Source organism: Phodopus roborovskii, unplaced genomic scaffold (genome assembly GCF_943737965.1).
Source record: "Phodopus roborovskii unplaced genomic scaffold, PHOROB, whole genome shotgun sequence".
NCBI classification, from domain to species: domain Eukaryota; kingdom Metazoa; phylum Chordata; class Mammalia; order Rodentia; family Cricetidae; genus Phodopus; species Phodopus roborovskii.
In genome coordinates, this window is record NW_026126413.1 from 7,330,804 (window position 1) to 7,474,982 (window position 144,179).

Here is a 144,179-nt window from a genome sequence, read left to right on the forward strand (position 1 = left end):
CGGCCCTCCTATTGTTGTAAGTAGCTGACCACAAACAATTGATCTTGCCTCTATCTCTTGGCCTTTGCCATCCAGGATTGTCATGTCATTGGATCAATTTCAACACAGCTTGTAAAGTACTGCGTTTGACCAAATTTGAAAAACAACATTTCAAAGTTCACGTGATCTCAGTGATAGTGCCAAATAAAGTTGAAAATTAAAGTCAGCTGGGTAGCTTCACCCCCTCCCCCAGGCAATTGGGCCTGATTGTTGAGTGCCATTTGAATCATTTGACTGATTATAACAAAATAAGATGTTTCATTAGATCATTAATGAAAATAATTAGACATATTTGCTGCTGGGTAAAGGTGAATGAACCTTCTCGGGATATCCTTGACCAATGAGAGAATCTCACTGCTTGATTTTAATAATCTACCAGGGACCAAACAGCAAAGAATTTTACAGGACAGTTTCATCTGGTTACTGCTGTGAAGTAAAAAAGATAGAACTTTGACTCTTGCTGGGAACTAAAGGACTTAAAGAGTAGTCCCTCACCATTCCACGACCACTCCCCTGCCCGAGAGAGAGAGAGAGAGAGAGAGAGAGAGAGAGAGAGAGAGAGAGAGAGGTCCCTTATTGCTGATTTCTCATCTGGACATTTTAATATGCATTTATCTATCAGTTCATTTTTTTGTGATAAGTTGAGCTCAATACACTTTTTTGTTGTTTGTTTTTGTTTGCTTTTTGAGGCAGGGTTTCTCTGTGTCTGTTCCTGACTGTCCTAGATCTCTGTAGATCAGGCTGGCCTCGAACTCACAGAAATCCACCTGGCTCTGCTTCCTGAGTGCTGGGATCAAAGGCATGTGCCACCACCACTCAGCCAACACTTTTTAAAAACAGATGAAACCTTTATACTCTGTCCTGCCCTGTGGCATTTAGTGTCTTCATAAGTCCATGCATTTCATCTTCTGAAGCAAAAGTACATCAAGAAGGAAGAGCCCCTTTTAGGACCAAGGCTTTTCAGAGCTGAGAAAATGCAGTCTGTCTTTGATGTTGAGTGCAAAGTGGGGGGGGGGGTCTCACCTTTAGCTTTAGCCCAATGACTGGGCTATGGTCTATTCACTATACTCAAGAGTGAGAGTTAGAATTGGGTCTCTAACCCCCCCCCAAAAAAAAAAATCTTGCCTAAGTCCTTTGGCCATGGCTCTTGGGCATTTTCTCTGTAGCATCCTGCATCTTGTCTACTCAGCTCTGTGTTCGGATATGACCTTTTCTGCTTATACTGTCACACCCCTGCCCTCGATATTCCTTATAACCTTCCTAAACCCTCCCCAACCTGATGGCCCTTGTCTTCAGAGCAGTAGATCTTATGAGCCCCTTTGCTCCAGGAGGGACTGTGTCCCTGGGGAAAGGTGGTCAGAAGTAGTCATACTCTTGACATAAGTTGAAAGCCAGGGCCATTAAGGCAGTGGTACAGGGTCACATGTCAGGTAATCAGGAGTCTAGGACTGGACCCTAGTTTTCCTGGATGCCCGCCTACCTTCTGCAACAATTATTTTGTCATGAGACAAACTTCTGTCAGTTGCTCATAAGAGGAGATGATTTTCGCCTCTCGGAGATAAGTCGGTGAAATGTAAACATTGATCAGAGCGCAATCACAGTTATCCCTGGCTTGGTCTGCCCAGCACTTGCAGCCCTTGTGAACTGGGTACTCCTTCACCATTTCCTTGAGGATGAGGAAATGATTCCTACAAGGAAAAACTTATTGAAACTCAAAACTAGTTAATGACAGGCTCTGGATTAAAGTTGAATCCGGGCTGGCTCCATGCTATGCCTTTTCAGTCATGTGACTCTGTATACACAGGAAACTAGTATTGGAACATGAAGCTAGGTACCTACAGACCAATGCCCCACAGAGGATGCCTTGGCATGACCTCACAAGTGGCCTTATAGATACTGGGTGGAGGCATGGTGGCTGTGATAAGAAGCCCATGTTCCCAGAAAGAACATCCTGGGTCATGTGATCTAGTACATGGATTTCAGGTTTCCAAAGGGAGGGACTTGGAGGGGTGTATACTCTGTGACCCTCTTGAACTCTTCAGTTTGCAGTGACTTCACCTGGGCTGCCCCAAGAAGGGGGAACCCTGGCCTCCTCTTCCCAGCAGTGCATTCCTGAGCCATTAGGCCAGCCAGTGTTCAAGGCCAAGGATACTGTGTGAGCTTAAGGATTGCTCTGTGTTGGCAAGTTCCTGATGCCTCTGAAGCCATGTATTGAACTTAGTGTTTGCTTGAAAAGTAGGTAGCCTTTCAAAGTTGCACTTAAGATGTGCTTGTAAAACATGACTTGAATCCTAACTATCTGGGGGATTTGTTTTTACTTAATAAAGGAAATTTAAACTTTGTTGGTGGTTTTGGATTTGGCATTCTCATTAGGGAAGAGTAAAGAATGCTGGGTAGGCTGGCCACTAATTATGAAATCATTGAAACATATCACATTTAATAAGCTGGGTGTGGATGAGGTTTATACATCACTAATATTTGTATATGCATGGCCAGCATCCTAGAACATTTCTATGTATCTTAATGATTACATCTAGTGGATTTCAGTATGATGTGTCCATCTGTATATATCATTATGCTGGATCACTGAATTTTTTGTTGATCTTAAATCTCTGACAGAAATGAACTAGTGGAGAGGAGATTTTCAGAACATAAATAAATCACGAAGCCTCTTCGTGAACGTCGATGAGCGTATATTGTTCTTTACTGCATTTGTGCTCAGCACGTAAGACTTGGGCTACTTTCAAAAGCTTCACAGAGCTGGCTAGCTCTTAGCAGTGAGGACACGTAAGGCTGGCCTCTGGGATCTGGGGCTGGAGTTTGTATCTTTGGAGGTAAAAAGCCAGCACCCATGTGAATGAGAAATAAAAACCAGAGGCCATTTCAGCAACACACTCAGAAGCAGGAACCAAGCTGAGACCAGACTTCAGCCCTTTGCTTTGTGTCTTTCCTTTTCTCAACATTCTACTGCTCTGTCTTGATGTTGGGAAACAGGAGTGACCTCAGATAGAGAACCAGAGGTTTTTAAAAGAAAGAGTAAATAGCCACTAGCATTGTCTTGGTCCCTGGGTGAATCTCACTTGGGATCTGAGCCTTAAGGATATGGGTTGTCTTACATCATTAGGTACAGTTTGCTGATACTGTCTTTGAGCACGAAGGTGATTAGAAACGTGCCACTCCACAGAGTGAACCTGAGTAAGGTTGGTGACTGTGGGACATGTTTGGAGTGTTTTCTTTCATGGGATCTGGGTCATGGCCTTTGCTGTGTTATAGACAGCTCCTGTCTCGGCCTCTCACGAAACTGCTGGGATGAACCGGAAGGTTGTAGGTCCTCTGTGTGGGTCATGCCAATAGACTGTCCTCCTTACCACTTTCTCTCCCCCCCACTCCCCGCCTCCTGTGTTTTTGAGACTGGGTTTCTCTGTGTATCCTCGACTGTCCTGGAACTCGATCTGTAGACCAGGCTGGCCTCTAACTCACAGAGACCCACCTGCCTCTGCTACATGAGCACTGGGATTAAAGGTGTCTGCCACCATTGCCTGTCTTCCTTTACCTCTTTCATGGTCACCAGGGACCTGGGCCTTAAGGCCAGGGTGCACATTAACTACTTTAGCTTGCTTTTGTCTAGTATCAGGCAGTGAAGATAAAAGGAAAGGATTTTTGTTTAACTATCTGTGTATACTTCCAAATCAACTTTTCTTTCTATTAGCAATTTTGAGCTAAAAAGTGAGATCAAATTATTGTCTTACGCAAACAAAGAACTGTGTATAAGGAGGCAATGCCCAGGCTAAAATTGTTTGCTGTGTAGGAACCTTTTGAGCTGACGAAAGTTGTCTGATGGAAACTGCTACTTCCATGACATGTCTGTCCTTCCCCAGATCTCTGAAATGACCATACTCTCAGAGGGATTGTTAGGATTTTATAACAGAGGTTGAGAAGTAGGAGTGTAGCCATTGTTAATCTCTACCTACGGCTCAACTTTTATTCTCCCGAATGCTGCCCTGTGTTTGTCTCCCTACTATGTAGTCTAACTTATCTTTGCTGCTTCCTTAGTCGTTGGCCCAATTGTCTCCATTCCTCAGAAAGACACGGCCTGCTACATGTTGGAGGCTGGCCTCTGGGACATCTTACAGTTTTGTTCTGTGCTTACATGCTGGCTTGGCGGGGAGGGGTCCTTGCCCTTCAGACAAAGCATACAGCACCCTGTCTGTGAGCACTAGAAATAAACTTAGTCATAGCCCTGACCTCAGGGCAGGAGGTAGCCCATAACTGATCCACTGATGGCTCTCAAGAGAATAGTGAATGGAGGGAGCGAAAGGCAATCTGGCAAGGAGATGGCGTTTGCCGGACCCTAAAAATCTCAGCACTGGTAACAGCTGAGGTTTGGCTTCGTTACTTAGTGTTCATCAAAAGTGTGACTGTTCACTTGATTATGTTGCTGGGGACAGAGCAGATGGAGGAGTCTCGGATGTCATAACAAAGGGAAAGGAGAGCATGTCAGCTGTAGATTGGGAGTGATATGTGCCACTTCTCAAGTTAGAAGGGCCAAAGCAAGCCAGTCAGTCAATAGGGTGGAAAAACACAGCCCTCAGGAGAGAGGAACTGTGTGAAACAATGGCATCTTCTATGGGAGCTGTTTGAGCAGCTTCCAGACAAGGAGCATGTCTTGTTCTAGTTGATCCTTAGATTTTCTGGTGTTTGAGGGGGTTGTAGTGAAAGTCTCCAGAATAACAGATGGCATAATCCTCTGTTTATCTTGTTTGGGGCTCATGAAGTTATCTGGGAGGGACGGCATTGTGCCCGAACAAGTGACATTTCTTCTGCCTGTGCATAGAAGTGTCCAGAAAGCCTGCAGTTGCTGTGCAGATGATGTCAGTGTTCCCTGGGCACAGAGCTGCCCAGCTGTCCCCTTAGACTAGTCACTAGTCTGTTCTCTTAGGGTCATTTATTCTAGAGTGCAGCAACTTTGAACAGGGGTGCATGGAGCATGCCCTCTGCTGTGCCCCAGAGTTGATTTCCAAGTTCTTGTTTTCCCTGCCCTTGGGACTTCTTCGCTGTTACTTTCCTATTGATCCTGGAATGACATGACACCTAAGGCCACGTTAAGACTTTGTCCTGATGCAGAATGCATTATACATTAGAAAAAAATACCTGTGGTTTAAAATGATACAAAGCAGTAGCATAAAACTGCAATCCTTGGAATTAACTTTTTGCTTCATTAGCAAACCAACAGACGCTTTGGACCCATCGAGGCACAGGGGCGGGCCGGAAGGCTGGTTTGCTCAGCCCTGCCCTCTGACAGACACAACTGCAAACCCCATGAGGAAGACCCACCCTTTTAAGAGTTCACACGGGCATTTGTAGAAAGAGGAGGGGAAGGCTTAAAATATGCAAGTGTCTTCCGAGGTCTTCCAAGAAAATAGGATAGGTGAGAGGTCCTGCTCTCTGGGGCCACCCCTGCCCAAGGGACAATGTGCTGTCCTGAAAGAGGAGGTAGGGAAGCAGGCTGCACGTGGGAAGGATCAAGTGTAGGCTTCTAGAAAGGTCTGGGGCTGGCCAGGGCTTGTGAGTTAAAAAACAAACTGGACTGTGAATGGGGCCAAGAGAGCTCCCAGGTGCTCCGTATCCAAGAGAATGAGGCTATTTGGAACTGCTGGAGAGAGAGAGACTTGTAGGCAGCTGAAACCACAGGTCATGAAAGCCTCTTGTACAGAGGAGAGTTGAGCTGGGCTCCTGCAGGGCCAGGATGCACGGAAATCACGTAGCCATTGTCTGCTTGGCCCATCCTGATATGTGGAGTTTTCCATGCGTGTAGAGTGGCCCACCCCAGGTCAAAAGGAGAGGATAGTGTGATAGGGATAAAGGCCTGTGGCCACACTTGCAGGGCTCTGAGGCAAAGTCTAGGGACTGGTGCGTGTAGGGAGTGGGTGTGTATGTGCGTATGTGTGTCTGTAACCAGAGTGGCCCCAGATTCATTATCTTCTGCCCCAGCCTCCCAAGTACTACAGTGATAGGAGCTTGGCTTGGCTTGGGGTAGTGGTTACAGAAGACAAAAGCTAACCTCCATGCATTTCCCAGGGAAATCAGAGGCCGGGTGCACAGCCTGTCCTTTCTGTCCTGTCATCCTGTTTGTCAAAACATGCAGACTAGCAGGGGCCTTCGAAAACTTTGGAAATCCAGCTACAAATGCATTGCCTGTAATAAGTATCGTGTCTGTCCACACTGCGGGACAGGAGATACCACTGGAAGTCAGTGTGGCAATGGCAGAGATCTATTTTAAGTTGCACCTATACATTTCATTTGTGGGAAGCCACCAGAGCAAGGATCCTCTAGATCCAAAACCTCTGACGTCTGCACAGGACAATTCTTTATTGTCCTTGCTATCCTTGTACGACACCTAATGGCATCTTTGATTCATGAGAAATGAATAACATACACACCCCTCTCCCCATAGATATGACAGGCAATAGAGCCTCCAACATTGGCACACATCCCTGCATGGGTGGGGCGCAGTCTGCCAGGTGAAAAGAGAACCCCGTTTCAGTGTCTTCCAGAGGGTCAGATTTGGGAGGAGGAGATGCTTGTCCTAGGACTGCAGAGGATTGTTGGCCAAGGCAGGTAGGCGCAGAGCATATTCAACTCAAAGGAAATGCATTTGGTGACGCGTCTGAACCTTCAACGGTCAGGATGCCTGTTGTGCTCTGGAGTCATCAGAGCTAAAGCTTGAAAAGCCTCCCTGGTAGATATATTAAAATCCAAAGACAGTAGCAGCCTTTGCAAGGTGCTTTGCATTTCATACCAGCATTGGTCTTGGATCTGAAGGCCATGGTTGTGCTCTTAGGGAAAGGTCCCAAGATATCAGGGAGTTCCCTTGCTGTCCTGGGATGTTCTGGGGAATAGCTGCTCTGGTGACAGAATCCCTTGTCCCCCTCAGCCTAGCAGCTTGAGAGCTAGGCAGAGGACAGGAGGCTGGTCACTGTATCCTGGTCACATTGGGTCACACACCCCTTTGTCTTCAGTGGTCACTAAACTCTGGCAGGATCTGTGGGAGCTGGTTAGAGATGCAGGCTCCCTGCAAGTCCTGTCTAGGAGATTGGGACTGAGCCAGGGACCATCCTTCAGGAAGCAGTGCACTGGACGATTTCCATCACGTTCAGAAGCAAAACCACATGCAGTTGTCTCTATCCAGCTGTCTTGTGCCTACAGAAGACCTGGGGGTGAAGGCCAATTTGCCAAAGCCCTTGTGGGGTTCCTGTGTCTAGGGGAGATAGCAACAATACAGAAATGGGCCGAGAAACAATTATAGTCTTCTCGGAGGCACATGATTAGATGTGCCCCCAGATTACTGTAGTAAATCTGTTCATTGGAACTTATATTTTTAATTTAGTATTTTATTCTTCCAAACTAACAGTTCGCCAACAGAAAGGCATCTCTGCCTTTGGTGTTTCCAATGTACACTACTTAGGCTTTGTGCTTTGAAACCTTCATAGTGTATCTTTTTCTGTGAGGCTCCTGAAGGATCACCCTGGTCAGGGATGAGTACATCTTCAGTCCCCCAGAGACCCAAGCTGGAGTTGGAAACATCCTTGCAGAGTCGGCCCTAAGCAGGTCCATCATCCTGAACCATTCATCTTGGCCAAGGCTCTGGCCTGGGGCCGGTTTTTTTTTTTTTTTGGCCTACTCATTTGCCACTTTCTTGAGTTCTTTTTCTTGTTATTATCATTAGGCTGTGTCACTAAACTGGAGCCTGAGGGACCCTGGATTCTCAGTAGAATGAGGAGCAAAGGGAGACACTTTTTCCTAATAGGCCCAGAATTCCTCCCCCTCCTCCCAGCTAATATTTTTGAGAACTCCCTGTGCCCCGAGCATTGTGTTAATCCCATATTAGCAGTGAGTAATAGCTGGCACTGTGGGCTGGATGGTGTGCTGGTCATCGTTCGGTTGCCCACATCTTCTTCCTGGGAGGTGGGGGGTGGGGGGTGGGGGCGAGCAGGTCATTCTTCTGTTCTGGGGCTGTGGGAATCAGACTTGCAGAGGCTCAGTACAAACCGCCTTTCTGAGCCCAGTGTTTCATTGGCAGAGGTCTCAAGCCTGTGTGTGAAGCTCTGAAAAGCTCTGTACCACCCAGTCACATGGTTTGCACGCTCTTCTCCCAGTGTGGTAGTATAGCTTGCTGGGGTTATAGGAGTGGGCAGAGAGCAATGCCAGAGGACACTGAGCTTGTCCTTTTCTTTCCTTTTTTTCTTTTTATTTATTTATTTTATTTTATGAGACAGGGTTTCTCTGTGTAGCTTTTTGACCAGGCTGGCCTCAAACTCACAGAGATCCTCCTGCCTCTGGGATTAAAGGTGAGTGCCACCTCACTGTGCTAGTTTGTCCTTTTTTTTTTTTTTTTATAGATTCTCAGACCATCCAGAGGCTTCCGGGCTGCTGTTCAGTTATGACCTTCCTGGTTGCAAGAAAGCTTTTCTCTATGTGACTTGTGTCTTCTTAGTTCAAGTACACTTCCCAAGGAGGGGTCATTTGGGGTTTACCTCCCTTCCTAGGTATGCGGGTCCTAAATTAAATTAAAATTTTATGGGTCATATATAAAACACGATTGAGTTACAAGGAGAGACAGAACTCATTGCTGAGAAGTAGCATTCCCTTCTAGCTTCAGGGTATCATCTTTGAATAGAACGGTAGCAACAGAATCTACCCAGGGCACTTTCAAACCTCCCATCTTTCTCTATAGATTCGGGTTCCTTATCAGCCTAGAGAAAACCCTGGGCACAGTGAGTAAGGGTATGTCTGAGTTCCTGTGACCCATGGATATGCATCAAGTTGTTTTGGTTTGGGGTCTGTGATACTAGTGCTGTCCGCCTAGCAAGGAGGGGGGGGGGATCAAAGGGCCACGCCTCCAAAGGATGCTCACTGCAAGTTCCTAAGCTGAACCCCTGCGAGTGAACATCCCATTTCTGTGAAGCAGACCATAGACAACAAGTTTAAGTGACAAGAAGAAAGAGTCAAACTCAGGTAGTTGGGTATTCCTAAGGTGACAGCCCTAATGCCTTCAGGGGTAACGTGGGAGTGGGTGAAATGCAATTTATGACTGCTGATTGAGTCACAGCTTTGGTGGGGGGGAGGAGACTGTAAAAATGGAGCAGGTAGGCTTGTTAAACTATAGACAAGGCATTGGATATAAGTAGACTGTTTTCTTGTCTTGTAGCTATGTGGGGAAATATCCTTATTTTAGGGGGTGTGTGCTAAAGCATTTAGGGATGAATATTAGGGTATTAGGACATCGTATTTGCAAGTGGCTAAAAAAAAACCTGTGTACATGCTTTAGAGCAGGAAAAAAGTAAGGGGGTATTAACAGCAAATGTTGAATCTTGGCTGCTTGTCTATTCTTATCGATGTATGTCTGTGTTTGACATTATCATCATCCAGTTGAAAAGCAGATGCAAAGTGGGTTAGAGCCCTGGCCCCACCTTATTCTCCTGTCCAAGCTGGGAGTGTAGGATGCATTGTGGCATTGATTGACATCCCTGGCTTCCCTACACCTTCTGGGTGGAGATGAACTTTGTTCCAGTAATCTAAGTGTTCTAGTAATCTAAGAAAGCTGGCCAGCGGGCACCACCTCATTCTGGTTTTGTGTGCACTTCGTCCCTTCTGACCGTAGGAACTTGGAATGCACACATTCTAAGGTGCACGCCCCAGCTGTGCACATCTTTCTCGTGCAGTTGGCGCTTGTGAAGACTACAGTCAGGATACAACGCCCCGCCTTTATAAACCCTCCTCGCTCTCTATTTGGATGATGAGATTATTGCCACTTCCTGTGTCAGCCTCCTCTTTTGTTTCCCCCCAGAGACTTGTGTTGTGGGTCTTCGTGACAGTTTTATAACATTGCCCAGGTGACCCACAATCATTATGCCTGTGACAGTAAGGCAGGGTGTGGTAGACAGGAGATGTACTTAGTGGCTTTTCCCAGGTGGTTTATGAGGGAGTGTGGGGACAGAGATGGCAGTTAGCATCAGTGAGTGTCCCTGCTGAGGATACTGAGCCTGGGGCCCCTGTGGTTAACAAAGATCTATAATGAAGATCTATTTCTCCTTTGACAGAGAGGTTGTCTCAGCAGGTGGCTGCCTTTCAGTGCAGTTAACCAAATGGGGACATTTCACAGAGCACTACCTACTCAAGTCCCCTGCTGAGTTTCCAGATTGCCCCTTGTCCAGCTACCCTGACTCCGCTGGGAGCTGGAGCTGGCTAAGCTGCCTTGTTAGACTGCCTAGACTATCATGGCCTTTCGCTGTGGGCAGCAGTTAGAAAACTTGCTGGGAGGCTCAGAAGGGCCAGTGACCTCGCCTCAGCCATCCTGTTACTGGTATGGGACCTTGTTTGGGGGAGAGGAAGTGTTCTTTGGGTGCAGATGGGAAAAGTGCTCTGTTTTCCACGCTTAAACATGTGGATCCATAAATAATGCTGCCTTGAATCTGGCAGGGACAATTTTACTAAGCCTGCAGGCCTGAAGTTTCACAGCCTCTCTCTTCGGAGATCACAGCCTCATCACACTCCTGACTCAGAGCAGACCTTGCAGCAGCACAGTGGAGGCTGCAGCAAAGCCATGGAGACTGCATCAGCACTGCAGGAAAGCCATCTGAGTGAGAGCTCGGGACAGAGCCCCACAGTTCAGTACCGGACAAATACATTCTGAAAAGCCATTTCAGAGTGAACAGGGACAAGGCTGGAAGTAATAGCAAGTTGCTTTTCCAGTCAGTCCCTGGAGGGGCGAGCATGGGGGGGGTGGTGTCGGTTCAGAGGTCTCTCTGCTTCTGTTAACAGACAGGGCAGGTGAGCCCCCCCCCCCCGGGCCTCCATGGAGTCCTCCTGGCCCCTTTTCCAGTTCTCCTCCAGCACGATCGATCGTTTCCATTATAAACAGTTGCCCGTGATGCTCTCTCGTTTCTCAGAGGCTTTTCTGTGTTGCAGTATGTGGTAAGAAGTGCTTGCAAGTGACACCTGTGTTTGGGCTTCATGCTAATTTTTTCCCTCCAGTAGAATTCGGAGGTCTGGCTTACACAGTGCAGAGGCACTGAGAGAGGTCACCAGCAGGCAGACTTAGACACGAGTGACATCTCCGTCATCGCTAAATAGCCAGTGTTTGTTCAGTCTTTCCATCATCGCGACCTCTGGCCTACCTGAGCGCCTCTGCTGGCTCAGTGGTGCTGCTGGGGCGTGGCGGGGGTGGGGGTGGGGCTTTCACAGGCTCCTGTTCATCCCTCACAACTGCCTGGTAAGGGATAGGCAGCCTTGCAGTCCCCATGCAGGTTGTTGTTTTACTTTGGGTTTTTATTGATGTGATAAAACACCATAACCAAAAAGCGAGTTGGGGAGGAAAGGGTTTATTTGGCGTATACTTCCACATTGCTGGTCATCACTGAAGGAAGTCAGGACAGGAACTCAAGCAGGGCAGGAATCTGAAGGCAGGAGCTGATGCAGAGGCCACAGAGGGGAGCTGCTTACTGGCTTGCTTCCCATGGCTTACTCAGCCCATCTTTTTATAGAACCCAGGACCAGAAGCCCAGGGATGGCACCACCCACCATGAGTCGGTCCCTCCCCATTGATCATTAAACGAGAAAAAGCCTTACAGCTGGATCTCATGGAGGCATTTCCTCAGCTGAGGCTCTTTCCTCTGATAACTCCAGCTTGTGTCAAGTTGATACACAAAACCAGCCAATACAGTTGTAATGACACACTAGAAGTTACCTATCCACATGGCCAGGCAGTGACGACGGTGTTGGCTGTAGAGCCCAGATCTGAGGGATTCCAAAAGGTTTATAGTGAAACACACCACCTCTCCCTTCACCAGGCCCAGCACAGCCTGGTAGTTTACGTGCATATGTCCTTCGTATTCTGCAGACTGTGTCTTAGGAATAGCATATCATGTAACTACTGTAGTAGGGTTAAAATACTTCTGTTTCATGTTTCATAGGATGAGTACAGTCACCACTCCCTAGAGTGTCAGCCAGCAAGCAGAATGCTGGTGTGTGGCATACCGATCACCATTTTAAGCTTCGTCAGTGGACTTTATTTCCCCATTTCTCTCCTGCTCCCACAGTTGCCTGCCTCACCCAAGCCCCAGCCTGTCAAGGGGCTCTTTGTAGTTGTTCTCATGGCGTTGCCATGACCTCGGTTAATGAGATGGAGTCGTTCAGAGCAGGGCCTTATGCCCAGAAGTCAGATAGGAGCTGTATGATCCTGCCTGACCTTGGAGAGGGGACAGAGGAGCCGGGCTGCAGACCAGCAGTGCCAGCCCATGATTGAGGGTTCAAACTCTGAAGGAAGGTTGAGCCACTGGGGCAAAAGTCCTCTGGTAATGGAGTCATGTGTCCTCAGGAGCAAGAATGAGCTCTCTGTGATATCACAAACAATGAGCATGTTGAGTCTGAGACCTGGGGTGAATGGGAACTCAGGCCAAGGGACGTGAGATGAATTGGGACAATTCAAGAGATGCATTCTTCAAGGACAATTTTATGTGGTCAACAAGAGGGTCCCGCTGTAGTGGTGCCCAGTTAACTGTCAACGCTCCATTTTGAATAGTTTTCTTAAGTCGTGACCGAAAAGTTTTAACCAGCACAAATTAACTTCTCTAACATATGTGAGTGGATGGGAATGGCTTGCTTATTCGTTCTCCTGGGATCACTTCCCTTTACTTTCTGACTCAGCCAGGAATCAAATACCGGTGATCTGATTTCCAAGTGGTTGAAGGTCGTTACTTACTGTGGTTAAATAGCAAAACCTGTTGGTGTTTTAGAGAACTTACTTGTCTCATGTGAGATAGCACAGCCCTGGCCGGCCACTGTCTCACAAACTCTACAAGGGGCCTCCAGAGCATTGACAAAGTTCTCTGCCAGCCACGCCTGCATCTGTCTGTGATGTTTGGCTGCTGGGCCAGTGTCCCGAGTTGCGAGTGCCCCAGCAGAAGATTTGTGGGAGCCAGATAAGGTCCCTCACCGCCCCACACTTGGTGCTGCCACAAAGAAGGAGGAACAATAGCATCCAGAAAGTGCCCCGGGCTGGGGGCTGGGAGCTGAGCGCGGGAAGGTGGGCGGGAAGGTGGCGGGCGTCCCGGGTGGGGGCGGCGCAGGGTGGGGCGGAGCCTGGGCAGCCGCTCACTCTCCTCCTCTCTGGACATAGGTGAGGCCAGAGGCCGTTAGGACTTCCCACTCCGCATGAATGCCGCCAGTCCGGGACCAGGACCTCACTGCTTCTGCCGCCTCAGACCGCGGAACTAAGCGACCCTTCTTGCCGCGACTTCCTTCCCGGGCCCCCTCGAATCTCACCGCTGTCTGAGTTGACCCCGTGGACTCCTGCCTGGCTTTCCCACCGCGAACATCAATATGTGTCATGTCATTGTCACCTGCCGCTCGATGCTCTGGACCCTCCTGAGTATCGTAGTGGCCTTTGCCGAACTCGTCGCCTTCATAAGCGCAGACTGGCTGATCGGAAAAGCCAAGACCCGCGGCGCTGAGCCGGCAGACACCGACTCGGAGCCCTACTACCTGGGCATCCTTTGCATCCGCACGCCCGGCATGCAGCAAACCCCTAGGGACACACTGTGTGGGACCTACGCCAAGAGCTTCGGGGAGATCGCCAGCGGCTTCTGGCAGGCCACTGCTATTTTCCTGGCGGTGGGGATCTTCATTCTCTGCGTGGTGGCCTTGGTGTCCATCTTCACCATGTGTGTGCAGAGTATCATGAGGAAAAGTATTTTCAACGTCTGCGGGCTCCTGCAGGGGATCGCAGGTGAGTGCTGGGATGAGGGGAGGAGCCTGAGCTCGGGACTCCGGGCACGTATCGCCTGCCTCTGCTGATACAGGCTGGCCAGGGTCCCTTTCCCCTAGGGTCACTCTCTCAGTAGTACCAGGCTTGCAATCTGGTATTGCATGCCACTTCTTGCTTGTTTCCTCTGAGTCTGAGTTGTTGGGTTTTGTTTGAGTGACTGTTCCTACTTTCTTGCTTTTTTTCATTAAATGAAAACTTCAGGGTCGACAGGGAGGGGGAGTCATGCCTGAGGTTTGATCAGAGCTACACTCAGCTGCAGCAGGAACTCTCTGCCGACAGGGAAAAACATTGCTTTGGTTCCCCTGCTTAGTTAGAGGCATAGAGGTTGCCCTCCCACCCTGGGGAGTTCAGCTCTGGGCCGGGAGGACTGGGGGGGGGGGGGCGCGGATTAGCGTCAGCTGCTCCTGGAGACTCACAGATTGTTCTATGCAGTCAGATCAGAGATGCAAGCTGACTTCCCTTTTTCTGGGCATTTCTCACTAATGAGCTTGTTGGAAATAGGTGGAAAGTCTGAGTTTTTGACAGTGATCCAGGAGGGAAGGCTGCAAGGAAAGGTCTGTGGACCCTGCTACTATCCAGGTTTCTCCAAAGATGGAAAGGTGGCCATGCCCTTAGTCCAGCTGGAGGGACTGCCTGCCTCTGAGCAGTTGAGTTAGAAAGCATATGATAGAGGTAGAATGGACAGGGGAGTGTTCCCATTTTAAACCGGGTACTCTTATGTTTCCACCACGGTGGGAGGGGCAGGGGTCCACCACCACCCTACTGAAGAGCACAGGTGGTCCCCTCTCACCTCTCAGGGCCGCAGAAGCCCAGCCTGGGCCCTGATGAAGCAGGGACCAGCTGAGCCCTGGGGCCAGGGAGCTGGTGGAAACAGCAGACCCTCCATGAACTGCCTCCACTCAGCCTCATAGCAAACTCTTGAGTTCAGACGGGTTTCTTCCAAATAAACAGATCAAATGACAGGGCTTTTTCCAAACAGCTGATAAGATAACGTTTTTTTGTTTTGTTTTGTTTTGTTTTCTGTTCCTCAGATCTGGTGGGGGGTGGGGGACACTGCCTGTTGTGATTAAGGATGGGGTAATGGGCTAAGAGATGACAGAATCTTTTCTCCACCCGAGCTGCCTCCACAGGTTATTTCCACGGGTTATTCCCTACCTGACAGTCTTCGGGCACTTATCTGACAGGGCCAGCTCTGCCATGAATGGTCCAGGCAGACGTAGACACTCACAGAACCTGTTAAACCAAGCTTCTATCTTCTAGCTATGCTACTGGGCAGAGTACCACTGCTCTTTGTAAAGTGTCGAGAGTAGAATGTAATATCACCTTAATGTTTGTTTTAATCTCTGTGTTCTAATCCCTGGAAGGTCCTCATCCTCTAGATTCACAGCTGAAATCTGAAGTCTGTCTCTTGGTGTTTCACCTCCCAGAAGCACTAAAGGCAGAGTTTGGGTACTTTCTCTTTTCAGCTCCTCATGGTGCCTCAGGTGCCCATCTGAAAATACTTATTTGTGAAGTGATTCCAAAGGGTTTTAAAAGGTCAATTTAAACACGTGGTCTGCCCCCAGGATTCATTCATCCTCTTGGGAAAAGCCCTGGTTAGCCAGAAAGGAGGGATTGACATCCTGACCACACTCTAAGGACCCCCCTTCTTCCACGGCTTGCTTGTAAAACTGGTGGTTTCTGTCCTGGGAGAGCTCTTCCCCTAAGAAGCTCACATCTATGTTCTGGCAAGAAGGGGGGGGCGCATTTACAGCGTGGGGTGAAACATCTGAACTCCAACACATCTTGGAGTTTTAGGGCATCCTTTATCTTTTGGACTTGAAGATTAGTCCCATGAAGCCTATTTGTTTTTATGTTCTGTTTCACTTTTCCTTGAACCTATGGGAATCCTCCTGCCTCAGCTTCTAGGTTCTGGCATTATAGGTGTGAACCATCATATTCAGCTTCATGAGTGGTTTTTAACAATCCAGTAAATGCCATCCCTGAGGATGTTAGCCCAACAAATCTCCTTATGCCCTTGTGTGCTGCTTCACACAATTGGCAAACATTTTCTTACAGAGTTCAATGTGTATTTACAACGATGCATTTTTATGACCTCCCTCCCTCTCTCTTTCTCCCTCTCCTCTTCCCCTCTCCCCCTCTGCATAAATTAGCTGAGAGCTGAGGAGAAGCACACCTCGTGGTGGACCAGCCTGCTAGATAGAGATGACAGTTCCAAATGTGTGAGCTTCCTAAAGAGATCCGAATTTGCTGTCTACCCTGTGACTTGGGCACATTTTAGAAATTCTGAGGTTACTCACAGTTTTCAATTGGCAAGAGGCAGAGGGCCTTCCTGTCTGGCACTCTGCTCTCTGGGGGCTGCAGGCTTAATCTGGAACATAGAAAATGCAGGCTTCTTTGTGTATAGCCAGGCTTACATGCACCACAGTGAAATAACGATAGATATGGATAACTATTCTTCCCATGTTCCCACATCTGCTAGAGGGGCTCTCAGGATGGGGGTCCACATCAGGCAGTTCAACCCTGTGTAGTCAGCAGGCCTGGTCCTGGGATATTTGGCTACAAAAGTAGCCATCACAGTGTGAAGATAGTGGTTGTCATTCTCTCCAGGGCAGCTGTGTGAGCACCAGAGAATGGCTGCCCGGAGGCATTACTCTACTCTGCCCCCTTGTGGTCTGCTGTAGTGAAGCAAATGAATAGCAAGGAAGCTAGTGCTGGAGTATTTTTTCTTAGCTTGTTAGAACAATGACACTTTAAAAAGCGACTGGCTGAACATAAAATATGAGACGACAAAAGCATATTGCCTAGGCGCACCTAATTTAAAAAAAATAAATAGTCCACGGGCTTATGTAGAAATATACACCATGAAGTGGATGTGGCAGCATGTCTGTAATCCAAGCACTTGGGAGAGGATCAATAAGCTAAAGCCCAGCCTGGGCTACACATCAAGACCCTCCCTCAGAACAAAACATACATTTAAAATATTGATGCTTTAGCTTCAGAACTTCGCGTGAAAGACTCGACCTCAGTAGAAATTGCTACCTGCTGTTTTAGATGCAACAACTACAGTTAACTGAATATGCAGAATGGCAGGCAGGAAGCTGTTCATCCCTACCTTCACACAGAAGACCTGTTTTGAGCAGTCACCTCAGGCCGGCACTGGAGTTAGGACTTACTTAGGGCTATGAAAACACTGGCCAGTTTTAGCCACTTCTCTAAGCTCCAGATTTGCTCACTTGGAAACAGATATAATCCTAGTGCATAGCTCAAGGTTGTTTTAGGATTAAATTAGACAATATGTTAGCAAGACAATCATGATGTTTGGCATTTAGGAAATCATGGTAGCTCTGTGGTGACTATGAAAGTGTTCCTGCTTTCCTGCCAAGTTTTTGGATGTTTTGTGTTTCTAAGAATTGATGTGTTCTACAGAATAGGGTACATTTTATAAGCCTTTGGAATTGGCCTTATTGTCCTCAAATCCTGCATTATCTGGATGGTACTGTCCTCTGGTTCATGATTGGCTGCCTAGGATGAGGTTGGAGGGTGCAGGTGCAGGGCCAGCCTGAGACCTTGGGCCATTTGATTATATTAGACACAGTTCTCAGAAATGGAGCATGGTGCACGTCTTCCTCTCTCCCACATGTCTACTTCCCTGTGCTCTCTGCCTGGAGGCAGCATCCACGCTTGAGTCTGGCTGCAGGTGGCTGCTCATGCTCCCCTGGCAGCAGAGACTTCAGACTAGCCTGCACTGGAGGAGCGCATGGCTGAGTCTTGGCAGAGCCAGCCTCACACATGGGTTCAGATTCCTCTGGGATTCATTACAAATGCTGGGTAACCAGCCAGCAGGCCTGGCTTTTGCCAGCTGTCTTCCTTAGGTTGTGACCTGGATGTAATCCATAGTGAAACTGTAGAATGCAAAGATCCAGGTTTTCCATGACAGCATCAAGCAGTTTGTTTTCAGAAATTCACGGAGGGTAAACGTAGAAGTCCGTGGAATCCCCAGTGACTCAGGCTTGGGACAGAAGCCATTCAGATGAGCTCAGGATTTGGCTCAGCTGTGTTGGCAGGGGCTGTTCTACTGAGATTTACCATGAGGGTTGCTGGGCCTGTCTATCTGCTGTCTTCTTCCAAGCCTTCTTCACAGGCCTCTTTCTGTCTGTTGGCTCTCACCCGCTCTACTCCCTACAGCCCTGTGTGATCTCAGCCTAGCAGGACATCCTCAGAGAGCTGTCCAGCCGTTCTGGCCAGACAGACTCCTATGGGCTGGCCTCTGCCTCTGCAGGATGCGGTGAAGGGTGGAGTCGTGCAGCCTTGGCCGCGAGGGAGGGGCCTGGTGTGCACAGTGGACAGAATGGTAGAATAGGGGAGACTGAGCTGAAAAGGGAGGAAAGAATGTGAGAGGGCATGGAAGGTTTGGCTCTGGCAACCGTGACACCGCCTTTTCATGAACCGGAGTGTGAATGGTGAATGTTTGTGTGCATCACTAACTTGCCATCCAGGCCTTGTATTCGTAAGACTGAGCGTGTGGTGAAGGATGAGCGGGCATGGAGAACACCACCATTACAAGCCAGGCAGCCCTCCTTCATGGACCCAGGTGTGAGTGGATCTACCGAGGGCAGGGTAGACACCACAGATGCCATCCAGGGTTGACCTTCCGGAACCAGAGTCTGGGAGGAATGAGCGGGTATGAGATACACCATGACTGCCATCGGGGCGGGGTTTCATTACTTTTCTTCCACAAGGTGACATATAACAGCAGCATCAAGATGTAACCCTAGCACAGCTTGGTCCCAGCCTCCATGTATACTTCAATCCCTGTTCATTCATTCAAGGTCAGAAAGATGAACTCGCTAGCAAGAGGAGGGAAATTAAATCAGGGTCTTGGGAAGCAAAAGAACCTGGCCATAATTTTACCCTTGAGGAAAAGTCACCTACCTTATCCCAGGAAAATAGTGTGTCCTTGATGAGCCTCTCCAAATCTCACCAAAGAGAGGGGACTTTCAGAGAAGCCTGAGTACATGTCAGCTTTCCTTCTTGGTGAAAGCCAGGCAATGGGGACTTCGGCCACCAATGGGGGGTGGAGGGCTCTTGATTTTTCTAAGTAGACAGCATCTGTTAGCAGTTTCATGATTGATTCGGTTCAGGAATGTCACAGATGGGGCCTGCAGAAATGACGCAGCATTTAAGAGCATGTGCTACTCTGTGAGAAGACCTGATCCCATTAGCAGAGCCTGGGTGGTTCACAACCAGCTGGGACTCCAGCTCCAGGGGAATCCAACACCTCTGCTCTCCAAAGACATTAGTATATGCATATGAGCATGCGCGTGTGCACACACACACACACACACACACACACACACACACTTAAAAAGTATAAAAGAATGCCATTAATGGATACATTGGCCAGCCTTTAGTGATCCCTTCGTAGGAAGTAGAGAGTATCTGCTATAAGGCAGGCCAGAATTAAACATCAATCTAAGAAGATGTCATAAGATACCTACTAAGTACACAGATTTGTAGCCTGGGGTCGGTCAACAAATTTCTTGAATTCCTGTTTCCAAGCTGTATTAGAAGGTTATCATTTCGTACACTGTAGTCTAATGAAGCACCAAGATGTATAAATATATATCATATATAAAGGGAACCAAGAACCCAACCATATCATGAAATAAAAGACTAGTGCCAAAACTCAAGTAAACCACGCAGCCATTAATACGAGGAGGATGGAGATTGGGATGTAGTTTTTAAAGGATCTATTGTAAAGTCCTGAGGAAAACTGAAAACTCTTAAAATTCAGATACAGTGTTTGGTCTGCAAGTAAAATGTGAAAATGGTTTGTCATGGCAACTACTCCATTGTAGACATACATTATCATGGATCCATTGATGACCTAGGTTCAACCTGCATTGGCAAATAATGGCCTAAACATGGCTGTGAATATTTACTTGGGAAGTTGGAGCACTCTGTTTTAAGAGCTCAAGGCAATGGTAGTATTCTTCTAGCTGTGAAGCCACTTTTTAATTTTTAAATTTTTATTTATTTATTTATTTTTGAGACAGTGTTTCTTTGTGTATCTTTGGCTGTCCAGGGGGAACTCACTCTGTAGATCAGGCTGGCCCTGAACTTACAGAGATGCACCTGCCTCTGCTTTCTGAGTGTGTCACCAACACTCGGCTCTGTAAAGTCACTTTCAAAACAATCCATATCTCTGTGCCATGAGCTCTTTATTTAATAGTATTCTTCCCAGTAACTTTAGTAAACGGATAACACATACATGCACTCACCCCTTAAAAACACACATATTGAGAATTTAAAGCCAGTATTAAAACACTGCACATATTTGTAATTCTAATAGTCAGACAAGGGAATGCAAGTTCCAGGCCAGTGTAGGCTACATGCTCAGATCATGTCTAAGAAAATCAAGGGTGGAGCCTAGAGCTCAGTGGTGGTAAGCTTGTTTAATATGTATAAAGACCTCGGTTCTAGCCCCAACACTGGGGAAAATAGAAAGAAGTAAAAGAAAGGAAGGAAAAACAAACCAACCAGTGTCTGTGTTCACAACTCTAAGTTTAAGTCAGAGTGCAGAGTGGCCATGGCCATGTTGTCATATAGGCCAATCCTAGTGGCTTGGAGTCGATAGATGACATCTGGTGTGTGTGATGTGGGAATTATTTGATAGCTGTACCTGGAGACCTCAGTAGGCAAGAGGTCACTTAACTGTCTGGAAATTTTCACTCTCGATCACATAAGGGTTTGGGGATTTTTAAAAAAAGTGTCTTTTAGGAACAGGGGGTAGCTCCTGAAAGTACATGCTTAGCATGCATGAAGTCCTGGTTCTATCCCTAGCACCAAAATGGGAAATAAAAAGCATGTTTTAGCATCATATACACACACACACACACGCGCGTGTGTGTGTGCGCGTGTGTGCGTGTGTGTGTGTGTGTGTGTGTGTGTGCGGGCCTGGGTATACATATGTGGACCATATGTGTGCAGAGGTCAGAAGAGGGCATTGGGTGTCCTGGAACTGGAGTTGTAGGCAGTTGTGAGTTGTCTGATGTGGATGCTGGGAACCAAATTCAGGCAAAAGCCGAAAGTGCTCTAACCACTGAGTCATCCATCTCTCCAGACCCATGCAAGCTTTTCTGGCCACACAGGAGCTGTCTTTATGGCTGATTAGTACTTCATTGGTTAAGTACTTTGTAAAGTTCTCCTTGCTACCCGACCACAGTTGACAAGCCAGTCCTCTCTGAATGGGAAATATTACCCATCACTTGGAGGGAATAGTAAGTGAAACTGGTTTGTGGGATGCGTTGTTGCTCCAGCTTTGAGTGGAAGCTGCTGCAGCTAAGTCTGCTGGGAAAGATCCAGGGAGCCAAGGACAGAGAAGAGACCCCATCTTCCTTACAGTCACATCTCCACATACTCTAAGGGCATCAGATAACTTCATTAGTAGCCACCAGTTTTCGGTAATTACAATAGCAGCTTTCACTGATTGTCATCCAGAGAATTCCATGTCCTCCCATCCCACCCTTGACACAGGAGAGTATTTTCCTTACTCTACCATGGGGGCGCTGTTAGTAGAAGACCTACTGAATACCTCTGGGGAGATGGAGTAAGCATTACTTACAGGCCCCTGCTTCAGTATGTGGCGCTGTTAATGTGCATCAAAACCAGGCCCTCGCCTGCCTCATCCATAAACTCTAAAAAGTTTTCCAAGGCAATATAACTGGAGGAAGCTTGCAGCTAGACATCGAGAAGACAGATGACTCAAAAGCAGCCTCCTTTCCTCTTACCTGATAAAGGCACGGCTCCTCTGGTGTCCCCCCCCCCCCATGCCCGCCCCTTACACAGGCTCCTGAGCAGCTCCCAGCAAACCCCTCTAAAGAACTCTCACCCATAGGTACTGCCTGGGAACAAGCACCAGTGTACCCTGTAGGATCCCTGCTGGTCCATAGCAAAACAAAGCTGAGGCCAGTGTAGTAAGAGTCCCCAGAACCAGAGGTATTCATTTTGAAGAACATCCTTTATTTTCGGATTATGTCCTTTTTGTGTTATTTCCGTGTCCTCATTTGAGCAAAGTAAATATGTTGACCTCCCACTAGTTGGCTGACCATTTGCCCATAGCTTTTATTCGAAGCTTTGCCTCTGAATGTCTTTTAAAAATTCCCCATGTCTGCCCCTCTTCCCAAGGCAGCATAGAGGCACCATTGGGACCTTGTCCTGGCAGCAGGCAGTCTTCACTAAAGAATGTTCCAGAGGCACTGCCCATGAGATGCCTACAGCTCACTCCTGTGCCTGTGTGAGGACAGATCTTGGGATCCAGCTGTGGTCAGTTATGTCCATCCTGGAACTAACACATGAGAATGGCCCCACTTAACAACAGGTGTTGACCCAAACATAGCTCTTGGGGACTGCTAAATCTGTTGACATGCAAGATAATTCTAGAAAAAGAAAATTACAAAGGGGGAGACATACAGGTAAATGGTAACTAGCACAGGGGTGCTCTTAACAACAGTGTGAGTGAAAAAGATGGTTCCCTGAATCACTAAACATCGTCCTTCCTCTGCAGGACACACATGCACATGGCCACACACGCACATGCCCTCAGGCTTCCAGGCAGAGGCGACCCTTTCCCCTTGTCTGGCCCCTCTGGGAAGTCTTTCTGATTCCAAGCCCCTGCCCTTATCCCCCCATATTTGTGCCCTGGCCCTCCTGCAGCAGCCAGGCATAGCTACAAAGTTTGAATTTGTGGCCTCTAGATAACTGAAAATCAGTTACATTTAACTAATTTCCTTTTCTGTGTGCCTCTCAACAAAGAGCATTTCCTGTAGTTGGGAAAAGGATTCCGGTACACAAGAGGCCCGCTAGTGGTTTGGCCCTGACACCGGCTTCCCTTTGGCCCAAACTGCCCACTCCTGGGGTTCATATTATTGACTGAAAAAAGTCTTCCTCCAACTCTCTCAAGGATTTGGCAAGAACTTTCCTGATGGCTTTGTATAACAGTGCGGTGAAATCTTACCATTCTAGTTTTCATTCATCCACTGAGCACATTCATACTCACTAAGCACAGATTATCCATCAGATACTGTCTCAGGCAACTGGAGCACAAAATAAGTTGCAGACAGTTCTCGCCCATGTGGCATCGGTACTCAAGCTGCTAGAGACAGGAAATGAACAACATAAGTGAATTACATAGGATGCTAACAGTGATGGCTATGATGGGTGAGAACAAAGCAGGCTTGGTTAAAAAGTCCAGAGTACCCTGGAGTCGAGAGGAGAAACTGCGTAGGTCAGATGGGTCATCAGGCGGGAGTCAATGAGGAGATAAGGCTAGCTAATTTCTTGGAAAGGCACTGGGAGGAATTCAGAAAAAGAGCACTCCAGGCATCAGCAAGGCTAAAGCAAAGGCCAGCATGGTTTCCTGAGAGACCAGTTGTTCCTGAAACTAATGTGTGAGTGACAGAGATGAGTCAAAAGTGACACCAAGGTTTCTAAGCTTAGCAGGTATAAGAAGGGAACTCCAGTTTGTGCCAGTGAAGTTGGTAAGTTGAGGCACAAGAGTTCAGGTTGCTTATCAGATGTCCACACCCACAGTTGGATTACAGAGCTGTAGTCCAAAGTTGGAGGCAGGAGCATGGCCAGTATTTGGAGCCATAGGACCACGCGGTATCTGGTGTGTGGATCTGGGGAAGGCAGCACGGGGTTCTAGAAAAGTCAGAGCAGCTTTGGACATGGAGGACACTGGCACATGACCCACGTTTCCAGTGGTTGAAGGGAATACCCCCTCACAGCCTTAGGACAACTTCTGAGCCATGTCCCAGAATGGAATGGGTTTCTGGAGGTCAGTCACTCCCTTAGTTGATCTGATGCATGTTTGATGGTCACATGGAGGTGAGGGGCCCAGAGTGACTATCCTCTGGTGCTGAGGTAATAGGCTGAGCTGAATCAACATAGACCGGCCCGGAAGCTTATTAGGAAGCTTACTCAAGTCCACATCTCTTGAGTCACAGACTAGATAGGAAGACACCACACAGAATGTCCCTATCACACTGTGTTTCTTCAGAGACACTGGAAAGGGAATGGTAGATGGTCTGCTGTATTCCCAACAGTTGATGGCCGTTTCACAGTCCGAGATAACATGAACTCTTGACTACGGTTCCTGTTAACCATGACATAACCAGTATGTTTATTTATGATGGAAACCAAATTACCATGTGTCATTAGAACATTGAGTCAGTCAACAAATATTTAAGAGCATGCGCATGTGTCACATGTGTGCAAGACAGGGAAGGTTCTACAAGGAACAAAACCTTTATATACTCAAGCAGCTCAGAGGCACACACAGAGAAGCTACACTGTCTCCAGAGCTAAGAGTAATGACTTACAGTTGGTAACTCCGGATGTAGCAATTGAATAAATGAAAACTGTGTGAGGAAGGGTTGAAGAGGAAGGTCCATAGGGCAGAGGGGAATAGAGTAATCCTAACAGGAAGTGGTGACATTTGCACTAAGATGATGGGGACATTTCTAGGTGGATGCTGAGTTCCTTGTTTGGAAAATGGCAGCCTACATGGTCTGATCTGATTCTGGCCCGAGCTCAGGGTGCACAAAGACTATGAAACTCAGTGATAATTCTACAAACGCACATGCATATGCTCACAAACATACACCATGGCCCCCAACAGTGTGCACTCTGGCATCCCTTTGTTCTCTGGGAACTTGAGGGTGTCTGCATTATGACTTAGAGAAAGTGGTCACTGTGCTGTCTCACTGTAGTATTCTACAGGTAGCTTTCCTTCATTCATGTTCTTAGAAAATTTACTATACAAACAAGTCTCAGTCTGTAGTGTTCCTTTTGGATGTCATCTGAGGAGCAGGGAGTGTCACATGGAGATTCGGCTTGCAGAGACAAACATTCCACAGAGCAGGACTGCAGTGTTCACTGTCCAGGCAGAGGAAATGGCACCTGTATAAGTAGTGGGTGAGTCACAAAGAGAAGGCTGGGCCTGGCTGCTGGGCCTGCAGTGTGAGGCAGTGTGGCATCGTGTGACTGGTTGGAAGGGAGGTGTCAGAAAGTCGAAGGAGAGGCTGTATTGCCACCAAGCCCCCCCTTCTCCACTGTGCTCCCCACACTGGTTCCTCACTGGCGACAGTGGCGATCACCAGTCAGCAGATGCCAACCATCTTCTAACCCTCTTGTCTAGTGGACTGGGGTGGGGGGGGGCTGACAGTGGCGATCACCAGTCAGCAGATGCCAACCATCTTCTAACCCTCTTGTCTAGTGGACTGGGGGGGGGCTGTTAGCAAGAAAGGAGACAGGATGAAGATTTACTTTAGTTATGATGAAAATGGAACCTTCTAGAACACTGTCCTGTTAGCTCTAGACATAGTTCAGGTCCGCAGCAGGTGAGAGATTTCCATGCTGGGTCTGTGGTCTGCAGGTGCTGGACAGTCATTCTCTCTGCCATTTCTTCCTGGTCTTGCCACAACCCAGCCAGGTACCACATTAAGGTTCCAGTCAGAAGAAAGCAAGCGAGTGAGCATTCTCCTTTGCCCTCCACGACATCTTCAAACATACTGTGCATGGGGGATACTTGCTGGGTCCAGGGATGCCTGCCGGGGCAGCTGCTCCCACACTGAAGACAGCAGAGAACCCGGGCTCTTATGGGGAACAGGCAAGGTTGGCAGTCATGCAAAGAGGCCACCGGAGGCACCAAGCCATGCCTGGCTGACAGTGGGATTTTAAGAGAGAGGGGTGGGGGAGAATGAGTATGTTTATTGTTATGAGTTATCTAAAGGACCATGTTAATGATGGCTCTGTTGAGTGTTGACAGTAAAGGCACACTAGCCAGGGCTTTTAGAGTATACAGGGTGGTCCCTTCCACTGGCATGCTGAGAACCCCAATTTAGGTATTGCCACAACCCAGCTGGCTGCCAGGCTGGCGGGAGAGATGGTAGCTGCTGCTGCTTCTGGTGGATACACCACAGCTCACTTTTCCTCACCTTCCCCTGTAGATTCGTTGCTGATCCTATATCCTAGCCAAGGCTTTGATAGATTCAAGCCTGATACCCTTCTGTGATAATGTTCCCTGCCAACTTTTTGTGAATTAAGTCAACAGCAACCATGAGGCTCTCAAATGGTTTGTAGTGCAAGGAACCACACCTGCACTAAGGAACAGGAAGACATACTTCCGGCTGGGCCTGGCAGGCTGCAAAAGGGGGCTCTGATGCTATTAAAGGAAAGATATCTCTCAAAACTTCCTAACAGGATCCCATGAGCCACATTAAAATATGCTGTACACTTTCCAGTGAGTCTGAATCTAGAACAGAGTGCCAAATGAAATGTGCATTTGATGTTTAATCGGAACACTTCAGTCTTCGCTGAAGAGCAGCTCTTGTGTGGGGCCTGCATCTGGAGCCTCACATAGACCATACCTGCTGGAAGAGGTGCTGTGAGCCAGCATGTAAACCATAAAAGGGTCAGCAGTGGTGTGCGGTTTCTTAGAGCAGCCACTTAGGACCTGGAGGGAGAAATTCATCAGTATTTCCTCGGTATCTTGTGGGTTTCTGCAGGATTAACTGGGGTCTCTTAGTAGCCTTGGAAGAATTTAAGAACTAGGTAAGTGACGCTAGGTCTCCTCTGTATTTGGAGAACTCTGCAGATGGCTTTACTCTGGCATCAGCTGCTGGTCTTTGTTCCTTTTGGTTAATGTAGTCATTTTTTTTTTTAAATAACAGGCTTCATTATAATTTTCATCCATGTTATCATAGTCACATCCCCCACACTGCCTTGTTCATCTCCACTCAGTTACGTATGGCTGGCTCAGGACTCAGCCACCTTTGCCTCTTGAGTGCTGGAATTAAAGGTGTGTGCCACCGTGCCCAGCGTCCTTTTCCCAAACTGTCCCCACCCTATACTTTCATGCCATCAGTGGTATGTCCAATTTTAACCTAGGTTCCATGTGAGGAAAAAATGGGGCATTTTGTATTTCTGAATCTGACTTATTTCACTTTATTATATTTTAATCTTTAGTTCAAGCCATTTTCCTGCAAATAACACATTTAATTGTTCTTTATATACATATCACTTTTTATATCCATTTATCATATACATATCACTTTTTATATCCATTTATCAATGACTTCCAACCTGGCTACAGTGAAGAACATCACTGTAAACATGGGCACCCATGTATCTGTTGTGTGCTGTTTAGACTGGTGTGGTAGTTGTTTCCAGTTCTTTGGCAAAACTTGGATACCAATGTCATGTCTGCAGTACTTTACCCAGAGGCTCTTCCCAACCCTAACTAGCATTTGTTTTCTTAAAGATGGCCACTTTGAGTTGAGCTAGCATCTCAAAGTGTAGTTTTGAATTGCACTTCCCTGGTGTCTTTTGTCTCCTTTGTGTGTGGTGTAGTGCACATGCACAGGTGGGCAAAGGTTAGAGAAGGTCATTGGGGGCCCTGCTGAGTTACTCTCATGGTGTCTCACTGAACCTGGAGCTAGGTTGGCAGCCAGCAAGCCCCCAGTGGTCCTCCGGTTCCTGCCCGAATGATGCTGGTATTACAAGGGCACAGAAGCAGCCACACCTGGCTTTTTACATGGTTGCTGGCATCCAAATGTGGCTCCTCGTGCTTAAGCAACATCCTTACTCACTGAGCCATCTCTGCTGCCTTTTTGAGAGCTCATTCTTTGATTATGTTATTTGGTATTTAATCTTTTGAGTACCTCATATTATGATCTGGGATTAATTCTCTGTCCACTGAGTAACAGGCAGAAATTTTCTCCCACCTGCAGGCTGTCTTTCCTGTGTAATAACTTCTTATCTATCTATCAATCAATCCTTGCTGTTGGAGTTCTCAGAAAAGACTTGGCCTGTATCTTGAAGTGTTTCCCTCCTGGTTTCATGCCTTCCGTTCAGTAAGGTCTCTGATCCACTTTGAAGTAACTTTTGTACAGGGTGAGATGGGGGGTAGAGATGTCCTTTTATTTTTTTATGTGTGGGTGTCCACATTTGTTGTTGAAGAGAATCAGTTTTCTCCTGTGTTTCCCACCACTTTGTTGAAAATTGAATCGCTGGAGTGTGGGTGTATTTCTGTGCCCTGTACGCTGGTCTCTGTGTCATGCTGTTGGTTAGTTCAGCTCTGCAGTAACTAGAAGTGTGTGTGTGTGTGTGTGTGTGTGTGTGTGTGTGTGTGTGTGTGTGTGTGTGATGTCTACAATCTTGCCTTACCTTTGTGTAAGTGCTTTGGCTAGTTGGAGTCTTTGTATTATAGGATTACTTTTCCACTTTTCCACACTTTTCCACACTCTGAAAAATACTTTGAGTCTGGATGAAATCCAAACATTTATCAGTTCTGAGAAATTTCTGGTAGAGGGCTTAGGGTATTAGTATAGGAGTGTATCTTTGCAAACAGGGACCACTGTAATTCTTCCTTTTCTATTTGCCTCTCACTTTATTTCTTCCTCTTGCCTTCTTTCTGTGTTTGAGACTTTTAGCAAAATATTGAATAAAATTCTAGAAGACTTTTATCCCCAAACTTTGAAGCTAATTTCCCCCACTTACTATATCTGCTAGAGGTATGTTTTATATATAGCCTTATCGAAGTGTCGTCTTTCAAGAAGTTTAGCATAGGGATGTTAAACTTTGTCAAAGGTCTAAATTTTTGTTTCTATAATTTATATATTGTAGTTTACATTTGTTGAAGCATCCACACAGCTCTGGATTAGTCAAGCCAAGAGGGCCATGACTTGGATCTGTGAATGTATTGAGAACTTTGCATCTGTGTCTGTCATGTATGTGCATGCATGTTCTTATATCTGGTTTTAAACCCGGAGTGATCCTGGCTTTTAAAGATGAAACTGGTAATAATCATCATCCCCTTTGTAGTTTACAGAATACTTTGAAGAGTACTTTAAACTATTAGGTGTTAATAGTTTGAACGTAGCAAGTGTAGTAAAAATGGGGGTAAATTACCTCCCAAGAAATAAATTTTATTTAATATTGAGTTTAAAGTCTCAGACAAAACAATAAGGCAGGAGGAAGAAATGAGGGGGAACAGATAGAAGAATTACAGTGGTCCTAGCTTGTAAAGACAATCCTGTACTAATACCTAAGCCCTCTCAGAACTTACAAATGCTTGAATTCCATCTAAACTCCAAAGGGATTCTTCACAGACTGAGAAAAAGGTGTCAGATCATCTGTAAACATCTAGAATTCAGCAGTGAGTTCATACAGTGCCGGACTCTTTATTGGGAGAAATTAGTCTTGTTGCTCACAACAGATCTCTTTGCTAATATCCTCTTGAATTATCTTAGTGACCCTTCAATTTCCCTTGTTAACTGTTATTTTTCTTTTGGTTTGGCTTACGGGTTTGTCAGTCTTGTTTTATTAAGATGATGCTCTCTATTGCAGCACAGGTATTTTGGGTTATTGAGGCACCAAGGAACTTCATTTGTTTTCTCTTCTGTCCTCAGGTCTGTTCCTTATCCTTGGCCTGATACTCTACCCTGCAGGCTGGGGCTGCCAGAAAGCCATAGACTGTGGACGGCATGCATCTCCCTACAAACCTGGAGACTGCTCCCTGGGCTGGGCCTTTTATACGGCCACTGGGGGCACGGTCCTCACATTCATCTGCGCTGTCTTCTCCGCGCAAGCAGAGATTGCAACCTCCAGTGACAAAGTCCAGGAAGAAATCGAAGAGGGGAAGAACCTGATCTGCCTCCTTTAGTTGGGAAGACATGAGTGCCACTGTTACCTTCCTTTATGACTCGTGACACAGTCTTCGTCATTTGAATCAAGTGAGGAACCAGTCTTGACCTACCAGAGCCACATTCCACAGCCCCAGGCCTTCGTGGGACCAGGGACGGGCATCACCTACCAAGCCGAGTTCTCAGGCATGCAGGCTGCAGGGCAAATAACGAGACCAGACAAGGACATGGTTTAGCTCCTGACTGGGGACAGACTGTCTGCCCGGGGCTCAATGAAGGATAGAAATCTGACTCAGCTAGGTAGGCAGCAATCTCTGGCAGCAGAGGAGAGGCCAGCCAGCCTCAGGATGGCTTGAGACAGGTGTCTGGCCCACATCTCAGAATGAGGGCAGGAGGTGGTATCTTGGTTGGCTTTCTTCCAAGTTGTTTCAATTGGAGACTGAGAAGACGATTACAGACTTACTGATGACAGGTTGTATGCTGAAGGTCACAGCAAGATGCCAGGTTTTGCTTAGGAGACCAAAGGGCTCAACAGGGACAGTGCAGAATCCCGCTGCAGACTACTCTAGTTTCAAGTTCCAGGGCAAGAGGCATCCATGGAACTGTCCTCAGGATGTGAGTTAAGACAGACAGCCCCAGCAGTCAGATGCTCCCTGCCCCCAGCCTAGTGCCTAAACTAGCCCTGTCTCCTTAGAATTAGTTTTCTCCTGGGGTTGGGGTTGTGCTTGGCTGCCCAGGAAAACCTCAGTGTTTCCTCCTTCCAAGGTAGCAGCCTCCAGACCAGCTGGGGCTCATGCAGATGTTCAGAGGGAGGGGCTGCCAGAACCTGCCTTTGCAGGGTGAGCTTTCTGACTGGTGACCTGTGCTGTGTGGTCAGCTGGCTTCCGGTCCCTTCCGGTCCCATTGGTGCTCCTTGCAGAGAAAGCAGGAGCAAGCCGTGGTAGCTTGTATAGCTTCTGGTGTTGAGCCTGAGAACAGACTGGGTGACACTGAGAACTCACATCAAAACTCACATCCACAGGGAGACAAAGAACACAAATGTAATGCAAAAGTGAGGGTTGGGCCAAGCTCACCACACCTGCCTAAGCATGCTTACAAAACCCACTAAATACCACTACTAGAAAGGACTCAGGGCTTTTAATCCAGTTTCCATGGATTACCCTTATAACCAAAGCAGCCAGAAATACCAGAGTCTGGTAATGTCTAAGCCGGGCAGATAAAAACCACCCTCTGCAGCAGCCTAAGTGGAGTGGGCCCTTGGGTTTTAGAGGTATGTTCCACTAAGGGCTTTGTCTTAAATATTTAAGCACCTTCTACTGGCAAGTGCTTGCTAAGTACACCCGTGTACACAGTCCTGATTCAGATTCTACAGCCTTGCCCCAGTGAGTCACTTAGAGCTGTGTCAGTTTAGAACTAAGCCTTGCTTCAGAACAACTGCCTTATATAGAGATGGGCTAGGCCCACGGGTTTCATTATAGTTTATTTGCCCTTTGGCCTATACCAGAAACCATCTTATCTCTCATGAAGAGAGAGGTTAGGGAAGAGGGTATTGAATCAGATCTTCAGAACCAGTGGTTCAACATCAGCAAGGTAGAGATGCTATGGCTTCTTTAGAATTAGAAGCAGGAGGCCTCTAGGAAGATTCAGGAAGCAGGAACAGATCACCAAGCGCGTGGAAAAGACATGTCATTCACTGTGTATTCACAAAGTTCTAACTGTGCCCTCCTGCCCGCACAGTGACTCTTTCCAACCTGGGCAGTACTTGGCTTGAAGCACAGTTTAGTTCAAGGAAAATGGAGGATCTTGTCGAACAAAACCAGATTAATTAGTCCCAAGCCAGGGACCCTGCATGAAAGCCCATGGCCTGTTCTTTTGGTAAGGTGGCAGGGGACTGTGTCAACCTGGTAACAGTCACAAAGGAAAATCTGCCGGATGAAGTTACTTATCAGTGTTTTTCATTAATTTACACACTAGAGAAGACCCCACCCCAAAGGAGGGCACAGATTAAATGCCATGCTATTGACAACCACCTAGATGCTGACCAGATGGAGCAGAGAGATGGGGACACCCAGCATTTGAGACCTTCAAACCAAGATACAGACATTTGCAGGGAACGAAAGGCTCATCTCCAACCATGCTAGTGTAGAATGAAACTTTCCTTTGGCTCTTTAAAAACCACTTGTGGGCCTATACCCATTTTTCTAGTAATAGGACCATTCCTACTACAGGAAAGGTCTTACTTTGCCTGTGTTTGTGCTTGGCCTCTTGATGGACACTAAAGTAGAGACACGTGGAATCTGAGTTCTTTAAACCTGTGTGGTAATCCAATGGCATGACATAACTGTGGAAGGGTTTTTACATAGCTCTGAACATCTGTGATGTAATGAATGGTTTTTGTTAAACATGCATTCTGTAAAGTGCCATAGTCTTTTTATGTGTAGCATATTTAAATATATATATATCACATATACACAAGTTTGTCTGAAAGATGTGCAATAACAAAGATGTATGTATGTTTTGTTTGGGGAAACTGGACATGCTTCAAAACAGGGATGTTTCTGTTTTGCAGAGGAAAGTTAGACATAATTGCCTTCATGGCTAGTCATTAATCCCTAACAATTTCAATGCTACACAAACCTTATGTGAAGAAAAGACTGGTATGAAGTCATGTTTTCCTGGGTCTAAATGCAGAAAATGATCACTGTATTATGGGAGACTCAATCCAGCAAGCCAGGCCCAGTAAGTGCTAGTCTTTCATGTAAAATGTGAAGCTGCCATGTTGTCTTTTCTGTTAGCTTGATAACTAGTAGCTGGTATAGGCTAAAGATCTATTCTTCACGAGCTTTTGTTAATGCTAGGCCATTATATTTAAGGGCTAGAGTCACACCTTCTCAGCCATAAGAGTCTGGCTTAGGACAGACCGTTCTGTGCAATAATAACATGTGGCTGCTGGAAATCCCGGGCCTACATTTGCGTTTATGGGAGCAGAGACTCCCATGGCCACAAGAATACAAAGGATGAATGGGACTTCTGAAACTGTGGAGAAACTCCTTCTGAGGCCAAGGCAGTCCTTGGGTGCTGTGAAGAAACTCAGCATCACTTGATGTTCAGTAGCCACTTGAGCCAAATATAAAGTTGTTACAGCTCATGGACTCAATTGGAGCCTTCCTATGTGTGGTTGTCCTGTTAAATTGTAAACTAATACATTATCTGTCTAGCATTGATTAGGATTCTGTATATAGGATTTTCAGTGTACTCCCTTACCCACTTCAGATCGGAATTAAATCAGATTTTGCAAACTCATTCTTTCAAGTTTGACTACGTTGACTTCAATATAGTGCACATAATTTGATCAAAAAAACAAAAACACTAATCAGGCAAAATTTATAGATAACTTATTGTAACACTGACATCAGGAAAAATATACAGGCATTTTCTACTGCCGATTCTTAATTTATCCCTACCATGAGTTGCTTTTAATTTCTTCCTTGGAGAAGTAACCAACACAAGGATAGGCATCTTAATTTTAAAGTAAAGCTGAGAGACTTAAAAGTGCTTTAGAGCATTTGCTAACCAAAAGGTATGTCCTCTATTCTCAAAAAAATACCCACAAGAAAAGCCAGTCCTATGAAGCCTTCTACACCCACAGTTCCCAGAGGGGACCCTGACCAACAGCAAGTCAGGACACCTGGGCTTTTGATCTATAAACTCAATAATTAGACCCCGTTTCCATAAGCCCAGCCTCTGCACCTTCCCAGGAATACATGCTGTCAGACACCCCAGTGTGGCCGTTGCCCTGACCTGCTGCTGATACACAGAAGGCATGTGCACGCTTTGGTTGCTGAGCAGAAATGACCACCACCGGGTTCCCAAGTGAAGTCGAAGTGAAAAGCTAGGGCCCCAAACGCTGGAGGAAATGGTGTTGAGAAAGCATCCGGGTGCTCCCAGGAAAATGAGCCTCTGTGGCACCTTTTCAGGCGTCACACATACTGTGCCCAATGTAAATCTGCAGAGAGAGCAACAGCACTTTGGTTATAGCGCAGGCTGGGACATGGTCCCATATGCTTGCCATCCTCAGTCTGTGTATGGGGAAAGGGAGGTGATACGTTCACATGCAGAGGCCAGACAAGGACTTTGGGCATCTTCCTCTAACACTGTCTATCTTACTTATTTAGGTTTCAGGTAGGCTGGCCAGCCGGCTGGGAGCTTCCAGGGTCTGCCTGTCTCTATCCCCTAATGTAGGTTAGAAGCCCATGCAGTTATGCTGTTTTCATATGGGGATTCAAACATACATCCCCCTTGCTTGCATAGGAAGCAGCCTTACCCACTGAGCCTTCTTATCAACCCCACTCTTTAGTTTTTACAGAAAAATGTTGCCACCAGATCTCCTGGAAAACATACTCAACTTCCTCTGGTGGAGCCCCATCAAGTCTTTGTTACCCAGGACGTTCCTGTGTGGACATTGTTTCAAATAACTCGGCTCCTTTGGGACATTCAGCACGAATGACAGGAGCATTACAGCAAACAGGACTCCAGAGACAGAACCTCGGCTCAGCAAATTAGTCATTTGGTGTGGCTGTCTGTCCCCTTCTGCCCCTACTGTCTTCTTCCTTGCTACTTCCTCCCCTTAACCCAAAGATTTCTGCAGAGTCTCTGCAAGGCAAGGATTGCTAATTTTGCTTAGGTATGCACACAGGATACAGATAAAAGCACAAGTAGAGGAAGTTGGAACATTCAAACCATGTGGCAAGGACAATCAGTCAAATAACATGCAGCCATTAGCAGCTTTTTCCATGTTGACAGTCAAACAGCCTAAAGGGGCCAGCATCTACAGACAAGCAAGCCCTCAAGTGCCAACATTTGCAAGAAACCTCCAATGGACTCATTTTAGAGAAAAGCAAGGCAGAGGAACGACACTGGGATGCATTCAGTGGGGGGGGGGGGGGACCAGCCAGAAGCAGGAGGGATGGAGAGGAGTCTAGGATAGCTGGAGCATTTAATGTGGGCTCTGGGTAGGAAATGATAATAGCCACCAAGATGGAGGCCAGAAGAGTTGAGGGCAAAGGCCATCACTGGAGGCTACTTGTGTATAACTGGGAACAGACCCAACAAAAGAAAGACAGAGACAGATTGGAGAGAGGAGAGCCAGCTTTGATACTGCACACATTCTGCGGCGAGCACTTCATGAGCTTTCATAGGGCAGGAGGTAGAAGCCTTCTTACACAGCTAAGTTCCTGCCATTGAGGAAACGTTAGTGAAGTGCTTTGCCCCATTAGACAGAGAGGAAGCACAAAGGACCAAATACAGGTCTGACACCAGATGTCTGTGCTGCATGTCCTTCCTAATGGAAGGAAGGGAAGGGGTCAGCTGGGTGCAGTCTCGCTGTGACAAACATGAGTGACATTAGCCATATCTCCACAAGGGTCGCATCTGTTCCCTCCTCCCTCTCAGGAACCTAGCGAATCTTTCACATTTGAAGATAACATATTTTAATTCAGCACACTCCTGAAGACAGACTCCAGCAATTCCGATTCTATCATGTTCCAGTGAGGGAGATCTAAGTCATAGATTATCTCAGAGCCAAGGAAAGAGACCATTAGGAAGGATCACATAAGCATAAGTAACTGATACTTTCTGATTAGCCCTCAACTTTATCCAAAACACAAACATCAAAGACCACTTACCCCAACTGCTAAGAACAGGAGGCAGGGATTCGTCTGCTCACTGAAGTGGGAGCTTTGGTCAAGGGATGCCAACAACAGTGCTGTTTTTTTGTCTTGGGTAATGATCCTTTTCCAAAGGTCCATTGTTTCTGAAGACGGACACAGTTACCAGAAATGTGGAAGGGTGGGAGGGAACTCAGATTGGAAAAGCAATCCCTGGCCGGACACAGGTTCAAGGACCTGGCATATGCCCTTCACCACCTTTACTCAGTTACCTTATGGGAATTTCCTAATCCTGCATAGAAAATGGTGACAATTAGCAATTATATCATAGATGTGGTGCAAGGACTAAGGAATTTATAGAGAGCACTTCGTGGAATCTCTTCTAAGTCCTCAATATGGCAAGAAAACCAAAAGAATCCTTCCCATCTTTGCAAATACTTGGGAGTTTATTTTGTTTTACCTTTTTTGGACAGGGTCTCTGTGTAGCCCTGGATGTTGCTATGTAGACCAGTCTGGCCTTGAACTCACAGAGATCCTCCTGCCTCTGGTTCCTCAGTGCTGGGATTTCAGAAGTCACACTTTGTGAAGGGTAGTATACCCTGTTGTCAAAAATGGTCAAATTTTACTTACTGTAGACTGGCTACTTGAGGCCAATCTTTTCTTCCTTCTCTCTCTCTCTCTAAAGCAGAGTTTCTCTGTATAGCCTAGTTGTCCTGGAATTCACTTTGTAAACCAGGCTGGCCTCGAACTCAAGAGATCCATCCGCCTGCCCCTGCTGTGTGGTGCTTTCCCGGTACTGGGATTATGGGATCAAAGGCTTCCATCAAGGCCACTATTTGTTACAATAGAGTACTCACTTAATCATCTTGATCTTACAGCTTTCAGGTTGAGAGAGGTTCCTCCATGGATATAGAATACACTGTTCTTAGACTACCACCAACAACAAATCGGGTGAGCACAGGCCTGGGAAACCCGAATGCTTAGACAACAGACCTCTTGGTTACTTACCCAATCTTATGGGAATACAAGACTTTTGGAAAAGAAAGACACCTAGTACTGACTTGGACACCGACTGATAGGAGACCTGAAATTCTTTCCAGAGAGCCATCTGGCAATTAACATCAGTTTTTAAAAACACAACTTTCAGCCCAGCATTTTTTTTAAGAACAAAAACTTAAACCCCAAGAATTAGCAACAATACATTTGTTGACAAACCATTTCTAATTAAAAAAAAAAAAAAAAAAAAAAAACCTCGAAAATCAGAAGTTAAGACTATAACAGAACTGGATGATAGCTACATGTATTCATTTAGTAAACTGGAAAAAGTCAACAACCCATTGTGTGCATTGTGTGCATTTGGTTCAAAGTGAAAGGAAAATAACTCAAGATAAGTAGGGGAAATCAAAGTAAGAACATGATGAATGGCACAAGGCAAGACAAGCAGAGGCCTTAGGTGAAGTGACAGCTCTGAAGTTCTGCACTAAGCCCACATACCTAGCTGTCAAGTGAGTTCTCGCTCTCATCAGCTATGGAGGTTGCTGGGTTCTTCTCCATGGCACAATATGGCCGCCCACACATTCAGTTCCGCAGTGACAGACCCTTTCTAAATACGTCTGCGTCGAGAATGAAGATGTGATGAGGTGGGCTCACCAGTGTTCATGCACCCGGGTTTGATGATGTCGGTACCAATGTGGTCTCCAGGAGCCCAGAGAAGAGGGGCTTGCCAAAGCAATAGAAAACAGCCATGAAGGGTTGCGCGGGCCATGGCCACAGGAATTGCAGAGAGGTCTCGCTGCCTAGCTTTAGGAAGTAACTTATTTTCCTAGAAAACTTAACAGAAAAAAGTACAAGCCAGACCTTAATAAAGAGCTATCTGTATAAATAAAACTGAGGGATTTTCATATCTTCTTTTGCTCATACTGTCTGTAACTTACACTGAAATATGTAATAAACTTTAAATGTTACTTTTATGATTATTGGGTAAGTATGTTGTAATATTAAATGAGAGGAAAACAGAATTTTGAGAATGTGTATTCATTACACTGCTTAATTCCATGAAATACATACTTACGGAAAAAGAGTGGAAGAGAACACAATAAAACACTAGCAGAGGTATCCCAGGTGATGGAAGTAAGGGCTTACTTGTCTCCCAATTTATCACTTTCTCCATTTTCCAAACGTTCTATAGCCAGGATGCATGTACAGCTCTCACACTAGAGAAATGATCTGGAGATGTGCCTGCCCACACAGTTTGGTCTCTGCACAGCAGGCTGGGATATTGCTAGAAATTTTACCATGACGAGATAAGGGGCAGTGGTTTTAATTGCTTTTCTCTTGGACCCAAACACCTGGTTCCAATACACAACAGTAACAATGGCTTCGACCATCATTTGTTTTGAGGACCATGGCCCACAAAAAAAGTAGAATTAAGGAGGAATCCCAGATTTATATTGAAATAACTAGGACTCAAACATAACACCTGCATGATAGAATTCTTATGAAAAAAAAAAGCTGTTTTAATGTAGAGAAAGTAATACTCAGAATAACCTTATACAAATATGCATTACTTGTATCACAAGAAAATAAAGTCTTTTCTAACTCTCCTGGGTGGAGAGATGGCAGGCTTTAGCATGAGGAACGTTTCACTATACCAGGAAGTCATGCCAAGCCCAGAAATAGCGAGCTCAAAACCACAACTGGGGGAAAACAGGACTTTAGAGCTCCTGCACTGTCCCCTGGTGGCTCCCACATTCCCACCTGGAAGCATCCGCCACTCTAGTGGGAACTCTGCAGGTTTGTCCTACCCGGTCCACAGCAGAAGAGAAACTAGAGAAGAACCATTACTATTTCCCCAGAATCTTGGAACTGGCTATGTGTGCCTATCCCAGCACTAGGCAGAGTTAGTGGTGACACCTGGTATAAAAGGCTTTCATAGAAGCTCTCTAGCTCCCTAGAAACTGTGAAAAAGTCTGAAATAAGATTTTAAAAACTCACCAACACAACATGCATATTGTTTTGTAAAATATACCCAAAACTTCTTATAGAACTAATTTTCCTAATCATGAAAGTACAATTTACTAAGTCTAATAAGGAATATTTGTAAAAATAAAGTCATTTATATGCTAACATAAAAATTAATTAAAAAATTTTAAAGTAGCTCCAATATTTTAAAACATATTATTCTACCATAATTTGAAATACAATGTTTGAAAAACCTACCAAAGTAAGGTCTGACTGATGTGAGCCATCCTCAGTTATTTTAAATCATCCACTCATCTCCAAAGGGCTTAGTCACATGGGACCTCAGGTCCCCTTAAGGACTTTTCCTTAAGGGAAAATAGAAGGGAACACAGAAAAAGCGGGTCCCAAATGTGATAAACTGTATAATATTGGCATAAACGTGACTAAGACAATTGGGAATCAGACATTAATATCAGTGTTTTTTTCTGAATGGATGCAGTGAGTATCCATAATTGCAGGGACTGATATCACCTGAAGTCCCCACGAAGTGCAAACCACCTCCACAGAGTACAGAAATGAGCTCCTAGTAAACTGGGGAAATGCAAACTCACTTTTTAAAATGGAAAATAGTGTTTACTTTAATTCAGCGTGTTTTTCTCAAAATAAGATTTGCTGTGAACATGACTTTAGGTTCAACTTTATCATCTTTAGTCATCAGGTGAGAACTCCAGTACACAATAGAATAGGTTTCAACAAATCAGTAGTACAGTCCTGGTAGAGAGGCACCCATCTGAACCCAGGAAGAAAACCTAGGCAAAAAAAAAAAAAAAAAAAAAAAAAAAAAAAAAACAAATCTAACGAACTTATGCATGATCTTGCCCACCTCAAAATAGTCATCATATTTAATGTGGTAAAACTGAATTCAACAATCTATAACGGTCTAATGCAATGGAAAAATTACCAACTTGTGTTGCTGAGGGTTTTAAACTAAATCTTTTATACTGTGTTTGGCACATAATAAAATGGTACAAAGATTGATTTTAAAAAATTGAATGTGAAAGGGCTGGCTCAGTAGTTAAGAGCACCAGCTCCTCTTCCAGAGGACCCAGGTTCAATTCCCAGCACCCACATGACAGCTCACATAGGGTTTGCCTTAGATCTGAGACAATCCCTCTTCCTCTGCCTCTGAACTCAGTTCCAAGAGATCTGACACCCTCATACAGACAAGTATGCAGGCAGAACACCTATGCACATAATGCAAATAAAATAAATCATCTTAAAACAAAGCAAATGTGAATTATCTATATTAAAGCTACAAGTGAAATTTCTGCCTCTCCATTGCTACTACAGTGTTTAAAATTATGCAAACAAACATTCAGTAAACATTATTTTATTTTATGACACTCTGCATTAATACAATAAATATACAAAACTTCCAAACCACTGAAAACATGCACATGAGAAGGACACATGGAGGGCATTTACACAGAACCGTGACAGTTGCCATAAGGGCAGTGCAGTGTAATGCACCAACAAAATGTACAAACACCCTAGAGAAATAAACCAAGCCCCAATCACAAATCACCAAAGCAATGATTTTCCAGTGTTCAGACCCTAGTTTTAAATAAAATAGCCACCATTTAACATCGAAAACTGAAAAGTGGCATGGATGCCTGTGCTGCATGAAGCTCATTTCATGGCTGTGGCACCAAGTGGCATTGGTATTAGGTAGGAAGGACTAGCCATCTTTCACCAAATGAAAATGCACTTTTGACCAACTGTTGAGAGAATGGTAAACCAGAAATTCCAAGATGTTTTCACACCTGCCCCCGCCGCAGACACTACCATCATTTTAATGCTCCTTTGCTGTCAAACATAATCTCTTTCAAAGTTGTATGAACCCAAGCAACTGGATTGAACAACAGCATTTTCCTGTTCACATTAAAACATGATGTGCTATTATAACTACTCTTTGTCATTTAATAATGCTACCTCTACATAACAGAGAGAGAACATTCCCATTTTTGAAGGAAAGTATTTTTTTTTAAAAAAAAAAAAATCTCTGATGCATCTTTCATTTGAACTTCAGAGACAAATAAGCATGGATTTGGAGTATAAGCACACGGTCTACATGTGTACTTCTATAGTCTTGGTGGTTTCGGTGTCTATAAAATCCGTACTCAATGAAGAATGAGCATCACCAGGTCTCACCGAGGCCTCAGGCTCTCACTATCGCTGAGCTGGGAGAAAAGGAAGTGTTCATGAGTACAACTTCAAACTCATATCCGAGACCAAGAACTGTGCCCCAGCCCAGCACTAAATTCCCCGTCTCCAGACTTAGGGAAAAGTCTAAAGTGTCTCAACTATTTAAGCCCATTGTTAAGTTATCCTGTCTCAGCAACCATCCTTGCTTAAAATCAACTTGGATAAATCACAACCTATCATCCTGCAATCTAAAACTAGTAAGACTTTCCAAATAAAACAGTCTGACTTACAAATGTTGAGACATTTAATTATTATTAAAAATGATTAAAGGTCTGAACCCACATCAGCCTATGCTGCATAGTAACAATGTCAATATGATTATGCTAATAATTAACACATTTAACTGTACTCGTATTTTCTTGCTTGGTGCGATGTTTTACATGTATTTAGTCTTTTTCAAAAAGTAAACGGGTACATTAAGAAATCAAGAATATTAGAAGTGCTAGGGTCTTTATTTTTAATGCAACTAAAAGTGAGAGACTAAAATAAAAATCCCTTAAATACTGTATGTTCTTTTTATTCAAGGGTTAGGCTAGCCTTTAATACCTGTGCCAAAATCTGTCTCTGCTCTCTCTCTCTCACACACACACACACTCTCTCTGTCTCTCTCTGTGTCTCACACACACACACTCTCTCTCTGTGTCTCTCTGTGTGTCTCTCTGTGTGTCTCTCTGTGTGTCTCTCTGTGTGTGTCTCTCTGTGTGTGTCTCTCTGTGTGTGTCTCTCTGTGTGTGTCTCTCTCTGTGTCTCTCTCTGTGACTCTGTGTGTCTCTCTCACACACACCCACACACACCCCACACCCAGTTGCCAAATACAATCCCAGTTCAATTAAAAAGATTATCCAGAAGAATATACCAAAGTTTCCATACAGTAAAATTTTACTATATGAATACTGAAAATTAAGAGGCGGAAAAAGGAATTATCACTATATTCTATTGCATCAATTCACTACCTTCTTTTGGATAATGCACTGCACATTATATTAATGTCTTTATACTCCAGTAAATTTTTACTTAAAAGAAACTATTGCAGAAAATCATTTCTGGTTCTATAAAGAGCCCCAGCTCCTACCACTATAAGCAGTACAGAACCCAAAAATACTAATTCATTTCACTTAAGAGACATGGTACCCATGCAAGGTCAGAGATTGTTTTATCAAAATATCAACTAGTCTAAAAATAAAATAAAAGGTAAAATATACATTATCTACTACAAAGTACACAGGCTCTTCACTGGTGACTGAGCCTCCTAGAAAGCAAGCCAATTGAAAAACACCCAAGTCTTTGCTGGCCTCGTCCCTGCAATATTAACAGAGAAAGAAAAGAAACGAACATGGTTTCATTTCCAATGTGCGAGCCTTATCTGTCCTGCCTGGAAGAACTGTTGAGGTTAGTACCGAGTGCTGTTTAACCCTTAGTCACATACTCATTTCAGTGTGTCAGCACTGAAATAATCTGAGGAACACCATCCCCCAAAAATATGGAGAATATTTATTTAGCAGATGTAGTTTTCTCCTGGGAAGGGCATGGACATATTAAGAAACTAGTAGGTAAAGGAATGGTTTTAGACCATGCACATGTGAATAGGAAATACCCATGCTGTGTACTGTGTGTTTCCAACATAAAAATGTCTGTAGAATACAGTAACTGGAGAAAAAATACAGTCAAAAGTAGCAGTGCACCGCTGCGAGGCCCTCTACATCTGGTTACCCTTGAAGGCATTCTGCGCGGCACTGGTTGCTGCCGTTGAAGCTGCATTTGCAGCCGCAGTCTGGACAGTTTTGTTGGACATCACTCCTGTTGCAAACTCTTGCTGGGCCTTCTCAAAGCTAGCACCTGTTGTGCGATACAGTCCATGGACCTGCAGAGGCAGAAGTAAACCAATGCGAGAGGTAAGTGGTAATCTACACACGCACTGCCAGCTGGTTGAAGGTAACTTCTTTTCGCACGGTGTGAAGACCAGATGGAGGGCAGAGGGGAAATAGGGGAAGAGAAAAAGCATGAGATCAGCTTTCCACTCTAGGTCCAAAATAAAGCAAGAGAGATGAAGAGAGTGGGATTAACAGCGGCACCGTGCTTTCAAAGAAAGTAAATCCCACTGCCGGGCGGTGGTGGCGCACGCCTTCGATCCCAGCACTCAGGAGGCAGAAGCAGGCGGATCTCTGTGAGTTTGAGGCCAGCCTGGTCTACAGAGTGAGTTCCAGGACAGCCAGGCTACCCAGAGAAACCCTGTCTCAAAAAAAAAAAAAAAAAAAAAAAAAAAAAAAAAGAAAGAAAGAAAGAAAGAAAGAAACAAAAACAAAACAAAAAAACCAGAGCCTGCCACATTTAGTATAAATAGACCACCCTTTATAAACAATTGAACATCTTCACACAGCATTTACTGTAAAACACCAATTTAACGAGTTAGTGGGGTTTACTCCTCACTACTCTGAATCACATGCTTCTAACTCCACACTCCCCACAAATGAAAAGGACATTTGAAGATCAGACATTTCAAAAAGGTTTTTAAAACATTAAAGCACTTAGATAAACTTTATTTTTTAAATAAAATTGGTTTATAAAGTGAAAAAAACTTCAAAAGTTCTTTTGAAATGCAAAAAGCCATTAGTAACTAGTATACTAATGTGGACATGAATATTTATGAACAAGTCCCCAAATTCAATAGAAAAAAATGAAAACCAGGTTCCCAAAAGAATACAAACTGCGTATCTCTATTTGCCACTTCAATATTAAGTAATTCCAACTAACTCAGCAGTTAAGGAAGGACGATATCTAGAGGGTATGACAGCTTTCTGCAGCTCATTTATGTCTAGCTAACAGACTCCTTTAGATCATCTACCATTGTAGGCTTGAAACACCACCCAGTGCTTTCTAAGAGTTCACGGTACAAACAGAACATTTAACAGAATTAGAAACAGTTGGCAGGGCCAGGCAGTGGTGACACATACATTTGACCCCAGCATTCGGGAAGCAGAGGCAGGTGGATCTCTGAGTTTAGGGACAGCCAGGACTACACAGAGAAACCCTGTTTTTAAAAGATGTTGACACAAACAAACAATTGAGGGAAAATCAAACCTATCTGTGAAAGCTAAGGATTTCTGCCTATAAAGCAGCTCAGGAGAAAAAAATTTCAACACTCCAAATCTGGGCTAAGAAACATCACCATGGCAAAAACCAAGGCACACTGAGCATCCAAAACAACAATAACCAGCTCTAATTGTGTAAGATTTCAGAATGATAATGTGTTCTCAACAGTACATTGGTTTTCATCAAAACAAATACTGCACAGCAGATTTAGCAAGGGGTGAAGGGAAGACAATGCTAACAAACCACTAGTCTAGGCAGGAACTATATTATATGCACAGAACTTCCTGAGGGCATGTACCGTCCATGAAGAGCCTGACCCCTAGTGGTGATACACTAGGGCTGCATATTCCAACAAGGGTTTTGTTTTCTGGTTATTTTTGAAAATTTGTTTAGTTTTTAAGTCACTGTTGGAGAATCAGTTGTTCTTGGACCACAGTTTTTACATAAGAGTTAGAGAAGATAATGGGATTGCTGATTGCTTCAAATTACTCTGCTCCTTCTTCTTTTGTGAACCACCACTTTTTGGAGGAGATAAAAACTTTTAAACAAGATCTCCTAGTTTTCAAGACCCTGCAGGATCTAAGGATACTGATGTGCAAGCTCACCTCTACCCTGCACGGATACCTTGTGTTTTCTCCACCTCACCCCATGCACCAACTTGCTTCCCGATGCTCGCTAGTCCTTTTTAACCCCTTGAATGTTCACATTGTATTCTCACAACTGCTCCCTGCTTATCCTCTATGCTTTTCCCGCTCTTTCTTATTCCATTATGGAGACAATTGTAATGATGGGCAGTCATCGTTATATGTCAGCTAAGGCCCTATTTTGGCATGTTAGCACCTGTCTGTATTCCCAGATACCCTGGGACTCAGGGGCAGGAAGGTAGCTAAAACCCAGGAATTGAAGCTAATTTAGATTTATATAGCAAGAACTTGGTTTTCAAAGTCAAACACTAAAAGAAACAAAAATAGACTCCCAAAACTTTGCTATGCATTCCCAAGCTCCCTATACTCCTTTCTGTAACAGCCATGAAATGGCTGGATTGTGGTATACATTCTCTGTTTTTTCTCTCACACCACAAAGTGAACCAAGGGCGCATGCACGAGTAGCACTTGGCACAGGCACATACTTGACAGTTGGTTTTACAAGAAAGAAAAGCACATAATACCACAAAGCCTGTATAAGACTCTAAATATTCTATATCTCTATAGTTTTAGACAACATACCCAATAGTAGGTGTTTACCTAGAAAGCATAAAAACCCTGGTTAAAACCTGAGTGTGGCCATGCACACCTCCAGTCCCAGCACTTGGTGGGTGTGGCCATGTACATGTCCATTCCCAGCACTTGGTGGGTGTGGCCATGCACATGTCCATTCCCAGCACTTGGTGGGTGTGGCCATGCACTCCTCCAGTCCCAGCACTTGGTGGGTGTGGCCATGCACATGTCCAGTCGTGTGTGTGTGTGTGTGTGTGTGTGTGTGTGTGTGTGTGTGTACCTGAAACAATAAAGCATTCTCCTAAAGACCTCCTCAATGACCAGAAAGGGTATTCCTCTGTGGCAGTGTTCTCAACCTTCCTAATGCTGTGACCCTCTAATATAATTCCTCATGTTGTGATGACCCCTAACCTTAAAATCATTTAGTTGATACTTCATAACTGTAATTTTGCTACTGTTATAAATCTGGTATGAAAAATATCTGATATGTGACCCCACAGGGGTTTCAACCCACAGGGTTGAGAACTGCTGTCGATAGCTTCTGTGTAGGTCCCTGCCCAAACTTTCCCCAAGGTGGACTATGACCCGGAAGTACAAGCTAAAATAAGCCTCTTTCTTTCTGGAGTTGCTTTCACCATGGTGCTTACTGTGGCAACAGAAACCAAACTCAAACCCCCTTCTAAGAGTTTGCCCTACACATCTGGACTCCTTTCACTAGCCCCCACAACTAATATGCCAATTCCTTGCCATCAATCTCGTTCTCAGTGTTGTTTTTCTGATGAACTGTCCAAAAAAAAAAAAAAAAAGCAAACCCCAAATTAGACTCTCAGTAATAAAGGGGTCGAGATTAAAACATAAAAACCATGTTAACTGGGAAGACTCTTGCAATTTACACTCATTTTATCCTCACACCAGGCCTGTGAAAGTGCTGGCTCCCATTTTTCCTTCACTCAAGAAGAATTTACATGCCCATCACACACTAATCACGCCTGCTACTGTTCGGTTGAGGGTACAAATGAAAGCAAAGACACTGAACCAGGCGGTTAGAGAGCCCTGGCCGGGGACACACCAGTACAACAAGGCACACATTTCAATAGAAGCTACATGGTGCAAAGCCAGGTCCCTGGCCCTCTTGTTTGAGAACACTTGCCAAACTGGGCACCATGTGAACCATGAGACCCGTATACTGCACATACCCCAGGCCCATGAGATCCTACAGAAAACAATATAAACCCTAAGTTCCATGAGAAATCAAAACTGCGCTAGACACATGGGGGTAACAAAGAAGACTGTGAGATGGTCAGGAAGGTCTGAGCAAAGGCTTGAAAAAGCACCAGTGGGTCTTCAACAGCACAAAGGAGAAAAAGCATAGCCTAGCAAACCGACAGGAAATGTGCAGAGCAGTCTGAAGAGAGTACAAGCCCTTCACACCACATCTCACCCCTCAGCCCCAGTCCTACCAGCATTCTACAAATGGCAGGTTTGCGGCTGTTGTCCCCAGATAAATGCACAGAGTATTCCAATGTGCCAAAGACTAAGGGAGAAGAGAGGGAACTATAAAAACTTCCGAGGTTAGGAATAGAAGTATAGGGTTGAAAAAGCAAACACAACAACAACAGCAAAAACAAAACAACAAAAAACCAGAAGACCTTACATCAATATTCTAAAAAGGCAACAGAAAGAGCAACAGAAGACAAGACCCCTTCAGAAGTCATGGAAACAGCAGTTATAGTACTGACATGTGTAAATGGGAACCGCAAAAAGCTCTTTCTCCATCTCAGGCTCACATGTATGCTCTAAGAGTTTCTTTACAAACAATTTCACTGATATAAAATGTACCCCTGTAAACTGAAATTCAATGGCTGAATATATATGAACTTGTAGAAAACATTCTCCCTTAGGTCCAAGTCTCTCAGCTGTTCAGGTGTTGAAAATGGAAATGATGACAGAAGATGGAATGTCTAAGAAAGCCACACACAGCTAAGGACAGGGAGCTGACTGCATTTACCATTCACTGGCTGGTCAGACAGACAAACAGGGAGGGCTAGCCTAGGCAGAACATGATGTCAGAAGCAGAGGCTCTCCAGTGATGGAGACCACAGTGGTACAGGATGGAAATGAAAAAGTCCCCAGGGACTTCTGTGAGTGAGGACTTCACAGAGCCCAGTTTCAGTGGCCCCTATGCAGGAAGTTCAAAGCTTCTAAGAGAGTGTCGGCAAAACCAGGAACTCAGGCAGGAGTGTAGCCAAGCCACACAGGCTCCCAGGACAGTGGGACCAAGGTGGGCAAGATGTGGGTTCAAGTGCAAAGCACTCTTCAATAGAATAACCAAAGTAGTTCTCCTTGTTGCTGTTTTTCAAGACAAGGTTTCTCTGTTTAACAGTCCTGGCTGTCCTGTAACTAGCTCTATAAACCAGGCTGACCTCAAACTCAGAGATCCTCCTGCCTCTGCCTCCTGAGTGCTGGGATTAAAGACGTGCGCCACCACCAACTGGCATATTTCTATATGTGTTACTTGTACATACATGTTTTGAAACTACCAGACAGCATAATGTTGATGGTGAAAGAAATTTAATGCTTAAATAATTCAGTGTTTTTAAATTTTAATATGGACAAAAATATCTACCTGGCGCAATAATTCTACTTGTATTTATTCAAGCTAATAAGCTTCATATTGGAAAAAAAAACACATAAAGGTCCAATTTCCAAACTGAATTTGAGGCTCTAATTCACAATGAAGAATTCAATGAGGTTTCTGATTTCTGAACACTGCACGCATAACAGATGCCCTTGGATGGGACTCAAGTCTAAACATGAAGTCCCATTTTATACATATACCCCTGTGGAGTTTACACAACATTTTAACATGTTTGTTTTCCATAACTATCATCTATAATCTCTCCTGTGAGATCAAGAGAGCAATTTTCCTCTTAGGGTACCAAGACCATGCTAAAAAGTTTCTTATTGTTGAACATTTTGGATATTCAGATCAGGGATGTTTTCACTTTTTATGTCAATCCTAAAATATAATTTTTACATGTATCTAGATATAACCATAAATCCTAATCCTCGGAGAGCAAGCACGCAGAACCCCAAAAATGAGCTCTGGTGCCACTGGTCTACCAGTAGTGCGGGCTGATGGGACCTGACATCAGGGTCATGGTAACGAGTCCAGGGACAAGTGCCCACTTACTTTTTTAAACATGACGAGTGAGATAACTGCCGATGCTGTGAAAAGTGCTGCGATCATTATCATCATGATTCCAACCGGGATGCTCTTATTGAGACCAGTAAGGGACGAAATCCAACCACTGCACAATAGGAAAAGCGCAATTAGGCAGGTAAGTCAATGCACCTCAGCACCTGGACCATTCTCTCAGGCTCCCGTAGGATGATGCTTATTCTACAGGTAAGGGACTAACTCAGACCTTCAGTGTCCAGGCCACACAGCTGAGAGGCATCAGTCTGAATCCGACAGCAAACCACACTCCTGAGCCCCAAGAGTTCACCAGATTACTGTAGATTTTAATTCAAAGCATATTAAATGAGTGGGTTCTTTATTACATTTTAAATGTTCATTTTCAATTAGGGAAGAAAATATATGCAAACCACATATCCAACAAATGATTCCCTTTTAGAGTGGAGACTTTAGAGTGGAGTTTTAAGGCTCAAATGTGAAATGTCCCCAACAAGTGTCACTTGTTTGAGCACTGAGGCCCAGCAGGTGACACTATTTTGGAAGGTTGCAGACATTTTAGGAGGAGGGACCTAGTAGGGGGAAGTAGGTTCCAGGTCCCGGGTGCTGAAGGCTCATTAGCTCTACCTCCTCTCGGCCACCCATGGGAGCCGTGCTTTATGCTGACAGACCAAGGGGCTCCGTGCTCCACCGTCCCTGACAGATGGACTGAAATTCCCTGAAGCCATGACCTATGACCCCAAAGAAGTCCTCCCTCCTTAAACACACTTTTGAACATTTTCTCACATTGAGAAAATTAATACAGTCACATCAAAAAATAAAACAACAAAAACTACAACCCAACAACTCATTTAGCAACCATGTGAGACATTTCAACAAGAGGACATAAAAACTGGGCAAATAAGCAATAAAGACATCAACATATCAGTCATTAGGTAAGTGTAAATTCAAACCATAGGAAAAATTAGGACATACGTGTGTGTGAGCGCACAAGTGCACGCACGCACACACACACGCACGCACACGCACGCACGCGCACATCCCTATCAAAATGGCCAAGATAAATGACAGTGACAATGCCCACTGCTCATAAAGATGTGGAGATTAAATCTCTCACAACTACCAGAGGGAATATAAAATAGTTCAGCCTAGAAAATTTGTCAATTTCTTTAAAAAGCTTAATACATGATTTCTAAATGAATTAATACATTATAAATGTACTGCTGATAATAGAAATGAAAACTATGCACCCATGAAAACTTGGCCCCAAATGCTCGTGATGGTTCTGTTTCTAATAGCTCCCAACCAGAAACAATTAAGGTATCCTTCAATTGATCCATGGTTAAACAAACCCATGGTATATCCATACCACAGAACACTATTCGAGAATGAAAAGATGGGGATGGACAGACAGTGCAGTGATCAAGAGCATTGGTTTTCTTCCAGAGGACCTGGGTTCAATTCCCAGCACCTACATAGATGCTCACAACCTCTTTTAACTCCATCCTCGGGGTCTGATGCCCTCTTCTGGCCACCATTGGCACTGCATGCACCTGATGCACAGACACAGACTCAAGCAAACATTTATACACATAAAATATAAAATTTAAAAAATTAAATAATAAAGAGAAATCAGAGCTACATTTGGCTGAGAGGGAAAAGCCAGTATTTGTAGACTACAGGATTCTATTTATATAACCATCTTACAATGACAGAGTAATAGAAGTGACAAATAGCTTAGTGGATGCTGAGGAGGAGTAGGGACAGGAGAGCAGGAAGTGTAGCCATGCAAAAAGCAGCATGAGTGTTTCAGTGATGGAAATGTTCTGCCAATGTCAAGGTCCTTGTTTTTTAATTTTACTGTATTTTACACTACTGGGGACACTGGGTAAAGGATGCCCAGGAACTCTACGGTCTTACCTCAACAGGTCAATCAACAAATGCCTTCATTTTAATTATTAAAGACACCCAAATTATACAAGGTTCAGCTGAAAAGAGTACTTGTCCCCATTAGCAGACTCTGGTACATAGGCACAGACTGCTACATTCAGCTGCATAATGAACGTTTATATTACGGAGATAATGAAATTATTTCAACTTCTAAAGAGTTTTATATATACATATACCAGTAGAGCATTGCATTTTAAAACATGTAAAGCATTTTCTCTCCTGCACATGCTAGACTAACCGCTATCTAAAATAATGAAAATAGCTTTCCCAAAAACTAACTGGAAACAACCAATTCTAGTCTCAGCTGGTGTATCTGCCAGTCACCCTCATTCAGAGGCAGTGCAGTAAATTTAAGTCCTCACACACTAGTTCTGTGCTCGCTGGGACTTCTGTTAATGGACACAATGGCAAGCAGCAGTACCGTGCATGGCTGTGCATGGCTGTGCATGGCTGTGCATGGCCGTGCATGGCTGTGCATGGCCGTGCATGCAGCAGCTAGAAGATAGGCAGTTCACTATAAGGAAAGATGGGAGAGGCGAGTATTTTAAAAACACAACCTCTTCCACCCACCATCCCACTTGGGGATGTTCCCTCTGTGGAGAAAGAAAATGATACAAGTCTGTATTACCTTCTACCCTGAACCCCAGATGTCCCCTACTCCACTAAGTGAGCATCCCACCATGCTGAGAATTTTACTGTTGAAAGGTGTGTGTACCTGTACATACACCCACTCACACACTTCCAAACACAATTACGTGTGTGTGTGTGTGTGTGTGAGAGAGAGAGAGTGTGTGTGAAACAATGCTTTACACTGAACTTGAACCCCTCTGTTCATCGTCTTGAAGCTCTCCCCAGACACTGACCCTGCCCTCCTCTGATCTCTTTGGTCTCCTTTATACACCTCCTTCCACTGCCCATTATGCACCTTTTATTTAAAATAGGTACCCAATATGCTGGGTTTTTAAAAACGGGAGCATAATCTTTGAAGAGAATAGCTTTTCCAAAGTTATGATTTAAAATGTTTTCAAATTGTTTTAAAAACAAAACAACAACAAAAAAAAAACCTTGTTTTTTTTCTGTGTGTGCTTTTGCCAGTCTGATTTTTTCTGTGTTTGACTCACTAAGACACCAAATTAGTTACACAAACATTAAACTAACAACTTAAACATAGTAAAGAACTTACCAGTTTCCCCAGTTATGAAACCCGGCAGCCTGCAGCACGTGCACAGCAAACTGACAGATATACACGAAGAAGAATACAAAGAACCTGAAGGAACTGTCACTCCTTTAAAGAAAAGGGGAGAGCGTCACTCTTCACATCGCCTTCTTCCTCAAGCAGACTGACAGCAAACCTTAAGGGGACAAGCCCTGAAGAGCCACACTGCCACTGCGGTGTCACTCGGCAGTCATCACTATCCCTGGCTGACTCCCAGCTGCACCAGGATTCACCATGACAGAAAACTCCGTGTTCTCCTTGGTTTTCGTGTGTGGCTGTTTTGCCTGCATGTGTGTCTGTGTGCTGTTTTGCCTGCATGTGTGTCTGTGCACCATGTGTGCAGCATCCTTGGAGGCCAGGAGAGGATCGGACATGTATTTGGACTTTTACCCCTTTGAGGCTGAGAACTGAAGCTTCCTTTTCCCTCCTCCCTGCTTGTCTTCAGGCCAGTGTCCCACCACCGTGGCTGGAGGACTGCTTTGAGAATGAAAATGAATGGGATGCTCACAGTCTCTTCCCTGCCCCCTCCCTTCATTCAGCAGTTCTGCAGTCACCTGTGCGCAGACAGGGCTCCCGCCCCTCCCACTGTTGGTGCCACTCATCGGTGGCAGGCAGGGGTGGCGTTCCTGGCCTTCTGCTATTACAAATCATGCTGCTGTGAGTCTTCACAAGAACAGAGACTTCCTTTTAACATGGGTAAACACCTATCGGTGGAATAGCTAGTGCGCGTGGTAAATACGCATTTAAAGCATTGCAGAAACTGCTGAACTGTTTTATGAGGTTGCTCTTTTCACACTCCTACTGGCAGCAAGTGGGTCTTTTGGGTCCTCTGCATCTCATAACACTTGCTGTAGTCATGTTTACAGCCCTAGCCAGTTAATTAACATGTACAGTTGTGGTTGTGACAGTTTTCTTGATCGCTAACGGGGCTGGGCTCATGGAATCCAGGAGATATTAGTAAAGCAGACCTCTGAGGCATTTCTAGAGAAATTAATCATGAGGGCTCTGACCTAGTGAATAGTTTAAGCTGGGGCTGGATGCAAAATCCGAGTGGACTGTTGGGGGGTTGGCAGAGCTGTGAAGGTGAGGCTTGGTTGGAGGAAGGAGGTCACTGGGGCATGGCTCTACCCATGGTCTGTCCTGTTTGGGCTCCACCCTGCTTCCTGGCTGCCATGGTGGGGACTGCTCCCTCATATGCCCACCGTCATGAACCCAAACTGCTGAAACCACAAGTAAAACCTTTCTCTTCAGCTGCTGTCTGGCATTTTGCTATAGCAACAAGAAAGCTAACAACACTAGTGTCTTACTTTACACATTCATAGTAAATAATGTCTGTTCAGAGACTTGTTATTTTATCCATAGACTTTTGACAGTGAAAATCTTGTTCTTGTGCGTTAGGCTAGATTTCCCTTCTTATTCTTGAGTTTTGAGAGTTTAAAAAATATATATTCAGGAGAGACAAGTCCTTATTTAGATGCATGCTTGGCAAAGAACTTGCAGTCTGGGGCTTGTCTTTCCAATCTGTGCTATTTATGTATAAAAGTACATGTGTGCTCAGAGCATCGTAAGTGTCTTCTCAATCTGCGCATATATGTATATGGAAATACACATGTGTCCAGGTATCCTAAGAGTGGCTACAACCTGTGCACATCTGTATATGGAACCATGTGTGTGTTTAGGCATCTTAAGTGTCTTCTGAGGAAAAGTCTGGCTTTTTTATGAATTCCAGTTTATATATTCATTTTTTAATTTTAGTATTGAATCAAAACAAACAAACCACTTTCCCTGACCCTCATGAGGGCCTTGGCCTGCAGCTCTGCTCCTGTGCACATGCTCTCTGAACTGACTTTCTAAAAGCACAGCGGAAGGCATGTGATAGCCAAGCATCCAAGCAAGGGCTCTTAAACAGCCTTGTCTGGGCTGCACAGCCTAGGCATTGCCCTTGCAGAGACTCAGTTCCCAGGACTCCCATGACAGCTCACAACCTTTATAATTCCAGTTCCAAGGCCAAATGCCTCTTCTGGCCTTTTCTAGCACTGCAGGCACATGGTACACATACATGTGCACACATGCGCGCGCACGCACGCACACACACACACACACACACACACACACTCATAAATAAAAGTAACTTGATTTTTAAAAATTCACCTTTACAGAACTGGAGAGATGGCTCAGAAGTTAAGAGCACTGGCTGTTTTTTCAGAGGTCCTGAGTTCAATACCCAGCAAACACATGGTGCTCACAACCATCTATAGTGGGATCTGATGCCCTCTTCTGGTGTGAATGCACACATGCAGACACAGCACCATATACCACTTAAAATGGATAAATGGTAAAAGAAAAAAACTATTTTAAAGATTGTTTTTTACACATGGGAGGATTCATTTTAGTTTGTCGATTGTTTATTTGTTTATAATAAAGGAGCATTGATGACACAAAGACATCATGCTATGATTACAGAGCTTTCTTGTAAGTCTTCCAATGGGGTGTCAGTTTGATTGGGTTTTGTTGTAGACCTGCAGAATCACTGAGAAAGTTCACACCTTCATACTACTGAGTCTTCTAATCCATTAAAAAGATATGTAACTCCATTTATATTTTCTACAGAGATAACTGCGGATCTATAAGTATAGTTCTGCTTCTTTTCAGACTTAGACACCCTTTGTTTCTTTTCCTTACCTAGTTCTACTGGTCAGAAATCTATACAACTCTGAACAGGAATTTTGAGAATGAATGTCTTTGTACACTCCTGACCCCAGAGAAAGCAAGCTCTCAGCCCCACAGCACAGAACATGTATGAGTCAGCTGTGAACCACAGGTCTCAGCCTTTATTGTTCCTTTTCTGCCTGAAGAAGCCTCTCCCACTCCAAGTTAATTCCCTGTTTCTAACATGAAAAGACATTGAATTTTGTCAAATGTTTTTAACTGTATGAGTTAAGACAGTCATGCTATTAATAAATTTTAGATTATAATGTGGTGAACTATCCCTACCTTTCTCATATAAAACCAACTTTGTAAGTCTGGTGTGGAGGCACATGTCTGTAAACCAGTACTCAGGGAGCTGAAGCAGGAGGATGCCAAATTCAAGGCCAGCCTGGAACCACACAGTGACTCTCTTGAAAAAGTCAAACTGTTGGAAGATGTTTTTGGAAGAAGCTCCATCCACTTGGCACCATTTTTAATTAGCCTAAATTTATCTCAGTTCTGTTCAGCACAGTCATTTTCCATGGACTGTATCGTTCTATTTGCTAAAACTTAATCCCACACTGTTCAACAGAAAAGGAAACAAGAGATGGCTAAATTCCTTCAACTTCTGTAGCACTTTTCCTTCTTCGCAGGGTCCGTCAGCCTTGCCACCACCTCTCTGAGAAGGGGCAGCATCTGTCCTCTGGCCTGCCCACTTCAGAGCTTCCTTTCCGTCTGCCCTGAGTCTTCACTCCTGCACCTGGCTCTTCATTGTGTGTATACGTGGATCACACATTCTCCTTCTCTTACATTCCTCAGAAAGGGTACTCCAGGTTGGAGTTTTCTCTCCTGCACTATGGACGGATTTAATGGCTGCTGGTGTTCTCACCAACCAGTGTCAAGACAAGAGACTGACCAAGACCTTACCAAAGTATAAGATATCCCATTTTCCACAGAGTGCCCTGGCTTCAGACTCGCAGCTGGTTCAGAAAGCTAGGAGGATGTGGGTGCTCCACCAACTTCAGGAAGACTGACATTTCCGATCCTCAGCTCTGCCTGCATTGCCTCATGGCTACATCTCACACTTAGGTTCAGTCTGGGGAGCCTCCAAGGATACTCCCTGAGGAGCCACACAGCTTGGCCTTTACTTTTTCCATTGCTAACTTGAGTTTCAGTTTCCATTAGATCAGTTACTGCTCCCTGTCCGTGGCTGGTTTCGTTCGTTATTTGTTGCTCTATAGATGGAACAAGGGCCTAGGACATGGCAGGCTGATCCTATGACCTCCCAAAAGGAATAAATATATCCTCTTCCACATGCATATGTAGTATGCAATGCAGTACAAGTCATTAGTTCTTGATATCTGTAAGGCTCAGCAATCTTTGTAAAGATCATTTGGACCAGAGTGTCAACACATTCCTACAGATTAGAAGCTCCGAGTTTCAGATTAGAAGCTCCAAGCTTCTGAAGGTTCCTATCTTACTACAATGTTGCTATTTTGCAACAGATTCAGGTAGTTCAGACAACTCCACAGTGTTAGCATACATTGAAATATTTACTAGTGTTGTTTATCTCTTGAATAGTAATGCATTTGGTGTTATTACAAAGTTCTGTGCCAGCTAAGGGTGGGAAAAATGCTCCAGTGAGCTTGGTGACTCTTTTGAAAAGGCAACACATGGCCGGGTACAAAGAGGACTGGGATAGGGCTTCTTGTAAGAGTATCTATTAGGGCATGACAGTAACAAGACAGCTTATAGTTATACATCATTGGGACTTCTCCTGAGGTGGGTTAACTCTCAGACCTTAGACAATCACATCGGGTCCTGTTCGAAGAAGCTTTTAAAATAACAGGAGACGGAATGTAGGAAACTGAGAAGCAGTCTAAGCCAGAGAAATGACAGAAGTGACTGCCACTGTAGCAACTAGGAGCAAGGCATGTTTAAAAAGGGACCTTCAAAGAGGCAGAGGCAGGCAGACCTCTGTGAGTTCAAGGCCAGCCTGGGCTACAAAGCTTCCAGGACAGTCAAGGCTACACAGGAAACCCTGTTACAACCCTACCCCTCCCCCCCAAAAAAAAGGATCTTCAAAGTCAGAAGCAAGGGGGGCAATGAAGGCAGAAATTCAAAGATTTCTTAGGATTTAGGAGTTGTGTAGAGAAGGGTGAGGTGTGTGTAGAGAAGCCAGTGAGAAGTGGGAGGCGGAGGAACCGAGTGAGGAATGGTTCTCTGACGGTGCTGGTACTGCCCGGAAAGGCAGCAATGAGATAGGGTCCTGCTACATCACTTTCGTATTGCAGGCCCTGCTCTACCCATGAGTGTGCCTTTCAGGCTGCACTTTAACACTAGCTTGGTTCTCTGTGAGGTATATCCACTAGTTGCAGGTCAGATAATAGTGCATAGGAATTCTGTAAAAACAGTCCCCAGGTGCATCACAGCCCCGCCACAGCTGCAGTCCCAGGCACCACCAGGCTTTGCTTGGGTCACTTTGGTGGCCACACCCTGCTTAGCTTACCCCGCTGCTTCCTAACATTACCAAACTGTGAAGAGGGCTACCATTCCAGTAAATGGAGACCCGGCTTTCCTTCCAAATCTTCCCAGCAGTCTAATCCACATAACCGTGGGGTTCTCAATAGTACTGCTCACTTATTAGGCCTGTGAGGCTCTCGAATATGACCTACTATTCACAGCTGAGGCACAGTGCTGTTAACAAGATTCCTAGATTACATTTCTGTTTTTCTGGAGTTAGAAATCATCTTTTGTGGATGGTTTTACACATACCTACCAGTACTTGGCCACTAATCCTCTTAATATGTTTAAAATCCTTTTTAACCTATTCAAACTAATTCTGCCTATTTTATCTCCAAAGAACAGTGTCTCTTAAAACCTAACCAGCTGTCTTATGGTTTCTATTGCTATGAAGAGACACCATGACATGGCAACTATTTTAAGGAAGACATTTAATTGGGTTGGCTCTCTTATAGTTTCAGAGGTTAGGTCTATTATTGTCATGGTGGGGAGCATAGCCGTGTATAGGCAGACATATCGCCAGCTCTACCTTGATCAGATATAGAAAGCAAAGGGATAGAAAAACAGAGGAAAAATGGATTTTTCTCTTATTATATTAGCAAGAGTTTCATTAAAAAGGTTAGAAACAAAGCAGAAAGAAACCACCAAAGATTGCTACAATTACCTTTCTCAGAACCCAAGGACCCAAGGCTACACCTGGGCAGGGCATTTCAAGTAGAACACATCAGGAAGATGAGCTGCTGGCTACAACTCCTAAAGAGACTAGCTAGCATGGCCAAAGGGATAAAGGGGGACTGGAAAGCTGGTTTCCCATTCGAAAGGCAGTTATGACTCATCAGTTTAAAATAAAGGGGAACAATCACATGATCATATCAACAGGCACAGAAAAGCACCCAGGAAGCTCCAGTACCATTCAGGATTTAAAAAAAAAAAAAAAATACCCATAAGCTAAAAATAAAGGAGAGAGTCCTCAAGCCAACAAAGGCTGTCTACAAAAGAAGCCTGCAGCTTATATCACAGATGATGCTGACTCCTTCCTCTAACACCTGAAACTAGACATGGCCACCCTCCCCCACCTCCACTCTCCAGAAACTGCAGGCAGTTACCACGGCTGTCCACAGGAAGAACCAAAGCAAGGCATTTGGTTAAGGATAACCCATTTGGAGGAAATGAGAGAAACCATGCTGCACAGGATAATCAGAACTCGGGGCTCAGAGGATGCTGTTGCCTACTCCGAAGGTATGTATCATCCGACCTAGTCCAGCATTCTCTTCTTAAAGCCATGCTCACAAGGTGATCCACAGCAAAGAATGGTCTCATGGTCACATCACAAGGCACTTAGAGTCTAAGAGATTAGAAAATGAAGGCGTTTGCCTAACTTTATTAACTAGCTATTCTAAAACTAACTAAGCTAATGAACCAATTAACATCCCACTGAACACTCATTTAGAAAATGCATTACCCAGTATATTTAAATAGTGGTTAACTCTATATAAAATAGTATTCTTTATTTTATAGCCTAAGTAGGTTTTTAAATGTCACTGTCTGGAGAAACTAACGATAGATATACACAAAGTATCAAGTTGCTGAGTTAAAGTGTTTCATGTGTGTTCATCTTACCTGGATGCTGTAAATACGTTATAATTCTGAATTTAGACATGTGAGGGAGAAAGGAGTAAACAGGTTATCCTAAAGTCAGGAAGTTGGGTATGATATATGGCATAAAGTGTTAAATGTTACAAATCTAAGAATGTTAATTTTCCTTTGATTTTTTAAGTGAAATAATGCTTATGAATTTTGATTTAATGTAAGTGACTTTTCAGAAGGTATGTATAATAAAAATTTTACTTTTATATTATGCTTATATTTATTTCACTTGGGAAAGGTGTGCTTGCCATGGTGTCCATGTGGAAGTCAGAGGGCAATCTGCAGGAGTCAGACCCCCTCCTTCTGCCATACAGGACCTGAGGATCAAACTCAGGTCACAATATTTGGCAACAAGCACCTTTATTCATTGAGCCATCTCACTGGCCTTTATTTATTTTTTTTTATTAATGAAAATATACCAACTTTCCCTTTGGGGTATAATATAGATTCCTTTCATTGGGCATTTGTTTGTGGTAGGGTCTAACTCTGTAGCCTCAGCCGGATGCCAACTATGTTGCCCAGGCTGGCCTATAGCAATCCTTCTACTTCGGCCTCCTGGGTGCTGAGATTCCAGGAGGGAGCCACCACCCACACCTTTCACAGGTTTTAAAGCGTATATATTAAATACACACACTTTACCTGAAAGCTCCGTACAGCGGTCTGTACCAACAGACAAATGAGCAGGGGGTAAAAAGCAAGAACCACAGGATACTCAATCCAAAGTCCACTGCTCGTGAAGCATCGACACAGAACCACGCCAGGCATCCAAAGATGTTCAGAAACAGAGTTACAGCGTGAACTGTGGGATCAGAAGACAAAACTGGCTGTTTACTTCAAGTCACCAGCCAACTCAGGTTACAAGGGAAAAACACTTCCTGAGAGCATGAATTCTTGTCCTGTTTTCCATGGCATGTTCTTCAAACACTGCTACTTCTTACACAGGATTTGAAAGCAGAGCACACACAATAGAGCATTTTTGGGCGAAAATCCTCCTAGGCAGCTACACAGCTAAGCCCAACTCTTAGGGTTGCTTCCCTGAGAAGAAAATAGGCGGTGAATTCTTGAGCCAGGGCACAAGAAAAGCAGAGGCGCTTACTACAACCACAGTACTTTAAAATACAGTAGCAATTCTTGTGACTGGGGGGGAGGGTCTGTAAGGATGACTTCATCCTCAAGACTGAGCCACTTTTTAATGGGGGGTAACACTTCGACAGTCTGGTTGTTCCCTCCCTCTCCCCTCTCCCAGACAACAAGATGACCTCCCTCATGTCAGACACAAGACTTCCCTATGCTGCTGGGAAATCAAAAATCTGGGATTTCAGTAACAATGCTATGATCAGAAAGAACCATGCTTAGCAGTTATAACTTTTGTTTACATTTTTTATTTTATGTGTATGGATGTCTGCCTGCATGCATGTCTATGCAGCATGTGTGCGGGGGGCCGTGGAGACCACAGGGGCATGGAACTGGGGATGGCGGTGTTATGAGCCACCACGCGGGTGCTGAGAACCAGTCCCGGGTCCTCTGGAAGAGCAGCAAGGCTCCTAAACCCTGAACCACATCTCCAGACCCCTACAATTACAACTTTTTAAAGTGACTCTGTAAAAATTTATTCATGGGTGGAATTAAATTATAGGAAATAAACTACCATAAAATTAAATACTATAAAATGTATATTATCAATAAAAAATGTCAACCAACTATGACTTAGATTTTAAAAATTAATTAAAAGATTATTAAAGCTACTATAAACTCAATATACATTAAAAACTAATTTTAAAATCTCTTTACAAATCAAAATAAAAATTTTATGGAGCAGGATAAAAGTACTCTTTCTGGGTGGCCTGATGTGTTCACATCTAAACATTAAATCAATCAACTATGGAGAAACAGCTCCAGAGCCTGAAAATAAATCTGTAGTGGCCTTGAAGGGCTTTTATTTTAAAATCCCATTCTTTCTATCACAGAAGGGAAACTGTACTGATTACTCAATTACTACTGGGGATTAATCCTCAGGAAAGCTGGCCCAATAATTAAATGACTCAAAATCCTTTCCCTCACAATAAAGAGGTCTAAGGACTTAAAAACAGAACAAAAACTCCTGTGAAACAGGAAATTTTGTTCCTTTAGAACTTGTGGATGTCTTAAATTTGGGGGGGGGGTGTCTGTGTGTATGTTTTAATATCATCACATTCTAACTTAAATTTCAATCTTCACAAGAATTTTTTAAAGATTTTTTTATTTCACTTACAAAAATGAGGAACATTTATACATGGTTATAAATGTTTTAAAATCCATACAAATTCTTCAGAGTATAGTTAGTTAGTATCAATCTTTGTGTAATGTGTTAGATTTTTTTTCCCCTGGATGTTTTTAGAGTAAGCCCGATCAGGGAGTCATCGTCTCACACAATAAAAAGCAGCCTGTCTAGGGCACCTGGCGATGAAGCTGTCCACCTGTGCAGGGGTCAGAATGCAGGCAAGGGCAGGTACTCAAATCTGGGATCAGTTGACCTGAATTTGCAGCTGCCAGTGCCATGTGATTCCCCAAAGAGATGGCTACAGGTGCACACGTCACCTCTGCTACTTGGTGTCCATGCCCCCCACCCCCGTTTTAATTCAAAAGCACATTCAAAAGGGTCAAGGTTTGATGGGTGCAGTAGTGCACACACCTTTAATACCAGCACTTGGGAGGCAGAGACAGACAGATCTCCTCTGAGTTGAGGGCCAGCCTGGTCTACAAAGAGAGCTCAAGGACAGCCAGGGCTACACAGAGGAACTCTGTCTTGAAAAACCAAAACAAGAAAAAAAGAAAGAAAGAAAAGGTCCAGGTTCACTTCATAGTGACAATTCTAATTGCTTTGGTTTATTTGCAAGTTACACTATCTGCTTCCACTTAGGGACCTTTGAATACACATCTTCATCATATTCATTAAAATGTTAAGAACTTTTTCATCTTGGTATTCTGTAGATGGCATACCATGGAATCTAACCCTGGGATTGAGAGCCAAGTTACCAGAATAGCTTGCCACATAGTGACTTGCTGTATAATGTTGGACAAGTACCAAATTCTCAAAGCTTTAGCTTCTCTAAGACTAAATAATGTGCTTGAGAATGTGCTTGGGACTCTCAAATGCCAGACACAGAGTCAATCTCTACGGAACTGGAGCTCTCCCCTATGACTGAGCACAAACCTGCAGTCGGGCCTGAAATCCATACCAGGCCCACCCTTTGGAAATTACCCGGCTAACGCAGTCTCTGCTCTAAGCATGGGCAAATCCCGAACTGCTGGAAATTCACTGCAAGCAATGCTGCTTCCAAGCAGAACAAGAATCTTGAGTCCTTTTTCTAAACAGATAAGCAAACTAGACAAGAATGAGAAAAACTAATTAACTGCATTACTTCTGAGAGACTTTAAACCAAACAAATCAATTTCTAAATCAGCATCAGTAGTTAACAAGTTAAAATTAACCATCTTTCCTATCCAATCTCCATTTACTAAATTTGTTATAGAATATTCTTTCTACCCCCTTGCCATAAAAAGATTTAAGTTAAATAACTTATGCCTAAAATACTGTCTATTTTTAAAATTCATAAAATATAGTGCATATATGACAGAAATATATTAGTTAAAACATAGAAATTGATTAACATGCACATATATAGAATTATACCTTAAGCATCAAACATACATACTACTGACAGCAAGGCCAAATCTCAACAAGAAACTAAGAGTCTGAAAGTAACAGCCAGCTAGGTGTGGTGGTACACATCCTTAATCCTCGAACTCGGGAGGCAGACACAGGTGGATCTCTGAATAAGGCCAGTGTGGTCTACATAGTGAATTCCTGGACAGTCCGGGCTACATAGAGAGACTCTGTCTAAAAGAATTTAGGTAATATCCACTAGAATTCTGACTCTGAGAACAAATGTTCTCTTTTAACCATGACAAGAGTAATGTCCATACAAACCTCCTTCTCTCATGCCGATGTGAAGAATGAAACTCTCACACTCTCATGGGTAAAATGTGTCCACAAATTACCTACTGCCCCATCTACCCAGCCTTCCCTCCTGACAGAATGGTGTCAAACAGGGCTAAGACTATGTGGAATGCAAGTCAGAGAGTGAGTGCAAGTCTGTGTATATACAATGAACCTTTAGTAGCTTGACATTCATTTAGTATTTCAGAGTTGGGATTACACTTAAAACATTATGTATATCCCAACTGAAAGTACACTCTAATGCTGAGAGTGTCCTATATTCAGCAATTTCAAGAAGAAAGTATTCACAGCCACTTGGAGATGAAAAGTATACTCTGCCAGAAGTGATTTTTAAAGTTATAGTTCACATTGCAGTATCTCCTCTTTCTAAAATCAGCCATAGTGCTACATTTAACAGAATCTAAGTGATACTCCTTGGCACAAAAATAGTATGCAGAATTTTGCCAAAGCAAGCCATGCCTAGATAACATTCTTCTAAGGAAGAATCTTTACAAAACCCTACCCATGTGACAGACAGGATGCCTTTTCAGGCAGTCAGTGCTGGCTTCCCCTAACCAAAGACTTACATTGCTATCGGTAACACAATTTTCATATCTAAATTATGATGTTCAACTCTGAAGCTAAGATCTATATGAAAAGACATTTAGTATGCATTTAATATATCACTTTCAAAAAAGTATCTATTAATAATGAAAATATGAACTCAAAATGCATGTATATATAAAATATAATTTGTTCTATACTTACACATCCATAAGTAGTACATAAGCTTTACTGTCTTTTGGAATTCTACAGGAATGTCTACAGAAAAGTCTTGATAGAAACAAGGTCCCACAGGAAAATTGCTAGGAAGAGGTGGCCAATTATTTTTTCTCCCTGTAAGTTGAAAAAAAAAGTTATTGCAACAAATATATTGTAGTCTTACTTTGGTTGTTGTGGCAGATGTCATACAAACACTAACACTAACTGTTCCGCTCTCTATACTCTCACAACTTTGGAAGCCAAGCTTACATTTTCAATTTTTTGAAGACTAACATTTTAGAAACACAAATGGTAAAATAATTTTCCAGTGTCAAATCATAGCATGTTTAGCATGTCTATGTACAGGAGAACCCAGTGGCAAACCCTAAGAGTTGCCTAAAACAGATTTATTCCGAAGTCCCAGGGCCTGGCTACTGGGAGAAGGCCATCCGATTCTCAAGCTTCTGTTTTCTCGGTGACATGAGTCTGTTAGTAGAATTCTGCTAAATTCCTAACTGACATGCAGAGGCAAGGCTCGGTTCTCAATGATAGGGTCAAGTCTGTGTGAATAAATGGGGGACTCCAGCATCCTGGAAACCAGAGAAAACCGTGAGGTGTGAGGAGGGAATGGGTCCGCATAAACAAGGACTGACAGCGAGACCTGGGAAATGGGGGCGGGAACAAAACTTAAGCATAAAGCACAATTCAGACAAAAATACAAATAAAAAATAACTAAAAGTCACTTTCTAATACTAAAAATGTCATTTAACTTTTAATATTCAATTATGCATATTTTTAGCTATCTGAACATTTTTCACAAAGAGAAGAAGGGTGGCCTGCTGTTTATCCTCAACATGTCCCCTCAGTTACACTGATTATAGTATTAAAATTGGGGGGACTGACTAGGGATGCAGCTCAATGGCAGAGCACTGGCCCAACATAAGATGGGTCCTCGGGACAGAAATGATAGATACATCACACTATGTAAGCAGCAGCCAACAGTGAGCGAGGAGGAATGGAGGCTTGCAACCAGAAGTACCCAAGCCACTCGCTGACTGTGTGGTCTAAAAAAAAACACCCTTCATTTCTTCAGAAAGGTAACAACTGAGTCACACTTCCAAGAATGGTGCTGAAGATTTAATATAAATTAAAAGGTAAAGTACTACAATGTACTAATATACTGCAAAATTTAACTATTCAAGTCTGTCTCTTTGCTACTATCTTTACCAAAACATCTTTCATCTCTCATAGGTAATGAGTGTCAGTCAGCACTAAGAAAATAAGACCATAGTTAATGATCTCTCTCTCCTATATAAAGGCTGTCTCTGATGCTACAAGCAAGGAAATGACCCAAGATAAATGTGTCCTTGAGAGGCCCAACACCTAAACACTGTAAGAGAAGAGGAAATACTCAGTATCATTGCCATCATTGTTGGGGGTGTACTGCCATTCCAGCCACCTAGCAATGTCACACCTGACTCCCTACCCTACCCCCCCCCATGAAGCTGCTAACTTTCCCTCACAGGTTCTTAGAGTCATCTTTAGCACTCGGAGCTTGAACAGATTCCACAGCAAGTAAATAATCACACAAATACGTTAACATTTTTTGACAAGTATGTTGTACCTATGAGAATAAAACCAATAATCACAACAGGACAGAGTCCAAGGTGGGGCACACTCAAAGCTCAATGGAACTATTGAGAAGCCCACACCCATGCTCTGAGGTGACCTTCCTTTCTTCTGAGGGCCTCTTTCTCTTATCCCTCATGCTTAAGCCTACATTGAGATCTTTCTTTTTTATGCCCCAGCTCTTTTTTAAAGAAAAAAAAGAAAAGGTTTGGAGGGCCAAGTGCAGAATCAAAGGCCCCTGGTTTGGAAGGAAGCAGACGTATCAGATCTGTGTCTCACTTTCTCTGTGAGGAAGCCAACACTCGTCTAATCTATCAAAGGACTGCGCTATCCACCAAGATCACCAAGCTGCAGGTATCAAGTGAGCCATCTATTGTGTCTGACCTCCTTGCTAGAATCAGAAGGCAGGGCAGAGGTTTATCACCAGACCTAGTGGCCAGAGCAAGGACAGACATTTTCATCCCAATTCTTTGGATACTACCATGCTGACTCAGGCTCTGCATCTCCCGTTCTCGGCGGTCTAATTCTGCGGCCTTCCTCTCTAGCTCTTCCTGGCGCTTGAGAAGTTCAGCTTGAGCCAAGGCATGTTCCTAAACAAAATGACCAACACACACCCAGGTTACCAGACAGCCAAAACAGTCTAACATTTACATGCCCACTCTCATCTTTACCCTAAGAGAAACCTCAGTTAAATGCACTTTCAAAATATAGGAAGTCATTAAAGGCTATAGTTTTGAGAAATACTTGATTCATTTGTTTTAGTTATGAAAGCCCTCAGAGGCAATGCTGAGTCCATAGGACAGAAGAAAACAAACAAACAAAAACTTGTCTCTTGTTAAGAACAGCCAGAGACTGGGGATAGAGATATGCCTCAGCAATTAAGAGCATGTGGGCTGTTCTTGCAGAGGACCCAGGTTCAGTTCCCAGCACTCACATCAGGCGGTTCATAACCACCTGTAACTCTAGCCTCAAAAAGGACCTTGTACTCAAGTGCACACATCTACACACGGACACACAATACATGTCATTGGAAACAATAAAATCAACCTTTTACAAACAGTAGCAAAAGTCTAGGTAACCCTGAGCCTAAATGAGAGAGAGTTAAGATGAGGGAGTGGTTGAGGAAAAATGAACAGAATAAAGGACAACCGAATTAGCTTGGATAAATGAGTCAAATGGTGCAGCAGGCTCCAGAAATACAAGAATAGTTCAAAACATCGTAAATGTCCTAAGATGCTGAGGGACAGGAATGTGCTTAGGATGGACACTCTGCCCTCTAACTCTGTGTTAGAGCTGCCAGGCATTTCATTTGTTGGTTTTCCTGGACATTTGCCACCTCCTACTTCCTCATAGTGCCCACTGAGTAGTCACATTTATTATTCTATTATTGCTAATGTAGTGGCATTATGCATTGAGACCAAAGGCAATAAAATTCACTCTATAAACCGAAACAATATATGAACTTCCAGTATCAATCTACACAGTTAACATGCACTAACCTTTGTGATCTGTGGGTAAGCTGGATGTTCCTCTGTTGGCTTCATTATTGCTGGCTGGGTGTTGGGTACATTAGGCATTTTCACACTGCCTGGTGGAGGCTACAAAGGGTGAAGACAAATTATGTAACACAAAACGCCAACCTTAACTTCCTTCAAAAGTACCATAGAAAGCAAAATCCCAAGATCTGCCTGCTCCATGCCCTCTCACAGGAGTTGTAACATGCTGCTTAAGCTCAGAATCTCCACTTGGTAACATACTTACCAGTTTTACAATGCTCAGCAGCACACCACATAAGAAACAGAGCACAACTGTTTCTTTACAGTAAAGCAGACACCATCAGACTAAAGAACAACAAGCAGGTACAGGGCCATCTGCTTGTATTTGGGATGCTAAGACAGGAGCCCAGAGGCTCAGGAGCATGAGCACATCATGAGATCCAAGAAAGGAAGCAGAGAGAGAAAGAAGGGCAGGGGAGAAGGGAAGGGAGATATATGGAAGCTGAGTCAACGTTTCCCACTTAAGAAAGGCTGTCAAAGTCTAGTCAAAGACTAGAGACCTGCTGCAAAACCTCACTGAGAGCTCACTTGGCCAGTGAAGCCCAGCCACAGCTGAGGTGATTGCAGCACCAGAGAGGAGGTAGACACTGTGAGTCCACTATGAGATGTTAGTAAAGTATCACATACACACCACGTGTGGATTCCAAAGAGAAGGAGTCAGTACTGTAGAAGGAATTATAAAATGCTAAATTAGGCAGAAAGCAGAATGATTTTCAAGATGAACACAGATCTATACAGCAAACTATTAAAGGAGTTTTATGTATTTCTCTATCATTTGTCTCCCCCAACAGATACAACAGACAGCACATTCTTGGTTTGTTTGTTTGTTTGTTTGTTGTTGAAGCAGGGTCTCCTATTTAGCCCTAGCTAGGCTGAAACTGGCTCTAAACTCAGAGACCTGCCCGCCTCTGCCTCCCAGGTCATGTGCCACCATACAGGTATGCTCCACCATACCCTGAAGTACTACTTTTGAAACTTAAAAATAAATCTGGGACCAAGTGTCATGGCACATGCCTGTATTCTCAGCTCTCGGGGAACAGAAGAATTACTGCAAATTCAAAGATGGCCTGATCTACAGAGTGAGGTCCAGGCTAGAGTGTCCTGGAAATTGCGACATTCTCTCAAAAGAGAACAGAACAGAACAGTGTGGGATCCCAGCACTCAGGAGATCACAAGATTGAGACTAACCTGGGCTAAATACATAACACGACGTACAAGCAAATGAGAGAATGGGCCCTGAGAGCAAGCAGCCTGGCAGAACACTATAGACTTCAGGAAAACCCAAAATCACCCCGCAACTCAACCAGTGAGAACCTTTATTAGCACGCTCTACTGCCTTAAATACCAGGCAGTCCAGTGTAAGAAGTCGGGTGTGAGGATGAGGTGTGGAAAGTGCAAGAAGGCACTCATGGAGTCAGAGTTGCCCTTCTCACAAACACTAGCATGTGCAAGCCACCCTCACACCGTCACACTCACAGCTTCTTCTCATTTGCAGATCTTAGCTAACTTCAGACCCAGTGTGTCTTCAACTACAGGACGCGTGGTCACCTCGAGCCAAGTGCAACTCTGGAGAAAAGCCTTTTGCCTAATTACTATAATGACGGTTCTTAATTCTCCCATGTCTTTACCCGACATAAGAGCAGTCAACAATGAGCCATTCTTGCATGTGTGTATGTAAATATATACACATGTGTGAGTGCCCATGGAGGCCGGAAGAGGGTGTCAGACCTCTCAAAATGCAGTTCCGGGCACTTGGGAGCTATCCACATAGGTGCTAGGGTACAAACTCTGGTCCCTCCTGACTGAGCAAAAGGTGGTCTTAACCACTGAGCCCCTCTCCAGACCAAGACTGCCAGATCACCCTCATAACAGGTCATATCCAGCCCAAAGGGATTAAAGACAGAGGCTGGCACTGATGCAAAATGAGACAGTAAGTAATCGTGCCTGGGAGGGGAAAAAAAGGAATTAAACTACACAGAAATGGTTGGACTATTTACACATCCTGTCCTGATTCCTCAATACAGAAGGAGGGAGAAGAGCAAACCCCCCTAAAATCCCAGATCATAAAGCTACCAAAGATTGGTGGCCAGAATTCATACTGTTCTTACAAACAAAATATCCTATGATTCAATTTTCACTCCAGGGAATCCCATGCTTCCCTAGTAAAAGTAAAGAAGTTCCTTAAAATGAGGCTTCCTAGAATTCTCAGAGTTCTAAGAGTATATGATTTCAGCATATAAAGAAACAAACCTCCCTAAGCCAGGACCAAGATAAAAAACAACTGTTTAAGACCTGGAAACACAGAAATAAATCAGTACAAAATAAGGATGTTTTATAAGTATGAGTTTAGTAAAAGCTTAACTAGGATAGTGATGGTCAAAATTCATCACCTGGTCTTCAAATGATTTGGGAAGGGGAAATGCTTTGAGTGGATGTGCACAGGGTGCTGATGACAAGGGTGCAACATCTCAGTCCACAGGATGGGCAAAGCCTTCCCTGGATGAGGCTGGGGATGGAAAGCCGTCCTCTGCTGTCGAGTGTCTCAGAAGACGACCAGTGTGTACAGGTAGCAGCAACTGCAGTGACTCCTCCTCCATCCCCCCCCCACCTCCTATGGAGACTGATTCCTCCCTGTTCTGCACTCAGTAAACTAGCTGACAGCTGGCACTCAGCCATCAATGTGAGGATGGCCCACATGACCCCAGCTTTTCTGTTCGTTTGTCTGAGTGTCTATTCTTTCTTCATCCCCTGGTTGTCCCAGTGAGGTTTCCAGGAGCTGTGCTGGACCTGGCAAAATAATACAAGCAGAGCCTCTAAGACTTCTTCAGTGAACAGTGTGAAGTATGACTACAGACAAGATAACTACAAACAAGATACAGACGGAGGGATAAAAAGGAAACCAAAATGGATCTAGAGAAGACACAGAACATAGTGCAGAGAAACAAAATGCAGGATATAGGAGCATCAATGAGCTTTATGATGGGGTCCAGGGACCTACAACTAAGATCCAGGGGAGGAGATCAGAGAAGAAGAGTCAATGTCCAAGCAGGATGGAACAACATGGACTCCCAAACACAAACCAGGTTTTTAAGAAAGTTAATGGAGACAGCACATCAAAAGAACAAACCTAAAATTAGGAGTAGTAAAAGCATCCAGGGGTGGAGGAGGGAATTCTTAAAGAAAAGCATGCCAGTGAGAACATGAAATACTTCCTGGCTGCAAACAGGGGAGCTCAGATACAGTGTGTCAAAGAGATTCAGTGCTCATGGAGAGGTGTGAGGCCAGCCAGGTCGGCATCTGAGAAACACGGGCAGGGTGCAAGTCAAGAGCACTGCATCTCGGAACACTGAGTGTCATCAGCAGGGCAGAGAAGTGCAGCCTCTCTGTTCTTCCCCATCCCTCTGCTCCTCCCTGCAGCCAAGCTAGAAAAGTCACCTCCCTTCTGGTGTTAAAGTCCTGCCTCACACCCAGAAAGGCCCAGACAGAAAGAAAGCACACAGAAAGACCAAGAAAAACCAGAACACCTGGCTGGGTCCCCACTGAGTAGCATCCCCCACACCGCTGTCCATTCTGCATCACATGTGAGCACAAAGATCTGAAACCTTCATATGACACAAACTTTGATTAAATATGTTAGCTATGATTCGCTCTTGTTAACCTTTGCTTCAGGGGCACCAACCATGAGAAAAAGAACTGCACCTGAGCCAAGACAAAGTGTTAACAGCATTCCACACATTCTAGATATAAAGAAGCACTAACCGGCCTGTCTGGAAAAGTGCACACTCTAGAACAAGCGTGTGCACTAGTGTAAGGTGACTTCTACCCTGGAAAAACCGCTCTGGCAGCACTGAAAAACCCGAGCACTTGAGAAAATCACAGAGCCAGGCAGTGGGGTACGATGACTTTAGTCCCAGCACTCAGGAAGCAGAGGCAGGTAGATCTCTATGAGTTCAAGGCTAGCCTCGCCTACAAAGTATGTTCCAGGCCAGCCAGAGCTACATAGAGACCCTGTCTCAAAAAATAGAAAAAAAAAAAAAAAAGTAAAGACGGATGGATGGACGGAAGGAAGGAAGGAAGGAAGGAAGGAAGGAAGGAAGGAAGGAAGGAAGGAAGAAAACCACATGGCGTAGAGATCAACACAGAGCAAGCTGGAAAGGCTGCAGGAAAAGAATTCACCCTTGGGATAGGAACATCTCTGGGAAAGCCAGGGGCTATTATCCTTTAATACTTTAGGGCACTTTTTTTATATTTACATATTTTTCAGGGATTTAGAAAACTCAACTAGAACCAGTCAGTAAAAATTATAGAATGATCTACACTGTCTCAGCAGACTTAAGAACGTTATAATAATCACGGTTACATAATTATAAATTTGACTATTCTACAAAATATTGAGCTTTCTGCTCACCGGAAACCCCAAGGACATTACACACACAATGACAACATCCAAATTCCTTCCTTTCAGGTATGAGAGATCTAGGGATTGTCTATGTCACATAAAAATTTACATCCTCCTTGATGACAAGACCCTCTTGCTGAAGATGCTACAGTCACAGGACATAACAAATCAAGCTGGAACTAGGCTAAAAGCATCCTCCCTACTAGCTGTCAGAGTGCTGGTAAGTGCTACTCTGGGGGAGAACTTATCAGTGTTCTTATGGCTATGGACTGTGAGTGCTGACTTTCCGGAATGATTCTGTACCTATAGCCACCCTGGCATGGAGAGGGAGGGGGGCTCACAGGGTTCAACCACTCCCAGTATCTGGTGGGAAGGAGACACAGGCACTAGCAAGGTACACCTGCTCCTGCAGTCACTGCTCATGTTCCTATAAACAACCCTAATGGAACTTACTGACCACACACAAAAGGTATAAAAGTAAAAAGAGCTAGTTGGGGAAAGGATGGAGATTATCAGGGATGGGAGGAAGATAAAAGAGGGTAATGGTTTAGTGAGTAAAATGCATCAAGTATACATACTAAAATGCCATAATTAAATCCACTAGAATGAATAATTAATATATACTAATAAAACATTTAAAACTATATGTTCTCCTTCCCCATGTTTAAACTCTAATCCCAAAACCACCCCTATGCTTTCTCATGCTCAGGACTCAGGACTATGGAATTTTCTTTTGTGCATTCATCATATGTTCTAGCTTCAAAAACCTTAGACACTTAAAAAATGCAGACTTGAGGCCTCACCAGAGACAACCCAGGGATTGAAAGAGAAGGAATGTGCAATTTTAACTAGCCAATGAACCTGCCCCAAGGAATTCCGAAACTTTTTAGATCTCAGCAGCATCTGACTGGCTATGCTTACATGGATTACTTTGGCACTGAGAACAAGGACAGATACACATACTATCAAGAATCAGGACAGACAGACACAATTATCACAATTAAGGGTGGCATTCAGGTTGTCCTGTGGCCTTCACATGCCATTTAAGAAAAGCAATCACAGGACTCCCTTCTACATGCTTTTGTCCTACCTTCCATCAGGGAAGAGAGACGATTCTGGAACACACTAGAGAGCTCTAGTCATCTCACAGGAACTAGCCTCAGGAAAAGCTGACTGGTGTGGACTCTGCTGATGTTTATCCTGGGTGAAAGCGCCTACTCCTGCTCCAGCCATTCTGCCCATGTAAAGAAGCACTCAGACACTGCAACGTTCACAGTACACAGGAGCCACTATAAAAAAGAGCCTCAGCTGCTTCCCACCCTGTAAATGGGGACCTACTAACAGCAAGCAGTTCCCAAGACAGTGTATCGTCCTACCTGTCAAGAAAATATTATGAGGATACAAAAAAGTAAAAGTCAATTTGAAAAAACATCAGACCAGACCACCCAGTGAGGTCAGACCCATCAAGGCAGGAATTTAAAGAACTATGATTCATATTCTGAGGATCTAAGGGGTAAAGTGGATACCACAGAGAACAGGTGCCCGTGTAAGCACCGACAGAATCCTAAGAGCGAAAAGCGATGCTTGTGTCAAATCCAAGGGAGCAGAAATGAATGCCCATGTGGGCTTATTGGTATAGTAGACAGAGATGAAGAACAAATCTCTAAGGTTGAGGGTTGAAAACCCTAAAAGAGGAGAGATGAGGAGAGAGGGGAGGAGAGGAAGAGGCAGAAGGGGAAAAGGGAAAGGGAGAGAAAGGAGAAGGGGAAGATGGAGAAGAGGGGGAGAGAGAGGGAGGATGTGCGAAAGCTGTAGACCAGCCATAACTGTAATATCAATGAATACAGCAGAGGAAGAATGGTCAAAGAAGACAAGTATTTGAAAGAAAAAAGGAAAGACAGAGAATGTCATAGATCCAGGGAGCCCACACAATACTGAGGGGAAAAAAATAACTATCTATATATGGACATATTGTTTTCAAACTACAGAAAATCAGAAAGGAAAACAATCTGAAAGCTAGAGAAGGGACCAAAACCCAACATCCCTGAGAAAAACAAAGATAAATGTATCTTGGAGACAGAGGGTGCCTCAGCAGTTAGGACACTTGATGCTCTTACAGAAGACCGGGGTTTGATCCCCAATACCCACATGGTAGCTCACAACCATCTCTAACTCTAGTTCCAGAGGATCTGATGCCTTCTATGAACACCTGCAGGTATTGGCACGCATGTGGTACACACACAAAAAAAATTAACAATATTTATATCTGACTTTCAGAGACCAGACAAATGAATGACATCAAAGATAATAAACTGGGGAGAAAATAAAGTCACAAGCTTAGACTACTGCTTCCTGTAACACCATTCCTCAAAGTTGAAGAATATAAGGATTTATTGATGGAGGCTGTCCTTCTATGTATGTTTCTCTTACTGGTTAATGAATAAAACACTGTTGGCAGGAAGATAGGCAAGACTAGGAGAAGAGGAGAATTCTGGGACATATAGGCAGAGAAGAGTCACCATGTGGAGACCGGGAGGGTAGGACACACCAGATCCTTCTCCAGTAAAATAAGACCATGTGGAAATACTTAGATTAATAGAAATGGGTTAATAATTAAGGTGGAGCTAGCCAATAAGAAGCCCTAGTCATTGGCACAGTTTTATAACTAATATAGTCTCTGTGTGTTTATTTGGGGCTCAAGGGCTGCAGGACCAGCCAGGACAAAGAACCTCTCATTACCAAGGTGCTTGTTGATGCCTCTGGAAGGAAGAGGAATAATGTGGGTCAGAATCTATCTATGACCTACTGAAAGGAAGAAGATATGAGGAGAGGCCATAAGAACAAAGCAAAACTTCTTTTTCACATCATCAATAACAGAAAACAGTTTTTTGGGTTTTTTTGTTTTTGTTTGTTTGTTTTTGAAACACCAATAGCAGAGTCTCTGAATATGGAGCCATAGGTATATGCCTCATGCACATCTATGTTTATATATACACACACGTATATGAGAGAGGTAAATGACAAACAATACAAAGATCAAAGGGACTACTGTTGATTCTGTTATTATAAGGTATTTACACTGTCCATGAAGAGATACAGAGTTGTTTTGTGTTCATTTGGATTTAAGTGGTTTTGCAAACTCTAAAAATTAAAAACATGAAAAGTAACTGATGTGTTACAAAAGAAGAGAAAAGCAGGTTTATACAAGATGCTTAATTACAAACACCAAGAATAACAGACCAAACACAGCATCAATATAGGAGACATCAACCCAACTACATAATTCCTTTGAATGCCAGTGGCTGAAATGCACCAAGGAAAACAAACAATTGTCAAGATGGATCAACAGCTAACGGAGAGGACCATGCATGCTGTGGTCCTGCAAGATGAAAAGACTGCAGACCCTGCTGCTAAAGAAAACCATGCCCTACATCAGTTAAAGGATTAACTATCAGGCTAGGGGTCAGAAGAGCAAGCCCCGGGGTAGCCGAAACACAATAGGGAGCCCTCAGCAGAGGCACTGTGAACCACAAAGAAAGAGACCACTCTTTGCATCACTGGCCATAATAAGAATGACAGTGCCCAGGGAGCTAACCTTTGTAAGATGGCTTGGGGCCAGCCTACTGAAGAAGGGCCTCAAAGCCATTAAAGCCACAGCAAGATTCAAACAAACAAACCACAAAACAAACCCTCCAGTCAGCAGGTAAAAGCACTCCCATAGCACAGGACTCTCAAGATAACCAGTGTCCTCACTGGGGACCACAGAGGCAAGACAGGAGCTTGACCAGGCCGCTGAGCAGAAGCAAGTCACTGTAACAGGCTCTCTTTCCTCCATGCAAGTTTGTCTAAATAGATACACTAGAAATATGCCAGCATAATCTACATATATACACATGCACACACACAGACAACACACATTCCCACACACACACCACATATACATACACACACACAACACAATCCCCACACATACACACCACATATACACACACATTACACACATAAACATGCACAGATCATACATATCACACACACACCCAACACAACACACACACAATACACACCACCCATTCAATACACCACACTACACACACAACACTACATAATACACACACACACAAATCTTTAAAGAAAAAAAAAACTAAAGAAAACAAAACTTCAGGCCAACTTTCTATGGAGAACTCATGCCAAAATCCTCAAAAGGACACCAGCAACAAAGTTCAACACATTTTTAAAAACTACACATCATGACCAAATGGGATTTATCCTTGACCCATTAAGGCTGATTCACTACATACAATAGTCAACATGACACACTCTGTCAACAGAGCAGAAACTGAAAATCATGATCATCTCAGCTGACAGAAAAGAAAAAAAAAAACTATTGACAAAATATACCATTTTTTGGCAAAACTCTCCACAGTTCATACTCCCTCAACATACACAAAACTATTTGCAAAATCTAAATAGCATTCATGGGGGAAAGTTAAAAGCTTTTCCATCAAGACCCCCTAACAAGACAAGGAGGCCTAACTCTTGCTACTTCTATTTAGCTTAGTACTAGAAGTACAATAAAGAGCCATTGAACATGGGGTGGGGTTGGAGAGGAGACAGAGAGAGAGTGCGGGGAGGGCAGGAATCCAAATCAAAAATGTAAAATTACCTCTATACAGACAGCAAGATTCTGTATTTTGAAGTCACTATAAAACATTAGAACCAGGAGATGAGCATTAAACGTAAGGTTATGTGCACAGTACCACAAAGCTAGTAGCATCTGGATAACCTAACTGGAAAAGAAAACTAAGAACATGATTCCATTCATGACAGCATTAAGAAAGTACAGTATCTAGGAATAATGAATGTAAAAGGTGAAGGTGTGGCTTTACTAGCAATGGTGACAGAGGACAGGGGTGCTTGAAGGAGATGATGGGACACAAACCCTCTTCCTCTCACTGTCACCTCCCAGCTATAAGGTGAGTGGCTTTGTTTCACTCCAACCTCCCAGCATGCTACACTTCCTTGCCATAGGCCCAAAACAATAGGGCCAACCAATTTCAGCTGGATCCTCCAACAGCGAGCCAATAGAAAGCTTTTCTCTGCATATAGTGACCATCTTGGGTTGGGTATTTGTTATAATGACAAAAAAACAAAACAAAACAAAAAAACCTAATGCTAGAAAGCACTGATGGGAAAAAGCAGAGCATGCAAAGCAGCGAACTCAGAAATGAGGAAATCCAGAGACTCTTCGGGTCATACTTTGAAAACCTGTACTCCACAAAATTTGAAAATTCAAAGAAAAAAGACAATTTTATGGATATACCTATCACTTACCAAAATTAAATCAAGAACAGATAAACAATTTAAATAACCCCCAATGAAATAGAAGCAGTCATCTAAAGTTTCCCAACAAAAAGAGCCCAGTGCCAGATGGATTCAGTGCAGAATTCTATCAGAAATTCAAAGAAGAGCTAATACCAATACTCCTCAAATTGTTCCACACAATAGAAGCAGAAGGTTCATTACCAAACTCTTTATGAGGCCACAATTACCTTGGTACCCAAGCCACACAAAGACACAACTAAGAAAGAACTTCAGGCCAATATCCCTCATGAACACTGATGCAAAAATGCTCAATAAAACACTGCCAAATCAAATCTAAGAACACATCAGTGAAATTATCCACCATGACCAAGTAGGCCTCATCCCAGGGACACAGGGATGGTTCAACAAATGAAAATCAACATGATCCACCATATAAAAAAATTGAAAAAGAAAAACCATATGATCATCTCCCTAGATGCTGAAAAAGCCTTTGACAAAGTCCAACACCCTTTCATGATAAAGGTCCTGGAGAGATCAGGGATAACAGGAACATGCCTATACATAAGAGAAGCAGTATGCAGTAAACCAACAGTCAATATCAAACTAAATGGAGAGAAACTCAAAGTCCTCTAAAATTAGGAACAAGACAAGGTTGCCCACTCTTTCCATATCTCTTCAATACTGTACTTGAAGTTCTAGCTAATGCTATAAGACAACAAAAGGAGATCAAGGGAATACAAATTGGAAAGGAAGAAGTAAAAGTTTCACTATTTGCAGATGATATGATAGTTTACATAAGTGACCCAAAAAACTCTACCAGGGAACTCCTACAGCTGATAAATACCTTCAGCAAAGTGGCAGGATACAAGATTAACTCAAAAAAAAAATCAGTAGCCCTACTTTATACAGATGATAAAGGGGATGAGAAAGAAATTAGAGAAACATCACCCTTTACAATAGCCCCCAAACAACATAAAATATCTTGGGGTAACACTTACCAAACAAGTGAAAGACCTATATAACAAGAACTCTGAATCTCTCAAAGAAATTAAAGAAGATAGCAGAAAATGGAAAGATCTCCCATGCTCATAGATAGGCATAGTAAAAATGGCAATTTTACCAAAAGCAATCTACAGATTCAATGCAATCCCCATCAAAATCTCAGCACAATTCTTCATAGACCTTGAAAGAACAATACTCAACTTTATATGGAAAAACAAAAGACCCAGGTACATGAGAAGATTCAACACTATCATCAGAGGAATGCAGAGCAAAACCACTAAAGATAACTGCAAGGATGACTTATCCAAAAACAAAAACAAAAAAAAAAAAAAAAACAAAAACAAAAAAAAAAAAAAAAAAACAAGAGGGACAAACAGCAAACAGAGACCCTTTCCATTGTTGGTGGGGATTCAAGGGCTGGGAAGGAACACACAACCAGCAACGGCTCTGAATTGATCCTTATATGGTATATAGATCAAAACACGATACTTTAATCCAGTACACACATACATTTATTCTTGCTAAGTAAATAAAAAAAACTTGGAAAAATAAGAGCACTACTTTATGAATCAGCAAGCCCTCTTAAGTGTAAACCAGAAGGAAATACAATCATTTCCCAGTGTTTGCACCCCAGGCCCTGTGTGACATTACTAACAGCACAAATGGATAAAGAAATGACAATTATTTGGCTCTCAAAAACAATGCAATCTTGTCATTTGCCATATCAATGAGCCAGATACAGGAAGAAAACTATTGCATGGTCTCATTTACATATAAAATCTAAAAAGAAAGTTCACAAGGAGTACCAAATGGTGATTGCAGAAGACAGGAACTAGGGGAGCAAAGGGAGAGATGAAGGCCAGAGAATACCAAGAAGTAAATTAATTTGCAAGCAAGTCTGCTGTTGTGATGTTTAGCATGAAGACCACAGTGATGAACTTAAACTGCATATGGAATGCATGCTTAGGTTTTCACTGCTTTGCAACAACAAAGAATAATTATGTAAACTGATGGCTAATTTACTATTTTACTATATATTACATTAAATCATTTTGTAAACCTTAAATATACATACCAAAAAATTAAACATACAGTTACTGCATGATCCAGCAATTACACCCCTTAGTATTTACCCAAATGAGCTGAAAACTTATGTCCAGGATAAAGCCTACACAAAGATATTTACAGAAACTTTCTTCATCACAGTAGAACCTTGAAGTAAGTACACTTCCTTCAGTAGGTGATGGATCCTATACACCGAGCAAACCCAGAATAGAATATTATGCAGTGCTAACAAGAAATGACTGAAGGGCAGGAGGCAGTACTCATAGATACTTGAACCTCAGTCACAGAGGAAGAAATTCTAAAGCTAAGGGAGCAGTCGGGTAGAGCCTGAATCCAACAAGAGTCCACAGCCCTGCTAGTGTCTACCTATCTTGTATACATACATTATAGTAAAAGGCCACCTTCCCAGCAACACCGCCACTACCTGCATGGGATGTGCTGTGCCTGCTCATGAGAGTCTGTCACAACTGGTCCTGTGGATTGCTGACACTCCCTCATGGAGGGGGTGGGAAGGGGCTGGGAAGGCTCAGTAGGTCCTGCCATGTATCCCAGACACTCCCTCAGTCACCTGTATGCAGTTTTGCTCTAACTGTATGAAGCGATGGAGTCTTGGGGAGGTGTAGGGCATACAGGCTGGAGAGCAGAGGAAGAGGAAGCTATCATCAATGCTGGCTGAAGACTTTCCAGTGCAACTGCTTTGGGGCCACTCAGGCTCCTGCCGGTCATCCCTCATCTATGCTCAAAAGGAACCCCATTAAACTCCTGGCTCCCCCAGGTGACCAATGATGGAACTGTACTTTGGTTCCTCATTAGGACCTTAGCAGGAATTCCCATCTCCCCCAGGGAAGGAATACTAGCAATAGCTGGTTTATAATTTTCTTTGGTCTATGACTGTAAAAGTTCATGTAACCTCCTGCATATATAACATGTCATTTGGGGTACTCTGAATTTATGTTTCCAGGTCATAGTCATTTATTACTTTGCTTAGAGTATGCCACTTTTTATTTTCTGTTAAACAATCCTATTATGAGCTGGGTATAGTGGCGCACACCTTTAATCCCAGCACTCTGCAGGCAGAGGCAGGCAGAATCTCTCAGCTCGGGGCCAGCATGGTCTACAGAGTGATTCCAGTACAGTCAGAGAAACTTAGTGAGACCTTGTTTCGGAAAAAGCAAAACAAACTTCTATTGAGCTGGGATATCAATCAGTGCTAGAGTGCCTGCCTAACCTGTGTGAGGGCCTACAACCAGTTCCCAGTGCCAAATAAATGACACACAAACATTTTAGATGTACATGTTACACACAGCTCATGACTATAATAAAGAAGTCTGGAGTCTGACAACTGAAAGAGTGGAGGAAGTCGATGGTAAAAGGTCAACAAAGGCAGATGTAAGAATCTGGAAAGATTTTCAATAACAAAGCAAAATAGGAATGGCAGTAACACTGGAAAGCGCAAGAGGTAAATGAAGATACAAAAAAAGTCAAAAGCAGAAATAAAAACTGATAAGTTGAGGAGGTCATTAGATGTCAGTCACAATGGCTCATGGCACCTAATTAACATCTAATGAGATACAAAGACAGGAAATTTTCAGAATCATGGGAAACACAGATGACATCTACTTCTCCTTCATGCCTGGTTTAGATCTGTGAGAGAAAAGGCAGCTCCTTTTTTGAAAAGGCTACAGAAGAAGCAGAATTCTATGGCCTGAATGACTTGTCTCTCAAGAGAGTCACATGTTGAAACCTAATCCTCAATCAATAGATTTAGTAGAGATCTTTAAAAGGAGGAGTGTTTCTTAGGGAGAAACTCTCAAGCATCCAATCAGTGCCTTTTAAAAAGCTCAGGGAGCTGGCTGGACTCTTCCACAACATGAGGGCACAGCAAGAGATGGTAACAGGCACCAGGAAAGTAGCCTCACCATGTAACTGAATCCATCTGGATCCGAACCTTGGAATCTCCTGCCTCCAGAACTGTGAGCCATCAATTTCTGTTGTTTAGAAATTAGCTAGTTTTGGCAAACTTGCCCAGAGTGTAACACATTATCTTCACGGTATGGTGTGTTTCCACGGCACAAAAGAGAAAAGGCAGTCAAAAGGCAATGAAGGCTTTGAAAACAGACTGGAACTTCTGTAGGATGCAAGGGAAGTTTAAAGAATTACAGAAAATACAAGTGAGGCAGAATAAAAGCTAAGCAAAGCACTGTGGGGATTAAGCATCAGCAGATGAAAAATATCCCAGGAATCTCGTGTCCCTTGTGGAGACCGACATAATGCCATCAGTCCTGATAGACTCAGGCAGGTGGGTGGTTAAGGGCAGACAGGATTAGACATCTTAGCGTTCCACTTTGACCCTTTTAAAAATTGAGATGAACAGATAAGAGGAATGCAGTTTTAGTCCTAACATACTGTCTTATCCCCAGTGTGGCACTCAGACACCAAAGTGAACCCTAGCGATTCTCCAACAATGGTGTTCACATCTTTAAAGTAGAATCCTCCTCCTGGGAAGCATTTTGGGGACTTTAATGAGCTTCTAACCAATAGATACAGATATATACCAATGGTGACAGATTGCTACCTCTCTTAATGCCACTACATTTTTAAAGGATTTATCTTAGCAGACTGGAGTAAGAGGCTGTAGGGATTGACAAGACGGCCATGTTGGGAGATGCCCAGGTACCCCTGGGAACTGCAGGTGACATCTGTGCCCTAGGTAAGGCACCAATTAACTGCCTACAAACTCCTAAGACTTCCAGTCATATATACCACTGAATATTATCTTTGCCAGTAACTTCAAAGAACTTGGCAGAGATTCTTCCCTAGTCAAACCCCCAGAAGAATATAGCATAGTGGGCTGGTGAGATGGCTGACCAGGTAACACTACTTGCTGTTCTTTAAGAAGATCCATCCAAGTTTGGTCCCCAGCATCCACACAGCAGTTCACAACTGCCTGTAACTCCAGCCCCAAAGGATGCTGCCCTCTTCTGGTACCTGTGGGCACCTGCACACAGATGCCACACACATACAAATAATTAAAAGTAAATCTTAAAAAAAAAATGGACAATACCTTGAATACAGATTATTAAGACTAAGTAAAGAAGTTAGCTCTACTGAGCCCAGAGTTTCTGACCCACAGTAATTGTGGAATAAACTTGTATTGCTTTATGCCACTGAGTTTGTGATATTTTGACACACAGTAGAAAACCTGTGTACATGGCTGTCTTGACCCACTGAAAGGTGAGGATAACCTAGGAAACCCAGGCATTATGATCGCACAGTCTCCACTCAACAACAATGGAAGGCTAAGCAAGGGGTGGTCTCGGTAAGGACTAAGGTTTGGTTTGTGGGGAGATGGCTTTGGCTAAAGCAAACAGCATATTAGATTACAATAAGACTAAAAAGCAAGACCAGAGCAAGCAACATAGCACAGGCTGGGCTTCCTTCTCGTTTTTTTCTATAAGCCCAAAAATGACACATAAGAGAGACTGAGTTCAAGTCTGCTGGTCCCACATGCCACACCTGTAAGTATACAATCACTTCTCAGGAAAATAGATGAGCCTATCTGACCTCTATAAAAGTAATTCTATAGCAACGTAAAATAGTAATTTGAAGACAGACTGGAGGCCTTGCATCCCTGGAAAGCTACTGTGCTTCTTTGCAAGTTTCTGAACTAGTACATTTGGTTTCAGTTGAAAAGAACAGACAGGTAAAGCTCTTCAGGGAGTAAGTGACAGGATGTGGCCACAGATTAGATATAGGAAAAGAAACTATTTGAGACCAAGAACATCCATACTGGCCACTGGGATACCAGGAGAATAGAAGCACCAGTGTCATGAAATGAGACAGGAAATGAAGCCTGAGTCTAGAAGGGAAAGACAATGAGCTCCCGGAATACTAAAGCAGGGAGATACAGAGAGTAACAAAAATGCACAGCAAGAAACAAATGGGTGTAGGACAGAGAAAAGGTTTTCACAGTGTTAGAAACAAGAACTTCTCTGTGCAATAACAGTCCTGCAGCTGAAAGCTTTATCCTGCACTTCAGAAGAAGACTAATAGGAGAAACAATTTAACTCAACCTTTTTCTGCCTGTCTCCTTGTAAGATGTGAATAAAACCCAAAGGAGTTCAGATGCTTGCCGAAAGTTCCCCACTAATTAGAAGTCAGAGCTGGACTAAAATGAAGGTCTTCAGCTGCTCCTACTGCACAGCCTGTTAGAGACAGTTCTTAGACAAGTCAATCAATCATGTTCTTTATGGTTCAAGATGACCACCTGGTAAGGTCCCTGAATACTATCAGGACTTGAAATCTTCTCATGATTCTTTCTGGAGGTTAAGATCTGCCGGGGGGGGGGGGGGGGGACTGCATATGGTACAAGAAATAAAAAGACCAACCCTCCATGAGGAATGGAACCATGAGAGCAAGTGAGTCCAGAAGCATCTCCAATGACCTCTACCACAACCCTGGACACCAAACACCAATGGCTACAATGAGCGGGAATCACTCGACTACAATATAAGCCATCACCCAATTAAAGGAAAGCATTCGGCTGCACACATCAGTTCTCAGGGATCAACTCTTTGCTCCAGCAATTCAGATTTCAGAAGGTAGACCCAGGACCTACCCACCAGATACAACATCATCTCCATAAGAAAGTACACCTTATATTCAAGCAACACAGACAACTTCATGACTCAAGATGACTGTATTTACAGCATCTCTCAGGTCAGAATAGGCCTGTCAAGTGCTCAGTAGTTTTCCATGACATCAGGTACTCTGTGTACTTAAGGCATCTTGTGAAAACTCTTAAACTTATAACTGAATCAATACGTAAATTATAAAAGTATTCAACTTTACTAAATTTTGTAGCATTAAAGTTTCTTTCAACAAAAACTTACATATAAGAAGTCTTCTTCTGAGATTATAATAGAATTACATCATCCTCCCTCCCCTTTCCACCCCCTCTTCTGAAATGTTCCCTGAGCCTTATGTAGCTGTATCCATTGGAAATGGCTCCATAGCACGGGGCCTCACTGTGTATCTCTGTCTGGTCTGAACTCTCTATTTGGACAGGCTGGCCCTGAACTCACCAGATGCACCTGCCTCTGCCTTCTGAGTGCTAGAACAAAAGGGGTGTACCAGCATGCCCTACATGAAATCTTTAAGAACTTTTATTTTTTATGTGTATGAGTGTATAGTGTGTGTGCACACGTGCAAATGCACATGCACAAACATGTCCATGTACATGGACATGTACACCATGAACCTGGTGCCCATGGAAGCCAGAAGGAGGCATCAGATCCCTGGGACTGGAATTACAGATGGTTGTGAGCTACCATACAGGTGTTGGGAACTGAGCCCAAGTCCTCTGCAAGAGCAGCCAGTGTTCCTAAAGGCTGAGCCAGCTCCCTAGCCCTGAGAAACCTACTTTAATAAAAGAACATGAAGTGTTGAAATCTTATCAAGGTTATACTCTCAGCCACCCTGCTGTAGAATCTGTCTGCATGCCTCGAGTAACTTATCACATCCTTATGCAATAATCTACAAAATTCCAGTTCATAAATATCTTTCTAAAACAAATGTAAACACAACCAATCAACTAAAAGTGTTTGGAGTCCAGTCAAACTCATACACATCATTTAATTAAATAAGTCAAGGGTATTTACATTTTTACAGAATCACCTTTAAAAGCTCAGTGGTTAAGGGCACTTGCTGTTCTTGTAAAGGACCTGGGTTTGGTCTCCAGCACCCATAGAACAGCTTGCAACTGTTAATACACTCCCATTGCAGAGAATCTGAGACCCTCTTCTGCCCTTCACCAGCAATATATGCACATGGTAAAAGACATGCATGCAGACAAAACAACCACACACATAAAACAAAACTAAAAGCAGAAAAATGCACAGGTTGCACAGGCTTTACTAATAATCATGTTCCTGATTCTGAAGCAGAACATCCGACCAGAAAATCCAGAATTGCTTAATTTTAAATACATCCTCATTATAGCCTAACACCCTACTTAAAGACACCCACTTTAAAAGGCCTTTCTGGGACTGTAGTGCCTCAACATAATTTACAAGTTTATGTTTCATTTGTCCTGTATATACCGCCTTTGTACATACATGGGACTTTTTAAAATCCCATTTAGGTAACATTTTCCAAAGGCCAGAACTTCTACTCCTTAGTCTACTCCTTAGTCATCTGCCTCTAAAGAGAACAGGGTGTGCTAGATAATTTCATGTCAACTTGACACAAGCTAAAGTCATCTGAGAGGAAGGAGCTACAATTGAGAAAATGCCTTCAGAAGATGCGGCTGTAGGCATGCCTGTAGGGAATTTTCTTAACTAGTGACTGACAGAGGAGGGCCCAGCCCACTGTAGGTGGTACCATCCCTGGGCTGGTGGTCCTGGGTTCTTTAAGAAAGCAGGCTGAGCAAGCCAAAAGGAAGCAGCACCCCTCCACGGTCTCTGCATCAGCTCCTGCCTCCAGGTTCCTACCTTGAGTTCCTGTCCCGACTTCCTTCAGTGATGAACAACAATGTAAAAGTGTGAGTCCAATAGACCCTTTCCTCCCCAACTTGCTTTTTGGTCATGGTGTTTCATCACAGCAATAGTAACCCTGACTAAGACAGGGTGAAAGGCAAAAGCTTTACAAAAAAACAGATGAGGGCTGGAAAGATGGCTCCGTGGTTAAGAGCACTGGCTGGTCTCCCAGAGGTCCTGAGTTCAATTCCCAGCAACCACATGATGGCTCTCAACCATCTTTTACTGAGATCTGGAGCCCTCTTCTAGCCCACATGCACATAGAATGCTGTATACATAATAAATTAACAAATAATCTTTAAAAAGAAATGAGTTACTGCCACTTCCAAACTAGAAGTTCAGATGATTTAGAAGACGACGACGATGACGAAGAAGACGACGAAGAAGAAGACGAAGCAGCAGCAGCGGCTTAAAATACTTAAATACTTATTTGGAATATTGCTTGAGAATTTGATAAGGTAAAGCAGATAACATGAGATTCACAACACAAAGACACTTGATAGAGAATACTACCAATAAGAACAATCTAGCTAGGGCAGGCTAGATGGCTCAGTAAGTAAAGGTGCTCGCTGCTAAGCCTGAAGACCCAAGTTTGATCCCCAGGATCTGACTCCTACAAGTTTTCCTCTGCCACAAACATGCTGTGCCAAGCATACACCAAAATCAACACACAATAAAATATAATAAAAAATTATAGGTAATCTAAGGCTACTTCTTTGAAAAGGATAAGCATGTCTTGCTAATAAAGTTATCCAAATAGAAAGATTTTGTTATCAGTAGTACTGGCGCTTTCCATTCTTCATGGACAAATGTGAAGACCTCTGCGGCCATCTCCCCTCCTCAGAAGTCAAGTCACAACTACAATGGACCACAGTAGTACACCAGTCAGACTACGCACATTCACAGCACTAACTGTGATAAGGTAAATTACAGTGTCACATGAAACCACTGGCCTTTTCCAAATTCCAACCAATTACATTCATGCCAATGAGCATAGCATTGTCCTGAGACGCAGATGCTACACTTCAGCAAAGGCTGATAAGTGAAGGCTAAGAAATAAGATGGAATTTTTCTGTTTCCAAGACAGAGTTTCTTTGTGTAGCCTTGGCTGTCCTAGCTCTATAGAGCAAGCTAGCCTAGCTGGCCTTGAACTATATCTGATTGCCTTGGCTGCTGAATACTAGGACCAAAGGTGTGCACCACCACTGCCTAATAATAAAATGAAATTTTAAAGTTCTTTATCTCCTTCCCTTTTAGCGGTACTGAAATTGGAACCCAGGGCCTCCCGTATTGTAAGCTACCTAGCCAGCCCCAATGCTCATTTTATTCACATCCTTTGCTGATCAACTATGAAGCTGCAGAGTGTACTTTTGACCACAGGGTTATAAATGGGGGATTTCCACGATTTTTCCCTTCCTTGGATTCATAAATTTCTGGGAGAAAAATCACAGAACTGAAAAATAGTTACTATTACTAGTTTGTTATAGAGGATACAATTCAGGATCAACCAATGGTCAGAATATGGAGAAGAGACCCAGATTCCCATGCTTTTTCTGGGATGGACCACCCTTCTGGCTCCTTGATGGACAGACTCATTGCACAGGCATAATGGGGTAAGCCAATGGCTGCTGCAGTAATTAACTCAACCCAGTTCCTCACTGTTCTAGTTTGCTTCTCTATTGCTACAATGAAACACACAGAAAGCAAGCCAGGGAGACAAGGCTTGCTCCATTTCACTTATTTGTCCTGGTCCACCATGAGCAGCCAGGGCAGGAACCTGGAGCAGAAACTAAAGCAGTGAGTACAATGCCTAAGACACTAACAAATTCAGAAGATAACATTATTTGCTGGAGAGGGGGGACTTCAATAGTTTTAAATCGGAGAAGGATTGCTCACATTTCTTTTGTTTGCTTGTTTTGAGACAAGGTACCTCTATGCAGCCTTGGCTGGCCTTAAATTCTCAAAGATCATCTGTCTCTGCCTTTCCAGTGCTGGGACTACAGGTGTGCACCACCGGGCTCCTCTACCCTTTTTTAGACATCCCAGGTCCAACTGACTAGAAATGATGTCACCCACAGTGGGCTAGGCCCCCATACATCAATTAACAATGAGGAAAATGCTCCATAGTCATGCCACAAGTCAATTTGGCAGAGGCAATCACTCAACAGAGGTTTCCTCTTCCCCGGTGACTCTAAGCTTATATCAAGTTTACAGCTGAACCTAACTATGACACCTTCTGACCCTCCCCTGGAAGGCAAACTTAAATGTCTACCACCTAGTCATGCTTAGATTCTCTGGTAACACCATCTATTCTGAATTCTCTAGGGACCAAAACCACTACTCACCTCATTAACACACACAGAGTCTCAGCTCTCTAGAAATCCCATACCTTTTAGGATCTATGTGCCCTGAAACTGCAGGCAAGAGCCAAATACATTTTTCTTTTTAATCACAACTTTGTACAAAGCTCCCCTTGAACTAACAAGCCAATAAAATAGGCATTAAAGAAATTCCCCCTTTCCAGTTTGGCCCCAGCAGGATGGCTCCCTCGAAGAAGGGTGGCGAGAAGAAGGGCCTTTCTGCCATCAACGAGGTGGGGACCCGGGAATACATCATCAATATCCACAAGCGCATCCATGGCATGGGCTTCAAGAAGCGTGCTCCTCGAGCACTCAAAGAAATTGGGAAATTTGCCATGAAGGAGATTGGAGGGCCCCAGACGTGCACGTCGATACCAGGCTCAATAAAGCCATCTGAGCCAAAGGAATAAGGAATGTTCCATACCGTATCCGTGTGTGTTTGCCCAGAAAACGTAATGAGGATGAAGACTCACCAAACAAGCTGTATACATTGGTAACCTACATGCCTGTTACCGCATTCAAAAATCTACAGTCAATGTGGATGAGAACTAACCTGCTGAATGTCAAATAAAGTTGGAGAACTGCCAAAACAAAAAACAAAAACACACACAAAAAAAAATTCCCAAGCAAAACCTACATCATCTTTCAGAATAATATTCTACACTATGAAAAATATCCACCAGAAGAGGCGATACTAAGTTAAGATCATTACAGGGTGGTGAAAACTCACATGTATAACTCAAGTATTTGTGGGGTGGCTAACATTTCCACAGAGCCTCAAATGTCTACCACTAGGGACCTAGTGAGTACAATGCCTAAGACACTAACAAATTCAGAAGATAACATTATTTGCTGGAGAGGGGGACTTCAATAGTTTCAAATCATAGGTCAAATAGAGTTATCAAAAAAGACTTTACTAAAAAGCCCTAACTGTAACTGGTTATGACCTTAATGGATGGCAGAAGGTAGTCCTTTATACTCTAATGTGCATGCAGAGTAGTAGAATATTGTTCAGTAGAGTTTCTCAAACCCCTAAGCAACACTGAATTCTGAGAGGAAGAATATTCTTTCCTAAGGCAAGTAGATTTCCAGAAGGAAACTGTTACAGCAGAAGGCACCTTCTGCTCGAACACTGACTCAAATGACACACTCTCACATATTACAGTGTCTCCCAGGCCTGGAGAGATGGCTCAAGTGATCGAGAGCACTGGCTGCTCTTCCAGAGGACCCAGGTTCAACTCCCAGCATCCACATGGCAGCTCACAACTGTCTATAACTCCAGTTTCAGGGGACCCAAAACTTCTCATGGCAAAACACTAATGCACGTAAAATTAAAAACAGTAATAAAAAAAGAAAGCATCTCCCCACATCACCACATAAACACCACAACAAGAGGTACACACTACTTCCCAATGTCTCAAGCACTGTAGGAAGGTTCAAAGAACACTGGTTAGTACTTTACTGAATGGAAGGAGAAACCTGGTAATTTCAGTTACCACCAATGCCCTTCTTATAAAACTAATCCTAGCTTGCTGAATTCTAAACAGCACGCGCATTCACACAGCTTGTTTTAAATTCATTCACCCCATCAGATGAAAAGAAACAGAAGATATAATCCTCTATTCAATCCCCATTTAAACACTTAAAATATGCAAAGAAAAGTCATCTTACCGTTCTAGAATCTGAGAAAGGGTTATATTCATCAAGTCCTGGTGGCACATTTCTTGTCACCTGTGTAACAGAGGGGTCCTGGAATAAAATTTGAAGAAGAAAATATGAGCTATTTACTAAGACAGTTTTGATATTTACAAGGTATTTGCTTTATCTGAACTTTTGGTCACTCAGCAAACCAGAGAAAACTTAAAGCCGCAGCCCTCACACCCTCAGAGAACAAATGAAACTTGGGTTAGACATAAGACAGCTGCCAGTCTGTCTCTAATGACTGAAGCAGGTCCTTCCTACTGCTGTGTGGGCCTGGCTGCCTAAGATGCTCAGACTGAACCACCATCTTTAAGACCCCTCAACATTTTATGATACAGGGTCTCTCTCTCAATAGCCCAGGCTGGCTTTGAACTCTTGATGGCACTACTGACTCAGCCTCCTGAATGTTGGCCATTATATTCATAAGTCACCATACCGGGCTTCATGGTCTCATTTTCATTTTTGTAATGTTTTATTATTCTGAGAATTTCATACATGAGTAATTATGTTCATCACTCCCACCCCCTTCCTCCAAAGTTTCCCATATTCTGTCTCCCAAACGCATGGTCTCTTCTTTATTGTCACACATGTGTGTGTGCATGTGTACATATATACATATACAAGTATGTGTGTGTATAAATACACACACATACATACATATATACATACATACATATCTCCTACTGAGTTCATGTATTCATATATCCAGGGCTGATCACCTGAGGTCAGACAACCTAATCCCTGAAGGGAACCAATTCTCCCTCTCTCAGCAGCCACTGACCATCCATAGCTTTTTTTTCTAGGAGTGGGATGGTTCCCTTTTTAAAATAGATTTGAATATATTAGAAGTCAATGTCCTATACAGTCAACACCTAGGCCATCTCCATCAGTGTCTCTCACTTTACTCTCTGCCCGTACTGCTACTGGCCTGTGGGCTATTTTTCTACATGGCCCTAGACTCCCTTTCCAAATACACTAGCACACTATCCTAGCCTTTCAAATCTTTTAGTAATTGTATAGGAAAGCCTATTATTCAATCACCAATTTCTATTTTATTTCCTTCAATTATGAATGTCAAACACAAACATAATGAGCATGCCAAATAAAATCAACTACATTATTTGATGAGAAATGCATTTCACAAACTAAACACTGTTTCCACTTCTGACCATCAGTGTGTATAACAATGGAATGAAACAAAACTGCTTTGTGGTGATAACTCGTTTGTACTCTAAATGCAGCGTGCCTGAAGATCAGAGGGTGGAGGGAGCCATTACTTAGGCATACAGATTGGAGGTCTTGTACAGACAGACAAGGGAGATGGCTGGGCACAGAGAAGAGGTGATAAGGTGGGATGGGAAGTTGAGTAGATGAGGGGGCTGGGGTGTTACTCCTTGGTCACTTTGGCCTCTCAGCATTTCCCCCTTTTCTGGTTCTGGGCTTTTATTATTAAGACCTATTAGAACTCAGATTACACTACTCCACCCCAAACACAGACTGACTCAGCAATTCTGCAGTTGGGCCTAAAAAAATCTGTGTTTTGTTTGTTTTGTTTCAAGACAGGGTTCTCTGTCTAGCCCGAGCTATCCTGCAGGGATCTGCCTGCCTCTGCCTCTGAGTGCTGGGAATAAAGGTGTGCACTCAGCTCTTCCAGAGGACCTGGGTGCAATTCCCAGCACCCCATGGCATCTCACAACTGTCTGTTGAAGGGCCCAGCCCCCTGCTTTAGCGGGCCATGACAGGCAGCACAAAAGTCTCAACATGTGCTTGCCTGGCTTTGCCCCTCCTCCCGGTCAACTGGAGGTCAGATACCCACCAATCAGAAGTTAGCTGACATGCTTTGGCATGTAACAGTGATGTGTAGAGAGAGCACAGCAAGAGTCTATAGGCCATAACAAACAGTTGACCAATCACCACAGGACAGATCATCCAAGGCCGGAAACGCACCAATCCTGATACTGTTGTGTACCCCTAGCCATTCCCCTTATGCTGTCCAGTAAGTTCCCTGCCTCGAAATTTCTCCTGGTCCTTCTCCAGCCATAGGCCGCAATGAATGGACAAAGGGCCAGAGTTAATGCAGTTAGCTCATTAAACAACAATAAAAGACTCTTTGCTTTGCATCAGAACAGGTCTCTTGGTGATACTGGGATTCAGAATCTGGGTACAACACTGTAACTCCAGTTCCAGGGATCTGACACCCTCACACGACATACATGCAGGCAAAACACCAATGCACATAAAATAAAAGTAAATTATTTTTAAAAAGAGAAAAGAAAAGGGAAGTCTGTGCTTCTAACAAAGTCTCATGTGATCCAGCTCCTATGGGGATCGACTGCCCCCTTCAAGTACAACTCCATTTTCCTCAACACAAAGTCAGCTTTTGAAAATGCAAAGTTGATCTTGTGTTTTCCTTCCTCCCTAGCAATTTTAAGACTAGATTCAGAGTCCTCAGATAAAATATATAAGGCTTCTGACCATGGTGGCCAAGCCCTTGGCTATTTCTGCAGGCTTGCCAACTCTAGAGTCACACTCACCTTGGCATGCCCTCTTCTCTTTCTCAGAAGAGAACCTGCACCGCTGACAGGAAGGCTTAGCAAGCCCCTGCAGAGCCGGAGCCTGACTCTTGCTCACCCCCAGCAAGCAAACAAGGACGAAGGAAAACCTATGAGGCCTTTAGGCCTGCTCAACACTCTGGGGAGGGGAAAGCAGGGCTGTTTCTCCTGTGCCATGTTTACCTACAGAAGTGTGAGAAGAAGGAATGCCAAGGGGGATGCACCAGAAAAAAGAAAATGAGAACATATCCATCTTAATGGAAACCGTCAACTTCTGTGGCCTAAAACGCAGAGATTACAGCTGTCATCTCTGTGCCCACCCACACCGCCACGCGCAAAGCCAGCACCCTCCAAGGCCTTACACACTACTCCTCTTTGCCTTGCTCCCTCCAGCTGGGTCCTCTTCCCACGAGGGCCGGCCTAGCATTGTCCTCCTCATTGAACAGGCAGTCCCAATACCTCACATAGCAGTCAGTCTTCCTTCTACTCCCCGGCACCGCACTCCTAGCAATCCGGCAGGCCCTTGGTATTTACCACTGTCAGTGCTGATTCTATCGACTACTGATGATCTTCACGCAGGTTGTTTCCCCCAAATATGATGATGACCTATTTTAATTAAGAACTGGGTTCTGCCAGGCATGGTGGACCCACAGGCGGATCTCTATGAGTTCAAGACCAGCCAGGTCTACATAGTGAATTCCAGGTTAATGGGGTTAAATAATAATGATACCCTGCTTTAAAAAAAAAAAAAAAAAAAACACCACTGGGTGTTTTGGTCAGCCAGGTGTGGTGGCACTTGACTATAATTCAAAACGCAGGAAACCAAGACAGGAAAAATCCAGAGTTCAAGGCTAGCCTGGGTTAAAGAGGGAAAGAAAAAGCAGAAATGAGAAGGGGAAGGAGAGGCCAGGGGCTGGGAAAGGAGAACTGTAGAAAGAAGGGGAGGTGAGGGAGGGGAGGGAGCTGAAGAGGAAAGAGAAGGAAGGGAAGGAAGGGAAGGAAGATGGAGGGTTGGGTGGGACAGAGGGAAGAGGGACACAGAGTCTCAGACAGACTCTCAAGGAGCACCCAGTGTGACTGAGGACACCAGCCATCATCTAGGGAGAAATGAGACAGAGGGAGAGGGAAGAAAAAGGCCTGGGGCTCTGGTGAGCGGACAGCGCCTTCCGCAACGTCCTCTAGTGTCTTGGTCTCCAAATCGGAAATGTCAGTGAGGTCCACAGGGCTTTTACTGCATCTCAGCACCAGGACTGCCATCCAACCATTGTTACTGCATACTGTCACTGTTCCAAACCATCACAGGGATATAAACCCAAGCAAGGACAACTCTCATCAGGAAGGGCTCACACAAACCAAGTAAAAATGGAGAAAAATAAAAACTAGAGGACACAGCCACTCCCAAAAATGCACAAAACCCAACAAATACACAGAGAGAGAGAGAGAAGGAAGGAAGGAAGGAAGGAAGGAAGGAAGGAAGGAAGGAAGGAAGGAAGACACTACAATACTTCCACACATTCATAACTCAGTACTGAAACCAAAGATAGTAAAACAGATGAAATGCCAGAAAAGGAGTTCAGGGTGGGGCTGGAGAGATGTCTCAGTAGTTGAGAGTGCATACACCCTTCGAAAGGGCCGGAGTTCTGTTGTCAGCATGGATCCAAGTGAGTCACAGCTGCCTGTACTCCTGCACCTGGACTGACTGATGCCTCTGGCCTCCACGGGCACCTGCACATGTGTGCATATATCCCCTCACAGACACACATGCATACATGCATGTAATTTAAGATAGATTTTTAAAAAAGAGCTCAGGGTTCTGTTTCAAAAGGATCAATGCCTACAAAGGACTCAAGAAGAAGAAAATGAATCCATGGTCTGGGTAGGAAAGTAAGCTAGATAAAAGGGGCCATTAACTCAAAACCAAGGAGAAAAATCAGCAAGGAAACAAGACTCTGAAAAAGAACCAACTTAGAATTGCTGGAAATAAGAATCCATCAGCCAAACAGAAAACACAGCAGGAAGTATCATCAACAAACAAAGACAGAAGAAATATCACTGGTGCAAAGGGACAAGCTTAAGAAGAAAAAAAAAATATATGAGCATGGATAAACCTCCAAGCACTCTGACAAGGTCCAATAAACCACACCCAAGAGCCAAGGGGAAGATTAAAACAAAATCTGAAGGCCTAAGGGGTCATTCCACAAAATCATTCCAAAAACTTTAGCAAATCCAGAGGAGTAAATGGGCACCCAAACAGAAACCTCCAGGGAAGCGTGCCCACACACATCTCACAGTTGGTGTGAAGAGAAGGGGTCAGTGTGCAGCTCAGAGGGAGGGTAGTTGCCTAATATGCACAACCCTGGTTCTGTCTCCAGCATCTGAAAATGAAATAAGCTTTGAGGGGAAAACACCAACACATCTATGAAGGCAAGTACACCAGGATCTCCCACTAGCAACCCAAATAACCACAAAAGCATGGGGCATGTTCATACCAAAAGTAAACAAATGCCAATCAAGATAGCTTTCGATAGCAAAGCTACCTTTTAAAAATGGATGGAGAAAGCAGGGACATTTCAAGACAGTACAAACTGAAGCAATTTGTGACAACCAAGTTACCACCGTGTATAGAAATGCAGAAGACAAAGAGTCTTCATCACAAGAGCACAGGAAAGTATCAAGCTCAGGTGAGGAACAGATGAGCAAAGGGACAGAGGAATTTGTGTTAGTCATGGTCAACAAGGAAACCAGCAATGCCCTAGGACTGATTAACAAGGTAGAACAGTGATCCAGAAAAACCATCAACAAAACCACAGGAAGCAGCAAATCCTTCTTGATGATAACCTCAAACGGAAACCTTAATTTATGCAGAGGAGGCTTGACTTGGTTAAAATTGGAGGTGGGTGAAATGGCTTGGCGGATAAAGGCACTGGCAGCCAATGTTTGATTGATCCCTGGAAACCACACAGAGGTAAAAGGAGAGAACCAACATCACACAGTTATCCTTTGACCTCCACAGGCACACCATGGTGTGCTTGCACACACACAGTAATAAATAAAAGTTTATAAAGCATGATTCAAAGTATCTTGGTCTTAGCTAGGAGAATAAGACAAGATGAACAAAAAGTATGACAAGGTGAACTCAAAGTATCCCTATCTGTAAATTGACACTATCCTCTATTTAAAAGAGCCTCAGGGCTGCACAGAAAATTTCTTAGACCTGATAAACACTTTCAGCAATGAAACAAGATAAAAGAGTCAGTAGCTTTTCCACCACCAGAAACAAACTTGCTAAGCACATCATCTGAATAAAAACCTCATTCACAATGCCTTCAAAACCCATAAAATAACCAGGAATAGACTTCACTAATGACATGAAAGACCTCTATAATTAAAACACTGAAGAATTAAATTGAAGAGTACAGTAACAAAAACTATGGTACTTCACAAAAGGTACTTATACACCAGTGTACATATACTGAAGCATACACTGGAAAAAGATAGCTATTTCCACAAGTGCTGCTGTCCTGGGAAACTGAATGGCCTCCACACCTTGCCCCCTTATGCAGAGGACGATTCAATTCAATTAGATCGATAGCATTTAACATAGACCTGAAACTTTGAAACTGGAGAGAAACACATGTAAAACACTTCAAGATCCAGGCACAGGCAAAGTATCTCTGAAAAAAGATATTATTAGCACAGAAAATAACACCAGGAATTGGCAAGGGATTACAAGAAATAAAAGATTTCTACACAACCAAGGAAACAACCAGCAGAAGGAGAGAAGGTTTTTCCTATGGCTATCCTTTGCTATCTACACCAGACAGTGGATTAAAACAAAAAATGAAATACAAATCATCCAGTCAAAAAAATGGGGTCCCAATAACCCCCACAAAGCATCTAATCAATAAATGGGGTCCCAATGAACAAATGAAGCTCTTCAATGCAGGGATACAAATGGCCCAGAAGTATTTTAGCAAGTCTTCAGCATTCCTTACCACCAGGGAAATGCAAATTAAAACTACTTGGGAGCCCCCTTGCTCCCCAGTCACAATGGCCACCATTAGAAAAAGCAAAGGATAAGAAATACTAAACACAAAGAGGAACCCTCCTTTGCTGCTGGTTAAGAATGCAACCACACATGGCCACTATGGACAGGTCCCTCAAGAGAACTGGACACAGAACTAACAACCACAAGAGCAGGCCATACCACTCATAGATGCAGACAAGGACTGAGTCAACAGCCACAGATGAATTTGCTTGTTCTCTTTTATTGCTGTCCTAGTCACAGTGACAAGCTATAAAACCAACCTACACACCCATCAACACAAGAAAGGACACGGGAAATGTGATGGGGTCAGCCATAAGGAAAAATTAAATCACATTCGCAAGAAAATAGACAGAACTGGACATCAACATGTTAATCAAAATATCCAGATCGACAAATACCTTACCTTTCTCTCATATACAGAATCTAGATTTAAATGTATATACAGACGTATGTGTGTATATGCACACATACAGCTCACGAAACTAGAAAAGGGACCGGGAGATGGGGAAGAGAACTCATGGAAAGGGCAAGAGGGAAGGAGGGAGCAGAGCACATGTGGCAGGAAAGCACATCCACAGGGAAAGGAGGACCAGCAGGAAAGCACATCCACAGGGAAAGGAGGACCAGCAGGAAAGCACATCCACAGGGAAAGGAGGACCAGCAGGAGGGGCAGAGAACAAAGCACAGCACACTGAGGTTTCTGTATGAAGAGGCCACAATGGGCCATTGTTAAAAAATACTAGGAAATACTTCAAAAAAGTAAAGAGAAAAGAAAAACAACAACACACAAAAAACAAAACAAACAAACAAACAAAAAAAAGACAGGGCCTTCTGGGTTTGTTGCATTTAATCAGACATTCCTGGTGATACTTTCTTCCTGAAGTATTTTAACTCAAACAGAAACACTCAAATTCTTCAACAGTAATAGTAAACTATAGTAATAGTAAACTATGAAGATCATTCAAAAGTGTAGATGAAAGAGTATTTCACCCCATTCACAAAAGAAAACCAATTAAAAGTATACTGATACAATGACCTTCCTTCCTCTCTTAGCGGGGAAACACCCCACATGCCTGACACAGCCTAAACAGGCTACAAAGGAGTCGAGGATTCTCAGACGAGGTTAATAGAAGCAGAAATTAAAACCACTGCAATATGAGGACAAATTACACTACATTTATCCTTGAGCTGCAGTTTCACTTCTAGGAATCAGCCCAAGGGTACACTGGGTAAATACTAGTCATAGTAGCAACAGACCAGATGGAGGCTTCGTATATCTGTCAATAGGTGAAGGCCCATGTATGTACACTATGTAATATGGTGAAGGCCCATGTATGTACACTATGAAGTATGGTGAAGGCCCGTGTATGTAAATATGAAGTATGGTGAAGGCCCATGTATGTACACAGTGAAGTATGGACTCTGAGTTATATGCAACTTTGAATGTTCTAAATGGGTATGCAAACTGTTGTGACATGAGTGAAAAAAAGAAACAATATAAGCAAAATGTTGACTTTGAGAAACAAAATAAAAACGAGTATGTATTTTGTTTTTAAAGTGAAAATAGCCCCAAAACTAGTAGCAGTGATCCCTAAGGAGGAGGAAGGGACCCTCAAGAGTCCCGACTTCATTGCCCACACCTCCTTTACAGCTTTCATTTTTGAGCCATGAAATGCTTATTACCAGATAACAAAATAAGTTGAAAAACAAAGGACAAAGGCAGAGCGTGCCTCAAAAAGATGAATATTCTTTGGTTGGAGACAAGGTCTCACTGTGTAGCCCTGACTAGTACACAAGTCACTAAATGGATTTGACTGGCTCTGCCTCCCAAGGGCGGGGATTAACGTGTGCGCCACCACTCTCGGCTTGGGTAGTACCACCCACCATTTCTGCCATCCGGGCGTCTCTGGATGCCCCGAAGATGCCCCGAAGTACAATGGCTTCCAACTCTGCCACTACTCCAAAATTCACTATTCCAAAATTTTCTCAGGAAAAATCAGGCAAATAAATGTGTGACTTGTACCAAAGAGACTCGGGTAAAAAAACACCCTTCCAGTTATTGAAACCAAAATCCAAAATGTACATTCCCTTCTACAATGATCAGGTCCAAGTTAACTGGCAGTTTGACAGACCCATCAAGTACACTCACCCTAGTCTCTCTGGATCCTTCCCTTAGATAGTATTAATGGCAAAGCAGAAGCATGTATGTCAGATACAGCAGAAATGAGAAAGGAGACGAAATGTTAAAAGATCAAGAACTCAATCTCTAAATTACCACATAATTCATGTTTCTAACTTGCTTGGTTGGTTTTACCTTCATTTGGGAATTTTATTTCTCTTTCCTCGGACAAGGTTTTACTAAGCATTCAAGCTAAGCTGCCCTCCAACTCATGGCTGAGGTCCTTGTCCTCAGCTGCCTGCATTCTGGGATTGATTACAGGTATGTGCTACCAAGTCCAACTTCAAGTTCATTTCAATAACTGAGTCCATGGAGAGGTGCCCATAAAGCTGCAGCTTTGCAGAACAATGCCCTTTTAATGCCTGCTCTGTAGCCAGCGGCTGCGCATGTGACTCCCAATGCCCACAGTCTGCTCAGAAACTGGATCAGGAACAGATGCTGGGTGTAGCAGAGCACTCCAGAAGCAGATGGTCTCTGAGTTCAAGGCCCACCCAGTCCACATAACCAGTTCAGGTCAGCCATGGCTCCAGAGCCTGATACTTAGGAAAGAAAATGCTCCCTTTCAACACAGTGAAAATGAAACTGTTCCCATCGCTAACAGAGTTTCATCTGTGTCACTGAATCTCAAGCTTCAGCAAACACAGAAAGGTTGTAACTAATAAATTCCAAACTAGTGAGCACAACTCTGAGTGCCACCTGTTTCTGATTCAGTTAGTCCCAGATGGAGACTGAGAATCCATGCCTGAAAACGGAACTCTGGGACAGTATTGTCTTCTTGACCAAAAGGAACACACCAGCTTCCTATACTCTATAAACTCCCAAATAACGAGATCTTCAGAACCAGCACTGCACAGACACTAAGAGCTGTCACTTAACCCCTGAAGTAGAGCCAAGACTACGCCACCAAACCTTTGTGGGTGCCATTTAACTTCAGTTAGAACTCATTTAAAAGCCAAGATGCAATGTGAAAACAAGAATCTCACATCTAATACAATTAGCTTAGTGTTGTCTTCACTCAGGGGGAGGACCTTCAATGTATTTTCAGTGCTCCCATGGGGTGCTTACTCCTCCACTGGAGTTCCTCAAACTCTCCAAAGCTTTCACTTTCCTACAAAAGTCTCCTACACTGAGCATTTGTTTGGGGCATTTCTTACTGTCCTGTATCACCTCGAAGACTATATAGTCTGGCACAGTACTTTCCCTTCAGTTGCCAGAGTGGAGCTTGACCCAGCAGACAATCCACCTGGCTGAAGAGCCATACACTGCTTCTGGTCTGCACAGGTCACCCTAATGAGTCAGTCACAAGTAGTCTAACATAAAAGCCGACAATGATGACTATCTATAGCCATGTACCGTGTGCCTCCAACACGGGACAGGTGGACATTTCAAACCCTGGGTACTGTTCTTTCACTGGCAGGAGCACTGGAGAGGAGTCCAGAACAGGTTGTGACAGTGCCTAGCTCTGCACCCTGACTCAAGTCACCTGAGGAAATTGGATCACTCTGTCCTGTTGCAGCCCTGGCACGTCATGCTATGAGCTGTGTCTCAATGGTTCGGAAAGTGAGCCCACCAACTGCTCAGATTCCACTTAGAAGACAGGAACTTGGAACTTCCAACTAAACTATACCACAGGTTTTCCACTACCAGCAGTCCTACTGCTCATATGCTGCTACATGCTATTACAATTCCTGCAAATGAAAAGGGCTCAGTCATGACCTTGGCTGCTATCATCATCACCACAAGGGGAACAAAAGAAAAGCTTTCCCTTTATTTACTGACAATTTAATACAATAGCACATCTTAGGGATATAGTCCAAATCACTCACAACCACCTCGGAGGCAGACTACCAGCAGTAAGTAGTTCTTTGCTCACCCTTGGTGGTGTGTGATCTATCCTATCGCCTTATCCCTATGAGGAAAAAAGGCGCTCTCCTCCTTGACCAGTCAAACAGTCTTGAGAACCAGAAGTGAGGGCGCTTGGCAAGCCCAACTGAAGAGATTCCCTTTCTTAAGGAGACTGATTAGGAACCACAGACACTGTCAACAAGTAAGGAACACCAAAAGCAGATGCCAGTCAAAGGAAGAGATGCCATTGTAATACGGTGACAGATGGCTCACTAGGTAAGAGACTGGCTGCCCTTGTGGAGACACAGGTTTGGTTCACAGCCGCTACACGACTGCTCACAGCCACAACCAGTTCCAGAGGATCCAGTGCCCTTTTCTGGCCTCCCAGGACACCAGGAAGACACAAAGAGCACTTACATGCAAGTAAACATTCATACACATAAGAAAAATAAATAGTCTATTCTAGGCAACCAAATGTAACCATGTTTAGGACTGGATGTGAAGGGAAATTGTTTTGTTTTATTATAGGGCTAGAGAAATGATTCTGTGGTTAAGGGCACACAGTGCTTTGCCAGAGAACTGGAATGCAGTTCCCAGCATGCATGTCAAATGCTCACAACCGATTGCGACTTCAGCTCCAGAGAGTTCCACCTAGGCCTGCACCTGCACACACACGTACCTTCCCACGCTCAGGCACATCTAATTAAAAATCAATACAAATACATCTTACAGTGACCAGCAAAGGAGCAGAGAGCAGTAGACAGGGCCTCTGAGGGGATTCCAATTACATACAGCTGCCAGTGACTCACTCACCAGAGCGAAGAAAGGCTAGTGAGGAGCACACCACTTTTCCAATGGGCAAGCCATGACACCTTCCTCAAAGGCCACAGAGGGACCTCAGAATGGAGGAGGCAAAAGATGGGAAGCAGTGTAAGAGGAAAAGAGAGGAAGCCATCAATCTTCCTCGGGTGAGGGCAGCTCTACTTTAATGTTTTATAAACTGAGTTCACTGAACATGGCTCACACTGCTTCAGGAGACAGCATGGAGTGTGGAGGAGTTAGGAACTCGGTAGCACCTAAAAATTTCCCCCTAGTTAAAAGCTGTTCTTATTGCGGCTGTTACTTTTACTATTGTTTGGAGTGCTTGCCTGCATGAATGTTCAACACCTGTGTGTCTGGTGCCTACAGAGGGCACCAGATCCCCTGGAACCTGAGTGACAGACTGCTATAGGCCACCATGTGGGTGCTAGGAATCAAACCCAGGTGTCTTCAAGAGCAGTGAGTGCTCTTTAAGCGCTGGCCTGGCTCTCCAGTAGAGATTGTGCCTTCATAATTACAGACAAGGGCTATGTTGAGCCTCCTCCCCTCTCCTGAGAATATAATAAACTCATCATCACCTGAGGGTTTCTCTAACACAAAACCAGAACAGATGGCACAAACTGTTTTCACCATTTTGCATCTCATCAAAACTCTATATAAAAAGCTAGCTTCCCGAGTATACTTACACAAAATCTGCTGTGATATACTTTAATATCGCATGTATATACTTTAATAAGCATGAATATTTATTGACTCCTAATATATACTGATCCTCCAACATAATTACTGATCCACACTGCTGCTAATCATTGCTAGTTTCACATCTCCCCCTAACTGAGAGACTAAAAAAAGGCAAGGAATACAAATATAACTCTACACTCTTCTGTATTCTCCACTGTGGATATCCCCTGAAGTTCAAATTTTTTTGTGACAATTTGACAAAGCCTGTATAAGAAAAAGCCATCCTCCTCATATCTAAGCTTCTTCTCTTCCTCTCTCAGAAACATGCCTCTAATTATTCTTGTATCTCACATGCTCAACTGCTTCCTCCTAGTGGACACCCCATCTGTATTTCAGACTGATCACCTTTAGAAAACAAAAACATTGTTTCAGCCATGTTGATCCTGAAAGTAAGCCACTGAGCCCCCATCTTTTAGATACACGTCATGATATCCCCAAAACCCCAAACCAAGCTACAGTAGTCCTCACTGTTAATGCCAACAGCCTCTTCCTCTTCCCTCTCCACCCTCGGACCCCTTCACTCAGATTCAGAATGAGCCCATGTGAGCTTCTCAGGGTTCACACCACGCCTAGAAGTTGGAGTGATATAAGCTGGAGAAACTTTTAGGCATCTGAAAATTTTTAAATAATTGGAGCTAAAAACTTAGGGGATAGAAGCAACAAAGATAAGCAAATCTTCACCATTTACACAATAGGTAAGGAATGGAGACTTAGATTACCATCATTAACATTCTTTAATCACATACACAGTGCAAAAGTCATCTGCTGTTTTACTTGACAAAAGTTCTAAGATCTCTCCAATTTAATAATTTTAAGGGCTGAAGGATGGAGAGGAAAGGTAGGGTAAGTTGATAATGGGCCAAATTAACAAAAACAAATGTCCCACATTCATTAGTGGATATTGAAAGTTTGTTTGAAATCCTAGACAGACAACCATGAACTCAAACCAAACAGAAGCAATCAATACTTAGTGCTTCCAATGGGCTGTCTGACTGTCTCAAAACATTCCCAGTTCTTTGTGAGCCTGCTCATGTTCGCTATATACTCAATGTAAACAGTATGGTAGAGTGTTTGCCTAGCATGCATAATGACACACACACACAGACACACACACACACACACACACACACACACACACACGATCAATAGAGGAGACATAGGTGGGAGAGTTTTTCTTTAACTTTTCACAATAAAATGCTTTTGGCTTACATAAGCCATGGACATATTTCCAACTGCAAGCCTAGCCTCAGACTTGGCTGCTCGTACTGCAGGAACTTGTCCTGGGACCTGCCCTTCACAAGCTAGCCTCTTATTTCAGACATCTCTGCTCTGGAGTGTGGGTTTAACACAACACTGCTTTCATCCATCCAGACCTCTGCTGCACCATGGGTGATCATTAGCCACATGCAGCTCTTGAGGAGTAACTAGTCCAACCGAGAGGTGCCGATGGGCTAGCACACCAGACTCTGCCTGCAGAGACTGCACTTGTTACAGCTGCTCCCCGCAACAGATCTACTCCAAGCTCCGCCACTCCTGAGTTAACTTAGAAAAGTGTTTTACTAAATTTCCCTGTCTATATATGAAGAGGTGAACTATGAGACCACAGAGGCCATGAGTCCATTTAGTGGCTGACACTACAGAGTAATCAATTCCTCAATTCCTCACTGTCATTTAACACAGCCTAGGAAACCCTCAGAACATATTGCTCCTGCAATGAAAACTGTTATTTCTTGGCCATTGTACTTCCCAGATGAAGGGTGGATGCTCTCTATCAGGGATCCCACTCATTTTTCTATATCTAGCGACTACAAAGGTATCTGACTAGCCTTAGGCACCTCGTACATGTTTGCCCAGTACCCTCCTGTTCCACCTGAGTGGTAACTACCTTTAGGAAACAAGCAAGTGTGGCCATTTTTACCCCTAAGGCAGTCGCAGTGAGCACCCACAGCTCTGCATAGCTATGAAGACTGAAGCCAGGAGGCTTCATCTCATGTCATGTGGTTAATTAAAAACTGAACATTGGTGGCCCACGCCTTTAATCCCAGCACTCGGAAGGCAGAGGCAGGCGGATCTCTGAGTTCCAGGCCAGCTTCTTCTACAAGAGCTAGTTCCAGGACAGCTTCCAAAGCCACAGAGAAACCCTGTGTGGAAAACCAAAAAGAATAAAACAAAAAACAAACAAACCCTGAGCATATACCCTACTTGTCATTGCCAGGGTTTGCCAATGAATCCATGCAAGTCACATTCACGATGTGACTGAAACAGGAGACTGGCAAAGGTATGCACTGGCCAATGGTAGCAGATGTCACTGAGGTAAAGGAATTTTGTCACTCAAAAAATAACTTTCTTTTTAAAGACAGGGTTTCCTCAAGCAGTGCTGGCTGTCCTAGAACTCTCTGTGTACACCACCTTGGAAATTAAGAGATCTACCTACCTCTGCTTTGTGAGTGTTAGGATTAAAGATGTATGTCACCACACCCAGCAGCCACCAGTTCAAATATCACGTCCTATATTGCAGCACCATATGTAAACTACATGAACTTCCATCAAACCAGACAGTACTGGCTAGAGCCGGGCCAGATGAGCACTACAGTCTCAGCTACTCAGGAGGCTGAGTAGCCAGGACCTCAAAGCCGATTTGAACAGCATAGTACAACCCCATCAGAAAAAGAAGTAGAGGGGGAGGGGAATAGAAAAGATATCTAAAAATAGACCAAACCCCAAACCAATTAGTTCTTATGGAAATAAGTAGGCCAAATAACTGTTTGGACAGCACCAAAATATCTGGCAGTTGCAGTCAAGCCTTCAGAAGTACTTTATTCCTTTAGATTTAGCTTATTTTATATGTATGTTTCTTTTGGTTAGTTTTTTTGGGGGGGTGAATTTTTGGTTTTTGGTTTTATTTTGGGGGGGTTGTTTGTTTTGTTTCTTTGGTTAGTTTTATTTGGGGGGGTTGAGGCAAAGTTTCTCTGTATAGCCTTAGCTATCCTAGAACTCCCTCTGTAGACCAGGTTGACCTCGAACTCAGAGATCCACCTGCCTTTGCCTCCCAAGTGCTGAGATTAAAGTCAAGTGCCACTACAGTCCGGCTATATGTATGGTTGTGTATGCACCAACACCTCTACATGCCCACGTGGGCCAGAAGAGAGTGTCAGATCCCCTGAAACCAGGGTTACTGACATGAGTCACTTTCTGGCTTCTGGGAAACTAAGCCAGGTCCTCTGCAAAAGCCAACAAGTGTCCTAAACCACTGAGCATCTCTCCAGCCCCGCTGTTTGATACAGGTACTTATCCTGTAGCCCAAGCTAGCTATGATGGAACTCACTATATAGCCCAGGCTGGCCTGGAACTCACTGTAATACTCTGTCTTAGCCTCTCAAGAGCTGGAATTATAGGTGTGATCCACACACCTGGCTTAAACACTTTACAAAGTAATTTTAAAAATACAGTGAGCACCTCTATAATACACAACAGTTAACTCAGAATGAACTGAAGCCCCAGTGCACACATTAAAGCTATAAAACATAAGAGAAAGTAGACACACCTTTCATTACACTGGGTTCAGTAATCATTTCTTATCTATTAGCAAAGTACAAAGAAGAAATGAAAGATCACTGACTTCACCACAATTATTAACATCCATGTTGCAAATGCCATCAAGACAGCAGAAAAGGAAGGCAGGCAGGCAAACTGATTCGGGGTGGAGGATGGGGAATGTTGCAAGCAAATCATTTATCTGATATATAAAGAACTCACAGGGCTCCACAATTAAAAGAACACAGGCATTGGATCTTATGGACATTCCTCAAGAAGGCAAACTAACAGCAGCAAATAAAGACATGAGAAAACGCCTAGCATCATCAGGCATCAGGGAAACACAAAGGAAGGTCATGATACCAATGCACAACTTCTAGACATAAAAGACAAGCAACACTAAGGGTACAGAAAAAAGTAGGCTCTGCCTTCTCTTCTACGGATAATAATGGCACAGCCATTTGAGAACATAATATGGCCGTTACTCTGTGTGGCCCAGAATACTTACAACATTCCAAACAGCATGAAAACATACATCTAATTTGTAGAAAAATATTCACAGTTCACAACAGCATTGTTCATAAAAGAATATTGTATTTGTAAATGGACATAATCCACATAATCCAGTATTGTTTGGCAATGAAGGGAAATGATACATTCCTTGGGCAGGAGAGATAACTCCATTAGTAGAGTACTTGCTGTACTTAAGGACCTGAGTTTGACCCTCAGAACCCAGGTGTACACACCTGCAATCCCCATGTGGAAACAGACACAGGAAGATCCATGGGGCTTGCCAGACAGCCAGCCTAGGCAAACTGGCGAGTCTGGGCTACCAAAGCCTGGTCTCAAAATACAAGGTGAATAGCCCCCACGATAAGACATCTAAGGTTGTTCTTTGGCTTCCACAAACATGTGCACACATGGGTATGCATAACTACACACATGTACACATAATACATATGTGTGTTCTTTTATATACCACACACACACACAAAGGAGAAAAGTCTTGATCCATACCATAACATGGATAAACCTTCAATACATTATGCTAAGGGAAAGAACCAGTCACAAAAGACTACATATTTCATGATTCTATTCATATGGAATGTCCAGAGAGTACACCAGTGGTCACTCAGACCTGGCAGGCTTGGCAGAAATACAACGTGACTGTTACAGGACAAAGCTTTCCTTTTGGAGTAATGAAAAAATTTTAAATGTACATAAGTGACCCCTATACAGCAAGTATAGTAAAACAGTCAAGCGGCCTTTTAAACACCTTAGAAATCACATTTCAAGGTTGGTTTGATGGGTTTTCCTTTTTTGGCTTGTTGTTGGGAGTACACAGAGAGCTAGAGAATAGGAACTAATATCAGAGATGATATTTCTTGAAAGAAATATAGCCAGCCAACTAGCTACAGATCTTCATAATGTAAACTACTCAGCGCCCCATTAAATAAATAAACGTGCTCATTAGAAAACTAGTGAAGGGAGATGAGGTTGGGGGGATGGGCAAAAAGGGATACACCAATACCCCAATTTGAACACTTAATTATTACAGCTTAAGCATTCTATTACATAAAAGCACCAAAATTTCTTTTAAATTTTGAGAAACCAGGTAGCAAATACAGTTAAGGGCACCCAGATTAGTGTGCTGAAGCCACAGACAATAGAAAGGCTGGTCACAGGCCAAGAAAATGCTGGGTCACATTTCTGTTTAGGTGCCATCTTTCACTACTAAGAGTCTCTGAACTCTTCAGTATGGAAGGAGACCAACAGGGCCTGCCCATGCAAACACCGGTTAAGAGAGTTTCTTTCCCATGAAATTTGTTTTCTCATGCATAATGGTTCCCTGTCAGGATTAATTGTGTTTCTGTCATTGTCTTTTCATCTACCAAATATTGTAAAACACTGTGCTTACTTCCTACCCTCATGACTGGGGAACCGCTGGAATGCTTTCTGGACTGTTTATATCAATGGGGCCATATAATATGCACCATCTTACACTCAGCCCTTTCTTTTAGCATAATGTGTTTAAGGACCCAATAAATGTGGCAAGCAGATATATGGGGTTTTACAAGTGCTTAATGGCTTCCTCATACTCTATTCAGTCAACTTTTTTACTGTAAGTTTTCCTCTTGGGTGTAAGTATATCATCCATATAACATTTTCATATAAATGAACTGATAGTTAAGCTCCAAGTCCAGTACAAAGAACCCTAGCACCGCCGACCATGGCCACTCCCTACCACAATATCTATTGGGGGGTGGGGAGGGGATGTAATTGTGAAACCAGGATTTATCTCCTGCTGGCCTCTCATGACTTCAAAAGTAATCATAACTTTAAAAATCTATTCATGAAAATGTAACGAAAAGAGCTCAAAATGTTCTTTTCAAAAAACCTGTTAACATTAAACAGCCTAGATCCTGTCAGTAAAACCTCCATCAGAAGGTAAACTGTCAAAGAAAAAAGAGCTCTGCTTACTTATTCCTAGCTCATATTGTGATACATAATAGCTTCTAAAATCCCTAACGCTTGGAGGGCAACCAATAATTTACATGTTTTGTTTTCATTACCATTTCTGTTACTACCCAAAAGTTTAAAAGTTAATAGAGTATGCCTTAGAAAATAAGCAATTTGCAGTTAAGTAAGAAATAATCACATGTTGCAACCAAAGACAATCTTGCGCACTATTTTCTTTATCTGATACCTTAAGACACTCCATCTTTGCGTGAGTCAGAAGGACCCTTAACAAGTTTAAGGAGATAAATAACACACACATTCTGAGGGTAGAGGTTCAAGTAGTTTGTCTAAGGAACCTAAGCAACATGGTTCTTAGAGAGAACTAATAAGACAAATGTCCTCTAAGTTTCATCTGCTCCTTCCCTCGAGTCCCCCTAACACCAGACTTGTGAATGCACACAGTTCAAAGTACATTCTCTTATAAAAATCAATTGTAAATGCTGAACTCCCAAGACATAAATCTAAACATTTCCATTAAGAAAAAAAAACAGTAAAAAGCCATCCATTATACCTTTTAATTTGCATTTTATAATTGCTACACTTAGAAGCAATTCACTAAAATCCATCAATCTTGAAGATACCAAAATTAGGATTATATAAACCACAAGATTAAATCAGCTCAAAAGCAGCAGTGGAAAACACTGTCACACCATGACACAATTGTACCTGGCATACTGTCCCCTAGGCATCCGCTGGTGCTTTGTTCCCTGTCACCTAACACTTTCAGTCTGTCACCACTCTGCATTTGCCCCAAATTTCCATGAGGATTATCACTACCATGAGAGACTCCCACGGGTAATGTTGCCACTGGAATACATGGTGCTCTCTCTCTCTCTACTGCTCCCTTGGAGGAGGTCGACTACCAGTATTTACCAGTGCACTACGTGTCCATGCTGTGCATCAGTTTCACTGTTGGACATGACAAACCTTTACTAGCCACACAGCTGGAAGTGTAGCACAGTAGGAGAGAACTAACCTGCCTGTGGCCCTGGCTGATTCCCAGCAGTATACACAAGAAGTGGATCGTGTCCATGTTAAAACCACTTACATTCAAATACATGATTTGAAGGGGTGAACCACCTCTCAGCCAGTTGGGCAGGCAGGTCCCTGAAGCTCCCAAAGCAATATAGGCTGTTTGCCATTGCTGTTACCCACTAGAACGAGCTAAAGAGACCACTTGGTGAGATCACAATACAAACAAACAAAAAAGCTGGAACTGAGCTGGAAGCCTACAACTATCATCAATGGTCTGGGGTATGTGGGGAAAAAACGAAACTAAAGGTTATTTAAATAAAATAAAATAAGCAGCAGCTATGGACCCTACTGACTAGCCAGACAAGGCTTGTCCACTGGTGTATTAGTGGAAAGTTAGTGGAAAGAGTCACTTTCTTATTAGACCCGAGGCCAGCTGCTCAGGAGGAAAACCACACCTGGCACCATGAACACAGTCAACTGCCCATGGCGAAGGATGCCATGGGCCCTAATGGGAAAGCTGCTGCCGTTGTTTGCTAACCAATATGTCTGTCAAATCACCTTCTAAAACAGTTTTCTTTAGACACATAGACCAGTACTGACTCCAGTATTCAGAGGCTTGCTTTTGCAGGTGATGACTTTAGAGACCCATAACTGGTCAAAGTACTGAGAAAAAAAAAATGTTAAAAACTAAACTGTAGCTGGAGTTTCTTTCTAGCCTGGCTCTGCAGTTGATTAGCCCCAAAGAAACACACAAAGACTTACATTTAGTATAAAACATTTGGCCAATGGCTCAGGCTTCTTATTGGCAGGAGCTGAGGAAAACACTGCTCACTGACTTGCTTCCTCTGAGATCCTCAAACTAGCTTCTTAGACAGCTCAGCACCACCTGCTCAGGAGCGGGACTGTCCACAAGGATCTGAGCCCAACTACAACAACCGGCAATTAGAAATGCCCCAAAGACATGCTCGCAGGGCAACCAGACAAAAGCAATTCCTCAACTGAAGTTCTCTTTGAAGGCACGTCAAATTGAAAACTGGCACTAACTCTGACTAATCCCTACATGAAACTGCCTGAATACTGGTTTTAAAAGCCACAGCAGCTTGACACAGTACCCCACTGTGTGAAGAGTGTCCACTGAAGCATTTCCATACAGGGCTGACCCTGAACACCTGACACCAGCACCCAAGTACAGAAGGTTTGCCTCGTGCCAATTAGAGATGTCTTTAAGGCATGGTTTGGGCTCCAATAATATAAATGAAAATTGTTAAGAGACTTGTGCCAGCGAGTGCAAGGAGAAGTTATATCAAAATGAGAACTGGCTCTGGCCTCCCAGTGTTCACAGGGGAAAGGACCTTTTGAGAAGGCACACTGGAAACCCGAAGAAAGGAGAGCTGGGTCTGCAGGAACCTGCGACTTCTCCTCTGCACAGGGATGCTACCATGCACCAACCCTGAGAGCCACCCACTCCTCCACTGTAATGGCAGTCTCCCGAGCTCCCTCAGTACTGTCTCAGCTACAGTCAGTTCACAGGTCTCTGTCAGGAGAGAGAGCCATTCTTGTCAAGACATAGAGTCTGATCCCCAATTCACCTTTTTAAAATCCAAGACGGCTTGTGTTTTATTTTGAGTAACAGCAGGAGTGGCAAATGACCCCAAACGACCCCAAAGCCCTTAAAGCTTTGCTCTTGCTCTCCTTAGACACTGCTGCCTTTGTGTTTGCAAAGGGCAGGCTGTACCCCGCAAAGACACTGCATGGGGAAAACACCCCAATGCATTGCCTGCACCAGCAGCTCCAGGTAACAAGCAGGCAGCGAACTGCAGACACTTTAAACCATGCACTCAAGCAATCAGACAACTGAAGACACTGAAAAAACAAGCCAGCAACTCTAGCTCAAATGTCAGGGTCACCAACCAGCAACTGTGTGTGGACACTGTTCATACTAAATGGATCACTGAGACAGTGGTAAGCAATGCTACATTTTAATGGGCAGCACCTAACTCAAATACAATCAACAGCACAATATGTGCTTTTTAAAAGTGCTAACAGAGGACAACAGAGCGGTTGACATGGATGAATCACTGTGTCCCTAAAATACTAAAAGATAAGTTTTCAAAATGTAACAATTACAGAAAAAAGACTGGAACATTTTCCTAATGCCATCCAATCTCCAGACTCTAAACTTTAATTGGGTGGAGGAGAGAGATCAACTCAATGTAGATGACACTATAAAAATAGACAAGATAGATGACACCATCCATGGCACAAAATGAACACAAGTGGTCCTGGAATCTGAGTATTTGTATCTCCCCAGAGAAAGATGTTAAAACCTAAGGCTGAGGTACCAGGGCTGGCTGGGGCCTCTCACACTGAATTAAAGCCCTTCGATGATGAGGGAACCCAGAGAGGTGCCTTCCGGTGTGAGCCTGCCCTGAATATGCCATCTATAGAATTACTGATTCAGATGAAACAGGCTGATAGTGCCTCTTCTTGGACTTCCCCACATCCTTCCAGAACTGTGAGCATTACACAGTTGTTTATAGACAACCCAGTGTGATATATTTCACCATAGCTGCCTGAATACTGACCTGCAACCTTGAATTACAGGAAAAGTGACAAAATTCTTTCCCAGGGGTCTTTCTAAAACTCCCAGGCTCCTCCAGTCTTCTTCACCCGAGTAAAGGAATGACAGGTGCTGACTATCCCACCAGACTCAATTCTTCAGATGCCACTAAAATTACACTAAGTAAGAAGTTAGACAGGTGAGAATACTACTTTGTAGGTGATTTTTAAAAGGTTACAGAGTCAAGGATAGGACCTTAGCTCTGCAGGGGAGTGCCTGCTCAACTTATATGTTCAAGCCCTTGGGCCCATCCTCTGAATTGTAACAAAAGAAAAAAAAAAACAAAAAACAAAAGATTACAGTAGTAGCTGAGCCATTCTGCAAGGCACTATAAATCACATTGTATCTAAACTATATTTTCTTCTATACATTCTTACCCATAATAAAATTTAATTTATAAATTAGGCACTATGCAAGATCAACTAATAAGATAGATCATATCACATGCTATAAAACCTATAAAATATGATGCTGGAGTGATGGCTCAGTAGTTAAGAGCACTGACTACTCTTCCAGAGGACCCAGTTTCAATTCCCAGCACCCACATGGTGGATCACAACTTTCTATAACGCTAAGATCTAACACCCTCACACAGACATACACAAAATCAAAGCACCAATGCACATAAAAATAAATTATAAAAAAAACCTTACAAACTATTTCTAGGAACTAGAGAGATGGCTCAGAGGATAAATAAAGTGCTTGCTAAGCAAGCAAGAAAACCTGAATTCAGATTCTGGCCACTCCCATAAAAAGTCAGGCATGATGGGCCACACTGGAAAGGCGGAGACAGGAAGATCCCTGGGGCTTGTGGCCAGCTAGTCAAGCCAATTTCCAGGTTCTGAGTTCAGTAGAGGCCATGTCTCCAAACATAAGATAGTAAGACAGCTCAGCCTGTAAAGGTACTTACCATGCATGCCTGACAGCCTGAACTTGATTCCTGGAACCCACACAAACATCAAAGGAGAAAGCCAGAGCTGTCCTCTGACCAACACCTATACACGATCATGTGTACACACAGGCATACATACACAGTAGTAATAAATAATAATGTTTAAATGAGGTAGAGAATGACAGGACACTAGTGGAAAACACTAAAATTCAGTTAACCTTGGCCTAGACTCTAGAGTCTAGCAGGCAAACAAGGACAACACACTTGGTAATGGACTAAATACGAGCACTTTATTGAAGCCACCATGCACTGACACTTTCTACATGCTTCTGTATACCCCTTAGATGTGAGCCTACGGAGCAGATATGTCCTAGTTAGGGTTACTACTGCTGTGACAAAATGCCATGACCTAAGAAACAACTTGGGGAGGAAGGGTTTATTTCAGCTTACACTTGCAGGTTTACAGTCCATCACTGAGATCACTGAGGGAAGCCAGGGCAGGAACTCAGATAGGGCTGAACCTAGAGGCAGCAGCTGATGCAGAGGCCATGGAGGAGTGCTGCTTGCTGGCTTGCTCCTCATGGCTTACAGTCTGCTTTCTTACAGAACCCAGGACCACGAGTCCAGGGCTGGGCACTCCTACATCAATCACTAAGGAAATGCTCAGCAGTGATTCTCAACCTTCTTAACCCTACAACCCCTTAATATAGTTCCTCATGTTGTGGTGACCCCCAACCATAAATTTCACTGCTGCTTCAGAACTGTAATTTTGTTACTGTTATGAATCATAATGTAAATATTTGATATGCAGGATGTCGGATATGTGGCCCCCAGAGGAGTCATGGCCCACAGGGTAAAAACCTCTGTTCTACAGCCCAATTTTATGAAGGCATTTTTCAGCTGGGGTTCCCTCCTCTCAGATGACTCTAGCCTGTGTCAAGCTGACATAAAATTAGCTAGCACAGGATATTTGATCCTATTTTACAGACTAGTGTGCTGAGGCCTAAAGCAGCTGAATGGCTTTCCTAGGTGACACAGCTAGTGATCAATAAATAAAACAGGATCAAATCAAGGCCCTTTCAAACCAAGGAGCCCACACTCAGACCCTGCCTTCCACTACCACTCCACAGAGCCCACGCTCAGACCCTCAGTCCACTATCACTCCACAGAGCCCACGCTCAGACCCTGCCTTCCACTATCACTCCACAGAGCCCACGCTCAGACCCTCAGTCCACTATCACTCCACAGAGCCCACACTCAGACCCTCAGTCCACTATCACTCCACAGAGCCCACACTCAGACCCTCAGTCCACTATCACTCCACAGAGCCCACACTCAGACCCTGCCTTCCACTACCACTCCACAGAGCCCACGCTCAGACCCTCAGTCCACTACCACTCCACAGAGCCCACACTCAGACCCTCAGTCCACTATCACTCCACAGAGCCCACGCTCAGACCCTCAGTCCACTATCACTCCACAGAGCCCACACTCAGACCCTCAGTCCACTATCACTCCACAGAGCCCACACTCAGACCCTACCATCCACTATCACTCCACAGAGCCCACGCTCACACACTACCATCCACTATCACTCCACAGAGCCCACGCTCACACCCCATCATCCACTATCACTCCACAGAGCCCACGCTCAGACCCTGCCTTCCACTATCACTCCACAGAGCCCACACCCAGACCCTCAGTCCACTATCACTCCACAGAGCCCACGCTCAGACCCTACCATCCACTACCACTCCACAGAGCCCACGCTCAGACCCTCAGTCCACTATTACTCCACAGAGCCCACGCTCAGACCCTCAGTCCACTATCACTCCACAGAGCCCACGCTCAGACCCTCAGTCCACTATCACTCCACAGAGCCCACACCCAGACCCTCAGTCCACTACCAATCCAAAGAGCCTCGAGTCTAAGGCCCACATAAGAAACAAGGAGCAGAGCTCACACACTCACCCTGCCAAGGTGCTTGCTGGATAAATATGGGGACCTGAGCTTGATCCCCAGGAATCCACATAGAGGTGGGAGGAAAAAAAACAGACTCCACAGGTTTGCCCTCTGACCTCCACGTGCGCACTGTAACACTGGTGTCTCACACACAATAATCATTTTTAAAAAGAAACAAGCATGCATGGTGCTACCAGCAATGAACTAGGAATCTGGACACATGCAGTCTAACGCCAGTCTGTACATGAGAACAGTCAACCTGCCCCCACCCCTGCTTTGGTTTTTTTTTATCCACAGATGAGGTCTGACTAATATATATCTGAGGATGGATATGTCCAAACTCTGAATTCTGATTCTCCCTGTGTTTTTTAAATGAATTAATTGAAGTATCCCAGGGTTTATCTAATTCAATTACATTAAAATACAAAAACATCAGGAAGCCTAAAGATACTCGGCCCCACTATTAATGTCATGCTCCCATGAACAAATGGCCCTCCCTGCAGCATTTAGCCACTTGTTTTTAGGTCAACTGCAGGAGTCTATATTATTGACCTCTACTGGTTATTAAACTACCCTTTTACTTTACAGGCATGTCTGTCTTCCATTTAACTAATATAAACAAAATTAGAGGTGCTGCTTCAATATCTGTTGGCTAAATGAAAACTGAAGAGAATAACAGACATTTAGCAACTGTTCAAAAACTACATGTTGAGTATGTAGAAAATATATTTCCTTTATTTTACTTTTAGAGGCAGGGTGCCCAGGGTTAGCCCTAGCTGGCCCACAGCTCACTACATTTATCTCCTTTCTAACCTCAAACTTGTGGTAATCCTCCTGTCTCTACCTCTTGAGTGCTGGGATTCAGGCATTCATCACTATGCATAGCCTTTTTTTTTTTTTTTTTTTTTTTTTTGCTTTAAAGCCGGATTTTAACAACTCCCAAATTGATTTTGAAAAAAAAAATCCCAAAATTAATATTTTCATAGATTTTTAATTACTTCAACTTTCTTATGCACAGTAAAGGACACTGACCGTCCATAGCACCATTCACTATGCCTACCATAAGCACTGGAATAAAGCAGGATCTCCAGGAGGGCCCATGAACTGAGTTCAGCAGAGAGTTTTACCACAGTAGGTAAGAGCCAGTAAGCCATTGCCCTTGTACCATCTAAGGAGATTCTATCCTTTTATGGCATGGCTCAAATGGGGTTGTTTACAAAAGTGTTCCTAACACAACAGTGCGGGAGAGAACAGTGAGAAACATCCATGAGGTGTGAGGCCAACGGCGAGAAGTTCAAGGCCAGTTTTTACAACAGGAGTTTCAAAAACCAAACACACACAAACCAACATCAACAAGGAGATAACTAAGGATCATGGGTAACAAATGTCAAAAACAAGATTAAAAAAAAAAAAAAAAAAAAAAAAGTGACCATAAGGTAACAGTTAAGAATTCTGGGAACTTTGTAAATGAGTGTATGGGGAAAAAATTTTTCAAAAGTCACTTCTACACAAAATGAAGCAAAAGCAGCCCATGTAAGGGTTACTTTGAGCCACAGAAGGGTGGCTAGCTACAAATGGAAGATAGAGTCAGGGTCACTGACAGTGGTGTGACAGTCACCACAAATGAACAAGCCAAGAGAGCCTTCCTTAGACATAAGTTATCCATCACATAAAGCATTTTATAGACTTGCATCATTGTAATGAATGCCTCCACTCACAGAAAACAGAAAGTGTTAATCATTTCCTACAGTGACTTATACTTGAAATCTATTTTGTGTTTGCAATTATCACAGCAACCTTATGCCTGCCAGAAGAGGAAGGAGTCATGGGAACATTATATATCACAAAATAGCAGTCTGTGAGATAAGAAGCCAGAATCTCACCCTCTCAAGAGACTAATATGAAAGGAACCATGAAATGGGTGACCAAATGTCAAGTCAACAGCCACGTGATCAGATGCACAATAAACAGCATCAATGAATTATCAGAGCTAGGAGAGGCAAATGGGTTATTAACATTTTACCTTTAAATATTTTTAAATGGCACTCAATTGGCAAATTATGAAATGTTTCTTTTTCATATCCATAATTTAAGAATAGCCCAATTTTTCACTGCACAGAAATGAGTCCAACACTAAATAAAACAAAACTTCAGGTGGGGGAGCATGAAACTTTCCTTAAAACGCACCTGAGTGATCAGCATTGGGAGGCTGAAATAGGAAGGTAGAGAGTTCAAGACCAGCTATATATATATATATACTACATAGAAGAGACCCTGCCTCAAAACAGTAAGAAACAACCGAAGCAAATGAACGCAAAGAGGGTAGAAAGGTACGGTCAACTTAAGGAAGACAGTTTTCTCTGTATTTTTGCAAATGTGTCCAGCTGTCAAGTAGAAGCAAGATCGCTTCATTAAAATAATCCTTCATGAAGTCATGAGGTTAAACCATCAGAACAGGGGTGATTTTTCCTTCAATATTGTAAGCCACAGAAGGACTAAAAAGATGTAAACCCACCAGGCCAGAAGCCGCACTTGGGCGGCCACAGACAAATTAGTTCCTATTTCACCTTTGTGACTACAAATTAAAGTTTGCACTGCATACGGTCGGGAAGATTAAGAAACGACTAACAAAGCTAACAGTTGGAAGAAATTACCTTGCTATGTCTCACAGTCATTAAGAAACCCAAAGTACTTTTCAAGGCAGAGTTCGGTTGCAGCTTAATAATTTGAGATCAGATAGATGATCAACATCCAAAAGGCCAGCCTGGCCATTCCTGCGCCAAGCCTTTCGGAGGCTGGGGACCATGTCTACTCCAAGAAGGAAAGCAACTCACGTGAGGAACGGAATCCTCAAACAGCCGGGGTGACGCACTCCCAGCTTGGAAAATGGCTCAGGGTCCACCTCGCTAACAGCGGCTAGGTGGGGAGATGCACTATTGTTTCCAGATGTTTATTTTTAACTTCTGTTTGACGCCAGTTCCCCTAAGCTGGGCCCGGTGGGAAGGGGGCCTCCGGCAGCGCCACTGGTGGCTCTGGGAGCAACCGAGTTTCGATAACAAAAACACCCCCTTTATCTTCTTATCGCAGCGTCCGTGTACCCGCGCCTCTCTCCGGCACACCTCAGCCATCACCGCACGCAGCACCGGTGCCAGGTCCCCATGACAACCCCAGCCCTGGCGCCCCGGCCTCCCGGCCCCCGCCCCGCGGCCCGCCACGCCGGCCGGTGTAGTGGCGGCCACACCTGCCCGGCTCCGGCTCCGGCTCCGGATCCCCGGGTCCGCAGCCCGGTGCGACCCTCCAGGCTGGTGGCGGGGCCGGCGACGCTGCGACCCGAGACCCTCCCGGCAGGGCCTCCGCGGCCACCGCGACGCCCAGCGCGGGCTCGGGCCGCGGCCCTGCGCTCACCTTGAACGGATTATTGAGATCTGGGTCCGCAAACGGGTTGCTGTCAAAATCCGACATCGTCCCGGCACTGCGCGTCACCCACCCGAGCCCGGCGCGGAGACACAGACGAGGCGAGGCCGCCGCCCCCCTGCGCGCTCACGTCGCCGCCGCCGCCGCCGCGCAGATCCGGGTGCAGCTCGCGGGCCACCTAGCCGGCCCTGCCACTGAGCATGCCCGGTGCGGCGGCGGCCCGCGGCGCCCAGCCATCCCGCCGTCCCTTCCCGCCTGGATCTGCGCTCCGGGCTCTGTCTCCGACCGAAGAGCGAGCGCAGGCGGAGGGCAGGTTACGGGCCCGGAGTCCCCAGGACCCACCTAGCACGGCTCGGGGAAGGGGACGCGCTCCTTGGAGCGGGGGAGGTGGGGGCGCAGGTTGCACGTGGCAGGTGGGGGAGGTAACACCTGGACAAAGAGTAGCAGCGGTGGAGAAACGAGCGCCGCAGGTGCCAAGGATGACAGCCTCCCCAGAGCGGGGAGGGGTCCACTAGCAACCTGAGACACCCTGGCCCCCACCTGGGAAGCCCGGCCAGTCCCTCCGGTCCTAGGTTACTGCTAAGTCACGGAGAGCGGCTTCGCGCTGAGGATCCGGACTTGCTCCAGGAAAAGCAAGATTCAGTGCCGGGCCCAGCCCCTGCCTCCATCCTCCCTCTCTACGCGGAATCGCTGGGGGCGTTCGGAGGCGGAGCAGGTGGCAGAGTCTAGCAGTCAAGGCCCTCGAGTTAATAATAGTGGGAGGGAAATTGTCGACTTTTATTTTCAGGCATTTGGATGCAGAATACGCACCTCTTGGTTTGTGTCTGTTTTCTTCCCGGTGCTGGGAATGACTATCGAAAACTGTACTTGTGAATGACTAACACATTTTATCAGTCATTGCGCCATCCCGGAACTTGTTGAGAGGGTATGGCTTTCCCAATTCTAACCTTCCTTCCACTGTTAATAGAACGGTGCATGGACAAATCCTAAAAACCCAGAATTCTTTTTATTTGGTGGGGGCCTAGGAACTGGAAGAACCTAGATTGATTATCCGTAGCTTTTTGAGAACCTTACACTACGCAAAGTAACTTTTCGCAGTAACTTTCCCTCAATGTGTAGTAGAATCCAGGTTGGGATGACAAAGCAGCTGGGTCTAGGCAGCCAACTAGCACCAACGAATTAGGAAGTAGGCACCTAACCGTGATCACAAGGTGGTTAGACTCTAGATTGGGGGGGGGGGGCGGGAGAGACGCATTCTGTTTGGCTCATAATCAGACCCTCAGGAGGTGCACCGTACCTGGTTCCTGACTCAGTATGCAACACCTGTTGAAATCCAAGCTCATTTTGGAAAGCTACTTTGTGCTGCTGTGTTAGAGACTAAAGAATAAACATGAAATACCACGTAAAAACGTGTCCTGCATGTCTTCAGAGCCAAACACTTGTGTGGTGCAGACTACAAGCCCCTGCTATGTGATTTGCCTGACCTCTCCTGAACCTGACCTTACTATTCTAGCTGATTCCCACTATTTGGACCCTGGATCCTTCCACCAGTCCCCAGATGACTCAAATATTCCGTATTATACTTATCTTTTATATTCCAAGGCAATAAGGATCAGCTGAGCATGAAATGCAGGGTGGAAATTTCCATCTGTGCTCCTTTTATCTAAAGATGTCCTCTCTACAAAAGTCTAAGATTTCACTGCCACAATGCCTTGGAATACCTAGGCAGTCACCCACGTCTGCAGAGCTCCTATCACCAAGATTTTACTTTATCCTCAGGTAGGGGCCTTCATCTGAGCTTTCAAAAAATGTGAAATGCCTTTATATAAATGTTATTGCATATAAATGCCTAAAACAGGTTCATAACATGAATATGGGGGTTATAATTTCATTTCCTAATGCTATGATTAAATATATATATATATATATATATATATATATATATATATATATACACACACACACACACACACACCCTGGCAAAAAGCGATGGAAAATGGGATTATTTGGCTCACATTTTCAAGTTATAGTCTATTATTTCCTGGAAGTCAAGGCAGGAACTTGAAGCAGCTAGTGATCCAAATGCAGGGAATGATGTTGCCCACTATGGGCTGGGATCTTCCCATGTCCATTCAAAACCAAGCCACTCCTGCACAGCATGTCCACAGATCAAACTACTGTAGACAATCCCTCATGTAGCCCTCCTTCCAGAAGTTATATCAGACTGATAAATAAAGCCAACTATCACGTGGATTGGGCTTTTTATGGCTTTTTTTCCCCACCTTTTAAAGAAAGCTGTGTACCTTCTTTTAACAACCTTGTATTCTCAATAGTCTTATAATAGTCTTATCTATATTCGATTACTATGCCTGTGACATAGTCCTGCAAACATACTGTTGTTTTTCTTTATTTGTTTTGGCCTTTTATGCTATAGCCATCCTATTCAGCAACTGCAGTTCCATGGCAGTAGCTAGGCCGCAAGATCTGAAGCCTGAATTCACTCAGGCACGAACTCTTTCAAAGCTACTATGGAAGCTTATTTAAACTTACCACCTGCTAAAGGACTCAAGATTCAAAGGTTTAGGTAGAATCCTGCTTCCCAGTGAGGCTGAATAACAAGCAGCTCACCTCCTCCAGTCTCCCAAGAGGTCCTGGTATGCATTCTAGCCCCTCCTTATAAACTCTTCTCCGCCTGCCTCCTCTTTACCACTTCCTGTGAGCAAGTTGCTGACCCAGCCTGCTGACCTCAGGTGATTTTTATTTAATCAAACACATCTTTGCATCATTAAACAAATGTTCCGGAACATAAACAAAAGTAACACACCTTAAATTAATATTCTACCACACATACATAGTCTCAGGCTGTCTTGACTGTGGAAACAGGGTACTGTCCATATTTTAATAACCCTTGTTTTCCTCACTGGAACATGCACAGGGTTTCTAAGCAAGATGTGTTTTGTCAAGGAGACAGCCTAGGTTTTCTTTACCATGACACAAAAATATTATCACTTTCTATATGTAGCATCATGATAGAGGAGGAAGGGGCTCAGAAGTATGGCCTATTGGAAATTCCTCCAAATCAACTATATATCCAGAGCATTCGTTTTTAAAACTGCAAGACTCAAGTGCATTTCTAGCTTCTCCCATCCTGGTGATTCTGACCATGGTGATATGCTGACCACACTTCACCAGATGGGAGAGTAGTTGAGCCTGTGGGTTGTGGAGGGACTTTGTTCATTCATTAGTTGTCATGAAACTTAGAGTTACAGAACACGGGGAGACCCTTAGCCTTTCTCATGGCTGATGAAGGAAATGAATCTACACAAGTTTAGTGATTTAGTGATGTCACTTAATTTAGTAATTTTAGTGATGGGGGAAGTGAATTGGGAAAAGGGAAACGCTTCTTTCTCTAGGATCTGCCTTCTACACTGGGCAGGCTAAAAACTAATCAAAATTGGTTTCAGGTCTCATCTCTGCTATTTGTGACCTTGATCATAACAGTTTTCCTTTCCCATCTGAGTTTCCAAGGCTAATTCACTACCAGTCAACAAGTCTTTCTTCTGGCCGGGGAGGGAGTGCTTTGAGTTTCCTACAGCCCCAGTTTAGTCTCTAACTCATTTTATTACCAAGAATGTCCTTGAACTCCTGAGCCTTCTGTTTCCATCCCCCAAGTGCTAGGATTACTGGTTTGCCCCACCACACCCTGTTAAACAAGTATTTCTTGAATACTACTAAGAGGCAAGCAATGTTTGAGACGCTGTGGATAACACAGTTTACCAGATATGAGAGTAGGTCCTGTTAGAGCCAGAGAGATGGCTCAGCAGATAAAGGTTCTTGCCACACAAGCCTGGCAACCTGAGTACAGTCCCCAGAAACCACAAAAAGGTGAAGGAAGAAGACCAAATCCTCAAGGTTTTTGTTTTGTTTTGTTTTGTTTTTTTGACCGCCACATGGGATGAGAGAAACAGAGAGAGAAAGAAAATAATAAAATAAAATCACCCCCCCACACACACACAATAAATAAATAACAGCACACACAAAAAAGAAATAGATGTAATTTTTTTTTTTTTTTTTTTAAGTAGGGCACCAAAGAGAGTATCCACTCAGGACAAATGGAGTGGTACTCATTTCTCATTTCTCTTCTTTGGCCCTATTTGTATTTTCTTTTCCTAGAGCTGAAAGATCTGCCATTAGAAATTTCCTCAGAGTGACAGTCCCTCCCCTTCTTTCAGTGTCCACTTGAGGGTGTCCAGTCACTACCCCCATCCTCCACCCCCACCCCCGACCCAGAGCCCACCATTGCTCTATGAAAGCACATGAAGCACATGCATACATGTGGAGGTCAGAGGACAATCTTTGGCAGTAGGTGCTCTTTTCCCGCCATGTGGGTCCCAAGGGTTAAATTCAGGTTATCAACCTTGGTGGCAGGCAAATATACCTGCTGAGTCACCCCACTGGCCCCTCATTCCCAACTCTTACTAGGCTTGTAAAACCAGAGTGATATTAATTTGAAAAGCATATATAAGCCATCTGTGTTTGACTTTGCAATTAGTGTTTGTTTTGCTTGTTTGTTTGTTTTATGTGTGTGAATATTTGCAAGCGTGTATGTATATGTTTGTGTATGCAAGCATCATGTTTGTGCTTGTTGCCCATGGAAGCCAGAAAAAGCATTGAGTCTCCTGGAACTGAAGTTAGAAATGATTGTAAGCTGTCCTGTGGGTGTTGGCAACCAATGTAGTCCTCTGCAAGAACAGCAAGGGCTCTTAACCGTTGAGCCATCTTTCTAGTTCCTTCCTTCCTTGTTTGTTTGTTGAGAGGAGGACTCACGACATAGCCCTTATCATCATCCACCCCAGGCCTACACACACACATGCACCCACATATGTGCAAACACCACACGTGCAAAACACATCACATACAAACACACAAAAATATGGGACTTAGCATCCTTACAGTGGGTCTTGCAAGGGTCTGTGGGGTCTGGGCCCTATCACTTCTCTGATCTTATATCCTATTGTTCTTCTAGACATTTCTCTGGCCCAACTACCCCAATCTCTTCATGGTCTATAATCGACTCCAAGCATGGTATGGGTATAGGTCAATAGGAACAAAAACAACACTTAGTCTATCCAAGCTGTCAAAACAAAGCACCTCATATTAGGTTATTTATGAACAACTATGAACAACAAGACCTCCTGCTCATATTTCCGGAGACTGAGAATTTTTAAGTTTAGACTCTGTGGAGCCCTCTGTGGAGGGCTCATTCTACTTCCCGGGTACTGTTTCTTATTTTTGTTTTGTTTTGTTTTGGGAGTTGCTTTGTTTTGCTTTTTGATTTTTCAGTTCAGGGTCTCAAGTAGCCCAGGCTGGCCTCAAACCTAATACATAAACAAGGGTGACCTTGAACTTCTGATCTCCCTACCTCCACTTCCATAAAGTGGGGGCCACAGGCATGCACCTCTGAATCAGGTTTATGCAGTGCTGAGGATGCAGTTTAGCATTTTTTGCTTGTGGGGCAAACATTCTACACCACAGGAGCTACGTCCCCAGCCCTTAGGTTTGGGAATGGTGCCTTCTTGCTGCATTGTTTTTATTTTCACAGGATAAAGAGATGCAGTCTTAAGATCTGCCCTCATGACTTCTTTGTCTCCTAATATTCCATCTCTCAAAGTGAATACATCGAAAATGGTTTTAACACACAATCTTTGAGGGACACTGAGCCTACACTGTAGCACCAACTACAGAACTCGTTGTATTTTCTAGACTGGTGTGCATAAACATTTTATGGTGAGATATGTGATAGTTTGTTTGTGTTTTTGACAAGTAGAGCTTACTTGGAGTCAGAGGGTGGAGCTAGCCACTAGTTAACCCTAGAGGTTTGGCAGACTGTAGACAGAGAGAAGGATGTGATGGGGGGGGGTGTGGAGAGAGGATCTCAACCCTTTTTTGGGTGCAGGAAGGAGAGAGGTAGGAGGCAACTGGCAGTTGCTCCTGGTTCTTGGATCTTCCAGGTTCTTATCCCGATTTCTGTCTCCTGGTTTTTGTTTGTTTGTTTGTTTTATTGATTAAGATTGATTACATTTACTCTTCAGTGAAGATATCCACATTATTGGCATCTGTGTACATAAATGTGTGTATATTGTATTGGTCAAGGTTCTCTAGAGGAAGAACAACTATTATTATGTGGGGAGGGGGGTTATTAGAATGGCTTACAGGCTGTGGCCAGCTAGTAAACAGTGGCTGTCTACCAACAGAAGGTCCAAGAACCCAATAGTTGTTCAGTCCATGAGGCTGGGTGTCCCACCTGGTCTTCAGCGCACACCGGAATCCCCAAGAAGCAGGCTGCAATGCCAGTGAAGGAATGGACTTGCCAGCCAGAGTGGGAGCAAGCCCACCAAGTGTGAAAGCTTCCTTCTTCCATGGCCTTTGTGTGGGTTGCCACCAAAAGGTGAGACCCATATTAAAGATGGATCATTCCACTTCAGAACATCCAGATTACAAATGAGTCTCTCCCCTTCAAATGATTTAATTAAAAAAAAAAAATCCCTCTCAGATGTACCCAGCCACTTGGGTTTTAGTTAATTCCAGATATTGTCAAGTTGACAGCCAAAAATGGCCATCATATAAGCTTACACATAACTATTAAGGAGCCTTTTGACTAATGATCCTATTAAGCATATTTTAAGGTTTACCCATATGACTGTTATTTAGACTGTATTGCATGCTCCATCTTACTTACACATGGAGAGGCAGAAATGAGGATTAGGGACATTTTTATATAAATTTCTTTGTTTTCAGTTTTAGAAACCTCATTATGATTTTTTTAATTGAACCAGAAATTATATAATCATACTTTATATTCCTTAATATAGATGCAATTTCATTTTTAAAATCTTTGAAGTAAGGGTGGCGTACAATCCTGAAAGTGTGAATTAGGTATAACTCTTCAGGGAACTCCAAAAGACAGAAAACCATCAAGAAATCTAACTCATCTACTGATTTCCCAAAAGATATACTCCCAAATCTGATTCCTCTTTTCAGTGGGGGGAAAGAGGGATACTGTCAGGGTCTCCCTTTCTGATGTAGTGCTTAGACTTTATAAAGAAAGATCGAGTTTCCTCAGAATGGCTGTTGTCTTCCCTGTCTTACTGGAGGAGAGAGAAGGAACAACTACTGCTTCTTCACTGTTGGGACTGTGTCAGCACTCACCAAATGGACCCTCACAAGATGTTCCCTCACAGAACCATGTGCTTCGAGGACGTGAGCGTTATTGGCTCGTGTGTGTGTGTGTGTGTGTGTGTGTGTGTGTGTGTGTGTGTCTGTCTGTCTGTCTGTCTGTCTGTCTGGTCTGTCTGTCTGCCTAGGAATTGACTTGAGTGTGTTCCTCTATTGCCCCGGTCTTCCTTATGTGTTTCCATTGTTGTGATAAGACACAATGACTTAAAGCAACTTTGGAAAGAATTTATTTCATCTTACAGCTAGTACATCATCCCGTGAGATCAGGGCAGGAATTCAAGGTGTGAATTTGGAAGCAGGAAGTTTCTGGCTTGCACCCCATGTTTTGCTCAGCTTTCTTTCTTATACAGTCCATAACTACCTGCCCAGGGGTGGCACTATCAGCAATGGGCTGGGTCCTCACACATCAATCACTAAGTAAGGTGTGATTACTACCATTTCCTACAGAGCAATCTTGTGGAGGCATTTTCTCAATTTAAGATTCCCTCTTCCCAAATATGTCTAGGTTTGTGTCACGCTGAAAAACAAACGAAGAAACAAAACCCAACCAGCACACTCCCTCTCTTATTTATTTGATTTTTTATTTCTTGAATCAGGGTCTCTCAGTGAGCCTGGAGCTCACTATTTTGCTAACAGGTCTGGCCTTAGACTTCAGGGATCTGCCTGACTCTGTTCCCCAGGCATGCAGGAATGCCCTGCATTCTTACACAGGCACTGGGGATCCGAACTCAGTTCTTCATATTCATGCATCAAGCACTTCATCCCCCAGGCCCTTTCCCCAGTATTAACAAGTAAATTTTCTTTCCCATAAGATTACCACTCTTATTTCTAATTTCTTTTTATAACCTGCCCGACTAATTGTAGTTTTAACCATGTATTCTGAATTTTGTTACCTATTACCATATCTTTGTGGACTGAGTAAAAGTTATAGTAAAAGTTTCTTAGAGTTTCTTTTATAAATAATGAAATTCTGTACTACAGAAAATAAAATTATGAAATAATTTCTCTTCCCGTTGCTTGCTTTGCTACTGACTTGCTGCAGAAAACACACCAGGATGGTCAGCAATTGCAAATTAAGAGCCAAAATTTTGTCAGGAGGCTCCAAAGAAATTAATCACGTTTTCACAAGGGCATTAGACAGGTTTTCTGATTAAAAAGTAATTTGATACACAAATGGATCTGAAAGGTAAACTCAGTAGAGATTTAGTGATGTGAGGCTTTAAAATGAATGTTAACACAAAAAAATAATTCAGTTCAATAATTTCAAACCTGCTAGTATCAGAGCATTCGCTAAAGCTGAGAGCTCAGACAGCTATAAATAGTTGTCAGAATAGTCTGTAGACAGGCTCACCAGAACACCACTTTAGGAGAGCCAAACAGCATCATGAGCGAGACAGTGAGAGTGCAGATAGCCTTGAAGAAAGTTCTAGACTTGCAGCCACTGAGAAACAAGAAACTCTTGGCTTCTCACACAGGCATGTGGCTGATAGAAAGAGTTCCGTCAAAGCGGGCAACCAAAAGCTCATGCTTGCTCTTGTGTACTGCACTGTGGTCCAAGAGGGAAGATAGCTCTAAGTACCATGTGATCCGCATCTGGCTAGCTGGCTTCCGGTCAGGCCCTCAAAACCACAGGCCAAATTCCTAGTGAGAAAAAAAGTGCAACTGAGAGGAAGTTAGCTAAAGAAAGGTCATAGGAGCCCTGGGAGAAATTGAGAACAGAGAGCGCTTCCCCGGGTGCAAAGAGTCTTCACTTCTGAATAGATAACTCTGCCACTCTTGGGAGAACAGAAGAAGGGTACAGCTGCATCTGTGGGGACCACGGGAGGTAAGAGAAGAGGGGGCCATCGGACAACCAGCAGAGATGAACCGAATGCCTGAGGAGATGGGCATCCAGGCTACCAGCCAAGAGGCAGAGCCGAGAAGAAAACCACACTCACACCCCGCGGTCATCAGCATCAAGAGGCACTCTGTCCTTCTCTGCCATGTGACTGCCCTTCATTTGCCAAACCTGCTGCTTTTAACTGTTCTAGTGAACAACATCCACATTGGTTTCTGGAAACTTCATTCCACTAAACATGTAAATGGTGTGGTGGCACTTCTGGAAAAGACATCAACAAGAGCTTTCCTGGAGCCTGGCAGTCCAAAGTCAGCCTGGGCAGCATACAGAGACCCCGCCTAGATAATCAGATAGAAGATAACTTAGTTTTTCAAACACACATATACACAAATGAGACAGTATTGAATATTTCTTAGTGTTTGTCAAGGTAGAGGCAATTATAAAGTTATTTGACTACAATGTTAAATGTCATCCCTATGTAATGAACTACAGATGAATGGTCCTGAGCATGCTATCAGTTTCATTAATTGAGAAATATCAGACTGACAGCCTGGAGCTTACTCCAACAACCCAGAATCTTTTTTGAGGAAATATACAGAAAACTACATACAGCCCAATGGTTAAACCAATAACTTCAATGATACTTTAGGACTTAAAATAACATGGAAAATGTATAGTACTAAGGGGGGAAGATAGGTGACCCATGCAGCATAAAAAAAAAACCCACAGAAGTAAAGGTTAATTTTAAAAAATCTAAATTAGAGGTTGAAAAGATGGTTTAGCAGTTACTGATGTTCTTCCAGAAGATCTTGGACCAGAAGGAGGCTTTGCCATTTCCTTGAGCCTGACATGGGAAGGCTTCATCATTCCCATGGGTTCCTTCACACGATTGTGCATGTGTCAATAATACCTTCACTCAGAACTTCATCTACTCCACACATATTGCCTCACAGTGGGGCATTTCTCTCTCTCTCTCATAACAAGTAAGCTTTTTCCTCCGCCGGCTGGTCTGGTCCCGCTGCTGTGCCAGCCCAAATTAACACACCGAGACTCTGTATTAGATATAATGCTGTTGGCCAGGTACTAGTTACTTATTGGCTAGCTCTGTCTTAAGTATTAGCCCATTTCTGTTGATCCACGTGGTCTCATCTTACCGGGGAATAGGGCAGGTGTCTTGTCTCCCCAGTCTCCAGTCTCTCCATCTTGATTCCTCCTTCCTACTTCCTCTCTCCTCCTTGTCTCCTAGCCCCTCGTATCTTCCTTTCCTATTGGCCAACAGTGCTTTATTATTAACCAGTATGAGAAACATATACAGAATGACATCTCCCCTCTCTCTCTCTCTCTCTCTCTCTCTCTCTCTCTCTCTCTCTCGACAGGCTTTCTCTGTATTGTTTTTGAGCCTGTCCTGGAACTCACTCTATAGACCAGGCTGGCCTGGAATTCACAAAGATCCACCTGCCTCTGCCTCCCGGGTGCTGGGATTAAAGGTGTGTGCTACGGACACCTGGCTGGGGCATATCTTTCAATACAGTTAGCTCTGGAGAACACACTCAGGGCACAGCTAAGCCAATAGTTAATCCCACATATAAGGATTTTACACATGTATATATGTATTGTATCTATATGTATATATAGCCAAAATGTACCCATATATCCCACCCCTTCACCAGTTTTGTTTCCTAGACTACTATGAGGCCATTGGTTTACATCAGCAGTAGCGCCCACTTGTATTTCAGCTATTGATTGGCCTACGGACAGATGCTCTCCACTCAGCCATGGTGTCCACTCAACTTTGTGACAGCTCCTACTAGCCTGACCCCAGGGGAAGAGGTGGGACAGGGAACCACACCTACTCTGCCCCAGCTGTGAGCCCATTCCTTCGTTCCCCACAACATAGACATCTGCTGCCCTGAGTGCATGAAAAATATTTTCTTCTTCAATTTTCACATATGTAGGTGTGTGTATATGTGGTACACATGTGAGTGTATGCATGTTTTCATATGCAGAGGCACATGTGTGGAAGCCTGAGGTTTGTGTGTGGAACCATCCTCAGTTACTTTTCTATGTATTCAATGTGGCAGAGTCTCTCAATCAAACTCAGACGACATTGGCTCCAACTATTCCCAATAGCCAGCTTGGTCTAGGGATCCTGTCCTGACTTGTGTGGCTGCAAATGTAGGCGGCCTTTATGCTTGTGAAACAAGTTTGAACCATGGAGCCACATCCTCATCCCCTGCATGAAAATATTAAAGGGGCACTGTAACATATAAAAATAAGAACTATACAAGGCCAGCCTGGGCTACGGAGCTAGTTCCAGGCCAGCAAGAGCTGTTTCACAAAGAAGAAAGACCCTGTCTTGAAAAACAAAAACAAGCTGGGAATCCAGCATGGGTCTGACTCAGACCCCCCTGAATATGGGTCTCAGCCAGAAGGTCTGAGCAGTCTAAGGGACCTCAGACAGTGGAGCCAGGATGTATCCCTGGTGCACAAAAGGACTTTGCGGACACATCCCCCATGGAGGGATACTGCCTTAACCTAGAGACAGGAGAGAAGTCCTAGTCCCTACTTCAAATGACCTGATGGATTTACATGACCCCACCTGGATGGCATTGCCCTACATGTGGAATTGGGGTGGGGGGATGGGAGGGGAGGGTGGTCAGGGTGCATGTGAGGGGGGAAAGAGAGTAAGAGGGAGGGAGGGAGGGAGGGAGGGAGAGGGAACTGGGATCAACATGTAAAATAAAAATAAATAAATAAATAAAAGAAAAACAGAACAAAAACAAGAAACAAAATAAAAAATGGAAACGTACTTATTCTCTCTAGAGCCACCTCAGCTCTTGCCTTGACAGCAAATTTCCTACCACTCATTTTCCTCTCTGAACCTCAGTAGGCCACAGATGGCCAAGGTCCTCTGACCTTCCACAGCCCTGAGCAGAGCAGAAGAGAAACAGAGGGCAAGTCCTCCGTCTCCCAGCCCAAGCCTTCCCTGTCTCTTTCTCTGAGAATTCGAACCAGATCTGCCACTCTTTTCAGGAAGATTTCTCTGCCCTTGTCCCCAGGAATCCCACCATAGACTTTAGCTGCCCAGCTCACAGCAGGCTGCAGCAATCCAGAGCATTTTCCCTTTGGTCGGGAGGAAGTCAGATCTACATAGTCCCTCTGGCATGGTCCAGCCTTGTGATTTCCTGTAGGGAAATAACTGAATATGAAGGCATCTCTCAGAAACAATTCTTTTTGAATCAGTAGAAAGGTTCCCCCCTTTTGCTTCATTCCAGAAAGAACAGTGTAACGTAGACTGCCAGATAAAGTCTGATAACTCAACTCCAAATAGTCTTGTTGATAACATGACTTTAAAATTTTATAAAGGGAGCTGGGTGGTGGCGGTGAATGCCTTTAATCCCAGCACTCGGGAGGCAGAGAAGCAGGCAGATCTCTGTGAGTTCGAGGGCATCCTGGTCTACAGAGTGAGTTCCAAGACAGCTAGGGCTGTTACACAGAATAAACTTTTCTTAAAAAAAAAAAATGAAAAAACGAATAGAGCCAAAATACCACAAAGTAGAGATTATCGAGTATTAAACACTGCTATCTTAGGAGAACAATTACAGGAGTATGTGAGGCCTGAGATATGGTCTATTTTATCTATGAAAGAGTTACTTTAGCCACAATGTATGTATTTAATTAATCTATAGGAAACCATGGCCAAGACCAAAACAATATAAAAATTTAAAACATATTTTAGGTTTATAAATTATCTCTTTTCTAATGCATCGGTGTCTATAGCTTTTATTAATCCTAAGATTATTTTACAATTATTATTTTCAGAGATTCTAAAAAATATTTTGTTAACCTTTGAGAATTTCATACAATGTATTTGAACATATTCACCTCCCACAGCCCCTCCCTCTCTCCATCCTCCCACACCCTCCACACAGCTTTGAGTTTTCTTTTTTTTTCATCCATCAAGTCCACTACTCTTGGGGATGACATCCACCCTGGTATGTCATCAACTTACCAGGTATGTCACATCATTAGAGAAGTCAACCTTGTCCGCTCTCATCAGCCATCAAATGCCAACAGATCCTCAGCTAGGGGTAGGGTTTCATAACCACCTACCCGCTGTGGTGGTTTGTGAGTGAATGGCCACTGGAGGTTAATATATATTTGAATGCCGGGTCCCCAGTTGGTGGGACTATTTGGGAAGGATTTAGAAGTGTGGTCTAGCTGGAGGTGTGTCTCTGGGGGTGGGCTTCTATAGCGCCCATGCTACAATCTGTTCCATGAATGGGGCGAAGGCCTAGAGATTGAAATAAAGACAAGACAGTGTATCGTTCCTTCAGTGGCAATGTTGGAATGCCGAATGCCATTTATTGAGGGGATGGAACAGGCTTAAATACTGACTCACAGCACAGTGGAAAATAACAGGATTTTCAGGCTTAGCTCCTCCCCACAAGGTGTGTGTTATCGAAACAGGAAGAGTGCCAATAACAGCTCTGGGGCAAGGAGTTCTGGCCAACAGCTTCAGGCTTGCTCAAGGTGCCTCGGGGGTCCATGCAGGACCCTACAGACTTTGAGGTTTCAAAAGCCAATAATGCTCCCAGTTAGCACTCTGTCTCTCTTTCTGTCTTGTGCTTGTAGATTAAGATATGAGCCTGCCTTCCTGCCTGCTGCCATGCTCCCTACCATGAAGGTCATGGACTCTCACCCTCTGAAACTGTAAGCTCCAAATAAACATCTTCTTCTCTAAGTTTATTTGGCTGTGGTGTCTTGTCACAGCAATAGAAAATAATTCATATACCTCTCATACTGGGATTTTGTCTAGATTAAGCTTGTCCAGATCCTGTGTATGCTGTCAAAATCACTGGGAGTCCATGTGTGAAACTGCCCTGTCATGCCTGGAAAACATTATTTCCCTGATGCCATCCATTACCGGGCTCTGACAGTCTTCCTACACCCTCTCCTTTGAAGTGCCCTGAGCCTTTGGGAAGGATGATGAGTTTGTCCCACTCAGGGCTGAGCCCCCTCTCTGTCTCTGACCCAGAGATTTGAACGTGGATGCTATCTTAAAATTCTGTTTGGATGAGGGATTGGGAAGGTGTCTCAGTGAGTGAGAGTGCTTGCTGTGAAAGCAGGAGGATCTGAGTTCAAATCACTAACAACCATGTAAAAACAGGGCATAGTCACACATGCCTTCAACCTCTGAACCGGAGCATGGAAAAAGATGGAGAAATTGGAGGGAGGAAGAAGAGAAAAGCTCTTGATTTCTCATCAATTATGCCTATATCTCACTGTATTTTCCCTTTCATAAAAGATGTATTTCTACATATAAAAATGAAATCAGAATAAAAGATAACAAAAGCAAATCCTTAACTGCTTTATAGCTCATCAGGCAGCAACATCAATGATGTTAACTGCCTCTTGTCCTGAGCCTATCAGTAGAAACTGTGCTTTGATGTGAGCAAAGCAGTTTTCCAAATACCACATCTTAGGAAAGTGTGTTCTTTCCATGAAATAGAAAAAAATACAAGCAGCCACCAATTTGCCACATGATCCAGGCCCTTTGGTGCTGTGTGACAGCTCCCTGGGATTGTCCCTTTGGTTACTTGGAAAGAGTTCATAGCCACCATTTATAATGACTACATTGTTAAATCCTTATATCTTTCTTTCCCAAAAACCTATTTATATACCACTAAAACAAACTGGGATACGACACCACATTTTCATTCAGTTGCAACCCTACATAATAATTTACCATTTGAAACAGCAATTATTTGATCAAGCAGTAACAGCTGCAAACACAGCGTTCCCTCTGAACCACCATTAACTGAATGCTCCCTGCTGTCAACCCAGATGTTTAGCTCTGACTATTAAGATCTCTGTTTGCTGGTACAAGAAGACAGGAGATGAGCAACCCGGATGTTGGGCCCTGAGGTGGCCCTTCTGTTATGTGCTCCAGTGTCAGAGACTGAGTGCTTGTCCATCATTCCTGCCTTTGACCCTGCTCTCCCCAGACCTCCTGCTCTCACTTACTAAGTTCTCACAAGCCAATTGTTTCATTTGAGTTGGACTGTCCATATCTATCATCCTAGAAAATTCCAGACTTAGAAAAACCAGAGGATGATTATTATTGGTATGAGTGGTCACAGCTTCTGTTCCTGTGCTGATGACCTCAGCAATAATCTAGAGCTGCCCCTCTTTAGGTATTTTCCCACTTACCTTTTTTTTGGAGGGGGGGGCACCTTATGAGAGAGAGAGAGAGAGACAATAGGCAGGAAGTCAACAGCTGTCGACCCTGGGCTGTGGTAGTAATTTGGGGATAGGAGTTGATGGTAACAGAGGGATGTTTCAGGAGTAGTTACTTTCTGTAAGAAGATTACTGAGGATGGCATCGATGTAGATAGAGGATTGTTTAATACATCAGCTTTGCCGCCTGAAACTCATTTTAAACTGGGCAGGCAGGGAGGTGGAGGGCAAATATGGACGATAGCAAACATTGTCCTATTGCCTTTGTCCCTGCATGCACACAGCTAAACACACCCCATCCCAGCACAGGGAGTCCAGCCTCTTGCATGTCAGTACATTTGAACTCCTTATAAAACAATGTATCTTGTGGTAGAAAATGCATTTTGATGTTTAACAACTCCTTCAGTTCTTTGCAATTTCCCCTTCTTTTATATGATTCCAGGAAGTCAACTCGTAAGAAGCACGATCCACATTGCTAGAGGTGTCAGATCCCACTATTATGAATCCTGCCCTCTCCCGTCTTTGTTCCTATATGTTTCTTCCATGGCAGCTTTACGATGGCGATAACAGTAAAATATGAAAATGGACAACAGATCAACTAAAGATGCTTTTTACACACATCCCATAAAAACAAGACAATTGTCCAGGGCATCACAGTTTTCTTAAAATGCAGCATAGATTTAAAGAAATTGCAGTAATAACCACTGGGTCTAAAGAAAAGAAAAACACGGGGAAGGAAAACAAATGGCCCAGAGAGAAGAGGATGGAACATTAGGGAATCTTATGACTTCCATGAAAAGTATCCTAGTAATTAAAAAGGAGAAACAACTAGCAAAATGAACTATTAACTGGAATTACATACAAATGCCCTCTTTTCTGCCTCCGATCTCTATTCTATAGAAGAGGAACAACAATTTCTTTCTGGATTAAATAACATCAGAAGGTTAAAAGATACTGCACAGCAAAGTTCAGATTCTCAAGTCAAGGGTGTAATTATTTAAGAAAAGGGGTATAATTAGTAGCTGTTACTTTGAAATTATCTCACGCACATGGCTCAGAATCCATTGCTCCAAGCATTAACATTCTATGTATTCAACATATTATTTTCAGGAAATGATGTTGATATGTGTAAAAATTAAGCAGAAATAGATAAATATCCTCAATTTTCCTTCTTCCCTGTACTTTGGGAATCAACCCCAGGATCCAGTTTGATGTTAAGTGAGCAGTCTATCACTGAGCTAGAGCCCCAGCCCTCAGATAAGTAAGCACTCTTATATTTCACTATTGCGATGTCAATGTAATATTACCATTACAGCTCTCTCTGGAGTGCTTCTGTGCCTGCAAGGGAGTCCAGCCTCAGTAGAGCTGGGGACAATGGGAGAGGTTAGTCATGTCCCATCCTTCCTCTCTGCCTCTCTGGTTTATTTCGAAATCTGTGTGTGGCCCTTGTGAAGACCCCCATGGTCCCTACTCTCTGACCTACTGTCCTGCCTCAATACTTCTAACACAGACCCTGTAACAGTTAGTGACGCTTCTTTAACACCAGAATGTAATCTCCTTGAAGATGGAGATCATGTCCTATTTGATTGAGCGTGGGAGTTAACGCATAGAGGGAGTTAGAGTCTCATCATGAAAAACGTGATTGTGAAAACACAAGATAATTGCAGCATAAAACCCCACCCCCATTTTTGTTGGAGTAGCAATACATAGCACAGATTTGATAACCTAGGGAGTCGTTGATGACACAGCCTTCACTTCCAAGGAAATTAAAGAGTAATTTGAATGATTAGGGTCTAGGAAACATGGAATAAGGTCACACCAGGCTGTGTGTTTCCACATGGAAACAGTTTCATGAAGTTTTATAGTAGCAAAGAAAGCCAGAAATCAAATAAAGCTTAAAATACACTGGTGCATACATTACAGAGGTGGACACAGCAGAAGGGGGAATCCTCTCTTATAGATCTCAGATGCTCTCTGTGGGAGTTAGTGGAATCAGATAGATTCCAAAGGGTTTTCTCTATTAGTCACAGAACTTCAGTTGGAACTTAGTCCCTAGCCTGTGTGAGGTCTTGGGTTCAATCCCCAGGACAGCCAGAGGCAAACAAAACAAAAAAGGAAACCTGAACTTGAGGTTGCCTTGACAATTCTTTTCTCTCATGGATACATACTCATACATGGAAACATAAATGCACACACACACACACACACACACACACACACACAGGAGACAATAATAGGTCAACAGGTCCCATATACTCCTCTTCTTAGTGTGAACTTCATAATGTGGGAAGATTGAAGATTAAGCAATCATGTATCTGGGGTGAATTAGCAAGTTTTAGTTGTTGCTATTTGTGTGGGGCAGCCTGAACTAAGGCAGTGGCTAGCCTTTCATCTCCACACTTTTTCTGGAAGCAATCATACAATGGGATGATTGCTTTCAAGCACTGCCTTCAGGGTTAGTTTCTTCTTCCTTTTTGTTTGTTTGTTTTGTTGTGGTTGATGTTTTTTTTAAATAAATAAAATAAAGCAGGGTTTCTCTGTGTAGTCTTGTCTTTCCTGGAATTCACTCTGTAGACCAAGCTTGCCTTGATCTCAGAGATCTGACAGCATTTGCCTCCAGAGTGCTGGGATTAAAGGCACGAGCTACCATCTCCAGGCTCAGTGGAAGTGGGTGGAGTTTTTCATTTTAAAGGGTTCCTTGTACCTGAGTGCAGATTACATAGTGACACAGCAGCCACACAACCCTGGGCTGACCAGGGTACTGTCTGAGTGCATTCTGTCAAGTGACGGGGCAGGCCAGCATAATGCCTGAATCTTTACATCAAGGTATCTCGTTGGCCTAGAACTCAGCAAGTAGTCTAAGCTAGCTGGCAGGTAAGTCCCAGAGGTCCACTTGTCTCTGCCTCCACCTGCGATTACAGGTGGGTGATTGCTATTACACCCAGCTATTTGTTTGTTTGTTTGTTTAATACACGAGTCCTAGAAATCTAGCTTAGGTCTTCAAACTTCAGGGCTAACACTTTACTTATTTCCCCAGCCTGCCAATGAAGAATGTCTTAATATAAAAATTTCTACATATTACATGGACCATCTACTATAATATTGTTAGTAAAATAACTGTATTGCAGATTGGCTTGATTCCTAATCATTGAGACTTAGTGAAAGGGTTAGCGTTTGGCTCTCTCTCTCCCTCTCTCTCTTTCTGTCTGTCTGTCTCTCTCCAGTTTTTGGAGATAGGGTTTTCCTATAGACCTTGCTGTCCTGGAACTCTCTCTCTCTCTGTAGACCAGGCTGACCTTAAACTCAAAGAGGTCGCCTGCCTCCGCCCCCCAGATGCCCAGATTCAAACATGGGCTACCATGCTCTACTCATTTCTTTTTCTCTTAAGTTATTTCATACCAAGGTGCATGATGTTTCTGAAAATGGATGCTGGAGGTTGTGATGGTTCTAGTCTGGCATGCTGTATGCCTTTTGAGACGCTAAGCTATTTTTTAAAGTACTGTATGCATTTGGGTGTTTTCTTTCGTGAATCGACCTTAGACACCAGGAGGGGAAGTCAGCCCCCCTGGGACTGGAATTACAAATGGTTGTGAGTCATCACATGGGTGCTGGGCATCAAGACTCCAGCCTAAGAGCCAGTGGAAGTTTTGTTTGTTTGTTTTGGTTTTTCAAGGTAGGGTTTCTCTGTAGTTCTGGAGCTGATCCTGGAACTCACTCTGTAGACCCCGCTGGCCTTGACCTCACAGTTCTCTTTCTGCTCACCTGTCTTTGCCTCTCAAATGCTGGGATTAAAGGAGTGCCGATGGGCGATTTCCCCGACCCTCGGGGTCAGTGGACAGGGACCCTGATGGAGGGGGTGAGAATGAGGTGACAAGAGATGTCAAAGATGGAGACAAGACAGTATTCTGATCAAGTTTTATTTATTGAATATAACTAAAGGGTTTAAGTGGTGAAGAAATGAGGGAATGGGCCAAAGGGAGGACGTGAGGGAGGCAGGATGTCCTTCCAAGCAGGATGCAGGTGTTCTGCTATAAGATAAGTTGCTATACGATAAGACTGCAGCTGGGACTCTTTCAGGGTCAGGCTGCATCATATGCTTAACATAACAGTCATAGGGAAATAGAAAATTACCAGTATGTTAGTCTCTAAGAGAGTAGTAGGAAAGATGGCTGTTAAGATGCTAACTTTGCTCTGGGGTTCCCCACAGGAGATGTCATTCTGTAAATATGTTTCTCTTATTGTTTAATGAATAAAGCCCTTTTGGCCAATAGCAAAGAAAGATAGGCGGGACTAAGAGACAAAGAGAATTCTGGGAGATGTAGTAGGGAAGAGTCAAGATGTAAGACGTGAGAGAAGAGGTCTGGACACTTTCTCCGGTAAGATAAGACCACATGGAAATACTTAGATTGATAGAAATGAGTTAATATTTAAGACAGAGCTATCCAATAAGAAGCTCTAGCCATTGGCCAACAGCTTTATAACTAATAGAGTCTCTGTGTGTTGTTTTGGGACTGACGTTGCTCTGGGACCAGGCTAGAGGGAAAGTACTTGTAACAGAGTCGCTGCTCTCAACCACTGGGCCATCCTCTTGAAGGCTTTATGTAATTGGATTCCAAGGTCATAGAAATTTAATAGGTGAATATTAATAACATAGGTTTTGGATTAGATTATCCCAGAAGTTTCACATGGAGTAGTATTAGGAGTACAGTCAACATACTCAGACATTTTGGGTTAGACTCCAATCATCAGCTGTATGACCTTGGACAAGGTGATTGACCTCTGAAGTTTAGCTTTTTCGTCTGTCCAATGGGAATAATTATAAACCACACCCTACAGGATGCTGGAAAAATTAACGAGATGTCATCCTTAATGTTCTTAGAACAAGAGTCTGGCAAATGGTCTCACCTCAGAAATGTGGCTCTCAATACTATCCTAATTCTGGCTTCCATGGTTTCTATGGTCCCAAACAACCTCCCTAAGACTCAGAAATAGAAAACTTCAGATGGAGGCTGAGAAAAGACCACTAGAAGGACATAGGCGTGAGACACAGCTCAACTGTGATGACACACATCTGCTCAGAAATGAGTTTCATTGGCGGTACATCAGAGATTACATTTCAACTGTTTACTTTTAAAGTCTAGAGCCTGAAGTATTGCTATTAGAAACTGGGCTAGCCATACATTATTGGCAGGCAGCCTGGCCATTGATATCAGCCTGGGACTGTCATCAGAATACATTTTCTACCCAGAAAAATGGACATGTTTGCCATCTGAGTTATTATACAGATGGAGGATTAATCTTCAGTGACGGAAGGAGCTGCCCGAATAAATGTATTTAAAGAATGAATTCAGTTCATACAGGGTCTATTTCCGAGCTAGAAGAAAGGAGCTACAAGCCATTAACTTAACTCTGGAAAACCATCAGATGCGAGGAAATTGTTGTGTAAATCAGTAATTTGGAGAGGCTCTGGTCTTTTGTTTGGTTTTTCAAAAGCCCAGATTGATTCAAAGGCTAAAAATTCAGCTTCTATTTTCTTTTTATGGCTCTTGGTTCATTTTCTGCAGCGGTTCAATTTGTTGCCAAAGAGATTCATCGCTAATTTGAATAATTATACACTAAACTGGAGGGTAGAAAGGAAATTGGGGTTGATTGAGAGGGCTGGAAACAAGGCAAATTCCTTCCTGGCCCTAGGAATGATAGATTCCTACACAGCAAAACATGGCAGTTACCAAGCAGCATTTCCAATTGATTAGGGGTTTTTTTTTTTTTTAATAGAAAATAGGAAAAAGAAAAAAATAAAGCTAAATTTCACTCATGAGAACAGCAAATTAAAACCACAGCATGATCCTACTTGTCAGTTTGGCAAAACTCTAAAAAATTGAAAAGCTGTGCAAAACATGCCCTCTCATATTTGTGCATGGCAGTATCAATCAGTACAAAATCTGGGAGGAATTGGACAAAATCTAGCATGGTTACAAATGGAAAGTCCTGCCTTTGACCTTCTGGAGTTTTAGTCTACACTAACAAGTGAACAAGACACTACTCTAAAACACAGCAATGCAGGTCTCCACCCCAGGCAGCTCCTGAAAGGGAAGAATCCGGGATCAGTCAAGCATTCACTGAAAGTTAGGAGTTGAGACAGAGGACACAGTTTGTAGAAAAAGAGTAGGTTGGGATGAGCCGATGAGACCTGGACCGAGGCAGGCACCTGGCTTGGGAGGACTTCTAGGAAAGAATTGTAATTTTCCCAGAAGCTCATTTCACCCAGAATCCAGTGTGTTACAGGTAGGTGTGTAAAATACAAGAATGCATAGGTAGCTCTAAAGGAAGAAGCTCACTAGTGGGGGAGAAAACAGCACTGTGCATGCTCCTCTGGGCAGTTGCTCTGATCTGATCCATCTGCCGGTGGTCAGCACCACACCCATCATCCTTTGCATCTTATTTTGGGGTCCCTAAGCTGGTCCCTCTAGAGTGGACCACCACTACTGTCTTTACATCTTGAGTACCAGAATACCACTACCTTTGCCTTTCATTCTGTTACAGAACCTTGAGCTGACTTAAACATTGTTCTTTTTAATTTTTTAAAGTTACTTTAGCTTATGTGTGTGGGCGTTTTGTCTGCATGTGTGTCTGTGCACCATGTGTATACCTGGTGCCCATAGTGATCAGAAGACTGCATTGGATCCCCCAAACTAGACTGAGAGATGATTGTGAGGCACCATGTGAATGCTAGGAATCAAACCCTGGTCTTTGGCAAGAGCAGCCTGTGCCTATACCCACTGAACCATCTCTCTGCATGCTAATTTTTGTGTGACTACGTCTTCAGTTTTCTTAGGAGTAGAATTTTGGGATCATATGATAACTCTTGTGTAACGAGTACGGGTTTTTCCGCCTGCCGCCGCCCGGTCTTGTCCCACTGCCATGCCGCCAGCCCCAAATAACACACAGAGACTCTGTATTTGGTACAATACTGTTGGCCCTGTTACTTGTTTCTTATCGGCTAGCTCTGCCTTAATTATTAACCTTATTTACCGCAATACTCTTGCTTAACTAGAAGCTTATATTTTGAAGCAGAATGTCATCTGCAAAACTATATTGTAAAGGCCAGTGAGTTCATTGATACAGGACTAGAACAATGAATTACACCACATCCAGACAACAAAGTATCACATACACCTAAAAATGAGGAATTTTTCTGGACCATGAAAGACTTCTAAGAAATGTTAGCATGGAGAAGAAAAGAGAACGAAGGGGTTGTATCCTTTTTTAACTTTTATGTGAGGTGAGTATGAAGACTCTAAACATGTGCACAAAATCAGAAAATTTAGAGAAAAAAAGGGCAAAAAAATCGTGTGTTACTTCTGGTTTTATTTCTGCACCTGTTACCTATCTACCATCCCTTGTATGTATATGTATGTGTGCATGTATATGTAAGTGTGTAAATGTTTGTGCTTATGTGTGTTTGTGCCACACCACAACACTTCATGATAAGAGAGCACTATTTCAATGGAGCGATTAAATGATATTTGTTACGTAAAATATAGTTCATTGTCTTAGTAACTGTTTTATTGCTGTGAAGAGACATCATGACCAAGGCAATGCTTATAAAGGGAAGCGTTTAATTGGGGGTTCACTTACAGTTTTGTTGGGTTAGTCCATGACGATTGTGGTAGGAAGCAGACAGGCATGGCTTTGGATCAGTGGCTGATCATCAGGCATCATAAAGGGAAAGATACCAAGACTGGTGTGGGCTATGGAAACTTCTCCGGTGGTATGTCAACAAGGCCACACTTACTAATTTTCCCCAAACAGTTCCACTAAGTGGGGAACCAAGCATTCAGACATTTGAGCCTGGATGGGAGTGGAGGGCGTGGGGGATGGGTATTCTCGTTCAAACCACCACACTCACATAAAATTCTAAATTTGTATTCAAAATCTATGTCCATGAGATAAGTCTGTGTCATAACAGAGTCAATCATTTCTAAAAACTTTGAAATGAGGAGCACTGGTGTCTCCAAGTCTTGGGGTACTTGCTAGAAGGCCAACTGAATAAAACTCTCTACATCTTCAGGTGAGATTCTGAAGGCTGTGAAGATCCTAGGTATGTTTTATGTTCACTAAAGTTTGAAAGCTTTGGTCTAGTAAAGTAAAATGATTGTTTTTTAAAGCAGGAGTTAATATGATCCTGGGTATGTACCCAAAAGGAATTTGAGAAAGCATACAAGGGACATGCCTGTACTCCCATGTTTCCTGAAGCATGTTTATAAGAGTCAAGTTGTACAGCCAGCCTACCCGATATCTATCAACAGATTGCTAGAGAAATAAACCATGATATTCACATACACAACACACAGACACACACATGTTACTCAGCCATAAAAGGATGAAAATATGTATTTTTCTGGAAAATGGATAGGACTGGAGACCATCCTGTTAAGTGAAATAAGTCAGACTTGAAAATTTTTAATGTTTTCTCTCCTATGTGGAATCTAGATTTTAAAACAATGAAAGTATAGGAGGCCCACTAGCAGGGTGGGGACAATATGACCAAAGCATTATACATTGTATACTCACATAAAGATGTCCTAATAAAATACATTACTTTATATAATTGATATATATTGGGGTTAGTAACTAAGTCAAGTACATACATGGTGAAGTGAGTGTGGGACCCATACTGGGAAATCAGAGAAACAGCCTTTGAAAAGATTATATGATTTCTCTCTCTCTCTCTCTCTCTCTCTCTCTCTCTCTCTCTCTCTCTCTCTCTCTCTCTCTGTGTGTGTGTGTGTGTGTGTGTGTGTGTGTGTGTGTGTGTTTGAGTGAGAGAGACAGACAGACAGTGCATGTGAGGTCAAAAGACAATTTATGTCAGTCAGTTTTACCCTTTTATCGTGTGGGTCCCAAGAAATAAACTCAAATCGTCATGCTTGACAAGTCCCTTTACTTGTTGAACTATCTTGACAATCCACAACTAGAAGCCTTAAAAAAAAATAACAACATAGGCAATTATAAATATCCAGTAACTTGTTTGAAATTGACTGTGGAGAGAGAGAAAATTGTGGTCAGGGAATGCTTTAGAGACAAACTAGAATTTAAACTAAATTTTAAATAATAGACATCAAAGAAACTTTGGCATGTCAGAGAGTTTGGATCAATTGGAATTACACAAAATATTGAGCATAATACACTATGACAAACAGGGGCCTCAAAGAAACGGTAGTTTGTTTCATATGACCTTCTACCCTCAAGGCCATCTGCTATCCAAAGAGTCTGGTAGAACTACAGCATTACATCTGTATTATGAAAAGCAAGGGAGGATGTTGGGAGAGAGGAGTTCCATCAAGACTTCCACCTCAAATTATATGATGCTTACTTCCTAGTCTTGTGCTCATCCTTAGCTGCAAGAGAAGCTGAAAAGTAGCATCCGCTTTGCAGTGGACTTAGCTAAACTTCAGCATTCTGTTATAATAAAGAAGGAGAGAATAGGGGTTTGCTAGAAAAAAATAGGTCTTGTTAAACTGTCATATTAGGAAGTGTGGTATTACAGGTATGAGAATTGGATGTAGCAACAGAAGCAAGACTTGGGATTGAGCCCTACAATTTGTTAGTCACAAGAACTTGGAAAGTAGTGAAACACTTTTTAAGCATCAATAGTCATCTGAATAGAAAAAGGGTTTGTTTTGTTAACAAGTTAAAATGTGTGGAAAGAGCCTGGCATGGTAGTGGTGTTCCCATTATCACTGTCATTGTCCTTGTGATTTGTTATTTAATGACTGTGTGTGTGTGTGTGTGTGTGTGTGTGTGCATTGTACATGTTTGTACAGGTATGTATGGAATCCAGAGCATATCATATGTCTTCCTCTCTCCTCCTCCATTCTTCCTCTCTCCTACTCTCCCTCTCCCTCTCCCCCTCCCTCCCTCTCCTCCACCTCTCTCTACCTTTTTGCCTTAAGTCATCTGCTTACCAGACCTGATTGCCATTCTGGCTAGCCAGCAAACTCCTGAGATGCCTGTCTCCCTTGCAGGCATGTGTGCATTTTACACTGGTGCTGAGGATTCAAACTCAGGTCCTCATGGTTAAGCAATCTCTCTGAATTTGGTGATTTAAAAACAAAAACAAACAAACAAAAAAAAAAAACAATTTCTCCTTGAAAGAATTTTTTGAAATTTATTTTTTATGTGTATAGGTATGTTGCCTGCATATGTATCGGTGTACTAAGTGTATAGTGTCCTTAGAAGCCAAAAGAGGATATCAAATCCCTGGGGGCTGGAGTTATAGATGGTGGTGAGCCATCATGTTCATGCTGGGAATTGAACCTGTGTGCTTTTAACTGCTGAGCTATTTTTCCAGCCCGCAAAGGAATTTTTAACCTAATGTATTAGGAAAAGAAAACTAAAACACTGATAAGAGCTAACAAAATTACAAACTCATTGTTTTTCCACCTTCATTAATATATAACTAACACAAATATCTGCAATCTTATCTTGAAATACAAACTAAAGTGGCAGTTTATTTTAATATTTATTTTTCGGCAACATCTTGAGCACATAATCGACAGATGTGAACAGGTTTTTAATCAATTTCTAGTCCCTTTCACCTTCGCTGTCCAAGTAGACATGCCTGTTACCCGTGGTGTTAAGAATGAGATTTCCAAGATGTAATTTTTTGAGAAACCATACAATAAAATCCCAAGAGATCACAGAATTTTAGATTAAAATAAATGGGAGGGGGACATCTCTCCAGTTTATCTCTTCGTTTGATGAAGGGTGGGAATATGCCAATGGAGCACATTCAACTTTTTCTATTAGAAGTTTAGGAGAGGAGAAACCGGCCCTGTGAGAAATCCCAGTTGTAATGAGTTTTCACACCTGTCTCCCCTCGGTGAGCCGACAAGTCAGGCCGCACCATTTCCTTGGTGTCTGTGCAATCGTGGCTCCTTTTATAGATTTGCTTCATATGAATTCATTTCTGAAAATGAAAGGGGACAGGGGAGAAAAGGAATATTAAAGCAATGACAAAATCTGGGGGGCTTTTTTTTTTTTTTTTTTTTTTTTTTTTTGGTTTTAACTTATCATAAGCCAGATTTAATTTTCTCTCCAGAGTTCTGATGATTATCATGGTGGTTTTTATTACGGGAAGAATGAATCTTAGATTCTCCACACTAAAGTGAATCCAGATATTATAAAGTCTAGCTGTCCTTCTGAAGCAGGAAACCATCTCGGGGTGATTACTCACCCAGCGCCTGCTCCTCCTACCTCTTTCTCAGCTCAGGACGACACGCGCCCCAAGACACCTGCTGCAATGAGCCTTTCGTGCACCGAGGACTAGAAAGTTCATTGCTAAATTTAAGGCTCCCTACTGTATAATACACAAAAGGCTCATTCCTTTCTACCAGGAAGCCTTTAAAAATCTTTGTTGTTGTTGTTTTGGTACCCTCTACACACCCTCACCCCAGACAGAGAACTCGATCTATAGACCTGACTGGCCTTGAACTCATGGTAATACACTTCCTCCAACAACACCACACCTAGAAGTACCACTCCCTTTGGGGGCCACTGTCTTTCAAACCACACACTTATCTTCATTTGGGTAACTTCGCTTATCAACCAGGTTTTCATGGCCACTCCTCTCCCTCTCTGAAAACCCTGTCTCTAATTGGTCAATACATCGGGCACCCATCGGGCTTCCCAGGACCGGTCTGACCTTTCCAGTGTAGGTCATTCTTGTGACTTCATCCACTAGCCTCTAGCCTCACTCTTCATCACCTCTCTGACTGAAGAGGATGGGTTTGGACTTTTGTGCCCTCTGGCTTCCCGTTGAGTTTATCTCTTAAGGAGTGTCTTTCTTTTTTTTAATTTGTAGTTTTCTTTATTGCCAAATCTCTACTACATGTGTGTGTATGTGTGTGTGCGTGTGTGTGTGTGTGTGTATATGTATATATATATATAATTATTCTTATTTTACATATTGATCCCAGTTCCTTCTCCCTCCCTCCCATGCCCCCCAACTCCCCTCTCATCCCATTCCCCACCCACTCCACAGGGAAGGTGATGCCTTCCAGTAGGGATCATCAAAATCTGTCAAGTCGTTTTGAGTAGGAACTAGGCCCTCCCTCCTGCCTCTCGGTTAAGGGAGTATCCCTCCATGGGTAATGTGCTCCCAAAGTTCTTTCATGCACCAGGGATACATCCTGGTTCCATTGCCAGAAGTCCTTAAGGCAGTAAATACCATGACCATAAGCACCTTGGGGAGGAAAAGATTTATTTCACCTTATAGTTTATAATCAGTCACTGAGGGAAGCCAGGGTGGAAACCTGGAAGCAAAAACATGGAGGCTGCTCACTTGCTCACCCTGCTTTCACATAGCATCCAGGACCAACAGCTGAGGGTAGAACCACCCACAGTGGGTTAGGCCCTCCATCAATCACTAATTAAGAAAGTATACTACAGACTTGCCT

General features: G+C 43.6%; 2 protein-coding genes and 1 pseudogene across 4 annotated transcripts; 2 read left to right on the forward strand and 1 right to left on the reverse strand.

Moving 5' to 3' along the window:
• The first annotated feature begins 13,182 nt into the window (after window positions 1–13,182).
• Window positions 13,183–32,877, forward strand: Lhfpl2 (LHFPL tetraspan subfamily member 2). The gene is made up of 2 exons (XM_051182984.1): window positions 13,183–13,825; window positions 29,341–32,877. The coding sequence occupies exons 1-2, from the start codon at window positions 13,420–13,422 to the stop codon at window positions 29,592–29,594; spliced, it is 660 nt and encodes a 219-aa protein (XP_051038941.1). The 5' UTR covers window positions 13,183–13,419; the 3' UTR covers window positions 29,595–32,877.
• Window positions 32,878–39,575: 6,698 nt separating this feature from the next.
• Window positions 39,576–116,611, reverse strand: Scamp1 (secretory carrier membrane protein 1). 3 transcript variants are annotated; one of them, XM_051182986.1, is made up of 10 exons: window positions 116,397–116,607; window positions 88,275–88,352; window positions 65,863–65,961; window positions 64,845–64,953; window positions 62,741–62,869; window positions 58,633–58,792; window positions 51,103–51,204; window positions 47,967–48,084; window positions 42,177–42,327; window positions 39,576–40,441 (listed from the first exon to the last, which is right to left on the reverse strand). In XM_051182986.1, exons 1-10 carry the CDS (start codon window positions 116,451–116,453, stop codon window positions 40,431–40,433), a joined length of 1,014 nt encoding a protein of 337 aa, XP_051038943.1. In that variant the 5' UTR covers window positions 116,454–116,607; the 3' UTR covers window positions 39,576–40,430. The 3 variants fall into 3 exon arrangements, with proteins under 3 accessions (XP_051038943.1, XP_051038942.1, XP_051038944.1); XM_051182985.1 differs by lacking the exon at window positions 39,576–40,441 and having other exon boundaries at window positions 41,935–42,327; window positions 116,397–116,606; XM_051182987.1 differs by lacking the exons at window positions 39,576–40,441; window positions 88,275–88,352 and having other exon boundaries at window positions 41,935–42,327; window positions 116,397–116,611.
• On the forward strand, window positions 86,783–87,197 carry LOC127221079 (60S ribosomal protein L31-like; annotated as a pseudogene).
• Window positions 116,612–144,179: the final 27,568 nt, after the last annotated feature.

Coding starts and splice junctions, on each gene's coding strand:
- Scamp1 (XM_051182985.1), bottom strand. CDS start 116,453: ATGTCGGATTTTGACAGCAACCCGTTTGCGGACCCAGATCTCAATAAT. Junction 88,353..116,396: donor ATCTCAATAATCCGTTCAAG/GTGAGCGCAGGG, acceptor ATTTTATTCCAG/GACCCCTCTGTTACACAGGT. Junction 65,962..88,274: donor CTTTCTCAGATTCTAGAACG/GTAAGATGACTT, acceptor CACCCTTTGTAG/CCTCCACCAGGCAGTGTGAA.
- Lhfpl2 (XM_051182984.1), top strand. CDS start 13,420: ATGTGTCATGTCATTGTCACCTGCCGCTCGATGCTCTGGACCCTCCTG. Junction 13,826..29,340: donor GCTCCTGCAGGGGATCGCAG/GTGAGTGCTGGG, acceptor TTCTGTCCTCAG/GTCTGTTCCTTATCCTTGGC.